This window comes from Sorex fumeus, unplaced genomic scaffold (assembly GCF_029834395.1).
Source record: "Sorex fumeus unplaced genomic scaffold, SorFum_2.1 ptg000015l, whole genome shotgun sequence".
NCBI classification, from domain to species: domain Eukaryota; kingdom Metazoa; phylum Chordata; class Mammalia; order Eulipotyphla; family Soricidae; genus Sorex; species Sorex fumeus.
In genome coordinates this window covers 8,348,974-8,493,152 of record NW_026606072.1, presented here as the reverse complement: position 1 = coordinate 8,493,152, position 144,179 = coordinate 8,348,974, and the positions used below count along the sequence as shown (strand labels likewise).

The 144,179-nt window shown below is 40.2% G+C and overlaps 1 protein-coding gene and 1 pseudogene across 1 annotated transcript; both read left to right on the top strand.

The window, feature by feature from the left end:
• Positions 1-31,785: 31,785 nt before the first annotated feature.
• Positions 31,786-120,920, top strand: MROH2B (maestro heat like repeat family member 2B). Its single transcript, XM_056112021.1, has 42 exons — positions 31,786-31,915; positions 33,762-33,823; positions 34,793-34,903; positions 36,481-36,640; positions 38,298-38,396; positions 41,981-42,135; positions 45,050-45,190; positions 46,124-46,216; positions 46,308-46,377; positions 47,933-48,046; positions 49,952-50,025; positions 63,051-63,173; positions 64,219-64,332; positions 68,243-68,399; positions 68,542-68,582; positions 69,265-69,406; positions 69,936-69,979; positions 74,963-75,070; positions 80,158-80,274; positions 82,716-82,823; positions 84,652-84,804; positions 89,485-89,511; positions 90,819-90,938; positions 91,136-91,215; positions 93,737-93,872; positions 93,966-94,061; positions 94,333-94,422; positions 94,759-94,879; positions 101,018-101,115; positions 103,605-103,757; positions 106,876-107,033; positions 107,555-107,681; positions 108,407-108,594; positions 109,782-109,922; positions 112,225-112,339; positions 112,867-113,013; positions 113,485-113,667; positions 117,840-117,995; positions 118,340-118,474; positions 119,116-119,218; positions 120,181-120,246; positions 120,814-120,920. The coding sequence occupies exons 1-42, from the start codon at positions 31,786-31,788 to the stop codon at positions 120,918-120,920; spliced, it is 4,863 nt and encodes a 1,620-aa protein (XP_055967996.1).
• Positions 60,895-62,093, top strand: LOC130021278 (ATP synthase subunit gamma, mitochondrial-like; annotated as a pseudogene).
• Positions 120,921-144,179: the final 23,259 nt, after the last annotated feature.

Below are 144,179 nucleotides of genomic sequence, written 5' to 3'. Positions count from 1 at the left end.
ATACTTGTTTCTTGAAATTGCTTATTAATGCTTTAAAAATGTTTGATTTGTACATGCTTCAATTTGGAAGTTATTCAACTTAAATATTTCCTGCCAGATTTGTGATTTCTAAATGGATTAATTTAGAACCAAATTTGGCAGGGTATCAGTATAGCAAGGCTTTGACAAAAAGCCTGAAAGTCTTTTATGTGCTTAATTCTTAAAACTTTATTTACTGAAAGGACAAAATCTAACCTATTTTATAATTCGCAGAACAAAGAAAATTTGCAACAATGAGATGTCCTAAAAGTGTATGACCATGAGGGCTATATGAATCAAAATATAAGTCTTTAACATTTCAAAGAGCTCTTTCATTGTATATTATTTCATGTGCCACTGAGAACAATTTTGTAGGAGATATTATCTTTGGCTACTTTGTCCAAAGCCAATTAATTAAAAACCATGTAACTAAGACTAAACCAGAGCTTGTCAATATTTTTACCTTGTCAATTATTCTACAATTTTCAGCTCGATATAATATAGTATAGACACATGAATTCTCTTTCAATTGTTGATAATTGATAAAATTCTTTGTTTCACAGATATATTTTTAAGTCAATCTAATGATCTAATTTAAAAACATTATCAGATTAATCATCATATACCAAGGATTTTAGCAGTGTTTATCCTGGTGTAACCTAGAAATTCCATATATAAGCAATTGATTTTGTCATGCATGTGATAAGATTTTTCTCATTTGTTTTATATATACATTTTTTGCTTTTTGGGTCACATCCGGCTATTCACAGGGGTCACTCCTGTCTCTGCACTCAGGAATCACTCCTGACAGTGCTCAGGGGACCATATGGGATGCTGGGAATCGAACCTGGGTTGGCAGCTCGCAAGGCAAACGTCCTACCCATTGTGCTATGACTCCAACCACGTGGTGTTAAAACCACTATTTTAAAAATTCTCAAAAGCTAGCTCTGACTTCAATCAATGACTGCTATCCTTAAAGTCAATTGTCTTCAATTTTATACTCATAAATATACTATAATTGAATATGTACTTACAATTTCATGGATTATTTCTAATTTAATAGTTAGATTAGATTATTCCCACTCAGTTTATTGGAAATAAAAAATTATAGTGCTCTAAGAAAAGAAATTATGATAAAACTGATAGTCCCAGCATTATTTTTCTCACTTTAAATAGAACTTTTATTTGAGGATATCCGTTCTGTTCCAGCTGTAAAATTGACACCATCTAAGAGCAGAAGCCTATAGGATCTATGTCTAGCTGTGTTTCAAGGAACAGGATACTATGAAGAACCAGATCCAACTTTACCTCCTGGATATAAAACATGTGCTTAAGTCTTTACAGTTACCTCTCCAACTCCTGAAACCTATATTCTTTGACACAGAAAATATTTCTCTAGATTTTGATATTTTGATATTTTTTAATTGAGGAAACTTTGATGCAGCTCTTGGAAACTCTATCTTAAAAACAAATTTGTTTACACCCATTTCTGTAACATCAATTTGATTTTAAATATATTTTATCATGTACATCCAACACCATGGAACATCTCTCTGCTATTTTAACTTCAATCTGCTGCAGATTCAGGGAATTCTGTGGTATGTCTGCCATTCATGTTTATTTTTAAAGTTATATGACTTTTATTTAAAAATCATAAATCTATCCTAACCCAATTTAGAATGTATTCTGACAACACTATTTATACCAGGAGAGTTTCAAAGAGCAGGCTTAGAAAAATAGTCAAGCCATCTATCCATGAGGAAATGTGATTTTGGTGGAATCTGTTCAACTCTATCTCTCTCAGAGGATTAAAAATATCATTCCAAGCATTTAATTCATATTACCCAACAATTTCAAACAAGGTTTTCTTTATATTTTGTAAAATGAATCTGAAAAATAAACCACAGATTGGTGGCAGGAAATGTGCACTGGTGAAGGGACCTGTGTGTTGGGACTTTGCATGACTGAAACTCAATGGACAACTTCGTAACTGTATATCTCAAGGTGATTCAGTTAAAAACAATAAAAGTAAAAAACAATTAAAATAATAAACTAAAGACCCATAAAGTCATATTTTCAAGCTTTTCAAAGAAAGCAGATTGAAGGGGGAGAGACTAGCCTTCATCAAGTCCCAATCAGATTTAGAACATTTTTTGCAATGTAAGAAATAGATTTTGGTATTGTCTATGAATCAACAAAACTGTGCAAGTAAAGATCAGAGCCAAGATGTAAATATATATATATGTGTGTGTGTATATATATATATATATATATATGAGAAAAGAGAGTCAGGGAGTAGTCAGAGCAAGAAGCAGGAGAGTGAGAACCGGGCTCCAGAGAGAGAAGCAGAAGGGGAATTAGAGAAGAATGGAGAGGAGATTGGAATGAACTGCTATTGATATCGACCAGCCTGGCCCTTGTTCCTTCCTTCGTCTGCCCATCACCAACAGCCATCCTGATCCAGTCCATGCACAGCAGCTCGAGAACACCAAATGCAGGTGGCAAGAGAGAGCTGCCCGGAGAGCCTGCAAAAATACATCATCCCTTCCTCGCGTGAGTATATTTTTTTTACAAATTATAGATTATCCATTTTAGTGGAATAAAGTTTTCTTTTTACAAAAATTTCTTATGATATTTTGCTTTTATGTGATATTTATTATTAAGTCTTCCCCTTATTTTCTGAAACAATTTGTTATAGCTTTATCTCTTTTTTGTGAATCTAGCTGAGGGTTTGTCAATATTGTTTATTCTTTCAATGAATAAGCTTGTTTTCATTATCTTTTGTATTGCTCTCTTAATTTTTGTTATTTATTTCTACTCATTTTAATCTTTTCTTCCTTCTGCTTAGAGTTTCTCTTGATTTTTAAGTGTCTTTATATTTGAAGTTATATTGCTTATTTGATCCTTACTTGATGTTAGATTACTTATTTGATCCTTTTTTGATTATTTTAAAATTTCATCATAGAAGCCTTTATTGCTATGAATTTAATTTTTAGTACTACATTTTCTATGTCCAAAGGTACTTGGAGAGTATAACTGTATTCTCTTTCATTTTGAAGAAGCCCTGTATCACACTCTATCACTGTCATCCTATTGTTCGTCAATTTGTTCAAGCAGGTGCAAGTGACGTCTCTATTCACCCCAGCCCTGAGATATTGGCAACCTCTCCGCACTTGTCTTTCCCAATGATTGGAGGTTCCTTCAGGGTCAGGGGAATGAGACCCATTATCGTTACTGGTTTTGGCATTTTGAGTGCGACACGGTGGCTTGCCAGGCTCTGCCCATGTGGGCAAGATAATCTCGGAAGCTTGCCGGGCACTCAGAGAAATATATACGTATATATACATATATATTTCTCTCTATGATCTGTTGTCTACTGTATCAAACATAGTGTGGTAGTTATTGACAATGGGTAAGAAGTGTCCCACGATGTGTTGCGTGGCCTGGCGCGTGATGGCGGTTGGGTAGTGGAGGTAGACTGCCAGGGCTGGGTCCCTTGGGATGGAGAATGCTCTCTCTCCTATCCCCCTCTGGAGTGACCTGAGTGGAAACAGTCTGGCAGGGAGACTGGTGGCATGGTTATGGGGGCACTGACGTCCTGCTGTTTATCAATTTGCTTGAGCGGGCCCAGTAATGTCTTCATTGTGAGACTTGTTATTACTATGTTTGGCATGTTTAATATGTCACTATGTCATGGGTAGCTTGCTAGGCTTTGCATATATATATATATATATAGTGGAGCACATACTGAATAAGAGAGTAGCATCTACTCTTAGTGATAGATGGCATTAATACTCCTAGGTCTTCACTGCTTCTCTTATGTATGCTTTTTGCCAAATAAATTTATAGTGTCCGCTCATGGTGAGCAGTTCTTCTACCTAAATTCTAGTTACAGTCATGTAACTAGCTTTGGCACAGGGGATTTTATATGCCCAATGTGACCTATAAAGCATTCACAAGATGGGGTTTGCTTGCATTTTCTATCTCCACCAGCACCCTGAGAACAACTCACTAATTCAGGGAAAACATGAGAAGTACATGAAACCAACCAGCAAGTTGCATATAGCATATGTATAAATATAGATAGCCAAGACGAGGGGCCAGTGAGATAGTACAGTAGGTAAGGCACTTGCCTTGCATGCATCCATCCCTGGTTCAATTCCCAGCACCACATAAGGTCCCTGGACCCCCACCAGGAATCATCCCTGAGTGTAGAGCCAGGAGTATACCCTGAGTGCTACCAGGTGTGGCCCCCAAATCTAAATAAATAAACATATATAAATAAATAGAAAACTAAGACCAGCAGAACTATTGAACCACATATGACTGATTCAGGCAAGCACAATTAATCTTCAAATCCATACTAATAATTTCTAGTTTTTATATGCCACTCAGTTCTGGGGTAAGTTTTTTAGACAAGAGTTTTTTGGCAAGAGTGATTCACTTACCCTATTCTAATATGGCATATGAATTGGGCAGTGTCTTTCATTTTTTTAATAGTGTAGATTGAAAAAACTACAAAAGATTAAATATTGCTTATATATACAATAAAGAAAGCTCTCGGTCAAACCATTAATTCTGAAAATGTACAATGAGAGTTTTTGAAATGCTGAAATGTCAGCCATACTATACAGGTAAGCGAATGTGAAATAATACTTCCTAATAACAGAATCTGTTTGACTTTGCAGAAAGTAATCACATTCCAGTGACAAAGGTGACATGCTTTTCAAAGACATTGCCAAGCTGTGACTCAGAGAGAAAATGGAAAATTTCAGCCTATGAAAATCATTCTTTAAGAAAAAATAATCAATAGCAACAGTTTGTCTTGTTTTTTTAACTTTATTTCCACAATTCTGTCTTACCCCAAAGAACGAATTTCCTTCTCATTTTATGCAAGAGAAAAAAAAGAAAACATAAACTTAAACAAATTGGTTAGAAGCACATCCTCTGAACTTTTACTTGTTTTTACCCTTTATTTTGGGTTGGAGCGATAGCGCAGTGGGTAGGGCATTTGGCTTGCAAGCGGCTGACTCCAGTTCAATTTGACCTGGGTTCAATTACTCCATTCATCTCAGAGAGCCCAGCAAGCTACCGAGAGTATCCCACCCACACAGCAGAGCCTGGCAAGTTCCCCGTGCCATATCCAATATCCCAAAGACAGTAACAACAAGAATCACATTGGAGACGTTACTAGTGCCCACTGGAGCAAATCGATGAACAATGGGAGGACAGTGCTTTTACCCTTTTGCTACACACTCAGGAAATGCTCCTATTTCACAGATTAGTTAATGTCTGCAGTTTACTTCTTAGAATAAGACCATGTGTATGTGTGTGTACAGATATATATGTATATATTTTAGCCATTTTCCAATATTTGTTTTTAGTAAATATTTCTATGAAATAATTTTGCTTTATATCCTAGTGACTTGCTCCTAACTACAAATAATCTCTGTTCTAAGATTCTCCCAGAGGAATTCATCAGTAGCTTTTTTATTATAGTCTCACAAGTTAGAGTTGGTTTTTGACATATTTTTATATGTTTTCACCCATCTTCTACACAATAGGTCACAAACTGAATAGTCTACAGAGTCCAGAAATGTAATGTTGAGAAAAATATTCTGACAAACGTTTTGATCGTGGATAGGGAGACTGCCTAACTGAGAAAGCTATACTCCTATCCACTATCAAGCATGTAGGTGCAGAGATAATAAATCCAGTGTTTACAGTTTTATTAACCCAGATTTAGAAGTAAGATCACCCAGACCATTGTAAACATTTTTATTTTATTATTTTTTTAATTTATTTTATTTTTTTGAACATTCTTATTTTAAAATGCTACTGTGGAACCAGTGATACAATCCAAAGATTGGTGCATGCCTTGCCTATGGCCAACTCCAGTTAGATTTTCCACACCATATAAAATCCCTAGAGCATTGCCAGGAGTAAACCCTTAGCACTGCTCAGTGTGATACAAAGACAATAAATAATACTAAAAAATAAAGTAAAAGGTCATTGGGGTAGAGATTTTATGTTGCTCTGAATTATAAGTCCACTGAGGAAGGTGATAGCTACGAGGCTTGTTTATATGAAGAATGGCTGCATTCCATGTCTAAACAAAACTTTAAACGTGTCATGAATTTTCTTGTCCCCAAATGAAAAACTTCTAGAGAAGACCCAAACTCTGACCTGTCACTTGAAGCATAGTCCCACCTCTACTCACTGCAAATCCATTCATCAAGAAAAATAAAAGCAAGACACTTGTATTTCTGGAGTTGTGTTTTACACAATATTATCACTTATAAAGGAAAGCTAGGCAAGCTACTGAGAGTATCTCGCCCGCACGGCAGAGCCTGGCAAGCTCCCCGTGACGTATCGATATGCCAGACACAGTAACAACAAAGTCTCCAATGGAGACGTTACTGGGCCCGCTCGAGCAAATCGAGCAAAAAAGCATTAAGCCACAAATTTAATGAAAAAAAATAAGCAACTTAATACTAAAAACTAAGTCTGATTCATAGTTTCCTACATTTCAACTCCATTATCGGGAGATCTTGTGGAAATATTCTTTTTTGTTGTTATGGGCTGGAGCAATAGCATCATGGGTAGGGCGTTTGCCTTGCATGCCGCCGACATGGCAGACCCAGGTTCGATTCCTCTGCCCCTCTCGGAGAGCCTTGCAAGCTACCAAGAGTCTCTCCCCTGGACGGCAAAGCCTGGCAAGCTACCCGTACCATATCCAATATGCCAAAAACAGAAACAACAAATCTCACAATTTATTGTGAGACGTTACTGGTGCCCACACGAGCAAATCAATAAACAATGGGAGGACAGCGCAGTTGTTATGTTCTTGTTTTGGGGCCAAATATGGCAATATTCAGGGGCTCCTGAACATTGGCTACTGGATCCATACTCAAGAGTTACTCCTGGAGAACCACATGGGATGTCTATGATTGAACCTGGGTCAGCCATATGCAAGGCATATACCATATCGGCTGTATTATCACTCTTTCTTCGATTTTTTTCTCTTTGGGTAACACCCAGTGATGCCCAGGGGTTACTCCGGGATCTGCACTCAGGAATCAATCCTGGTGACACTCAGAGGACTATATGGGATGACAGAGATCAAACCCAGGTCTACAACATGTAAGGCAAACACTCTAAGTGCTATACTATTGCTCTGACTTCTAGCCCCAGTGATTTTTTAGGAACATTCATAGTGAGTGTATTTCCATTCCATTTCCCTCACCCACAATGAAAATGCAATGTGCATGCACCACACACATACACACACATGTGCACGCGCATATGTGCCATGTATAAATTTTGATACTATTTGTGATTTTTTAATGATTATAATACATTTTGATTCATTTTTTAAATTTTCAGTGTTCGATTCCTCCGCCTCTTTCGAAGAGCCTGGCAAGCTACCAAGAGTATCTCGCCCGCATGGCAAAGCCTGGCAAGCTACCCGTGACATATTCAATATGCCAAACACAGTAACAACAAGTCTCAAAATGAAGACATTACTGGGCCCACTTGAGCAAATCGATGAACAATGAGAGGACAGTGCTACAGATATATAAGAAGAATTACCCTTAGATGATTTAACACACTCTTATTTAATACAATCTCTGCTTCTCTCATGGAAGTCTCGTTGAGCTACCAAAATGATCACCAATCTCATTGAAAGCATGATTGTCCCACAGAAATTGATAATGCTGGAAAATTACTATCATTGTACCAAGATCTTGGGTCTTAAATGAACAGGAGAATATTTTCTCAGATAAGAAAGTAGGTACCAGGAAGGTAGGTACCAGATTCAAGTAGGACCCTCTGTGTAATTATCCTAGGCTTTTTTTTTCTTTACAAGCAGGGTTTTAATTTTTAGGGTATCTCATTGTAGCTTATTATTTTTATGATGATAGCAGTCTTGTTGCCTCTTCTATGTCAGGGTGCCTCAGGAAGGCATTCACTTAGCTCTTGTCTCTGCTATAAAATCCCCCAGTTGTTCTCTGATCTTATGCTACTCCTCAATGTTCAACAAAAGAGAAAAATTTGACACTCCATAATTTCATTTTTCTACACATCACACTCACGTTGACTTTCATAAGGAAAACAGGGAAAATTATTACTTCTAAAGTCAGGAGACATGAGCCAGTTGCCAGGTCTGGGAAATCTTAGACTCCTCAAAAGCAAAATGTGAAGAATAGCTACAGAACATACTGACAGATACACTGGAAATTCAAGTGAAAAATATCTGAATTAATGAGAATGTAGAAATCCAATACAATGGAGCAATTTAGGGGTAAAAAAATCATCAGAGACTAAAGAGAAATTTTGTGTCCATATCCATATAACCATTATGATTAGTAATCGACCCTAATGAGGGACTTTTAAAATATAGAAAATGTTTAGAGAAACATGAGAAACACAGTAAGAAATCTGCAAACACCATTCTGTTGGAGGTCCTGTAAGAGACATAAATTAGGAACTTTATCCTACATCAGAAGTGATCTGGAAAGTGCTGGTGGGTAGTATAAATCTCTCCAAATATTTTGATCCTTTCATATGGAAGGTGAAATAAAATGTGTTTAGGCAAAACCAGAGAGAAATTGACTTATTAAAGCTGTTTGGGGGTTACACCCTTACACCCGGTGGTGCTTGGGGCTTATTCCTAGCTCTACACTCAGGGGTCACTCCTGGAGGGGTTCTGGAAACAATATAGGGTACAGTATGGGTATCAAATCTATGTCGACTGCATGCATGCAAGTACCCTACCTTCTGTACTACCATTCCAACTTTTAAAGTTTGATTTTCTTATTTGTGTTTGAGTTCAAATTGAGTAGCCTGGGATGCTGAAAGAAGTAAATTACCTATACCTGCAACTTTCCCACAGAGGTCAACTATCTAACTGTGGCGAGCAAGGGGAAAGTAGGAGGGCAGGACGTGGATTCCCCCGTAGAATATCTGACGTCCCCTCTAATTTCAATGTGCTAATTTAATTTTAGTGTCTCCAGTCTATGGTAACACATTAAAAAAAAAAGATATTTCCCAGGGACTAGAAAAATCTTCTGACAAACCTAACTCTTTTCCCCAGTGGAGAAAGCAGTGCCTAACAGTGACTCAGTCAGCAGAAAATGGCCCTTGTTGAAAACTGTTAATTCAATCCCTAAAATAAAACTGTCTAAATTTAGACGTGCATATGGTACTCATTTAACAAAACTTAAAAGTGACACTTCTTGACAGGCAAGGAAAATATTTAAGTGCCAACTTCAGAACCACAAATCTGTCTAAATAGTTAAACTTGCGAATGAGAGACTTTGCCAATTTGTAATGCAAATAAGGTATACATATACACAAAATGCACATGCTTTTAAAATTCCTTGCTCTTTTGCTCTTATGTTGCATATTTTTCTTTTTAAAGCAAATCTTATCACTAAAATTGCTGATTCTAAGCCTTATTTTTTCAATCATGCTGACACTTTAGAATTATTTCAATATGTTCTTAAATCAAGGTAGGCAATGATAGATTTTACTTCATTTTTATATTTGTTTCATTCACCAAGACTAAATATGTTTCAAATAATGTAAGTAGACTATGCAGATTTCATCAATTAATTAGAGAAAGGGGATTGCTTTACATATCAATTAACCAGCATAATTAAATGTAAATTAAAAAGCAATAGATTAGAAGACTTAAGAGGAAGGCCAGGGAGATCATGTAACAGTTAGGGTACTTGTCTTGCATATGGCCAACGTGGATCTGATCCCCAGCATCCTCTCTGGTCCCATGAGCATCACCAGGAATGATCCCTGTGCACAGGAGTAAGCCCTCGGGACTCTTGGGTGTGACCCAAAAATACAAAAAAAAAAATTTAAGAGGCATACCAATTATTTGTTATGAATGGACTATCATTGGATCTTAATCAAACAAAAAAATACCAAAATATATAATACTGTAAGAAAATTGAGTCATAAATATTTTGTATCAATAAATAGGTGTTATTTTCCAATGTATAAAATTATTTCATTAATATTTTTAAGATTGTTCAATTTTTAGTGAAACATTCTCTAAAACATATTTTTGAATTGAATTATATAATGTCTGGGATTTTCTTGTAAATAATTTATCAATGGGGAGACAGAGGATATAAGTAAAAGATGAACAGAAACTTGTAATGGAAATGTAAATAATCACTCCTGATGAACTCATTATTTTGGTTGAAAACTTTTAAATATTTTTTTTTTGCTTTTTGGGTCACACCCGGAGATGCTCAGAGGTTACTCCTGACTCTGCACTCAGGAATTATTCCTGGCAGTGCTCGGGGGACAATATGGGATGCTGGGAATCGAACCCAGGTCAGCCATGTTGGCTGCGTGCAAGGCAAATGCCCTACCCTCTGTGCTATAGCTAGAGCCCCAAATATTTTTAATAAAATCTGATTTAAGCATTTCTCTTCTTTCCAAGAGTCATATTTTCACTGCTAGCCATCATTTTTTCCAATTTCACTACATTTTCTCTTAAACTAATTAAATTCTCACCACATAGTTCACAGTCTTCAAACAGAAAAAAAAAAATTCTTGTGGCTAACCAAGTCCAAAAGCAGCCTCTTTAGAGAGTACATTAAAGATCACTCCTGGTGAGCTTGTGTTTCATGCCAAATTATCTGCTTAATCATTTAAATTATTTGTGGTTCTTCTTGTATATTATCACTTTGGAATTTTCAAAACAAAATGTATTATAACAAATTATGTCATCTCAACAACATCAAAACTATGCATGTACATGTGCATATGCATACATATATGTGTATATATATACATATATTCTAAGAACTAGAAACATATAAATGAATAAAGAAAAATTTCCAATCCTAAATTAAAGTACATACATAAAATTTGAATTTTATACATATGAACATATAAGTACTTGCATAGCTCTGTCCATGTATGTGATCAGAAAACACTAATATCTAAAAGTTATAATTACAATTCTGAATTTATATTTTATACCCAGGCTATTTTTATCATCTTGTCTTAACTTTTATTCAGATGCTTATAAGCATCTTTATAAGACCAACTAACAAATGCAAAAAGAAAATGTAGGAGGCTGAAACAGCGGGTAGGGCATTTGCCTTTCAGGCAGCTGACCTGGGTTCAATTCCCATCATCCCATATGTTCCCCCAAGCACCATCAGGAGTAATTCCTGAGTGCATGAGCCAGGAGTAACCCCTGAGCATCGCTGGGTGTGACCTCCCACCAGAAAAAACACAGAGAAAAAAATGTTACTAAGCATAAGAAATAAGTGATAGTATCTAACTTCCTTAAGTCTATAGGCATATTTAAGCAGTTAAACTCATTTGTCCTTCAGTGTTTGGGAAATGACAAGACAGCTTTTTTAGAAAACACTCTGATTTATCTATCCCAGAGATATTCATAATCCCTACCTTCCCTTAATTGAAATGCATGGAAGCTAAAACAGAAGGTTTTTCCACTGGTAGTGGAAAGTGACCATGTGCCTAAATTTTTACCAAAATGTAAATATAATCCTCTGTGGAAATATTCTCTCCCCATATTAAAAAAAATGCAAAAATCTCACACAGAGAAAGCTTTTTATCCTTCTGTTTTCTTCCCTCCTAGAATGCAGAAGTGAGTTGTAGAGCCGAGGCAACCAGACTGCATAAGAAGTCATACTAAAGATAGCAGGAAAGCAGAACAGGAGGAGGAACTAGCTCCCTAGCAGCACTGAAAACAGCTGCTTTGTCTTTTGGCTCCTGACTACGGATGGATTTGTGCACAGGAATGATAAAATATCATTGGTTTTTAACCATTGCTAGGGTGTTTTCTGGAGTTCTGTTTTAGGTGGGGGTTTTTTGTTTGTTTTGTTTTGTTTTTCTGCAGTGAAATATATTCTCATTATATCTCTTCAATTCCACTGTTCTTCCTGCAGTAACATACGCCTCTGAGACCTGGGCCCTACGCAAACAGGATGAGGACGCTATTCGGGTCTCCCAAAGAGGAACCGAAAGAGCTATGCTTGGAGTATCACACTTCACTCAAATGAGAGAAAGAATCTGGAGTTCCGACCTCCGTCGATGGTCAAGAATCAGGGATGCTGTCTCATTTGCTAAGGCATCTAAAATCAGATGAGCTGAATATGTAATGAGATTTGGAGATGACCGTTGGACTAGAGCCATTACCTACTGGATTCCACAGGACGTTGAAAGATCACGTGGCCGTCCACCTATGAGATGGTCAGGCTTCTTCGTCAAGACCCTGAATGATCAGTTTGAGGCTCTTCGTGTTCCTAGAACTAGAAGACGCCACTGAGCTACGCTAACACGTGACAGGGATGGATGGAGACGTTACTGGCGCCCTCTCGAGCAAATCAATGAGTAATGGGATGTCAAGTGATCAAGTGATCAAGTGAAATATATTCTCGGCCATCTTTGAAGCATTCAGCCTAAGAGAAGGACCACATGGAGGGTGCGGGAAGCACAGATCCCGGAGGGAAAAAAAAAAAAAAACAGGTTCCAAAAAGAGCCGAGATCACCGGCAAGTTCCAGATGGGGTAGGTGCCACATCCCACCTCCCCCAGATGGAACCCTGGTGAACAGAAGCCTCTACAAACACAGCTTGAGTATGCGGGAACTAGGACTTTTTCTCAAATCTGCCGGACTACAGCTCCCAGGTAACCTCTGATTCCGGAAGTCACGCCCACAGCCCGCCCCCCAGCGCCATCTTTGAAGCATTCAGCCTAAGAGAAGGACCACACGGAGGGTGCGGGAACCACAGATCCCGGAGGAAAAAAAAAAAAACAGGTTCCAAAAAGAGCCGAGATCACCGGCAAGTTCCAGATGGGGTAGGTGCCGCATCCCGCCTCCCCCAGATGGAACCCCAGTGAACAGAAGCCTCTACAAACACAGCTCGAGTATGCGGGAACTAGGACTTTTTCTCAAAACTGCGCGGCCGCCTACGCGGCCACGCGACATCTCTCTATATACAAAGTGATCAATGAGAAGTAAACCACCCAATCTTTCTCCCTGAAAATCAGAGTTAAGTTTGGAGCATGGCCACAGCCCCAGAAACACAAGGACTTAATGCAGAACCCAGCAGCTTGGAGCAGAAAAGTGAAAGGACTATGCGTTAATCCAGGCAATCATTTCTGCCCAGAGGGGAAAGGGTGTTGCTCCCTTCCGCCCTCCTCCCTCTGGAAAGAAAGATGGCGGTCACATGGGAGCCTTGTGGACAGCAGGTATGAGCCGGGAGTGTGGGGGCGACTAAAACCTCATGGGAAGGGGGGCGTTTCGGTCCGCCCTTCACACCCTACCGAGGCCAACAGTTGCCCCCCACTAGCGGCTCTCCATCACGGCCACGACTCCAGAACACAGAAACCAATTTCTTAACTATCTGACTTTCAGTTGAAATACTTCCAGGGTCAATAGGTAAAATAGCAGAAATCCAAAACCAACATTAATTCTTGAACCCAGCTGTAGAAAGCAAATCACTTCACAATGCTTTTTCAGCATGTCTGATTTGGGGGGGGGGGGGGGGTAAACTCTAAATAATAGTGGTGAATCTTTTATTGAAACAATGAATCTAATCAAAGCAGATAGAGTGTTAACTAGAATTCATCTGCCTCACAGGGACGGGGAGGGGTGGGGGGTGGGGTTTTATTGGGATTCTTCATGGTAAAAAATAAGTATTGGTAAAGGGAAATGTATTTGATATTTGCATGACTGAGACCTAAACCTGAAAGCTTTGTAACCTTTCCCACAGTGATTCAATAAATAAATAAATTTTTAAAAAATGGTAAAAAAAAAGAAAAAAAGAAACATATTCTCAACTCAGATATTAGTGTTTAAGGGAACAGTAGTCGCCACTTTATGGGCTACATAGATTGTCTCAGCTCATGAGCCAGAAATAACATAAATGTAAGAATGTTGAAGGATTTCTGCTTCTGGCAAAGACAAAGTGGCAGTAATGAGTGTACCCATCAAATAACTTTTTATTGTACACATACTATACAACCATAGGTAATATAATTTATGTATGATTAATATAATATTGAATAAGTTTCAATGACTGAAAAGCAATTTATGCAAGACTATGAGAGAAAAAAATCTAAGACTATGCCCACTCCAAATGAAACCCCAGTGGCCACAAGCTTCCAGAGGAAAAACCCAGGTCACCGCATTCAGGGACTAAGATTCCAGGCCCCATGGTGGCAGCAGAAATGGACCTTCCCATCTACCAACCAGCTTGGGGATCCTGGCTGTCACGCCCATGAACTGCCTCCAGGTACCATCTCAGCACATCAAAGGCCTTGATCCAGAGACTCCCAAATGAATCTCAAAATGGATTAGCTCCCTACATAGATGTCTCTGGAAGCCAACCATTTACAATTTTAGAATTTCAGAAGCATGTGGCTGCTTTTGTAGCCATACGACCTCTCATGATATTCATGATAAGCAATAGAAAGTAAATTATCTATCATCTGCCCCTGGCAGGCAGGTTTAAGTGGTGTTGAGAAAATTCAAAACAATGGTGGTGGGAAAGTGTAATGGTGGTGGGATTGATGTTGAAATATTGAATATAATAAATTAATGTGAACAAACTTATGAAAATAAAGTTTTTTTAAAAAATCTAAGACTAGTGTTAATGATTACACAACCTTACTTCCTAAAGACAGTTTCAAAGGCTGTAACAGAAAGGAAGAAACCAACTGGAGCATGAGAGTGACTTAACTTGAAGACACAAGGGTAAGAGACCAGAAAGGGCACAATGGGGAGAGTTTACAGTTGTGGAATATAAAATAACATAATATGAGACTGACACCCAAGCACAGTAGACACAGGTCCAGAAATATTGCTCCATAATCAGAAGCCTGTCTCATGAGCTGGGGGAGAAGGCAGCTGGAATAGAGAAGGAATCACTAAGTCAATGATGGTTAAAGGATCATTCGGGATGGGAGATGTGTGCTGAAAGTAGGTAAAGGACTAAACATGATAGTCTCTCAGTATCTGCATTGCAAGCCACAATGCCCCAAAGTAGAGAGAGCGTACAGGGGAAATTATCTGCCATAGAGGCAGGGGGAGGATTGGGATGGGGAGGTGATACTTGGGACATTGGTGGTGGAAAATGTGCACTGGTGGAGGGATGGGTGTTTGATTATTGTATGACTGAAACTCAAACATGAAATCTTTGTAACTATCTCACGGTGATTCAATTAAAAAATTTTAAATGGAGAGAGAGTATATGGCAACGACTGGAGGGATATTTTCCTCTAGCCTCCAATGAGTATTAAAGTAATGTATGAGATATTTTTTTTAAATTTTTTTATTATTAGTGAAACACCATGAGGTACCGTTGTAGATTTACAAATTTTTGTGCTTGGATCACGGTCATACCACGATCAAATACCCATCCCTCACCCAGTGCCCATTTTCCACCACCAGGATAATATGCCTCTCCCCCACCCCCCCCATCCCCCCCTGCCACTGTGGCAGGGCATTCCCTTTTGTTCTCTCTCTCCTTTTGGGTGCTGTGGTCAGCAAAAGAGGCATTGAGTGGCGAACATGTTCAGTCCAGTCTACTTTCAACCTGCATCTCCCCTCCTGGGAGGATCCTCCAAACACCCTCCACTTGGTGTTCCCCTTTCTATCTGAATTGTCCTTTCCCCTAGAATACCCGGCTGGCCTCTAAGCTATGGAGTAATTCTCCTGGTGTTGATCTCAGCTATTCTTGGGTATTAATCTCATATTTTGTTATTTTATATCCCCCAGATGAATGCAATCTTTTTATGTCTATCACTCTCTTTCTGATTCATTTCGCTTAGCATGATACTTTCCATGTTGTACCACTTGTATGTAAAGTTCATGACTTCATCTTTTCTAAGAGCTACATAGTACTCCATTGTGTAGATGTACCAAAGTTTCTTTAACCAGTCATCTGTTCTTGGGCACTCAGGTCTCTTCCAGTTTCTGGCTATTGTAAAGAGTGCTGCAATGAACAAACAAGTGCAGATGTCACTCCGGCTACACATTTTTGCCTCTCTGGGATATATTCCCAGGAGTGGTATTGCTGGGTCAAATGGGAGCTCAATTTGTAATTTTTTGAGAATCGTCCATACTGTTTTCCAGAAGGGCTGAACCAGTCGGCATTCCCACCAACAGTGAAGGAGTGTCCCTTTCTCGCCACATCCGCGCCAGCATCGGTTGCTTTTGTTATTTTGAATATAGGCCAGTCTCTGAGGTGTGAGATGGTATCTCATTGTGGTTTTGATCTGCATCTCCCTGATGATTAATGATGTAGAGCATTTTCTCATATGCTTTTTTGCCATTCGGATTTCTTCTTTGAGAAAGTTTCTGTTCATTTCATTGCCCCATTTTTTGATGGGGTTGGATGTTTTCTTCTTGTGGAGTTCAACCACTATTTTGTATATCCTTGATATCAACCCCTTGTCAGATGTGTATTCGGCGAATATTCTTTCCCATTCTGTAGACTGTCTTTGTATTTTGCTCACTGTTTCTTTGGAGGTACAGAAGCTTCTTAGTTTAAGATAGTCCCATTTATCTATCTCTGTTTTCACTTGCTCAGCCAGTGGCGTGTCATCTTTGAAAATACCATTAGCCTCAATGTCATGGAGGGTTTTGCCAACTTTGTCTTCAATGTATCTTATGGTTTCTGGTCTGATGTTGAGGTCTTTAATCCATTTTGATCTTACCTTTGTACATGGTGTTAGTCAGAGTTCTGAGCCCATTTTTTTGCATGTAGCCGTCCAGTGATGCCAGCACAATTTGTTAAAGAGGCTTTCGTTACTCCACTTCACATTTCTTGCACCTTTATCAAAGATTAGATGATCATATGATTGAGGGGAGATGTCAGTGTATTCAACTCTGTTCCATTGGTCTGCAGTTCTGCCTTTGTTCCAATACCATGCTGTTTTGATTATTACAGCTTTGTAGTAAAGTTTGAAGTTAGGGAGGTTGATTCCTCCCATTTTCTTTTTCCCAAGAATTGCTTTAGCTATTCGTGGGGGTTTATTGTTCCATATAAATATCAGGAGTGTTTGCTCTATTTCTTTGAAGAATGTCATGGGTATCCTTATAGGAATTGCATTGAATTTGTACAGTGCTTTCGGTAGTATTGCCATTTTGACAATGTTAAGTCTCCCGACACATGAGCAGGGGATATCTTTCCATTTCCTCATGTCCTCTTTTATTTCCTGAAGTAGCGTTTTGTATTTTTCTTTGTACAGGTCCTTTACTTCCTTAGTTAAGCTGATTCCTAGGTACTTGATTTTCTGGGGCACAATTGTGAACGGGATTGAATTTTTCATATAGCTTTCCTCTCTCACTGTTTGCGTATAGGAAAGCCATGGACCTTTGGGTATTGATTTTATAGCCTGCAACTTTACTATACAAGTCTATTGTTTCTAGGAGGTTTTTGGTGGAGGTTATTGGGTTCTCTAAGTATAGTATCATATCATCTGCGAATAGTGAGAGCTTGATTTCTTCCTTTCCTACCTGAATGCCCTTAATATCTTTTTCTTGCCTAATAGCAATTGCAAGTACTTCCAGTACTATACTGAACAGCAGTGGAGAGAGTGGGCATCCTTGTCTCGTCCCTGATCTTAGAGGGAAGGCTCTCAGTTTTTTCCCACTGAGGATGATGCTTGCTGTAGGCTTATGGTAGATGGCTTTAACTATGCTGAGGAAAGTCCCCTCTATACCCATTTTGGCTAGGGTTTTCATCATAAAGGGGTGCTGGATCTTGTCAAATGCTTTCTCTGCATCTATTGATATGATCATATGCTTTTTATCTTTTCTTTTGTTGATATGATGGATTATGTTGATTGATTTCCGAATGTTAAACCATCCTTGCATCCCTGGGATGAATCCTACTTGGTCATGGTGTATGATCTTTTTGATGAGTAGTTGGATTCTATTTGCTAGTAGTTTGTTGAGGACCTTTGCATCTGTGTTCATCAGGGATATCGGCCTGTAGTTCTCTTTCTTTGTGTTATCTCTGTCTGCTTTTGGTATCAGTGTGATATTTGCTTCATAGAAACTGTTCGGAAGTGTATTTGATATTTCAATTTCATGGAAAAGCTTAAAGAGGATTGGAAGTAAGTCTTCTTTAAAGATTTGGAAGAATTCACTGGTGAATCCATCTGGGCCAGGGCTTTTGTGCTTGGGGAGACTTTTTATTACCATTTCAATTTCCTTGATGGTGATAGGTCTGTTCAGGTATTCCAGGTCTTCTTGGTTCAGCCTTGGGAGTCTGCAGGAGTCTAGGAATTTATCCATTTCCACGAGGTGTTGATGTTCCGTGGCATAAAGCTTTTCAAAGTACTCCCTGAGGATCCTTTGAATTTCTGTAGTTTCTGTTGTAATGACTCCCTTTTCATTTCTGATTCGGTTTATTAGGGTTTTCTCTCTCCCTTTGTGAGTTTTGCTAGGGGCTTATCGATTTTGTTAATTTTCTCAAAGAACCAGCTCTTGGTTTCATTGATCTTTCGGATTGTTTTCTGGGTTTCCATCTCGTTAATCTCTGCTCTGAGTTTTATTATTTCCTTCCTCCTGTTAGGGTTGTGCTCCTTTTGTTGGTCCTTCTCCAAGTTCTTAAGCTGTGAGGTTAGTTTATTTATGTGGGCTCGCTCCTCCTTTCTGAGGAATGCTTGTAGGGCTATAAACTTTCCTCTTAAGACCGCTTTTGCTGTGTCCCATAAGTTTTGGTAACTCGTGTCCTCATTTTCATTCGTTTCTAGGAATCTTTTGATTTCCTCTTTAATTTCCTGTCTAAGCCACTCGTTGTTTAATAGCGCACTGTTTAATTTCCATGTGTTTAATTTAGTTTTCTGTTTTTGTGTGTGATTTACTTCTAATTTCAGCGCATTATGGTCTGAGAAGATTATTTTTTTTTTTTAATAATTTATTTATTTATTGAATCACTGTGGGAAAAGTTACAGAGCTTTCGGGTTTAGGTCTCAGTCATGTTGATACCAAACACATTTCCCTTTACCAATACTCATTTTTAACCCCGAACCCCAATAGACCCCCACCTCCCCCCCCTCCCAATTCTTTGTGAGGCAGATGAGTTCTAGTTAATACTCTATCTACTTTGACTAGATAGATTATTTCGATAGAAGATGCACAATTATTGTTTAGAGTTTACGACCCACCCCTCCCCCAATCAGACATGCTGAAACAGCGTTGTGAAATGATTTGCTGTCTACAACTTGGTTTAAGAATAAAATGATGTCGCGTGGCCGCTATTGTGGCCGCACGGTTTTGAATTTCTGCTATTTTACTTATTGACCCTGGAAGAATTTCTATTAAAAGTTAGATAGTTAAGAGATTGGTTTCTGTGCCCTGGAGTCGTGGTCGTGCCGGAGAGCCGCTCGTGGGGGGCAGCTGGCGACCCCGGTGGGGCGTGGGGGACGGCCCACAAAGCCCCCCTTCCCATGAGGTCCCCGCCGCTCCCCCGAGTCCGGCTCAAACCCGCTTTCCACAAGGCTCCCGTGCGGCCGCCATCTTTCTTTCCAGAGAGGAGCGGGCGGGCCGGTCAATGCCCTTCCCCCTCCGGGCAGGCTTGGTGGCGCGGATCAACACAAGTCCATTTGCTTTTCTGCTCCAAGCGGCTGGTTCTCTGTGCTAAGTCCTTGTGCCTCTGGGGCCGTGGCCGTGCCGGAGAGCCACTCGTGGGGGGCAGCTGGCGACCTCGGTGGGGCGTGGGGGACGGCCCACAAAGCCCCCCTTCCCATGAGGTCCCCGCCGCTCCCCCGAGCCCGGCTCAAACCCGCTTTCCACAAGGCTCCCGCGCGGCCGCCATCTTTCTTTCCAGAGAGGAGCGGGCGGGCCGGTCAACGCCCTTCCCCCTCCGGGCAGGCTTGGTGGCGCGGATCAACACAAGTCCATTTGCTTTTCTGCTCCAAGCGGCTGGTTCTCTGTGCTAAGTCCTTGTGCCTCCGGGGCCGTGGCCGTGCCGGAGAGCCGCTCGTGGGGGGCAGCTGGCGACCCCGGTGGGGCGTGGGGGACGGCCCACAAAGCCCCCCTTCCCATGAGGTCCCCGCCGCTCCCCCGAGTCCGGCTCAAACCCGCTTTCCACAAGGCTCCCGTGCGGCCGCCATCTTTCTTTCCAGAGAGGAGCGGGCGGGCCGGTCAACGCCCTTCCCCCTCCGGGCAGGCTTGGTGGCGCGGATCAACACAAGTCCATTTGCTTTTCTGCTCCAAGCGGCTGGTTCTCTGTGCTAAGTCCTTGTGCCTCTGGGGCCGTGGCCGTGCCGGAGAGCCACTCGTGGGGGGCAGCTGGCGACCTCGGTGGGGCGTGGGGGACGGCCCACAAAGCCCCCCTTCCCATGAGGTCCCCGCCGCTCCCCCGAGCCCGGCTCAAACCCGCTTTCCACAAGGCTCCCGTGCGGCCGCCATCTTTCTTTCCAGAGAGCCTGAGAAGATTATTGATATAATCTCTATCTTCTTAATTTTATGGAGGCATGTTTTGTGGCTCAGCATGTGGTCTATCTTGGAGAACGTTCCATGTACGCTTGAGAAGAATGTGTATTCAGCTTTTTGAGGATGAAGTGTCCTGTATATATCTACTAAGTCCCTTTCTTCCATTGTTTCCATCAGATGAAGTATGTCCTTGCTAAGCTTGAGTCTGGTTGATCTATCAAGAGGTGACAAAGCGGTGTTGAAGTCTCCCACTAGTATTGTGTTGCTATTGATGTCTTTTTCCAAACCTATGAGTAATTGTTTTAAGTACTTTGCTGTCTCTCATTAGGTGCATATACATTTATTATTGTAAGTTCTTCCAGTTGTACAGATCCTTTGATCAATAAGAAATGGCCTTCACTGTCTCTTATGACCTTCTTCACTCTGAAATCAATGTGGTCTGATATTAGGATAGCTACCCCAGCTTTTTTATGGGAGCTGTTTGCCTGTAGGATTGTTTTCCAGCCTTTGACTCTGAGTCTGTGTTTGCTTTGACTATTGAGATGTGTTTCTTGCAGGCAGCAGAATGTTGGGTTCAATTTTCTAATCCATCCTGCCACTCTATGTCTTTTACTTGGTGCATTTAGCCCATTGACATTGAGAGAGATTATTGTTATGGGATTTTGTCCCATTGTTCTGTTGAAATTTGGTGTATTTGAGCGGCCTGTCTTGCCTTAAAGTAACCATGGTTTTGAGTCTATGAAGTTCCTGAGCTGTTGTTTGTCTGTGAAACTGTGTGTTGTTCCTTCTATTATGAATGAGAATCTCGCTGGGTAAAGTATTTTTGGAGAAGCATTTATTTCATTGAGTTTTTTCACTATGTCCCACCACTGTTTTCGGGCCATGAGGGTTTCATCAGAAAAATTAGCTGTGAATTTTAAGGATGCTCCTTTGTAAGAGATTTCTTTCTTCGATCTTGCTGCTTTCAGAATTTTGTCTCTGTCTAAGGTTTTGGTCATTTTGATCAGGATGTGTCTTGGGGTATTTTTATTTGGATTTCTTCTAGCCGGTACCCTTTGGGCCTCCTGGATGTGGTCACAAGTTTTCTTCAGCTCTGGAAACGTTGTAGCAATGATTTCTTTGACAGTTTCTTCTTCCTCAAGGTTTTCTTCCTGTCCCTCTGGGACTCCAATAATTCTTATGTTACCCCTCTTGGCTTCATCACGATCTTCTCTTGCCATCTGTTCTCGAACTGTGAGTCTCTTTTCCATTTTCTGCTCTTTTATGACAAGACTCTGAACTTGATCTTCGAGCTCACTGATTCTGTTCTCAGCTGCTGTTAATCTGCTGCTGAGGCCTTCCACTGAGGTTTTCAATTCGGCTACCAGGTTTTTCAGGTCCGACATTTCCGATTGCATTTTCCTCATTTCTGCCTTCAAATCCTCTTGTCTTTCATTGGCATTGGTTTCCATTGTTTCTTTTAGTTCCCTAAGCATCCTGAGTAGCTCCATTCTGAATTCCTTGTCAGAGAGGTTGTCTAACGCTATAGTACTGTTGGTGTCTTCTGGGCTAGCCTCGTGAATAAGAAAGTTTGGTGGGCTTTTGCGTTGCTTTACCATTGTGACCAGTGTGGTTTGGTCCCTCACACTTGCTGCTGCTGTTCTGGTTGAGTGAGGAGAGACTGCCAGGAGCTGTTCAGCTTTGTTGCTGCTAGATGCGCCTCTTCTACCTTTCTGAGTCTGACCTTCTTCTCAATCAGGCGTTATTCTTTGTTTTATAACTGACATTGAGTGAAACTTTTGGAGGAGTTACTATTTACTACTGAGCTTGTATAGCTATTTTCGAACAGAACTTTTGTTGGAAATGGAGTAGGCAAGTGGGATTTTGTTGAATTGTAGTAGAAGAGGTGAGAAATTTTTGGTTGGTATTAGGTAACAAGTTGATGAAAAGGATGAAAGGATGAAGGTCCAAATTGTCTGGAGTGGCTGGTATACCTGCGGCCGCGTGAGCGGCCGCCCGCCCGAAGCAGGCCACGCCCACTTTTAGGAGGCCACGCCCCTTCTTAGAGGCCACGCCCCTAGCCAGTCCCAGGCCACTCCCTCCCAGGATCCTGGATGGGGTGGCCGGTGGGCTGCTGTGCGCGCCGGTCCCGGAGCTGGACGCGCGCTGGGGGCTGGGGTCCGTGCTGTCCTCTGGTGGGGCTTGCTGTATGAGATATTGACTGAGACAAGAAATAAACCATAAGAGGGACCAGACCAATAGTATAGAACAGCAAGTAGGACTGACCCTTAGCGTCCCCTATGGTATTGCAAGCCAGCCAGAAGTGATCCTTGAGTGCAGAACCAGGAATAAGCCCTAAGCACTGCTGGTGTGACCCAAAAACTAAACAAAGAAAAGAAAAAAGGGGGGGGGGACAAAGAACCTGAGAAAAGAGACAGTGTTCTAACCCAGAGCTGACTCAGACTTGATACTCTACACTTAAGACCAGAGTAGAAAAATTTTATCCTCCCTGGTATCTCAGAGAGTGCTCAAAAGGATCTCACCTGATAATTAGCCTTCTATTGAAGTTGGACTATTGTCACTTCTTTCAAAATGTAAAAGCAAACTTAGAAAAAATGGCAGTTTTCCCAGATAGCTAATTTGTTACAGAACACAGCTCAAAAATATTCAACACACAACATACTGGCCATCGATTTTTTAAAAAGAAATCAAGGGGCTAGAGTGATAACATGGGTAGAGCACTTGCCTTGCATAGGACTGACCAGGATTCATCCCCAGCACTTCATATGGACTGGTACCCCAATCACCACGAATGATTATTGAGTAAAGAGTCAGGAGTAAGCCCTGAGCATCACCGGGGTAGGGGGTGGTGTGAACCACCCTCCAAAAATAATCTAAATTGTGTTTTTATTGTCGAACAAAAGAATAGACAGAGGTTGACTTTGTGAGACTGTAAAGTGTTGTTCTATTCCTGGAGTATTTATTTCCTGAGAAAAAATTCAATTCTTTAAGTGCATAACAAAAAAGAAATGTTTTCATTCTTATACATGTAACAAAAAAACCCCTTGAAAATAACTTTTTGCTTTTTTATGAATTATTCTGAAAATCATTCAAATAGAAATAAATTCTCTTTTAAAATGCAAACCATGTCTTCTGAGATATGTATTTGTAGGCAGTTATGAGACCCAAATAATTCATTATTATGGGGGCTGGTAGAGCTTTTGCCTTGCACGTGGCTGACCTAGGTTTGATTCCCTGCATCCCATATGATCCCCTGAGCACCACCAGTAGTAATTCCTGAGTAGAGTCAGGAGTAACCCCGGTGTGTTACGAGGTGTGACCCAAAAAGCAAAAGTAAATAAAATAATTCATTTATGAAGAGATGAGATTACTTGATCACTTGATCACTGGACATCCTGCTACTCATCAATTTGCTTGAGCTGGCACCAGTAACGTCTCCATTCATCCCTGTTGCATGCTAGTGTAGCTCAATGGCATCTGCTCGTTCTAAGAACATGAAGATCCTCAAACCGGTTATTCAGGGTCTTGACGAAGAAGTCTGACCATCTCGTAGGTGGGCGGCTACATGATCTTTTGATGTCCTGTGGAATCCAGTCGGTAATGGCTCTAGTCCAGAGGTAGTCTCCAAATCTCATTACATATCCAGGCCATCTTATTTTCAACTCCTTGGCAAACGAGACAGTCTTCCTAATTCTTGACCATTGATGGAGGTTGGAACTCCGGATTATTTCTCTCATTTGAGTGAAGCGGGTTACTCCAAGCATAGGTCCTTTGATTCCTCTTTGGGAGACCCGAATAGCATTCTCAACCTGTTTTTGTGGGGCCCAGGTCTCTGAGGCATATGTTAATGCAGGAAGAACAGTGGAATCCAAAAGATGTGCCAGAGCCAGAGGTTCTTCATCCTCTTAGCTATTTCTTCGACGCTCTTTAAGGCCTTCCAAGCTGCTCTCTTCTTTCATGCAACTCAGGTGCCAGGTCATTTGTCATGTTGACTTCTCGACCTAGGTACACATAACTGTTGCATTCGAAGATGGTCATTCTGTTGAGAGCAAATGGAATGTCAGGAACGAGACTGTTTCTCATAAACATTGTCTTTGTGAGATTCAGCTGGAGTCCAACCTTTGCACACTAATGGTCAAAGTCGGCCAGCATTTGTGCCACTTGGCTAATGTTTGGTGTTATTAGAATGATGTCATCAGCAAAGTGGAGGTGGTGTAGTTGCCGACCATCTATCTTCACTCCTTTCCATTCCAGTCATCTCATGATGTTCTCGAGGATGGCACCGAAGAGTTTCGGTGAAATGGTAGTGCCCTGCCGAACCCCTTTCTTGACATCATTGATCACTTGGTGAAACCCTGATAGTGAATCCATAATACAGCTTATGGAGGATCCTGAAGTAATGAGTTTGACGCCCTGTTCGGCTAGGGCTTTGATGACTGATTCTGTCTCAACAGAATCAAAGGCCTTCTTTAAATCAATGAATGTTAGACAGACTTCTATCTTGAACTCCCAAGAAACCTCAATGAGTTTGGTTATCATGTGGATATGGTCGATTGTGCTGAATCCTCTGTAGAACCCTGCTTGCTCGCAAGGTTGTCCTTCATCTAGTGTTCTGCCAATCCTATTCAGGTTGACTCAAGTGAACAGCTTGTAGATGACAAACAATAGGCAGATGGGGAGATTGTTGCCAATGTCTTGGATGTCTACCTTCTTATACCGTAGTACAGTCCTGCTGGTTTTCCATTGGGATGGAACCTTGCATTCAGATAGGTAGCGTGTGAAGAGCCTGGCCAGTATACTGATAAGTACCGATGGCAGATTCTTCAGGTATTCGGGTGTGACCTTGTCTGGGTCTGGTGCTGTTCGCATCTTCACTGATGAGATGGCATGTCGGATTTCGGAAGGGGGAAAGTTGGGAACAACATATTCATCCTGTGGAATTTAGTATGTGGACAAGTGGGTGTGGTTATCAAAGAGATCTGAAAAGAAGTCATGAATAATATTCTCCATTGCCCTTCTGGAAGATGTGATAGATTCATCAGGACATCAGAGGGCAGTCATCTTGGTCTTGTAGTTGGTGAAGGACAGGTGGGCGTTGAGAATGCTTTTCCAGACTTCTGCCGCATCTGCCAGCGCTGCTGCTGTTCTCTCTTTGAGGTCTTCCTTTCTTGCTTCTCTGCACTGTTTTGCGAGCTCGCCTGAGGCTTGGGCCAAGCCACATTGGCGAATAAGCTCAAGAGTTTTCAAAGACAGGAGTCTTTGTGGCTATCTCTCTCTTGGCATTCTTCGCACAATCACAGAGGTGCTAAATCAGTTGATTGTATTCCTCATCAGTGTTGTCAATGACAGCATCTTCCCATGTTGCCGCAATAGTGCCAAAGAGCTCCCAATTGGTGGTTGTTCTGGGAATTCTCTTCTTAAACTTTGCAGCCCTTTCTCCCCGCTCTGTGAAGTAGAATTTTGCATGAAGGAGACGGTGGTCTGATCCCATTTGGAATTTTGGGACAACAGCGACATCGGTCAGGCAAAACCGTCGATTGAATATGATGTGGTCAATTTCGTTGTGGAACTCCACTACCTCCACTACCACCACTACCCAGAAGCCGCCACACTCTAGGACACTTTCTGGACCCTATGATATATCATAAGACACTTACTATTCATCTTGCAGGTTTGCAGTACCATATTTGATAGGGCTCAAATATGGTTTGAACCATGGAAACACCTGCAAGGGCGATTAGAGGCCACCCTAAAAGCCTCTATTCCTCTCGGAGAGCACGGCAAGCTACCGAGAGTATCCCACCTGCACGCAGAGACTGGCAAGCTATCCATGGCATATTCAATATGCCAAAAGAGATGAGATAATGAAGATATTTTAGTTATCTAGCTATTAGTAAATATGGGCTCCTCAGTCAAAATTTTTTTCACTAACATAACCTGAGTGTCCAAAAGGTAATTGTTAAAACTCAGTCCTTCCAAAAGCTTTAAGCTCCAAAAAGCAAAATCCCCATTCCTGTGATGTCATTTCGTTAGGCAAAGCCTTCGGACAAAGTTCATTGTTTCTCTCGCTGCTCCAAATTCTAAAGATAGGCTGTATTTTCTCCTGAATCCTGTTAGTAAGTTTAAATAACAAAGCCTACATAGAAGAGGCATTTTGCAGCTGACCCAGGTTTAATCCCCAGCATCCTATATGGTCTCCAGAGCCAGCCAGAAATGATCCCTGAGCACAAAACCCAAAGTCCTAAGCATCACTGTGTGTGACTCAAAAACTAAACAAAGCAAATAAATGAAAAAGAGGCATTTTTGGAAACAATTTGCTTGAAATTGCTTACTTATCTTCAGGGCTTTGAGAGTGAAATCATTTTAGAGACTGAAATCATTTTATAAATCCATCTACAAGTTCCCTGCTCTAGATTAAATTCTTTAGCTACTTCTGAATTCCTGAAGGAATCACTTGGAAATCGCATTCTCAGTTTTTAATGCACCATACTTAGTGTGCAGAAAAGTAACTACTGCTTACATTTGTTTCAGAATCACAATTTCCAACTATTGATCAAGGAATACAAATTGAGGTTTGATTGTTATTTCAGACTTCGAGGTGTTTTCAGGAGTCTAGCCTTTCTTTTCTGTCCTCGGTGTCAATCAACTTCCATTCTAGACACAGACATTCCCACTTTTTATCCTTCCAAGATCAATCCCTGCTATTAGCAGTTAGAAGAAAAAATTCCCTGTGCCAAATTTCTGAAGCTTTTAACTTTGTTTTGGTTTTTATTTATTTTTATTTTTTAAATTTAGATATATATTTATTTACAATTTTATTTCTTCAATCACCGTGAAAGCAGTTACAAAGCTTTCGGGTTTAAGTCTCAGTCATACAATGAAACACCCGTACATTCACCAGTGCCCATTTTCCATCACCAAAAACCCCAGTATATGCCCCATCCCACACCCTCCTCCTACCTGTGGGGCAGATGATTTCCACATTACTCTCTCTCTACTTTGATTACATTCAATATTTCGACACCAGCCCCACATTATTATTTGGAATTTACCCCAACACTCAGATCTGCCAAAAAGCTAACAGTAGACAATTTGCTTTCTATTTCTGGTTATGAATAACACATGATGTTGTGCGGTCATTAAGCAGTTCAATCAGGAACCAGAGAGACCTTGCTTCCAATTATATAGCTGAGCTGCAGGTGGTTTGTGGGTGTGTCTCCCACATAACTAACTTTACTTTTGTTTACTTTCTTGATAAACTTTGCCCCAAGTTTTTAGGGTCTGGCCAAAGGCACAGCAGCAATTTTGGGGTATCTGGAAGTCGGAAGGCAACATTAGGCTCCTGATACATTCTACTCACAGGTACAGATTGACCTGCTGGTGGCACCATACCCCCCTGGTTTTGGTTTTTAAACTCATTGCTGCCAGGTTTATTTTCTAAGAATAATATAAATTTTTTTTACATACAACTTCAATGAAATCCGATTTTCTGAATTCTGAGCATCCGGTTTTATCTTCTCTACCCTTTTGTTTCATTCAATGCTGAGTGTATCTTCACCAAAATCCCCCACACACCACTCAAAAAGAGAGAGAGAATATTCTTGTCTGGGTGAAGAAATGAGCCACACCGTAAGCAATGGCAATGCCATGACAAGAGCAAAATAAGAAAATTCAGAATGGTTTTGGTTTCAGTTCTTGGAAATGAAACAGTTTCCATTTTTGGAAATCAAACTAAAATAAATAGCCAACCTGACCCCAGCTGGAAAGTTCTTAGGCCTAGCAAGCAGGCTCCATCAATCACCATGTGCAAAAAATTGTCTTTTGTTAACCGCAAAGAATGAGTAGCTAATGTAACCATATGCTATATAATGCCCTCTGAAACTAGAGTCAGGGTCCTTGTCTTGGAAGTCACTGTGTTGGTGTGGACTTCGACTCTAGCTCAAGCTAACAATAAAATTCCTTACTTTTGCATCACAAGAATGGTCCCTCTTCCTTATTCTGAGACCTGGTAATATTTTTGGTTTAACATGGGGCTCAGAGAGAAAGAAAGACTACTAGGAGTAGTCTCTTATGCCAACAACCCTATCCAATCCCCAGTAGCATATATGACCCAAGCACCCCCAGAGGTCATTGTAACACAGAGCCAGGAATAGCCCCTGTAAATAGCCAGGCATGGCTTCCAAACCAATATATATCTTCTTGGTTGCAGCATATCCAGTTAGATAACTTAGCTCTTTAGCAATTTGAATTTACATTGCTTTACAAGCAAATTTTTAAAAATAATAGTTCATTAGTTAATACTCATGCCATCCAATTACTTTGAAAATCAGTGTTTATTCTACTTTTAAATTTTCAAGGCAATCAAACCCACATTGTACTAACCTAATGAAAAGAGCAGGAGAAAAAAAAACAGCAACAAGCAGGTCAGAAGACTGGAGCAAAGTAGCAGCAAATTTGCTCTTCTGATATTTGGGATTTTTAAAACTCTATCTGCAGATTGCTTTATGCAAAGAGAGATAGATGGTAAATGTGCTTTGTCTAAAAGAATATTTGACCAAAAAAGATGTTTTAATTGTCCTGATGAATAAATTATAAAGTCAATATGTCAGTCATCTCCCAATTTCTCAAATCTTTATCAAATCAAGAAAATCTTTATGTACAGACATTCAGAAAAAATCATTTGCCATCACTTGCAAGAGCAAAAAATTGATTTTAACAATTATCTAACTTTTTCATGTGCTGCATATTATTTTTTAAGATTCTAAGAGCGCATAATTTCTAACACTTTTGTTTCCTTGTAGATGCTAAGAGTTTTAGGCTGCCTAGTTATTACCTCAATACCTCTCTGGCCCACCACTTCGGTTTGTTCTGTAGTAAGTAATAGAGATAACAGGTTGCAATATAGTAGGATGTTTCTGTATTACCTCAATAAACACCCTTTAATTAGTTGGCTCACTTTTCAATTAATCCACAGAAAATATGGTCATAGATTTCAGCAAGTGTTTCTCAGATGTCAATGAACTTAAAATTGCTAGGGTTATACTTAATATCTCAGTTTTCTCCCTGACCTTTGCCCCCCTTATCCTAACTCACCATGTTTGATGTGAGCCTTGGAATGAGCATTTTAAATAAAGACAGCAGGACATTGCTGTTATAAAGTGCTACGAACCACATACAGAGAAATAGGAGCACTGGCTTAGGAGTTTTTAAAGTAAATTTTATTGAATCACCATGAGATACAGTTACAAATTTTCATGATTACGTGTCAGTCATATAATGATCAAGCACCCATCCCTCCACCAGTGCACATTTTCCACCACCATTGTTCCCAGTGTTCCTCCTGCTAACCCCATCCCATCCCACTCCCTGCCTCTGTGGCAGGCACATTTCTTCTTGCTCTCTCTAATTTGGGGCATTATGATTTGCAATACAGAAATTAAGAGGCCATCATATTTAGTCTCTAGTCTACTTTTAGTACATATCTCCCATTCCGATCGATTCCTCCAATCATCATTTACTTAGTGGTCACTTCTCCATCCCAACTGTCTTTTCCCCCAGCACATGGCACCGGCTTCCAAATTGTGGCATGATCTTCCTGGCCCTTATCTCTACTGTCCTTAGGTGTTAGTCTCATCTTATTCTGCTTTATATTCAACAAATGAGTGCAGTCATTCTATGTCTGTCCCTCTCTTTTTGACTATTTTCACTTAGCATGATACTCTCTGTGTCCATCCCCTTACATGCAAATATCATAATTTCATCCCTTCTAACAGCTGCTTAGTATTCCATTGTGTAGGTGTACCAAAGTTTCTTTAATCAGTCATCTGTTCTCAGGCACTCGGGTTATTTCCAGATTCTGGCTATTGTGAACAGTGCTGCAATAAAAATACAAGTGCAGATGTCATTTCTACTGTGTTTTTTGTTTGTTTGTTTGTTTGTTTATTTTGTTTTGTTTTTGCATCTCCAGGATACATTCTCAGGAGTGGTATTGCTGGGTTATATAAGAGCTCAATTTCTAGTTTTAGGAGGAATGTCCATATTATTTTCCAAAAAGGCTGAACCAGTCAGTATTCTCACCAACAATGAATGAGAGTCCCTTTCTCCCCAAATCCTCACCCGGCACTGGTTGTTCTTGTTCTTATTGATGTGTGCCAGCATCTGTGGTATAAGATGATACCTCACTGTTGTTTTGATTTGCCTCTCAATGATGATTGGAGATGTAGAGCATTTTTTCATGTGCCTTTTGGCCATTTGAATTTCTTTGTTTCCAGTTGTTTGGTCAGTGCTGTTTTATCCTTGAAGATGCCTTTAGCTTCAATATCATGCATGGTTCTGCCCACATTTTCCTCTATTTACCTTGTGGATGCAGGTCTGATATTTAGGTCTTTAATTCATTTTGATCTGACTTTTGGTGCTAGGTGTTAGACAGAGGTCTGAGTTCATTCTTTTGCATGTAGTTGTGCATTGGCTTAAGATTTTACAATATTATTACCACCAGTCTGCCCAGAACCTTTATATAGATTCAGAGCAAATTTATATGAATAGAATGATAAATTTGAATTCATTAGAGGCTTAGTTGGAAATATTAAACCTTTGAATATGAAATAAGCTCCTTAAATGATGTGAAAATAGCCAGAGAAGCAGCAACAATTAAGAGTTATTATGAGCCTCTCTCTTCAGTCTCTATCATATCTAGACCTATGTATGCCTAGGATCACTCTCCCATTCTAACATCTGCCACTTTAATACACAGTCTCTACAATTCATTCAGAAATGAAGTCATAGAAATTAGGCCTTTGGAGAGCATTGGGACCATATTTCGGTCTCCAATATCTCCAATAATTTGTTGAAAGCATTAAAGCCAAGAAATCCTATTTTTAATTTTTTAAATAAGAAAATAGAATTGAATCAGGGAGAAAGTCTGTTCCTGAAGGAAGACCAAGATTCAGACCAAGGAAACTATGAAAATACATCTGTTAAAATAAGGAAAGAGGCAGAGAAGACTTTGCTTTGCTGCTGTCAGTTGGACATTCCAATCAACTGTCCCCCTGGCAGACATTCTGCTCCACTGAGCATGCTCAGTTTGTGTGACTGACTTACCTAGTAGAACAATCAACAAGATCACCATAAAGGCTTTACCAACATCAGGCCAGTAAAGTAACCACTGAAAACCAGTCCCAGTTTTGTGATCAATGGACCCAAGTCTAGGCAGAGCATCCCCATTGGTCTACAAAAATAGTCTGAATCCAGTCTCTAATTTCTTCCTTCTCATATACACTGGTCTCCATTAAAGGGACAATATTCAGTGCGATGCAGCCATTTTGTTCATCAGCAAGTGTCCAGAAGCAAGAAAATGTCGTAGTGGTAAAGCCCATCATCATCCTCAACAGCAGCCCATTGCTGAAAGTTTCCAGATCACCGTGCAGATCAGGAGGAGTCAGTACTAAGACCTTCATGTAAACTGTATATGTGAAACGTGAGAACCTGCTTCTTCAATATCATAGCCTTACAGTTCCTGATACCTAGGTGCTGTCTCTTAGAGACCCTGCAACAGCCAAGCTATGGCTCAGAACATAGAGGAACCCCCAGGTAACTACCATTAGATGTAAAGGATTTGGGTGTTTGGTGTCTGTGTGTCTCATATGCATATGAGAGACAATGCATGTAACTATGGGATCCTTGTACCCCTAAAACATATGAAAAGTATGTTAAAATAAGATTATTTTTTTCTCTACTCTCTTATTATTCCAAAAATAACAAAATCACAGTAATCATAAAAATCAGTTTTTAGACTGATTGGGAGATGATTGCGTCTTACCTTTTTGAAAATGTGTAATCTTCCTGAGAAGAGAGTGATTATGACACAAAGAAAGACAGATTTCTGTTTAAAAGCACATACTAGAAGAGTTCTTTGAAAATATTTTCCCCCAGTTCCAAGTATGATTGCCTTTCAAAAATTACTAAATGCCATGGTTTCTTATTTGAAGACATGTGAAAAGTCACTGCCTCCAAAAGTATCCATCCATAAGATAGAAAAGGGACCAGTATGATAATAATGGTTGGAAATGATATGCTAGAAAAGAACTAAGTGTTGAAAGTAGGTGAAGAGACATACATGACAACCTTTCAGCATCTATATTGCAAACTACAGTGCCCAAAAGGAAAGACAGACAGACAGACAGAGAGAGAGAGAGAGAGAGAGAGAGAAGAAAGAAGAAAACTGCCTACCATAGGGGCAGGCTGGGGTGGTGGTAGTGAGTGATGTGAGGGAAACTGGAGACACTAGTGTTAGTAAATATACACTGGTGGAGGGATGGGTGTTGGAACACTGTATGACTGAAACCGAATCATCAACAGTTTTGTAAGGGTCTATCTCACAATGATTCAATTTAAAAAATCTATTTAAAAAAAGTACCTCCCGGGGCTGGAGTGATAGCACAGTGGGTAGGGCATTTGCCTTGCACGGGGTCAACCCGGGTTCAATTCCCAGCATCCTATATGGTCCCCTGAGCACCACCAGGAGTAATTCCTGAGTGCAAAGCCAGGAGTAACCCCTGAGCATCGCTGGGTGTGACCAAAAAAAAGCAAAAAAAAAGTATCTTTCCTACCAATTTGTCATGTGATCTAGAATTGCTCAATGACTTTGATTCTATTTGAGTTTTTGTTTGGGGAGGATGGTTGTATTTTCCCCCAAAAATTGTGTTCCAGTACACAATTCTGCAAAGGGCAAGTCAAAAAAAAAAGTGTATACCCTTATCAGAAAAGAGCCAGTTTCCATGAGCATGGACTAGAGCAGTCACCTGACAAGACCAGGGAGTTAAACATATGGAAGAAGAAAATGAGAGGGTAGAGTGGAATTAACAAGTGAAATCCACACTTTGGCCTTCTAGGTCTTGAGTCATATAAAAAGAATTCAGTTCATGGAACCTGAGAGCTGAAAAATGCTAAAAAGGATCTATAGGGCAATGCCTACATGACTGATGAAATCAGTAGGAACCAGTCATCTTTTATCTGTCTCTCAATAAAAAAAAAGCTACTGAGCATCTGCGATAACTAATTAAGTACATGAAATATGAGTAAGACACAATCCCTGTCATCAGAGAGCTAGTTTAAGGAAGAGAGAGAGACAAGGGAGAGGAGAGAGAGAGAAGGAGAGAGGGAAAGGAAAGAAGAGAGAAAAAATTTAGAGAGAGAAAAAAAAGAAAAACCATCTTGTAACTTTCTTAGCAAATTAAAGAAAGGTATGTTGGCACAAACTTAATTTTTTTTGTATGTGGTCATTTTAGAGACTTTTGGAGATATTAACCTCACCCTTGGCATGCTGAACAAGGAAGATAATGTTAGCAAGGTAGGACAAATGAAAAATCTCATTTCCATTTACTTTTTCTAGTTTACTTGTTACATTTCATAGACATCTTTCATTGCCTCAAGTCCCACATTTTTTCTGGCTTCCTAGGCAGCATTCTTCTTTTTCAATCAAGAAAAATAAAGTACTTAAATGGAGGTAATTATGATGTTTAAACAATGATATTTAGTATCTGTAAATCAGAGTACCCAGTTCTAGAAGCTATCCTTTCCATAATCTGATAAAAGAAAATGCAGGGCAGGAGAGATACTACAATGGATAAAGCACTTGTCTTGCATGCACCTCACCCAGATTCTCTCCCCCCCAACCCCCACACTATTTATGTTTCCCCAAGCCTCTCCAAGAGTAATCCCTGAGCAGTGTCAGCAGTAAGACCTAAGATCAGCTAGGTGTGGAAAAAATAAAGAAGAAAAAAACAAAAGAAATAAAGCAAAAACAAGAACAAAAATCAAGAACATGCAGTAGAGGCAGATGAGAGGCTTATAACCTAGGGCTAAGCCTTCTGTATAATTTTAGGACTCTGATGCAAAGCCAGAAAGATCTCCTCTACACATCTGCAATGATATTTCACAATTTGAAATACTGTCCTTTTGGTATTTGAAGGCATTTCAGGCTTTATTAACCTTTCACGAAATAACATTAGCTACTCTTCACTGAACGCTTATCTAGGAAGTAAAGACTAATACTTTCCAAACAATAGTACATGGCATTATGTTCACTTCATATAACTTTATGAGGTTAGAAGCATCACTATTTCCATTTAACAACTAATAAAAGTGAAGCATAGGAAAGTTACATGGTTTTCCTAAAATAGCAGAGCTGTTTAGTTTCAGGATACTTAACAAAATATCTTCACAACTAAGCAATATATCTCCAATATATCATTGGGACTTTATTTGACTCCTTTCATTTTATACTCAGATTTCAGTTTAAATTCTTATATGTTCACAGGAAGACATTTATAGTCATCTCATTTCCATTATTCAGACTACTGACATCTTGGATGATGCAATTGTCCAGCGTTTGATTTGTTCTTCTTCTAAGGACATGAGAAATAACAACGTAAGTGTGATTCTTGATAATGAATCAGCAAGGGGACATTTTTTAATGAATCAATTAGACCATGTAGATAAACATAAGCTTTTCCCATATTGTTGACAGAATAACAATTCACTTTTATTTGTTCTTTATGATAACTTGGATAGTCATATCACCAATTATGTATCAGGCAATAGATCTAATGTACCCATAAACCTGAGTGTTCTCAATTACTCCTTTACAGATAAGGAAACTTAGGCAAAGATAAGAAAGATGTTAGAGGTAATATCATTCAGTCCACTTTTAGATACAGAAGTTGGTGATGGTCGGAGATATTTTTGTTGTTGGGGCCACACCCAGAGGTGCTCAGGTCTTACTCCTGGCTCTCTACTCAGGGATCACTCCTGATAGTGCTTGAGGAACTATACATGGTGCCAATGACTGAACCCAGGTGAGCTACACGGCAAGGCAAGCACCTTTCCTATTATACTATCTCACCAGCCCAAGATTTTTCAAGTATAAAAAATTATCTATTAACAATACCCTATTTTCTGACTCCCAAGATTAATTCTCATTTCTTCATGTGCACATTTTACAATGCATGCCAGATTTTATGTCTAAAATATTATTTACAGAAATCGTTTCTGTCATAGAATAAGGTTATTTTTATCTAGAAATCATTTTACTTGTTTCTGCCAATAACATTGACAATCTATGCTTGATTTCAGAAGTTAAGAGCTTTAGAAAATTCACAGAGACAATTTGAACTTTAATCTTAATGCAATTCTCTGGGGATCTTAACCACAGAGACAAGAAGTTTTGCCAGTGGTTGGACCTCAATTCTGAACCAAAACAGGGTTTTGTCATTGGTTGAATGCTGCAAGGTAGCCTCCAATTTAGATCTCAACTCAGCAGTTCATTACATTATAGATTGGAATCCCTTCTATGTTTTTATTAGTATACTCTTAGTATCTAGCTCTTTTTATTTTTCTCAGCAGGAAAATTGGTCAACTTTACCTAGTTCACTATTACCAAGAGCATAAGTCACCCGAACTATCTTCATTATTATAATTAGATGAGGACAATGATGACGCCAAAGTTGTGACTTGTCAGTGCCATTTTCCTTTTGTTATCTAATTCATATGACATAAACATGAAGCAAGAATCCTGCATGTTCAAAGTGCCAGATCGATTATCCAGAGAACAGGTGTAACCTCAAATTTGTAAGAAATATATTAAAACTTGGTTTTAGGGGCCAGAGAGACAGTACAGAGGTAAAGGAGTGTCTTGGAAGCAGCCAGCCCTGGTTTAACCCCCAGCACTGTAAACGGCACCCTGAACATCACTAGGAGTGACTCTGACCATGAATAAAACCAGGAGTAAGCCCTGGTAGCACTACCAGATGTGATCCTCAAAATAACATTTCTTTTAAAAACAAAGCACTTGGTCTTGAAATGTATTGAAATCCCCTCTACTCTTTCACCCTGGAGCTAGGTTGCAGCAACCTACTCACCTCAAACCCCAAGCTGAAGGAATTTACACAACCTACAGAGGCCATTTCTCATCTGGAGACTCACTCTGGTCTTCTTTTTTCTCCTCAGATCGTCAGAGAAATCAGAATGCTAGCTGGGGAAGTTTTGGTGTCTCTTGCAGCACATGATTTCAACTCTGTAATGTATGAAGTACAAAATAACTTCAGGATCCTAGAGCTACCAAATGAATTCACTGTACTGGCTCTAGCGGAGCTGGCAACCAGCTATGGTAAAGGGGAAGTGTTTTCCACATTAACTTGCAAAAACATCTGCCCCTAATTGTCAGTAAGCAAACGGGAACAAAGGCCAAAAGGAGACCATATCTACATTCTGCTGTAGTCAGACAGGTTTTGAGAGGATTGTGTGCACTTTTTCATGAGCAGAGATGAATCTGCTGACCCACCATTTGTCCATGCTGCTTTGAAAGTGACTGGACTCTTTCACTTTCACCTGGATTTGTATTTGCAAAAGTTCTGCCGCTCTCAGAGAGCCCAGCAAGTTACTAAGAGTATCCTGCCCGCATGGTAAAGCCTGGCAAGCTACCCGTGACGTATTGATATGCCAAAAACAGTAACAAGTCTCAAGAAGGAGATGTTACTGGTGCCTGCTCAAGCAAATCAATGAACAACGGGAGGGCAGTGCTACAGTGCTACCCTTTCTACAAGTCATTCTATATACCACCAAGTACTTACATGAATACAGTGTTTCTTAGATTGTTTCTACCCCACTTTAGCGTATTAATTGAGCACCTATGACCTGGGTTAGAACGAGCATACTGAAAGTTATAGTGATAGAGATGGATGCTAAAAAAATAATAAGCAGTCAAGAAAATGGTTGCTACTTAACAGTAGGTAGAGGTGGCTCTATCATTAGTACTGTAACATTTTCTTTTTTAAAAAAAATTAATTACTATAAATTCCAAAGTTACAAAGATACTTTTTTATTTAGTCTCAGGAACATATTGTTTCAACACCAATCCCTTTACCAATGCCCACTACCCAACTTTTTTAGTAAAGCAAAATAATTTTATTGAAGTAAATTATGTAAAGACAAGATTGGGCGCGTTTAGGGTGGTATGGCCATAGACAAATTATGTAAAGGACTGGAACAATAGCACAGTGGGTAGGGCATTTGCCTTGCAAGTGGCCGACCCGGGCAACCCGGGTTCGATTCCTCCGCCCCTCTCAGAGAGCCCAGCAAGCTACCAAGAATATCTCACTCGCAGGGCAAAGCCTGGCAAGCTCTCTGTGATGTATTTGATATGCCAAACAGTAACAACAATTCTCACAATGGAGACGTTACGGGGCCTGCTCTAGCAAATCGATGAACAATGGGAGGATAGTGTTATAATTATGTAAAGAAGTATGGGGGTGGGCTGGAGAAACATGACTTTCTCCTGATTAGAAAAAAAAAGTCAGAGGCTTTTTTTGAGAGAATATTATATACAGTATCTCTAAATTATCTTGACCTGGAGTTCTTTGTATACATTTAAGTTAACTTAAGTGTTGAATCCTGTCTTAAGCTACTCACTACTTGATTTTTGTTAGTTTGTTTGGGGGTCATACCCAGCAAAGCTCAGAGATTACTACTGGCTCTGCACTCAGGAATTATTCCTGGTGGTGACCAGGGAACCACATGGGAATGCCAGGAATCAAACCCAAATTGACCTTGTTCAAGGTAAACATCCTACCTGCTGTACTATCACTCTGGCCTTTATTCTTGAACTACTTTTCACAGTGAAATCCGAAGGGAAACATCTTTCTACTCTGTCTCCTTTACTTTCCACTCTACCTGGAAAGCTTGTCTTGTGGTTTGCATGAGGGAGGAGGAGATACAGAACTCCCCAAGTGAGAAGGTAATGCCTTTCTCTTGTCCCTTTGCTTCAGTATCTCAGAGTATTCCCTTCATGATGATGACACTGCTCACCATGCAAACCATGCTCAGGCTTGCTGAGGAGGAAAAAATGAAAGAAGCTTTCTGTATTGGTGTGTATGTCCATGTTTTTGTCTTTACTAAGATCAGATTAAGCATTGGGCCAACGTCTGATTAATTTTCTATTACCAATAATTGAGTGCCCAGAGCAAGAAGAGTCCTTTGTCAGTAGTTATTTCTCTTGCTCACAGAAATTGTATGAAGTGTAGCTACTGTTTACTTTCATTCTAAATGAAATGTGAGGGTCACAGAAATTAAGTACTTTGCCCCAGAAGATTGGAATGATGGCACAGAGGGAACGATACCACAGTGGTGGAGCTATAGCAGAGTGGGTTGGGCATTTGCCTTGCATGTGGCTGATCTAGGTTCGATTCCTCTGTACCTCTCAGAGAGCCTGGCAAACTACTGAGAGTATCCCACCTGCATGGCAGAGCCTGGCAGGTTCCCCATGGCATATTTGATATGCCAAAAACAGTAACAAGTCTCACAATGGAAACGTTACTGGTGCTCGCTTGAGCAAATCAATGAACAAGGGAGGTCAGTGGACAGTGGACAGTGCCCCAGAAGATGATGATGTAAGGTATAGAGGTGATGGTTTTGTCCAAATCTATTTGACTATACAATGCTGTCTGTAGTCCCCATTTCCATTATGCTTTTTCTTTAATTTTATTACCTTCCACTGCAATTATGCAACGATGAGAGGTTACCAGTAATTAAGAGTAAGCTAAATATTGACATTTCTTGATAATACAACATTGTAATAGTGATAGGTAAACAATCTAGTTAAAATACAAAAAAATTTCAAAACAGAAAAACTAAAATATCATAAATCTCCCCAGTCCCAAACTAAAAATATTTATATGCAAGCTAAGATTCTACAAAGAACTTGCCTTGGGATTCCTAAGAAAAGGCATATATATAGCACAATGAGAGACTCCTTGATGAGTTTAGAGTCCTCAACTACTGTCTTATTAAACACAGAGCCATCAGGTGACTCTGCCCATCTCTCAGTCTATTTCAAGTCTACATATGTCAGATGACATGATTTCTATGATCCCTTCCAACTTCAAAGTCCCAACACTGTAATTTAAAATACTGTTATAATTTTGAATATTTGCAATAATGTAGAGTTCATGTTGTCAGGAATATCTTATCTATCAAACTGTCTTCTTTTGCCTACTTCCCCATGTTATAATTTCAATGAAGGCAATTTTTGTAATGCATAGTATATACTATGTGCCTGGGTACTGCCTTGAGAATTTAATATTTTTGCTTCATTTAACTTTCACTGTAACCTCACTAAGTAGATAATATTTTACTTCAATTTAACAAGGAAAATTTTAAGGTTTCAAAAGATCAAACATTTGCTTACAGTCATACTGCTAACTTGGAGCAGGGACCATCTGACTCAAGGACTTAAGGAACTATATCATTCTAGTCCACTTTTCAATACTCTATAGTTTTCCTGCTTGATCTTGAAGACAACATTGTGTTCCTCCAAATAAACTTTGATGCCTTTAATGCATTTCAGTCTCCAACCAAGAAGGAAAATGGTGATAAAATTAGAAATCATCCAGGCAATGAATGAGACTTGTCTGTCTTTGTTTTATAAAGCCATATAAATACCCTTAGGTACTAAAGAAACTCTTGACTGAACACTGCTAAAGAAAATGAATAAAATTAATAGCCATCCTTCCACCCATCCTTCCACAAATCAGCAGACCTGGTGTTTATTGCCTTAGAAACTTTCAATGGACAACACATCTCTTCTCTCAGATTGCTTATAGGTCAAAATAAGACAGAGACACACATACAAAACTATAGAACAAAATTCTTATAAGTTTATGGAAAAGTTTGATTGGAGTATTGGGATGTAAATGAGTCAATAAACAGTGAGCCTGTATTTTTTTCAAGTATCATTTGCAAGTGAAATACACTGGAGTGAACTATGAATGTTCTTTATCATCTAAAGAAACTTGAGTGCTGAAGGAAAAAGTAATGTTTCATGTATTTGTTGCAAAAATACAAATCAAAGTAGCACAAATAAAATCTTTGAAAGTACAGGAATATGTTAATTTTATTGAGAGACACATGGAAAAATATGCAAATCAGTGGCTAGAGTAGTAATACCATGGATAGAGCACTTGTCTTGCAGGCAACTGACCCAGATTTGATCTCCAGCACCCAATATAGCTACCCAAGCCTTCCAAGATTAATCCCTTAGTTCAAAGTCAGGAATATGAACTGAGTATCACCGGATATAACCTGAAAAAAAAATCAAAAGAATAATATACAAACTGGAACTTGATAAGTTGTCACTAAATAAACTTAACCATTTGACCATTGCACAAGGAGTGAGACATAGCTAACAGTCAGGGTCCTTATCATCTTTTCTCCCAGCTATCACATTCTCTGTGCTCTATAAGGGTCACCATAAGTCTAACTTCTACCTTAAATTAAGGGGTTGTTTTGTTTTGTTGTGGGGTTTTTTTTTGGAGGGGAGTTGGCTCTTTGGGTCACACCCAGTGATGCTCAGGGTTTGCTCCTGGCTCTGCACTCAGGAATTACTCCTGATGGTGCTTGAAGGACCACATGGGATGTTGGGAATCGAACCTGGGTCGGCCGTGTGCAAGGTGAACTTCCTACCAGCTGTGCTATCACTCCAGCCCCATTTTTTCTACTATGAGATGCATAATTGCTGCTTTATATAGTTAGAGTACATTTCCATTACTGTATTCTATCATATGTTACATGTTATAATTTTTTCAGCTTACATCTTGGAAGGTAAGGTAAAGGCCCTCCCGTTGATCATCGATTTGCTCGAGCGGGCCCAGTAACGTCTCCATTGGAGACTTTGTTGTTACTGTGTCTGGCATATCGAATACTCTCGGTAGCTTGCCGGGCTCTCCGAGAGGGGCGGAGGAATCGAACTCCGGTCGGCCATGTTGGCTGCGTGCAAGGCAAATGCCCTACTGCTTTACCTTTTACCTTACCTTACATCTTGGAAGATATGTTAGCCGATATATGTTTTCAATTGTTTTGTTTGTTGGATTTTTGAGGGTTTGGGGGGAAGGAAACAATTGGCTGTGCTCAGGACTTACTCCAGTTAGGGCTCAGAAGACTATGTGGTTCTAAAAATTGAACCCAGGTCTGCTGTGTGTGGAAGGCAAGCACCCTACCTGCTTTACTCTAATTCCAGCCCATATTTAATAGTACTTAAAAAGGTAATATGAATCTTCCTATACTAGTTTTTTGTGTATATGCTTATCTAACGACCCTCTAGAATTAGAATCTCTAAGTCATAGAAAACTTTTATTCAAATTTGGTATATAACATCAAATGTTCATTCAAAGTATTTGCATTAACTCATACTCTGATCAGCAATATGTGAAAATATGAGCATATCTCTCTCTACTCAGCACTTGATCCTGTCTTAAATTTTATCTATTCATGAAAGTTAATTGTTATAATTTTAGTATATATTTCACTAAAGTGGTTGAACATTTTATATACTTTTTTAGCATAATGGCAATACTATGTATAAACAATTACATATTGTTAGTAATGTTTTCTTCTCACATTATTTTATGGTCCTCAATTTTTTATTTTTCTCACCTGCGATTGTCCTAAAATGCAGCCCTTGAGAAGTTCAGCAAAGCCATTTATAAGTATGTCAACCACTGGAAAGATTTCCCCTATCCCAGATTGGATGCCAACAGACTGTCTGATAAGATCTTCATGCTGTTCCGGTATATAATGGAGAGGTGGGCCCCCACAGACTCTCGCATTCAAGTGAGTAGGACCCTTATCCTTCTCAGGCTAGTTTCTCCTCTATAGTGGTTGAATTTCCTCTTCTCTTTTTGACATCATTCTGTGGTTCCAGTTTGTTTCTATATTTTGTTTTGAAAATATTACAAATTTTAGCATGCTGGATGGTTAAATCATTAGCTAACGTGGAAATTATTAAAAATTTCCTCTAGAAAATTTTAGTTCAATACAATTGAGAAACCACACAAATTTGATAAACGCTTTCTGACTTCTTCAGAAAGAGTTAGGAAAGTGATCGGAAGGTATGCAAAGCACCAAGAAGCACAAAGAGAGAAGCACTTGACTCCTGTGGTGATTGCTTCAAAGGCTATGGCATTGGAATTGTGCTCACAGCCCATAAAATTATTCACGACAGAGAAAGTGCATTCCCAAGGAGAGAATAAAACCTCCCGAGCATAGGTTAGAGATGTAATAACATGCACACTGAAATGAATCCGACATGAAAAGGTAAAAAGGAGAGAAAGAAAGATAACGCAAAGGTAGTTTTTGATACATAATGAAGAACATTAAGATTTACAGAGGGATTTGGACTTTTTTTTTCTTAAGAAATAAAAAATATTTAGGGGGTTTTAACAAGGATTATAGTGCCAGAAAATCATTCTAAGATTGATGTTAAAAATAAATGTGTATAGAAATAGATTAAGATGAAACTATCAATAATTAGGACACTAAATTTTCCAGTGACTTAACTTGAACATGTTAAATTTTAATTAAAAGGTGAAAGTTGGAAAAAAATAGCTAGTCCATCGGCAGAGCTGTAGAGATGAAGCCCCATATACTTTTCTAAAAGTGAGAAATTGCTGTGATTATTCATTCATTCACACATTCACTTACTCTAAAAATATTGATTGTTCCTGTTATGTACTGGCTACCTTGTCAGAGAGTGAGCAGTGTGATAAAAGAGGAGTTTATAGAATGTGCAAGAGGTCCTGAGTCAGGAAAACATTTGGAGTGTGTAAGATGAGGAAATCATCCTCTTATTCACCAATACCCTGAGATCTATTCTCTATTACTTGATTTTTAGCTCTCGCTAAATAAGTGGGGGAGTGGGAGTGGGTAAGAGTAGTGGAATAATATTTCAGTTAAATATATTGGCACATGTCAGTTATGTTGGGCTTTATGGTTTAAGACTTAAAATACATATACACATTATTTTCTGTGTTTTGGGGAACCATTTAATCTTTTCAAACAGGAAATGATTAAGTCTCTTTAGGATTAAAAAAAAGTAGAGTTATTTGGCTAAAAATAGGGTGGTTGAACAAATTAGAAACAGAATGTGCAACAGGTTTGAATACTTTTGAAGTACTGAAAGACTTTTTTTTTCATTTTTATCTGGAGATATGGAGATGGAAAATAGTCTAGTGGAGACACAAGTAAAGTAAAGTAAAGTAAAGTAAAGGCCCTCCCGTTGATCATCAATTTGCTCGAGCAGGCCCAGTAACGTCTCCATTGGAGACTTTGTTGTTACTGTGTCTGGCATATCGAATACGTCACGGGGAGCTTGCCAGGCTCTACCGTGCGGGCGAGATACTCTCGGTAGCTTGCTGGGCTCTCCGAGAGGGGCGGAGGAATTGAACTGGAGTCGACCATGTTGGCTGCATGCAAGGCAAACGCCCTACCGCTGTATGACAGGGATCAGTAAATGCTGTATAATAGCAATTTGCATTGAACTGTACCTCTGAATAAAGGAGGGTATTAATCTGGGAGACTAAGAAAAACTCCAAATGATGCAACAGACCAAATCTAGGCAAGAGGGTCGATTTAGGAAAAGGAAGAAGAAGTAGAAAGATATATCAAAGTGAAAGGGGGAATATTTTCTCCAAAAACCCAGCTCCCGGAAGAGAGCAGTGCAGAGTCTCCTGCCTCTCGCCTGGCTGTCCTCGCCGAGGCCCCTTGGAGGGGAGTGGGTTGAATTTTCCTCCCCACCCTGACCAGGGCTCTGGCAGCCGAAGACCTCCAGAACCAGCCACCACCGTGCTGAGACCACTCTCCACACACATGAAGGTACTGGCAGAGGAACAAAGCCACGCAGGTCCCGGAGCCGAGATCTCCAAGCCTACTCGGATCGGATCGGGGCTGAGCATCCTCCACCCAGATCCTCCAAATTCCAGTAGGCGGGGGTCACACCCACCAACTGGCCCCCTGGCGCCGTGTAATCCCATTAACGCCCAAGACTCAGAGACTATAAAACCCAGCTCCTGGAAGCACACGGCTGCATTCGAGGCAGTGTGACATCTTATCATCTCATTCCTACTTTGGACAACTGGCAGGCTACCGAATGTAACCTGCCCACAGGGCAGAGTCTGGCAAACTCCCCGTGGCGTACCCAATATGCCAAATACCAGTAACAATGAAGGGTCTCGTTCTCCTAACTCTGAAAGAGCCTTGAATATGGCACTTTTAAAAAAAAAATCTCAGGGCTAGAACAAAGGAGACATTACTGGGGCCTGCTCGAGGCAATCGACGAATAACAGGATGGTTGTGATTGTGATTGTGATACTTTTGATGAAAATTACACTGGTCCAGCCCTTATAGGAAAGAGTGTGGGAGTCAACCAAGCACAACCCTAGCAGCAATGCAATCTGTGATTCCTGGTCCTGCAAGAAATTCCCGGTCAAACCAGAGCTAGATTATAAGCACTGAAACTAAAAGGTGAACCCTCTGACAAGCACCACAAAAAAAAAAAAAAACAGAAGGGAGCAATGTGGTCAGAAGTACAACCCCCGAGTAAGCATTTCTTAATTCGAAGTAGTGATTGAAGGTGTTAAATTTTATTGGACAGGTAGGGGGTGGGGAGTAATTTAACATTCTTGTCATCTTGAGAAATGTACAAAATGCATAATAAGGAGTTTTAGAAATAGTATTTGTGTCTCTACAGACTTTAGCCATCATTAAGGCTCATGGCCCTGCGGTGAGTCTCCTGCTACATCGAGAAGATTTGTGTGAATATGCCCTGAGCCAGATACCCTGGGTCCTGAACCAGTATAAGGACAAAGAAATCGATTTCCACATAACTCAGGTAAGAATCACTTCTTAGGGGATCAGATTCCAAGAGTGATTGAACTCTCCTGCAAGATATTAAATTTTCTAGAAATTAAAGTACTTGTGTGACTCGAGTGGGCCCAGTAACATCTCCATTGGAGATTTTGTTGTTACTGTGTTTGGCATATCGAATACGTCATGGGGAGCTTGCCGGGCTCTGCCGTGCGGGCGAGATACTCTCGGTAGCTTGCCGGGCTCTCCGAGAGGGGCGGAGGAATCGAACTCGGGTCGGCCATGTTGGCTGCATGCAAGGCAAACACCCTACCGCTGTAGTAAAATATATCTCAGAATATATGAGGTGGAGAACAAGCTTCATAGTGGGAACTCCAGGATGATATTAATATTTACTTTTTTTTATAGATTTGTGGTCATATCCACAAGTGCTCGGGGCTTACTCCTGGCTCTGCACTCCAGGATCACTCCTGGAGACATTTTGGAGTTAATTTTGGGTGCTGGGGGTTGAACCCATATTACCCGCATGCAAGACAAGTACCTACTATACTATCTTTCTCACTCTAGGGATTTTTCTCTTTTTGGGTCACACCTGGCGATGCACAGGAGATACTCCTGGTTCATGCACTCAGGAATTACTCCTGGCGGTGCTCGGGGGACCATATGGGATGCTGGGAATCGAACCTAGTTCGGCTGCACACAAGGCAAACACCCTACCCGCTGTGCCATTGCTCCAGCACCCTAGGGATTTTTTACATATACTTTAATCTGTTAAAGCATTCTGTAAAGTAGAGGGACCAGAATACTAGAGAAAGCTCGTAACTTCAGGATGTTTATGTGATTGTTTTCCTTATGTAACATAGTTTTTTGTTCTTATATATCATTTGCTGCTGCCTTATAGGAGGTGGCAACCTTTGAAATCTTTCATTCTATTGACCTTTGAAATCTTTCATTCTAGAGTCTAAGACAAATATTAACTGCTGTTGTCCTTTATGGTATTGTCCTTCCAAAGCTCTTGCTAAGACTCATCTTTACCAGTTTATTCAATCAGGTAAGAAAACCATGTTATCAAATCTGATTGTTTCATTCTCACAAGTTTTCTGTTTGTAGTATAAACCCTCTGGTTTGTTTTTCTCATTCAGATCTGCAAAGTTCAAGAGCCTCCAGTCAGGGAAAATGAAATAGAAGCATCAAGCTGTTTCCTCATTCTAGGTAAAACCCAGCATCCAGAGGAGTTTTATTAAAAATACGATCAGTGATGGTGATGGTGGGTATACAAACTATCACAATAGGTCCATTTGCACAAAACATTCAGGCACAAAATGTTTCTTTAATTCAAATGTTCAGTGTCTGACCTGATCATCATTCCTTAGAGAAATGGGAGCAGTAGAGTGACCCCCATCCTAGCTTTCCTGGAAAGAAAAAGATTCCATTCTAGAGAGACAGAACTTTCTGTTCTAATACCAACAATGTGAACAGAATATTCGGGTTATTGTCCTTTTACCAGATACATGGTTTATAAATGGTCTCCCATTTCATAAGTTACCTCTCCATTTTGTTGTTGGTTTCCTTTTTACTTGTGCTTTTGTTACCTTTGTTTTTTGTGTCAAACCTAAAATATCATTGCAAGACCAATGTCAAGGACATTTCTCTGTCTGTTTTTTTCTAAGAGTTGTAATTTTTTAGGACTTGCATTTAATTTTTTAACTCATTTGATTTGATTTTTGTGTGTGGCTTAAGATAAGGATCCAAACCAATTTTCCCAGTGACATTTATTGAAGAGGTTATTCTTTTGTCATTGTGTGTTTGTGACTACTTTGCTGAACCCACATATGCATGGGTTGTCTTCAGACAAATCAGGATTTGTTAGTAAAATGAAAGATAAGAAATACTTTTTATTGCATTTGTAGTTACTAAGAAACTGTGTCAAACTTGGAATCACCCTTTTATTACCTAGTTTTCCTTACTTATCTATATCCTTTGCCTCTTTCTCACCTTCATTATTTGCCTTTCTAGCTTGCTGTAAGCTCACAGTTCTGTCCATAACTTGGCTAGAACATCAAAATAGGCTTTAGAGAAAGCAAACCCAAAGGTTCCAGAATCAGAATGCAAAACTATTTTTCAATGTTCCTATTTTTAGAGACAAAAGCAATCCTATGCTCTCCCATACCTACATTTACCCCTAAATATGCCATTTCTGTTACTTCATTGTATATTTTCCTTTAGATTCTAGTTCTTTCCTATATGATTCCTCTGTTTCATTATATTCTTCTTCTGCAACCTAATTCACAGTGTCCAACCCAATCTTCTCTAATTCAGCCAAGCCTTTCCTCCCTCTTCTCTGCTGACTGCTGACTTCCCACAAGGTGCAGCACTCTAGCACTAAAATTGGTGAAACATCACTCATCACTGCCTCCTTCCCATCCATGGTATTCTCCCTGAATCTCTGTGTCACCTCATCTAATAAAAGCAGCAGTCATATTGAAGTAGGATTTATTCTAATGATATCAGCTTAACTTGACTCCATCTGCAAAGATCCTGATTTTCAAATAAGGTCACATCCACAAGTATGAATAGAAATAAGTCACTTTCCTAGCGATCAAACTGATTATTTAATTTTTTGATACTAAACAATCATGAACATAATAAAATCTAATTTCTAACCAAAAAGATTTTTATAATCTTCATGACAGTTTCTCTATTCATAAGAATCTAACCTAAGGTGAAAATGAGTGCTTATGGATTCAGTTATTTCTTAAACTTGCAGCCCATTCCAACCCTGCAGACCTGGTTGAATTTTTTGATGAACAAATAAGAAGTAATAATGAAGACATTCGAACAAGAACCTTGATTTTGTTGAGACTGATTGTCAGTGCTGATGGTAAGCAGTAAAGATGAAAATATAGATGGTTTATTTTTGTATCAAGAAGTAAACTTAAAGTTGTGCATTCTCTAATTCTGTCTTGTGTCTCTTTATCTTCTGTAATTTAAAAGAAAAAATTGAAGCTTTCGCATCTCTCTTCTTTCAAGATATTTATGCGTGTGTCTAGTTGAGAATGAACAGAATAACAAAATATAATTTAGAATTTTTTAAAATCTGTTAATAACAAATGGTCTATTAAACAGGAATTCATGATATTCGAAAGTTTAGTATATTTAGAAAAGAGCAAACTACAGTGAGATATTGTTTTTCATTAATGCCAAGAACAGATATTTTTATGATATCAAATATATCTTATAATTCACTGCATCTTTAAATATAATAGGTCACTACTTTATTTTTCTTTGTGGTGCAACATAAATAATTGCACTGGGGCTGGAGCAATAGCACAGCGGGTAAGGTGTTTGCCTTATACACAGCCAACCTAGGTTCGATTCCCAGCATCCCATATGGTCCCCCAAGTACCACCAGGAGTAATTCCAGAGTGCATGAACCAGGAGTAATTCCTGTGCATCGCTAGGTGTGACCCAAAAAGCAAACTAATAATAATAATAATAATAATAATAATAATAATAATAATTGCACTGTCACACTGTCCTCCCATTGTTCATCGATTTGCTCGAGTGGACCCAGTAACGTCTCCATTGTGAGACTTATTGTTCCTGTTTTTGGTATATCAAATACATCACGGGTAGCTTGCCAGGCTTTGCCATGCGAGCAGGATACTCTCAGTAGCTTGTTAGTCTCTCTGAGAGGGGCAGAGGAATCGAACCTGGGTTGAAAATTTAATGATATCTTAGATTAGATCACTATCACTATCACGATCATCCTGTTGTTCATGGATTGCCTCGAGCAGGCACCAGTAATGTCTCTTTCTCCCTAGTCCTGAGATTTTAAAAAGTGCCATATTCAAGGTTCTTTCAGGGTTAGGAGAATGAGACCCATCATTGTTACTGATATTGGCATATTGGGTACACCACGGGGAGTTTGCCAGACTCTGCTGTGTGGGCAGGTTACATTTGGTAGCCTACCAGGTTGTCCAAAATAAGAATGAGATAATAAGATGTTGCATGGCCGCAAATGTGGCCGCATGCTTCCAGGCACTGGGTTTTACAGTCTTAGATTCAATATAATGTGAATATAAAATATTCAATATAAAATATAATATGAAAATTAATTTTTTCACACTATAATTGTTTTTAAAAATTCCACTAACAAGGATTTATTGAAGAATAGGAACATGAGAAATACAAAGTAATTGTCTCACAAAGTTAAAACCTGATCAATTGGGCATGATATACAGAATCCACTTTGGAACCTAACATTTTAAACAAGATGAAACCAAATGTTACAGAGAGAATGAAAAAAAACACAATCAGCATCTTTAAAAACCTTAAGGGGGGGAAGAGGGCAGGAGAAAATTAAATAACATAAAATATCAAGGACATAATAGTGCAGTTTTGTATCACAACTGCAATAAGTAAAACCCCAAACATTTGTACAGTACTTTTAGTTTCCTTTCCAATTTTGTGTAGGCCTTATGATTTACATTGCTGATAATAATAGATTCAGGCATAGACTGTTCCAACTCTCCCCTCACCACCAGTATCAGAGTCCCTCCATCAATATCTCAATGTCCCCTTCAACCTCTCCCTCCACACACACACTCTCTTTTGGAAAACTTTTAAATTTTAATTTAATTTTAGTTCGGGTCAGAGACTTACACTAATTTTGATATTTGTGCTTTTAATGGACACAGTTACCTCACCTCTCCACCACAGTGCTTGAGACCCTCAACCAATATCCTTTGGTTACTTCATTCCATTTTTCTCTTCTGTCTTTCAGAGCCTAAATTAAGAGACTATGCCACTTCAATTGAAAGAACAATCAAAGCCATCATGAATGATCGGAACATAAAAGTAAGAGAATTAATGGGGACACTTATTTGGCTGATGATGTCTTAGGGGCAAATAAAGTGGTTTGGGCTATTTAATGACCTACTTAGGTGATTACTTTATAGTAAGCAACTCCATGATCAAGTCTACTTATAAAAGAACTCCATCTTTCCTAGAAACTATACCAAGGGAAAGTTGAAAGTTGAACCAAAGTATATTTGGTTCAAGGGCCTCTACAACAGAAAATAAAATGTAGAAACAAATTTCTTAAAGCATCACTATTTATGTACCTCAAATAGCTTTAAAATAAACAGAATATCTTCCTGAAAGCAATAAATAAACTGAGAAACTTGTTCTTCGCAGAGATATCTGTTTTCCAACTAGAAAGCACCAGGGGCAAGTTCTGCACAGAGCAGATTGCACCCTGTTTACTATTTCATTTTAAAAAAATCCAACACTTTTCTTTTTTTATTATTATTATTAGTGAAACACCATGAGGTACAGTTTTAGATTTACAATTTTTGTGCTTGGGTTTCGATTATACAATGATCAAATACCCATCCCTCCACCAGTGCCCATGTTCCACCACCATGGATAATATCCCTCCCACCCCCATCCCCCCCATCCCACCCTGCCTCTGTGGCAGGGAAATCCCTTGTGTTCTCTCTCTCCTTTTGGGTGTTGTGGTCTGCAAAAGAGGCATTGAGTGGCAAACATGTTCAGTCCATAGTCTACTTCCGACATGCATCTGCCCTCCTGGGAGGATCCTCCAGACACCCTTTATTTGGTGCTCCCTTCTCTGAGCTGCCCTTTCCCCTAGAACACCCGGCTGGCCTCTAAGCTATGGAGTAATCCTCCTGGTGCTGATCTCAGCTATTCTAATCCAACACTTTTCAATGCAAAAACTGTAGAGAACATTTTCAGGAATGGATGAACAATTAAACAAAATAACAACTGGAACTTTTGTTTGACTGAAAGCCTAGCAAAGGTCTGAAAGAATATTAAAAGTCCCTAAAAGGGTTTGGTCTGTAACAACCAGTTTTAAAATAATAAAAGTTATGCAAAAATAACAATGGAGTGGTTAGTATAAAAGTCTAGCCTCTTAACTGGTCGATTCAGTTGAAGAATTAGCAGTAGAAGAATTTATGGTGAAATAAAAGAGCACAGAAATTTTAAGGAAGATCAGTTTCTCAGGCAAAACCAAATAGACTGCCTCTTTTTCCTCGCTGGTTGGGGTGGGGGGAGATTTCTCTAGGGCTTTCTGCTGATTGGTAATTCCCCCATACAGCCCTACCTCCTATTCAAAATCGTGAGTCTCCAAAAAAAGCTCGCGGGAGGTGGCTGAGAACAGTTCCCCTGGCCAGCCCATGGCACAGACGGAGGAGGGACCAGGGGAACTGAGGCCCCAGCTGGTTGGTAGTTGGCTTATTTCTCTCTCCACCCCAGTGTAGTCTGATCTCTCCCCTTACTGCTCAATCATAGTCATAGTTTTGGTCCCAATCCTAGTCATCATAGTTCAATCGTACTAATTTCCTGGTAGACCTCAAAGTCCTCTGCTTCTTTATATCTTCTTTCTTGTCTCGTAGTAGTCTGTCATAGTCCTTCTTTCCTCTTACAGCATAGTTATATAGAAATAATGAAGGGTGTGGGTACACATAGGTGGGGTTGAACATGGTCATAACAACAAACAGAGATAAAGCCACTCCTTCAGAGAAAGTTCTAGGAGATTAACTCAATGACAAAATCTCATCTGAGGGTTCAGCACTCTAGATTACTAGATCTGCTCAAGGGTGGGATTCCACCTAGGGTGTATTCTTTTCTCCTTTCCTCAGCTTGTAATCCATTTAACCAATCATAGTAAATTTCTTTCTTTTTTTTACAATATATTTATATTCTTGAGAGTTTTTTAGATTTTTTTAAATTTTTATTATTTTATTAGTGAAACACCATGAGGTACAGTTGTAGATTTACAATTTTTTGTGCTTGGGTTTCGATTATACAATGATCAGATACCCATCCCTCCACCAGTGCCCATTTTCCACCACCATGGATAATATCCCCCTCACCCCCATCCCCCCATCCCACCCTGCATCTGTGGCAGGGCAAGCCCCTGTGTTCTATCTCTCTCGTTTTGGATGTTGTGGTCTGCAAAAGAGGCATTGGGTGGCAAATATGTTCAGTCAATAGTCTACTTTTGACATGCATCTCCCCTCCTGGGAGGATCCTCCAAACACCCTCCACTTGGTGTTCCCTTCTCTATCTGAACTGCCCTTTCCCCTAGAATACCCGGCTGGCCTCTAAGCTATGGAGTAATCCTCCTGATGCTGATCTCAGCTATTCTTGGGTATTAATCTCATATTTTGTTACTTTATATCCTCCAGATGAATGCAATCTTTCTATGCTTATCCCTCTCTTTCTGACTCATTTCGCTTAGCATGATACTTTCCATGTTGTACCACTTGTATGTAAATTTCATGACTTCATTTTTTCTAAGAGCTACATAGTACTCCATTGTATAGATGTACTAAAGTTTCTTTAACCAGTCATCTGTTCTTGGGCATTCAGGTTTCTTCCAGTTTCTGGCTATTGTAAAGAGTGCTGCAATGAACAAACAAGTGCAGATGTCACTTCGACTATACGTTTTTTGCCTCTCTGGGATATATTCCCAGGAGCGGTATTGCTGGGTCAAATGGGAGCTCAATTTCTGATTTTTTGAGAATCGTCCATACTGTTTTCCCGAAGGGCTGAACCAGTCGACATTCCCACCAACAGTGAAGGATTGTCCCTTTCTTGCCACATCCACACCAGCATCGGTTGCTTTTGTTATTTTCAATGTGGGCCAGTCTCTGAGGTGTGAGATGATATCTCATTGTGGTTTTGATCTGCATCTCCCTAATGATTAATGATGTAGAGCATTTTCTCATGTGCTTTTTTGCCATTCGGATTTCTTCTTTGAGAAAGTTTCTGTTCATTTCATTGCCCCATTTTTGGATGGGGTTGGATGTTTTCTTCTTGTGGAGTTTAACTAGTATTTTGAATATACTGAATATCAACCCCTTGTCAGATGTGTATTCAGCAAATATCCTTTCCCATTCTGTAGACTGTCTTTGTATTTTGGTCACTGTTTCTTTGGAGGTGCAGAAGCTTCTTAGTTTAAGATAGTCCCATTTATCTATCTGTGTTTTCACTTGCTCAGTCAGTGGCGTGGCATCTTTGAAGATACCATTAGCTTCAATGTCATGGAGGGTTTTGCCAACTTTGTCTTCAATGTACCTTATGGTTTCTGGTCTGATGTTGAGGTCTTTAATCCATTTTGATCTTACTTTTGTACATGGTGTTAGGCAGAGTTCTGAGCCCATTTTTTTGCATGTAGCCGTCCAGTGATGCCAGCACAGTTTGTTAAAGAGGCTTTCGTTACTCCACTTCACATTTCTTGCACCTTTATCAAAGATTAGATGATCATATGATTGAGGGGAGATGTCAGTGTATTCAACCCTGTTCCATTGGTCTGCAGTACTGCCTTTGTTACAGTACCATGCTGTTTTAATTATTCCTGCTTTGTAGTACAGTTTGAAGTTCGGGAGGTTGATTGCTCCCATTTTCTTTTTCCCAAGAATTGCTTTAGCTATTCGTGGGGGCTTATTCTTCCATATAAATTTCAGGAGTGTTTGCTCCATTTCTTTGAAGAATGTCATGGGTATCCTTATAGGAATTGCATTGAATTTGTACAGTGCTTTCGGTAGTATTGCCATTTTGACAATGTTAAGTCTCCCGACCCATGAGCAGGGGATATCTTTCCATTTCTTCATGTCCTGATTTATTTCCTGAAGTAGCGTTTTGTAGTTTTCTTTGTACAGGTCCTTTACTTCCTTAGTTAAGCTGATTCCTAGGTACTTGATTTTCTGGGGCACAATTGTGGACGGGATTGTTTTTTTCATGTTGCTTTCTTCTCTCTCACTATTTGCATATAGGAAAGCCATGGACTTTTGGGTATTGATTTTATAACCTGCAACTTTACTATACGAGTCTATTGTTTCTAGGAGTTTTTTGGTGGAGGTTATTGGGTTCTCTAAGTAGAGTATCATATCATCTGCGAATAGTGAGAGCTTGATTTCTTCCTTTCCTACCTGAATGCCCTTAATATCTTTTTCTTGCCTAATCGCTACTGCAAGTACTTCCAGTACTATATTGAACAGCAGTGGAGAGAGTGGGCATCCTTGTCTCGTCCCTGATCTTAGAGGGAAGGCTCTCAGTTTTTCCCCATTGAGGATGATGCTTGCTGTAGGCATGTGGTAGATGGCTTTAATTATGTTGAGGAAGGTCCCCTCTATACCTATTTTGGCTAGGGTTTTCATCATAAAGGGGTGCTGGATCTTGTCAAATGCTTTCTCTGCATCTATCGATATAATCATATGCTTTTTATCTTTTCTTTTGTTGATATGATGGATTATGTTGATTGATTTCCGAATGTTAAACCATCCTTGCATCCCTGGGATGAATCCTACTTGGTCATGATGTATGATCTTTTTGATGAGTAGTTGGATTCTATTTGCTAGTAGTTTGTTGAGGATCTTTGCGTCTGTGTTCATCAGGGATATCGGTCTGTAATTCTCTTTCTTTGTGGTACCTCTGTCTGCTTTTGGTATCAGTGTGATATTTGCTTCGTAGAAACTGCTCGGAAGTGTTTTTGATATTTCAATTTCGTGGAAAAGCTTAAAGAGGATTGGGAGTAAGTCCTCTTGAAAGATTTGGAAGAATTCACTAGTGAATCCATCCGGGCCAGGACTTTTGTGCTTGGGGAGACTTTTTATTACCATTTCAATTTCCTTGATGGTGATAAGTCTGTTCAGGTATTCCAGGTCTTCTTGGTTCAGCCTTGGGAGTCTGTAGGAGTCTAGGAATTTATCCATTTCCTCGAGGTTTTGATGTTCCGTGGCATAAAGCTTCTCAAAGTACTCCCTGAGGATCCTCTGAATTTCTGTGGTTTCTGTTGTAATGACCCCCTTTTCATTTCTGATTCGGTTTATTAGGGTTTTCTCTCTCCCTTTCTTTGTGAGTTTTGCTAGGGGCTTATCGATTTTGTTAATTTTCTCAAAGAACCAGCTCTTGGTTTCATTGATCTTTCGGATTGTTTTTTGGGTTTCCATCTCGTTAATCTCTGCTCTGAGTTTTATTATTTCCTTTCTCCTGTTCGGGTTGTGCTCCTTTTTTTGGTCCTTCTCCAAGCTCTTAAGCTGTGAGGTTAGGTTACTTATGTGTGCTCTCTCCTCCTTCCTGAGGAATGCTTGTAGAGCTATAAACTTTCCTCTTAACACAGCCTTTGCTGTGTCCCATAAGTTTTGGTAACTCGTGTTCTCATTTTCATTCGTTTCTAGGAATCTTTTGATTTCCTCTTTGGTTTCCTGTCTAATCCACTCGTGGTTCAGTAGCGCACTGTTTAATTTCCAGGTGTTTGATTTAGTTTTCTGTTCTTGTGTGTGATTTACTTCTAATTTCAGTGCATTACGGTCTGAGAAGATTGTTGATACAATCTCTACCTTCTTAATTTTATGGAGGCATGTTTTGTGGCTCAGCATTGGTCTATCTTGGAGAATGTTCCATGTACGCTTGAGAGAATGTGTATTCAGCTTTTTGTGGATGAAGTGTCCTGTATATATCTACTAAGTCCCTTTCTTCCATTGTTTCCCTCAGATGAAGTATGTCCTTGCTAAGCTTGAGTTTGGTTGATCTATCAAGAGGTGCCAAAGTGGTGTTGAAGTCTCCCACTAGTATTGTGTTGCTATTGATGTCTTTTTCCAAATCTATGAGTAGTTGTTTTAAGTACTTTGCTGGTCTCTCATTAGGTGCATATACGTTTATTATTGTAAGTTCTTCCTGTTGCACAGATTCTTTGATCAATAAGAAATGACCTTCACTGTCTCTTATGACCTTCTTCACTCTGAAATCGATGTGGTCTAATATTAGGATGGCTACCCCAGCTTTTTTATGGGAGCTGTTTCCCTGTAGGATTGTTTTCCAGCCTTTGACTCTGAATCTGTGTTTGCTTTGACTATTGAGATGTGTTTCTTGCAGGCAGCAGAATGTTGGGTCAATTTTCTAATCCATCCTGCCACTCTATGTCTTTTACTTGGTGCGTTTAGCCCATTGACATTGAGAGAGATTATTGTTATGGGATTCTGTCCCATTGTTCTGTTGAAATTTGGTGTATTTGAGGGTCCTTTCTTGCCTTAAAGTAGCCCATTTAGTTGTTCTTGTAACCATGGTTTTGAGTCTATGAAGTTCCTGCGCTGTTGTTTGTCTGTGAAACTGTATGTTGTTCCTTCTATTATGAATGAGAGTCTCGCTGGGTAATGTATTTTTGGGGAGGCATTTATTTCATTGAGTTTTTTCACTATGTCCCACCACTGTTTTCGGGCCATGAGGGCTTCATCAGAAAAATCAGCTGTGAATTTTAAGGATGCTCCTTTGTAAGAGATTTCTTTCTTCGATCTTGCTGCTTTCAGAATTTTGTCTCTGTCTAAGGTTTTGGTCATTTTGATCAGAATGTGTCTTGGGGTAATTTTATTCGGATTTCTTCTAGCTGGTACCCCTCGGGCCTCCTGAATGTGGTCACAAGTTTTCTTCAGCTCTGGAAACGTTGTAGCAGTGATGTCTTTGACAGTTTCTTCTTCATCAAGGTTTTCTTCCTGTCCCTCTGGGACTCCAATAATTCTTATGTTACCCCTCTTGGCTTCATCACAATCTTCTCTTGCCATCTGTTCCCGAATTGTGAGTCTCTTTTCCATTTTCTGCTCTTTTCTGGAGAGTCTCTGAACTTCATCTTCGAGCTCACTGATTCTGTTCTCAGCAGCTCTTACTCCTCTGCTGAGGCCTTCCACTGATTTTTTCAATTCGCCTACGAGATTTTTCAGGTCTGACATTTTCGATTGCATTTTCCTCATTTCTGCCTTCAAATCCTCTTGTCTTCTATTGGCATTGCTTTCCATTGTTTCTTTTAGTTCCCTAAGCATCCTAAGTAGCTCCCTTCTGAATTCCTTGTCAGAGAGGTTGTCTAACACTACAGTACTGTTGGTGTCATCTGGGCTAGACTCTTCAATAAGAAAGTTTGGTGGGCTTTTGCGTTGCTTTGCCATTGTGAAAAGTGTGGTTTAATCCTTCACGTTCTCTGTTACGATTCTGCTTGGTATGCAGTATGAGTTAAGATAGGCTTATGAGTTATTGGCTACTGTGTTTCTAGTGGCTGAGCTAAACTAGAGAAGTTTCCATCTAAGAAGGTAGCTTATGGTTCCTATGGCATATGTAGTGGGAAAATATTTCATGGCCGTGTTAGCGGCTGCGGCTCTGGAAAGAGTCCCTGGCACTGGGCGAGGAGTTGGGAATGTCTCCTGGTTGGAATGAGGAGCCATTCAGCTTTGTTGCCCAGAGCTGGGCCTCCGTGCCCATCCCGCGCAGATCAGGGGAGAAAACCGACTTTCTAGGAGATGGATCTAGCTGCACATGCCCAGAGAGGATCCCAGGCCCTTGGGGGCGGGCTGTACCTGGTTGGAATTGGAGCCGTTCAGCTTTATTGTCCAGAGCTGGGCCTCCGTGCCCGTCCCTGTAAATTTATTTCTTGTAATATTTCTAGTCATTTTGTATGAACACAGTAAGAGATACGTTAAGATTAACGATTGGCTTTTCCTGGGGACTTCTTGATATATATTCCAGACCACAGTCTTCAGGCCAGGTTAAGTCTTTCTTAACCCCAGCAGGGTCCTTATTCGGTTACTTCTTTTTGAGTCACGACAGAATTGGTTCCATGACCATGCTCTTAACTTATTATACTTATGGTGCTTAAGTAGTCTCCTTTTGATGCCAGGGCAGTTTTCAGATTGCCCTGGGTCCATCCAGTCCCTTCATTGAGATCCTTCTCTTGGGATGTTAGAAAGTAAGGGTAACTGAGCTTTCACCATCATGATCACGATCATTCTGTTGTTCGTCAATTGCCTCGAGCAGGCACCAGTAATGTCTCCTTTGTCCTAGCCCTGAGATTCTAAAAAGTACCACATTCAAGGTTCTTTCAGGGCTAGGAGAATGATACCCATCATTGTTACTGGTATTTGGCATATTGAGTACTCCATGGGGAGTTTGCCAGACTCCGCCATGTGGGCAGGTTACATTTGGTAGCCTGCCAGGTTGTCCAAAGTAAGAATAAGATAACAAAATATTGCACGGCCAGGAGCTGGGTTTTATAGTCTCTGGGTCTTGGCCATTGATGGGATTACATGGCGCAGGATGGGGGGAGGGGTGGGGGGAGGGGAAGCAGTTGGTGGGCATGACCCCTACTGGAAGATGGAGGATCTGGGTGGAGGATACTCAGCCCCGATCTGAGCAGGCTTGGAGACCTCAGCCCCTGGACCCGGAGACCTGAGGTTTAAGTCAGGTAAATATGATGGATGCCCAGGAGTAAATATTATTTCGGAGTCAGTTAACTCCCACATTACAAAAAGCATAGCATCAACTGTCTTCCTGTGTCTATAGAAGAAGGACATTGCCAAATAAACCATGTAAATGACATTAAGGAAAGATAAAAGCAATATAGGATTATTAGTGCTTGATGGAATTGGGTGTGCCTCAAGGCAGGGCACTGTTGTGGGAGTGCTCAATAAACCTAAGATCCCTGAAGGAGGAACAAGGATAACCGAATGTTCACACAAATCACAAAATCACAAATCATCCTGCTATTCGTCGATTGCCTCGAGCAGGTCCCAGTAATGTCTCCTTCATCCTAGCCCTGAGATTATATTCAAGGCTCTTTAGGAGAATGAGACCCATCATTGTTACTGGTATTTGGCATATTGGGTACACCACAGGGAGTTTGTCAGACTCTGCCATGTGGGCAGGCTACATTCGGTAACCTGCCAGTTTGTCCAAAGTAGGAATGAGATAATAAGATGTCATAATAAGATGTCGCAGCCGTGTGGTTCCGGGAGCTGGGTTTTATAGTCTCTGAGTCTTGGCCGTTGATGGGATTACACGGTGCCAGGGGGCCAGTTGGTGGTTGTGACCCCCGCCTACTGGAATTTGGAGGATCTGGGTGGAGGATGCTCGGCCCAAATCCGAGTAGGCTTGGAGATCTCGACCCCGGAACCCACGTGACTTTGTCCCTCTGCCAGTACCTTCATGTGTGCGGAGAGTGGTCTCAGCATGGTGGTGACTGGTCCTGGAGGTCTTTGGCTGCCGGAGCCCTGGTCGGGGTAGGGAGGAAAGCTCAACCCGCTCCCCTCCAAGGGGTCCTGGCGAGCGAGGACAGTCAGACGCAGGGGCAGGATACTGCACTGTTCTCTTCCGGGAGCTGTTTTTTATAGTCTCTGTGTCTTGGCCGTTGATGGGATTACACGGCGCCAGGGGCCAGTTAGTGGGTGTGACCCCCACCTACTGGAATTTGGAGGATCTGGGTGGAGGATGCTCGGCCCAAATCCGAGTAGGCTTGGAAATCTCGGCCCCGGAACCCACGTGACTTTGTCCCTCTGCCAGTACCTTCATGTGTGCGGAGAGTGGTCTCAGTCTCCTGCCCCCACGCCTGACTGTCCTCGCTCGCCAGGACCCCTTGGAGGGGAGCGGGTTGAGCTTTCCTCCCCACCCCGACCAGGGCTCCGGCAGCCAAAGACCTCCAGGACCAGCCAACTCAATGTTATCCAACACAAAATGATATTTACTACTGGGTATCCATCATATTTACCTGATTTCTTCCTACTCATCGAAATCTCTATTCATTTAGGAGTTAATCTGAACTTTCTAGCCCCCAGGGAAATAAGAGCAATAGCACACATGGCCGACCTGGGTTCAATTCCTCTGCCCCTCTTGAGAGACTGGCAAGCTACCAAGAGTATCTCCCCACACAACAAAGCCTGGCAAGCTACCTGTGACATACTCAATAGTTCAAAAACAGTAACAACAAGTCTCACAATTTGTTGTGAAATGTTACTGGTGCCTGCTCAAGCAAATCAGTGAACAACAGGAGGACAGTGACAGTGGCTACTGAATCACCGTGAGATACAGTTACAAAGCTTTTATTCATGTTTGAGATTCAGCCATACAATGATCAAACACCAGTGCAAATTTTCCACCACTAATGTCCCCATCATCTCCCCACACACCCCATTCCAGTCTTCACCCTGGGTCTATGGCAGACAATTTTCCCAATACTCTCTCTCTCTACTTCTGGGCATTATATTTTACCTGAATTTTCCCACCACCATTCAAGACTGCCTACCAGGGGCAGATGCTAGATCATTTATTTTCCATTGCTCGTTTTGCATATCATGAGAGGTCATGCGGCTGAGCACTTTTGGAATTCTAAGATTGTAAACAGTTGCTTTCCAGAAACATTTCTGTAGGTCACTAATCCATTTTGGGATTCAACTGGGAGTTTCTCGACCCAGGCTACTGGTGTGCTAAGATGGTCCCTGGCGGTGGGTTGTGGGCAAGATAGCCAGCTTCAAGAGTAGAAGGAAAGCCAGGGTGGAACTGCTCATCTCCACTGCTGCCTTGCAATTTGGAGACTTAGTCCTGGAGCTGCACACCTGCATCTTGCTTGTGCAAATTCTTGGTTGCTGTGTTCCATATGGAGTAGGCAAGGAGACTGCATCTGCTCCATCTGGGGTGCCCAGGTGAATTCGGCTTGGTATGGGGCCCAAAGAAATCTCCATTACCATGGTGCCTTCCAGGACACACTGACGTCCTCCCAGGGAAGCAGTTTAATAAATTTAAACCACATTGTTAAGTAATTTCAATATACATTCATAACCCAAGAGTGAGAGAGATCTCGTAATCCACAGTTTCCAGTTATAGAGAAAAGTTACAATGACGTAGTCTGTTTTCAAGCCCATTCATTTTTTTGTAAGAACAGAAATGGAGGTATCATGTCTGACCAACCTTTAGCAGAGCAGATACCCCCATGTTCCCTAGGCTGGCAATACTGCCGTAATGGATCCAAGCCATGAATCATTTTCAAAGCAACTTCAAAAGATATCACCAGGCAACTGAAATCTATCAGAAACATTTAGAGGGTCCAGACCACTAATAAATAGAGTTGTTGGGCCTTTGCCTTGCAGGCAACACACCTGGATTCAATCTTTGGCACCCTATATGGTCCCCTCAGCACCACCAGAAGTTAATTCCTGGTCTCAGAACCTGGACTAAGCCCTGAGCATGCTGGATGTGTGACAGCAAAATCAAAACAAAAACATTTAGAAAATTACTAAGTCCTGAAAATGAAGGCAGCGGCCAAATACGCCTAAGCAGAGAGGGAGCTCAAGCCTTCGCACTTGGACTGGATAGGATCTTTGGCTAGGTATGAAGGAGTTGAGGTCAAAGTGCCTGAAATGAGGAAGCATCTCTTATCAGTGTGTCCTCAGGCCCAGGGCTTTGCAGGTACCCTTCACTCCTCCATGGCTATGCAGATGTAAAACAAGGTGGCCATGCTCACAGCAGAAGCAGAGAAAGAAGTTTATTGATTGGTTGCAAAATCAGGAGACTACTTCCCAGTACTCACTCTGACCAGGTTCTAGTGACTTCCAAGGATGTGGGAAAAAAACCCTGACCTTTGCAGATGCGTTAGTCATCAGCCCTTGAATTAACCAAAGTTTGGTTATGATTCTGTCATTTCCTACAAAACAGAAGGAAAGCTCATTTTTTAAATATATATATATATATTGAATCAATGAATTACAAACTTGTTCATAATTGGATTTTGGCCATATAAGGTTCCAACACTTCTCCCTGTACCAGCATTAATTTTCCACCACCAGTATCCCCAGTTTCCCTCCCTCCCCCATATTTTCTTTTGATACCACTGCAAGTGTGGAGAACTTGAGTATCTTTGATGATATTGATGATATTTGATACTGATGAGCTGCAAAATTACCAGGAATATAATCTGGCCAACATCATCTATTACTCCCTGAAGGAATTGACCACTGGGGAGCAAAGTGTCAGCAGGATCACCTTGGAGAAAATTGACAAATTCAAGCTGACCTTCAGTTGCACCTTCCTTTCAAACCATCATCACTAAGGAGCTGATTGAGATCAGCCTGGAGACTCTACTCTAGATTAATGAAAATCAAGTTGCATCATCAGATAAAAGATAAAGAAAGAAAATTCAGCACACTAATTATGGTTTGAACTCCCTGCTGTCTTCATCAGAAGAAATGGTTGAATCCTTGATTATTAAAGGCAGCTAGATCTTCCTAAACTGCCTCCCAATAAATAACATAATGAACAACTTCTAATGAGAAAGGAGAAAAGAAATGCATATTTATACTACCTAGTAGAATAAATACTACAAATGGCTTTTTTTTGTTTGTTTGAAGGCTACACCAGGCGGCATTAGGATTTTCTCCCAGCTTGGTCGCTCCCAGCATCGCTCAGGTACCTGGACTGGTACAAGGCATCTCACATGTATAGCATATGCACTGACTTTTGAACCATTTCCCTGAACCCCACAAAAACCTTGAAAGCAGTTACCTCTGTGTTTTGCTACAAAATAATGACTTGGTAGAAAATTTAACAAAATTCCATTTATCAATTGTTTGGCTTTTGAAACTGGATAAGGACTTGTAGATCTATCGTTTAATGTGTTATTTTTCTTGGAGGATTTTAAAAGCAAAGCAGTGTTTCAGCTCCATGTCATTACTTCTTAATGTATAGTAATAAGGAATATGTTTTTGCCTTGCAGGTGACCCTCCTGAGCTCAATCCCCAGCACCCCATATGGTCCCCTGAGCACTGCCAGGAGTGATTCCTGAGCACACAGCCAGGAATAAACCCTGAGCACCACTGCAAGTGACCCCCGAACAAAACTAAAAATATATCTTTGGAACTTGGGAGATTTTGGTGGGAAAGAAACTTATTGATGACCCTTAAATACGTGGTGTTTCATCTTTTTATAATATTATTCTCTTTATATTCCTACTCCATTCTGAAAGGTTCCCACTAGGTCACAGGATAGAAGAACCTCTTCTATTCAACCTGATAAAACGTTGCAAATGCACTTTTTTCTTACTCTAGGTGAGGAATTCTGTCCTCCTCCTCATCCAAACCATGTGTGAAAAGAGTTATGTGGAAGCTCGAGAAGGATGGCCTCTGATTGATTATATCTTCTCCCAGTTTGCACTTTCCAACAAGAATCTGGTATGAAGATGCAGTTTTGAGTGCCACTCTATGCCAAGTATAGTAGACTCAACAGGGTTTTAAAAGGGGGGGGGGGGGCTTCAATTAAATAATTGATTTAGAAGTTTTGTTTTAGTCTTCCCCCTACTCCTCATCCCGCCACTAGAATTCGGCTTCCTTTCACAGACATCACTTCCAACTTACAATAAATACAGGGTAGGTTAAAGCTTAGTTTTCTGGAAGAAGAAGGCAGCCTGGTGAGAAGCAGCAAGAATAAATGCCTTTTAGAATACACAAGAGACAATAATATTCGCTGCACCTAGAGTGATTTTTCTTTGGATGAACTGACTCAAAAGCCTGTCTAATCTTTTCAGTAAGCTCAGTTACCTTAGCAAGTTCTTTGCCACTGAAATGGCAGTGCACTCCTAGGAAACAATGTCTGAAACCATATGCCCTAGAGGAAATAGCAATTTCCTAAAGGGGAAAAAGGCACACCTCTAGGGAATCAGCCCTCTGGATATTTGCTGTCCTATTTCAGCCATAGGTGTGTTTTCTAGCCCATCCCCCAAGGGGCATTTTTAAACTTGGACTAAATACTGACTACTGGGGCTGGAGCAATAGCAATAGCGTTTGCCTTGCACATGGCCAACCAAAGCCGGGTTCGATTCCCAGCATCCCATATGGTCCCCTGAGCACCGCTAGGGGTGATTCCTGAGTGCAGAGCCAGGAGTAACCTCTGTGCATCGCTGGGTGTGACCCAAAAAGAAAAAAAAATGCTGACTACTAAAATATCTAGATTCCACTAGTCCCTTAAATTTAGTAACTACTTCCTTCATTACAGCATCTGAAAACACATCCAAGTAAGTCAGAATGGGCCACCAGGGAAGACTAACTTAATCACTTACTCACTTAACTTCCCGTTAGTCGTCGATTTGCTTGAGCATGCGCCAGTAACGTCTCCATTTGTCCCTGTCGCGTGCTAGTGTAGCCCAATGGCATCTGTTTGCTCTGGGAACATGAGGAGCCTCAGGGAAGACTAACAAAGCACTTTATTTTTTTCTTAAAGGAGAAGCCAAAGAAGGCTCAAACCCAGGAGACTGAAAAGGGAGAGATATCTGTGAGAGAAAGAAGTCTAGAGGTCTTAAAAACCCTGGACCCCCTGGTGATTGGGATGCCTCAGGTAAGGTGTCCTCTGAAGCCACTTAGAGCTAACTAGAACACTCGTGAATACTCTGCCTATTTCTGAGGTAAGATATTTCTCTTGGGGCTGGTGTTGCACATGGTTCCAGAAGTAAAACCAGGTGTTACTCCTGAGCATAGTCAGAAATAGCCCCTTAGCTCTGCTGGGTGTGACTCAAAAGCAAACAAGGAAGGAACAGGGAGAAAGACGTTATTATTCAGGAGCTATAAGCCTTTTGATGCTCCCTCTAGAGAAAGTGCATTGGAATGCTCAGTGTCCCAAATCAGTTTTTATCTGGGAAGTTGTTAAAAGCACATGTATCCTGTTGAGTACATCATAACCTGAATCTTAAAAAGAGGAGGCTTGGATGGAGGGTGTGTTTTCCATATGCAAACATTTGAGAAAGGATTTAGTGTCCAGAAATAAATGGCACGGGAAGGAGACTGTCAACAAGGTAATTTTAGTAGATCAAGAGACTTCATCTAAATTTTTTAAATAGATAATTAGATTATTCACAATTATTTTTTAATTGAGGTAGCATTGGCATAAAACACTGTACCCATGTTAGAAGTATATCAGATCACATCCACCCACAAAGTACAACTGACCAAAGGACCTCCTCTTACCACCTTACCTCTGGTAATTTTACTTCTATTGTGAAAATCCAAGAATTTATCTTGTCTTTTTTTCCTGTTAATTTTGTTTCTTTACACTTCACATATGCATGAAATCATAGGATATTTACTTAAAATGCAGGTTTGTTGAAGGAGAAGTAGTTCTGTGGACTGAGTGCATGGTTTGCATTCAGGAGGCCCAGGTTCAATCACCAGTACCACATGCTTCCCAAAAAACTGTCCACAGCATCTCAGAGCTCAGAGTCTGCAGTCGTCCCATAGCACCATTAGATGTGGACCAAAAACAAGAAATGTCAGATTTCTAAGTCTATTGAATCAACTCTATCTGATCATTGTGGCCATTGAATTTGCATATGATTACGTCTAAAGTTTCCCATACTTGCTAAATAAGGTTTAAGAGCAGCTTACTTGGAAGAGATGGGTGAAAAAAGTTGCCTAGGGACCTTCTCCAAAGTGTCTGAAATGTCAGATTTCTTCTACCTTGTAGCTAAGGAGCCAGTAAAATTATACCCAAAGACTAAAATTTAAGATAAAAGCTGTGGATCCAGAAAGATAGTACAGCAGGTCAGACATTGGCATTGCATGTGGTCAACTTTGGTTCGATCCCTAACACTCCATATGGTCCCCCATGCATAGCCAGGAGTAATGCCTGAACACAGAGCCAGGAGTAAACCCTGAGCACCTCTCGTCATATTCTCTGTTAACAATTTGGGGAAGTTAGGTCAAAGGGATGAGCTACACGCATGTCATATGGAAAGCCCTGGGTTCAATTCTCAGTTGCACTATTGCCACCAGCACCACCGTAGATGTAGCCACTGGTGGCTCCTAGCATTGCCGAGTAGAAGCAGCATTACATTGCTCAGCCTGAGTGCTAAATGGTAAAAGGTCTCCATTATCAGGTTGAATATGGGTAGTGACCCTCAGATTCCCAAACACAGCTAGGAAGGTTCAAAATCAGAATCAAGAAGTAAAGATTGGGGTCTGGAGTGAGAGTACAATGGGTAGGGTGTTTGCCTTGTACGCGGCAAACCTGGGTTCGATTCCCAGCATCCCATATGGTCCCCCAAGCACCACCAGAAATAATTTCTGAGTGCAAAGCCAGGACTAATTTCTGAGTGCATCGCCAGGTGTGACCCAAAAAGGAAAAAAAAAAGAAGAAAAAGAAGTGAAGATTGTAGTGGGAGGGGTGTAGAGATGTTGCTCAAGTGGCCCAGGCTCAGCAGCACCATCTTCATGTCACTGTCACTCCTCCCTCCCCAGGTATCACCACCCAAGATAATGAAAATTGTTGGAAATTAGTGGGTTGATATGGGGTTGATGGAAAGCAAAGAGACTGTAAATGAGACGAGGTGTGTCCTAGGGCCCTGGAATAGAGTGTTAATCATAGGTGAATATATAAATGGGTACGAATCATCTCATGATGCATAAAAGGCAGAGTCGGTTTCTCTGACAAGATAGATTCCTGGTTACTTAAAACATATGGGCTGGTACTAATCTCAGCCATTCATAAAGGGTGTTGGGAGGATCCTCCCAGGATGGGAGAAGCATGCTGAAAGTAGACTATAGACCAAACATGATTGTGACCCATTGCCTCTTTTGCAAACCACAACACCCAATAAGAAAAAGATAACAAAAGGGAATGCTCTGCCACAGAGGCAGGGTGGGATGGGGGGATGGGGGGTGGAAGGGATACTGGGATCTGTGGTGGTTGGAAATTGGCACTGGTGGAGGGATGGGTCTTTGATCATTGTATAATTGAAACCCATGCACAAAAATTTGTAAGTCTACAACTGTGCCTCATGATGTCTCACTTTTTCATTTTTCATTTCATCATCCTGTTATTCGTCGATTGCCTCGAGCAGGCCCCAGTAACGTCTCTTTCATCCTAGCCCTGAGATTATATTCAAGGCTCTTTAGGAGAATGAGACCCATCATTGTTACTGGTATTTGGCATATTTGGTATGCCACGGGGAGTTTGCCAGACTCTGCCCTGTGGGCAGGCTACATTCGATAGCCTGCAAGTTTGTCCAAACTATGAATGAGATAAGAAGTCATAAAAAGATGTCTTGATATGATGTCGCGCGGCTGCGCAGTTCCAGGAACTGGATTTTATAGTCTCTGAGTCTTGGCCGTTGATGGGATTACACGACGCCAGGGGGCCAGGTGGTGGGTGTGACCCCCGCCTACTGGAATTTGGAGGATCTGGGTGGAGGATGCTCGACTCCAATCCGAGTAGGCTTGGAGGTCTCGGCCCCGGAACCCGCGTGGATTTGTCCCTCTGCCAGTACCTTCATGTGTGCGGAGAGTGGTCTCAGCATGGTGGTGGCTGGTCCTGGAGGTCTTTGGCTGCCGGAGCCCTGGTCGGGGCAGGAAGGAAAGCTCAACCCGCTCCCCTCCAAGGGGCCCAGGCGAGGAACAGCCAGGCGCGGGGGCAGAAGACTGCACTGTCTCACTAATGAAAAAAAAAACATATGGGCTGTAATTACTGAGTGATCTAGATTTCCAGAGTAGGAAGGGCAGTTCCTGAAGCGTAGACAATAATAGTTGTCCATATCTAAGCTCTCCACATCATTCTCACTGCAGTTTCACTCCAGCTTTGAAGTTTGCAAACCATATACAGAGCATTTTCAGTTATTTCATTTATAGTATAGTTTGCCACGTGACATCTTGTTATCTTATTCTTACTTTGGACATCCTGGCAGGCTACCGAATGTAACCTGCCTACATGGCAGAGTCTGGCAAACTCCCCATGGTGTACCCAATATGCCAAATACCAGTAACAATGATGGGTCTCATTCTCCTAACCCTGAAAAAGCCTTGAATATGGCATTTTTTAAAATCTCAGGACTAGGGCGAAGGAGAGATTACTGGTGCCTGCTCGAGGCAATCGACGAACAACAGGATGATCATGATCGTGATAGTTTACTGATACTTGATGGGTGAAGCCCAAGGATATCAAACTTTCTGCAGTACCTAGAACAGTTCCGTACAATGAAGAATTGTTCTCTCAAATTTGAATCATAAACCCAGGGAAGAGTATTGGCCCACAATGCACTCTAACTGGTATCTTAAAATAAATATACCCTGACTCTGTGCTCAGGACTCAATCCTGGTGGTGTTTGAGTTTCCATGTAGGGAGGCCCTATGTGGTATCAGGGATGGAACCTGGGTTGGACACATGCCTTAGCCACTGTACTCTTTCTGGCCACTAAAATTTTGCTTTTTATTTGGCTTAAAGAATAAGCAACATTTGCATCTTAACCTGTTTTCCACAGGTACTGTGGCCAAGACTTCTGACTTTTGTGGTACCTGCAGAATATACAGGAACCCTGGACTACCTATTTAATATCATCAGAATTCTGATTATGGCAGAAGAGAGGAAGAGGAAGAATGCCAAGGAGTCAACGGCACTAGTCCTCTCTACAGGAGTTGGTTTGTACACTGAAAAACACAGCAAACATTTCTCTTACGGGACACTGGCTTCCAGAAAGGCTACAGTGCTTTGATGTTATGCCCAACCTCAGTCCATTCTCCTGGGTTCACAGTAATAATGAAAACTGCTTTCTCTTTCTAGCCAAACTTCCTTCACCACATCAGCTCCTAGCAAGACTTCTGGTGAGTGAGCTAAAGAAACCAAAGTGAAATAAATCTGAGCCTAGATAGATCATTCGGTTGCAAATGATAATTAAACTACATTTCTACTCCAAATCCTAAATATACTGTAATGGCATAATAGAGGTTCTGTGCACTAATGACACTAGTAAATATTATTATTATAGCCAAATTTATCATCTTGGCAAGTATTATTTATGGTTCTAAAATACACACAAACTGAATATTATCTAGAAGAACCACTCAAATTCCATTATATTTTTAGATTTTCTCTCTCCCTTAGGCTTCACAAGTATCACTTACACAAATACTATTTCTATATGCCTTTATTGAATTAATAGATATATCTAAGTGAGTACATTTTTACTTTTCACTGGCAGTTTCCATATAGTTTTTTTTCCTTAGTCCTCAAAAAAATTTAAATTTTCTATTAGCTTTATTCTAGAATAAATAAATATAAACATTATTAGCATATATATACATATGTGCACACATATGTAATATACTGCGTCTGAAACCCAGAGCTTACCACATTGTTACAACTCTGCTCATCCCCAAAATCAACTTTTATAAATCAGAAAAAAATGAACAATTAAAATAATTCAGGAAAATGGGGAAAGAAAAAAGTTAGGTGCACTTTAAATATTTCTAAAGCTGTTTAGCAGTTTTTTCTTCCATCCTCTAGGTAATATCTATACTCGCCAGTTTAGGAGAATTACGTGGGGCCAGTGCTCTAGGACTTCTGAAGGTATTGCCTGAGATAATTCATCCAAAATTAGTTTCACTCTGGAAGACACGAATACCTGAGCTTCTGCTACCTATAGAAGGTACAAGGGAGTGGGATCAGATCTTTATCTAAGAAGGCAAGAACACAAATCAATGAAATACCACTCTATGTCTAAATCCATTTCTGTTTATTCTGGGCAATGAAAGCATTTAACTTGATAAGAAAGGTAGACAGTCTGTTTTCCTCAACTCTTGACATTCTTATTTACTATGAGGACCTGAGAGGAAACATCCATATCAGGAGTTTTTGATTTTGTTCTGGACTTTTTCTCATGCTTTAGTGAAATTTCCTTTTGTTATTTTCTAAAAAATTATTACTTATCAGTGTTAAAATATTAAAGGTTGGGCATTTCATCAGGTATTGCTGCAACTAGCAAAAGCCTCCATCTACCTGACATTTTAAAAGTTGGCAACATAGTAAAGTTCATCTGAAATCACGATACAGTATAAAAAGAAATATTGGAATGAAAAGCCAGAATCCACTAACCATGCAATCGGGAGGGGGTAGGAGGATTATGTCTTTTGTCTATTTGGCTTTTGTGTAGTTACTGTGTCCATTTGTATTGCTAGGAAAGGATACTAATATGGTGATATGGGAAACCATACTCCTTCAGGTAAGAGAGACTTCTAGACAAATTATTGATCTTAGGGTATGGAAATCAGCTACAGCCTTCCATCTAACTAGAAATAACTGAACTCCAATGGGCAATAAACTTTTCTTTCTCTTAAAAAAAGGCAAGAAGGTTAGAAATGATCAGTTAAGAATTGCACTGTATCACTGTCCTCCCATTGTTCATCGATTTGCTCAAACGGGCACCAGTAATGCCTCCATTGTGAGATTTGTTGTTACTGTTTTTGGCATATTGAATATGCCACAAGGAGCTTGCCAGCCTCTGCTGTGCAGGATACTCTCAGTAGCTTGCCGGGCTCTCTGAGAGGGACAGAAGAATCAAACCGGGGTTGGTCGTGTGCAAGGCAGACACCCTTTCACTGTGCTATCACTCCAGCCTCAATTAAGAATTATACTTTTTAAACACCATCATGATCACAATCATCCTGTTGTTCGTCGATTGCCTCAAGCAGGCACCAGTAACATCTCCTTCGTCCAAGCCCTGACATTCTAAAAAGTGCCACATTCAAGGCTCTTTCAGGGTTAGGAGAATGAGACCCATCATTGTTACTGGTATTTGGCATATTTGGGTACACCATGGGGAGTTTGCCAGACTATGTCATGTGGGCAGGTTACATTTGGTAACCTGCCAGGTTGTCAAAAGCAAGAATAAGATAATAAGATGTTGCGCAGCCGCAGATGCAACCGTAGGCTTCTGAGAGCTCGGTTTTATAGTCTCTGGGTATTGGCCGTTGATGGGATTACACGGCACTGGGGGGCAGTTGGTGGGTGTGACCCCTGCCTACTGGAAGATGGAGGATCTGGGTGGAGGGTGCTCAGCCCCAATTCGAGCAGGCCTAGAGTTCTCAGCCCCAGGACCCCACAAGCCTTTGTTCCTCTGCCGGTACCTTCATGCGTGTGGAGAGTGGTCTCAGCATTGTTGGGGCTGGTTCTGGAGGTCTTCTTAAATACCATAAGTGAAAAATAGTTTTAGCTTTTGGTTTCAGAGTTTAAGGCAGTTTTAAAGATTTCACTTGCTGGGGCGGAGTGATAGTATAGCAGGGAGAGCATTTACCTTGCAAGCGGCCGACCCGGGTTCTATCCCCAGCATCCCATATGGCCCCCTCAGCACTGCCAGAAGTAATTCCTGAGTGCAGAGCAAGAATAACTCCTGAGCATTGTCGAGTGTGACCCAAAAAGCCACAAAAAAACCCTAAAAATTTAACTTGCTAATATTTTTCTATGCCTTTCTAAATTCTCAGATTTTGGTATTTTCTTTTCTCTTCTTGTAAATTGCTTTTACTATTCATGTCCAGAAACACAGATTAATATTGATTTTAATTCTGAACTCTTAAATATACCTTCATTCTTTCTTCTTTTGCTTGAAACTCTTTTTTTCCTGGTACAATCATTCAATTTCTATTTATATTGTAAAAAAAGGCACAATTACATCTTTTTACATGGCAGACTATTAGTTCCATTGAGAGTGTATGCCATAGCTTCTTTATGCAGACATCTGCTGATGGGCACTCGTATTGGTTTCATGTATTGGCTCTTGTGCATAATGCTATGAACATAGCAATAAACTTTTGAAATTAATATTTTCATATACTCAGATAAATACTGAGATGAGGTACTCCTGCATCACAAGCTTTTTCCTGTCTTTTTCAAGGAATCTCATGCTGTTTCTCATAGCAAATGCATTAGTTTACATTTGTGCTAACAGGATACCTTCCCCCTCCCCCACTCTTTTTCTCCTTTTTCTTTTCTTTTTCTTTCTTTTTTTTTTCTTGGCTTTGAGTCACACCAGGGGTGTGACTCACTCTGTACTTATGGATCACTCTTGGCAGTGCTCAGAGAACCATATGGTACCAAGGATCAAAAGGGGGTGGGCTATAGTAACTAAGAGGCTTAGTGGCTGTACTATCTCTTTGACCCCAGGGTACCTTTATCTTACATTCTCACCAACATTTGTTGTTTCCCATCTCTTAAATTGAGACCATTTTCACCAGTGTGAGGAGATAATTCATCATGCTTTTGATTTTTTTTCAGGTGTCTATGGGTCATTTGTATGCCTTTTTTGGAAAAGCAGTTAAGTCTTTTGTTTATCTTGTGGAGCCATAGCACAGTGGTAGGGTGTTTGCCTTGCACTTGGCCAACTAGGCCAGCCAGAGTTTGATTCCTCTGCCCCTCCTGGAGAGCCCGGCAAGCTACCGAGAGTATCTCGCCCGCACGGCAGAGCCTGGCAAGCTACCCGTGACGTATCCGATATGCCAAACACAGTAACAACAAGTCTCACAATGATGGAAACGTTACTGGGCCCTATCGAGCAAATCGATGAACAACAGGAGGACAGTGCTACATTCTACAGCTCATCTTGTAATTAAGTTGCTTGATTTTTTTTGTTGTTGTTGTGTGAGTGCTTTGTATATTTTAGATATCGACCCCCATATCACATGTTTGGTGTGAAAAAATATCTTCTCCCAACTGCCGTTTTATGTTTATAGTAGTTTCTTCCAGTCAGTAGAAACACCTTAATTTCATGCACCTCCATTTGTTTAATTCCAACTTATGTTTCCATTGCCAATAGAATTGAGTCTCCCAGTACATCTCTGCTGTATGCAGTCCTGGAGTCTATTATCGATGTTTTAACCTAAGTATTTTATGCTTTCAGGTCTAATATATAAGCCTTTGATCAATTTTGAGCTAATTTTTAATATGGCGTTGAATAGTAATCTAGCAGATATTTGTGTGCTTCAATTCAACACCTGCATTCATGACTTTACTTCTTTCAGCATAGATTATATGTCCACTTGTATAGATTTATTTGGGGGCCTCTGTTCTGTTCAATCTTTGTGCCTACTTTCACTTGAAACATGTTCTTTTAATTATTATTGCCTTATGGTATAACGTGAAGGCAGAAATTATGGTTTATTCAGTTTTATTCTTTTCTCTCAAATTGCTTTATTAGACATAATTCTTGGGATTATTGTGACCTTGGGTCATTGGTGGAGTGATTCTTAGCTCTGATGGTGGGTTTAGAATTGAAAGATTGAATGCTTAAAACTCCATTATCAACAGTTTTATAAATCATGGAAACTGAATTTTAAAAAATAACTAAAATACAATTTAGGGAATCTGTAGGTAGAGGTCAGTAGTAGAGCATTTGCCTTGTATGATGAAGTCCTGAATTTGATCCCTGATATCCCTCCAGGAAAAGAAAGGGGGGTGTTTATGGTAACTGGATTGAACTTAGAGTCTCACACATACAAATAATGTGCTCAGCTAACCAAGCTGAACTAAATCCCCAGAAATATCAATGCATTTTAAGGACATCCACAAGTGATTCTTATCTAGTATGATATTTGAAAACAACTGTTTTATTAAGTGATTCTTATCTAGTATGATATTTGAAAGCTGAGAGTATCTTGCCCACATGGCAAAGCCTGGCAAGCTACCCGTGACGTATTCTAGATGCCAAACACAGTAATAACAAGTTTCACAATGATGGAGACGTTACCTGCCCCATTCGAGCAAATTGATCAACAACGGGAAGACAGTGCTACAGTGCTACAGTTCATCTTGTTATTAAGTTGCTTGATTTTTTTGTTGTTGTGTGAATTTGAAATTCTAAGATATTTATGTTTCTTGTGACTCCCCTTCTCTCTGTCAAAGTGCTAAGTTAGGGTATGGAAATCAGCTACCATTTTATTGGGGATTGAGGCACACCCATCTCTGCTCATGGCTCACTCCTGCTTCCATACTCAGGGATCACTCCTGGAAGTACCTGGAAAACTAGTTACTGTACCAAGATCAAATAAGGGACAGTAGCTTAAAAGGAAAGTGCCTTAGTCCTGTTCAATCTTTCTAGCCTCCCTGCTACTATTCTTAAAATAACATTTCTAGGCAGGAAGTTCTTCTTCTAGAGAAAATATTTGAGATTACTTTTTCCCCCTCTAGACAGACGTGTATTCTCATCTTGAATATATATCTAGTCTTCTTCTCCTCATGTTGTCTGCATTTTCCCTTCTTACCTTAAACTTTGAAGACTTTTCAATTTATTCTCCTCAAAGAATACACTGAATGAACCTATTAAGAAAATGCGTATAAATTTTCGCTTTGTCATTGACAAGTATACTTCCATAGCTTAAAGCAGAGGGAAAATTGGAGAAAATAATAGATTTTAGAAATTGTGATGGTTTGTACTCCTAAAAGACCCAAAAATACATTTTTATGCATTATTTAAGAAAGAAGGACATAGGTTTACATGACTCATTGTACCCCAAGCTCAGAATAATTAGTGAGCCTTGAATACTTGGTCATTAGAGTTGAAGTTAGAAGAATGTGCCTGTAGATATAATTATTCTTCATGACATTTAATTACCCCAAAATAATGTCCTTTTTTAAATAATAAAACTAACATTGACAACTCAAGCTTACCAAATCTATTCAAACCTTAAAAAATATTAACTTGGAGTTGGAGCGATAGTATAGCGGGTAGGGCATTTGCCTTGCACACGGTCAACCCAGGTTCTGTTCCCAGCATCCCATATGGTCCCTCAGCACCGCCAGAAGTAATTCCTGAGTGCAGAGTCAGGAGTAATCCCTGTGCATTGCTGGGTGTGACCCCAAAAGCAATATATATATATATATATATATATATATATATATATATATTAACTTGGACTTAAATAACAGGTAAAATTTGTTTCTATTTTGACTTTTTTTTTAATTTAAGAGGAAAATGTATTTGCATTTCAAGTACTTCCATGTCTTGTATATTTAATTCTTACTGAAATTCATATAGCAGAATATGGTATATAATGTAAAGTTAGAAAAAGACTTTCAGAGTAATCAAATTTTCATGAAAAGGGAGATAATGTCATTTGATGTATATTTATACTTTTTTTTAGGTATAGCAATTTTAAAAAAGATCAGTAAACTAAGTGACACATTCATATGAGGTGTTCCTTTACTTCCCACACAGTTACTGAAAGAATCTTTACAGACGATCAATGATGTAGCTTGGACCATTCAACTGAGTCGTGATTTCAGCAAGCAGATGGAAAGTTATAGCAATGTTTCTATTGAGAAGGTTAGTTGAGGTCGGTACCTTAACTTCTAGATGATGATCTACACGACAGTTCAAGTTCCTACTTGTCTGCCCTGAAACCAGAAGAGAGGTGTTAATAGAAAAATACTTTCTTCTCTTCGTTTCACAATTGAGCAAAAATTATTCATGACACCTATTACAACAAGTCTCACAATGGAGACGTTACAGGTGCCTGCGCGAGCAAATCGATGAACAACAGGACCACAGTGCTGCAGTGCAGTGCTACCTATCTTCAAGAAAATTGAGAATCATAATGCATTGGAGATAGACGAGTGCTTGGCTAGTATTATGGGGTTTCTGTTCTAGAGAAGAAAGAAAAATGATGACTAGAGGTAAGCAGATATTCCTGGCATCACACTGGTTCAGTGTAAAGATATGTCTGGATTTCCACTGGGCCAGGTCTTATGAGATTGTCTACAAGAAATAATCTACTGCAGTCTCATGTAAACACAGAGCTAAAGAATGCTCACAAGTCAATCTTGCATTCCTCTCTCAGTCATTTTTTTCTCCAAAACAACAGTGATATCTGTGGTACAGAACTTTTCCTCATTCTTTTCTCTCTTTCGTCCAATGTGGAATTGAACAGACTCCTCAGCTTTAACTGTAATTAGTATTTCTCCTGAGTTTCACACAGTTTTCCACATTAATTTTGTTAATTTAATTTTCAAATAATCCCATTATCACGATGCCTTTTACTTGTCAACTAAAAGAAAGTGTGTGGGGTGCCAGAGAGAGTGTGTAGGAGACAAAGCATTTGCCATGCTTCTGGCCACTTTGGTCTCTCTCTGTCACCACGTATGGTCCCCTGAGCACCTCCAGAAATCACTCCTGAGCTCATAGGCAGGCATAGGCCCTGAGAATCACTGAGTGTGCCCCCTCCCCAGAGAAAGGAGTGTGTGGGTGTGAATTTTTTCAGATTTTCATTCTGATCAAGGCTACTCTCCCACTGGTAGTTGCTCTATGGGTTATAGCATACGCTCTGTCAGTTTTACCAAGATCTGTACAATTTCTCCTGGAGATACTAAATTGATTCCATCTGTTTCTTCTAGCCTCTCTTTTTATTCTTTGCCAGAGATTTCTTATTAATAATGACCATTCATAGAATGAGTGTACTCATTTGCAGGATATTTTAAAAAAAATAGTATGTTACTAATACCCAAGGACAGTATGAACAAGGGTCAGGTGGACTGGTCCATAGGTAGAAGCACCAAGGAAGAGGGGTGGTGCAGTTAGGATAGAGAAGGGACCGCTATGATGATGATAGTTGGAAATGATCACTCTGCACAAAAACTGAGTGTTAAAGGAGGCAAAATGATATGCATAGTACCCTTTCAGTTATAGTATTTAAAACCACAGTGCACAAAAGCAAAATAAGAGAGAGAAAGAAAGAGTGTGGGACTAGAGCTATAGTGCAGCAAGGAGGGCATTTGCCTTGCACAAGGCTGACCCAGGTTCGGTCCCCAGCATACCACTCCAAGCACCATCGGAGTAATTCCTGAGTGCAGAGCCTGTAACCCCTGTGCATCACTGGGTGTGGCCTAAAAAGAGAGAGAGAGAAAGAGAGAGAGAGAGAAGCAAACTGTCTGCCATAGAGGCAGGTCTAGGGGTTCAAAAAGAGGTGGGTGGGAGGGAAACTGGAAACATTGGTGGTGGGAAATGTGCACTGGTGAAAAGATGGGTGTTTAGAAAATTGTATGACTAAATCTCAATCATGAACAACATTGTAACCATATATCTTATAGTTATTCAATAAAAAATCACTATCACTATCACCCCATTGTTCATTGATTTGCTCGAGTGGGCACCAGTAACGATTCCATTCATTCCTGTCACGTGCTAGTGTAGCCAGATGGCATATTGGGGGTTCTTCCAGGGTCAGGGTAATGAGGACCATCATTGTTACTGCTTTTATCATATTGAGTACGCCACAGGTAGCTTGCCAGACTCTGCCGTGTGGGCGGGATACTCTCAGTAGCTTGCCAGGCTCTCCAAGAGGGATGGAGGTTTTGGGGGCAGCTTCTAATCACCTTTACAGGTGTTCCCAGTCAGACATATACGTGGGCAGGACACTCTCAGTAGCCTGCCAGGTTCTCTGAAGAGTGAGAACTAGACAATAAGAGGTCGCGCAGCTGCATTTTATAAGGTTTTTATAAAGTTTATAAGGTTTATAGTCTCTGAATCTTGGCCATTGATGGGGTTACACGGCAGTTGGTGAGTGTAACTGTCTAGCTACTGGAAGATGGGGGATCTGGGTGGAGGAGGCCCAGTCCTGAACGGAGCAGGCTTGGAGATCTCAGCCTTTGATAAAAAAATAAATTTAAAAAATAATGATCATTCAATAGCTACAACCCCTTGAACTCTTCAGAGATTTTGGAGTGAACTTCCAACTTTTCACTATCCTCTCCTGTATTTGATAGCATGGGCATTCTAAATATAGAGATGCTCATCTGGTATTATGTAGATAGTAATCATTTTGATCTTTAAAAACAGATGAAGCCTTCTTCACCTAATTTTTATAGCTCTTTGGCTAGTATCCCCTCATGTGAGTTTCCCCCTTTCATCTCACCTCCATGAGAATAGAAATTTCTCTTAGTAGAGGGCTATGGGCACTTTGGTGGTGGTGGTTTGCACTAACTTTCTCCATTAGTATCATACATTTTTTACACTATTGCAACCATATTAACTAAGTTCTAATATCTGTCATATGTATACATAGGCATATTCATACACAATGCATGCACAATTTTGTGTTCAGGCATATGCTGTGTTGTCCAAATATAAACCTCTCCCAGGGTTCCCCATCCCCAAGTCAGAGCTCTAATTCTACCTGGCTCCCAGTGAAGGAAAATAAAAAGTCATTTCTGTCCTCCTGGCTGTTCCCTAGATACCCTGACACACAAAAGTGACAGTGATAGGGTAACATGATGGATCCAGCAAGCTCACCACTTCCAGGAACACTGAAGCCACAGAATCTTTTCCCACACTTTCTTACTAACTTTTTTTCGTCTGTTGGGAGCTCATTTACCCAATGAGTTTCTTCCCAAGACACAATGATATGTAGTAAGTTCCTTTGTCACTTTTTCATTCATTCTTAGCACAGTTCTGATACTGCTTTGAAACAATTAACTCTGTTCCCCAAAAAGGAGATACAAATAATAGAGATTACAAAAAATTATTTTCAAAATGATTCTAGATTAAATATTTTACAGATTAAATCTCTTGAACTATAAAACTCAGCCTTGCATTCAAACTCAGTACATCAGGATCCTCCGTGAGCTGTATTACGATTCACTACCAGGATCTCACCATTCTACAGGGAAGTGATCATCCATGTCAAGAGAGGGGTTCGGCAGGGTGATACCATTTCACCGAAACTCATCAGTGCCACCCTCGAGAACGTCATGCGACAACTGGAATGGGAAGGAATGAGAGTGAAGATAGACGGTTCGATAAATACAACACCTTCGCTTTACTGAAGACATAGTTCTAATAACACCAAACATTAGCCAAGCAGCACAAATGCTGGCTGACTTCGACGGTAAATGTGGAAAGGTTGGACTACAGCTGAATCTCATGAAGACAATGTTTATGAGAAGCAATCTCATTTCTGATGTTCCATTCACTCTCAACATAATGAACATATCCAAATGCAACAGTTATGTATACCTAGGTAGAGAAGTCAGCATGACAAATGTCCTGGCACCTGAGTTGCGCAGGAGGAAGAGCAACTTGGAAGGCCTTCAAGAGTGTCAAAGAAACACTAAGAGGACAAAGAACCTCCAGCTCTGAGCACATCTCTTCAATTCCACTGTTCTTCCTGTATTAACATACGCCTCAGAGACCTGGGCCCTATGAAAACAGGATGAGAACGCTATTCGGGTCTCCCAAAGAGGAATTGAAAGAGCTATGCTTGGAGTATCACACTTCAACTCAAATGAGAAAAAGAATCCGGAGTTCTGACCTCCGTCGACAGTCAAGAATCAGGGACACTGTCTTGTTTGCCAAGGCATCAAAAGTCAGATGGTCTGGACATGTAATGAGAGGTGGAGACCACCACTGGACTAGAACCGTTACCAATTGAATTCCATGGGACATCAAAAGATCACATGGCTGCCCACCAATGAGATGATCAGACTTCTTTATCAAGACCCTGAACGATCAGTTTGAGGCTCTTCATATTCCTAGAATGAGCAGACGCCACTGGGCTACACTAGCACGCGACAGGGACAAATGGAGACATTGCTGGAGCTCGCTCGAGCAAATCGACAAATAACAGGATGTCAAGTGATCAAGTGATAAACTAAGCCAATTTATTTTAAAAGATGAGACTATCTGTTCACATCCTCTTCAAAAGGATCCTATTTTAGGGACTGGAGAAGCATTACAGATGGTAGGACAGTTGCTTTGTACTCAGACGACCAAAGTTTAATCTTCAGAACCCCATATGATCCCCATTTAACAGAGAGCCATGAGTAAGCCCTGAGCACTGTCAGGTATAGCTCCAAAAAGCAAAACAAAACAAAACAAAAAATCCTATTTTTGGTAAGCATGCTATCTCTATCAGCTTTTATGAAGCTCTGATTGCTAACTTTTAAGTAGAAATGATATTAAGACTCACCGCCACCAAGAATTAAACTTCTGAGCACAGAGATAAACAAGAAAATTTTAAATTTTAATAGGGAATGAGAGGTAGTTTTTATTGTGGTTTAGGTAACCTTGTTATATTAGTGTTAACTTTTATGGTCTTGTTTTATAAAATTGTTGCCCCTTCACCACCACCTAGGGGACCAAGACCTTTGTCACACTGTCCTTGCACCATTTCTCTGTGAGTTGAAAGGTATTTAAATGGGGAGCAAGGCGTGGACAAAAGAAGAGCACAGATACAGGACAAAGCTGTAGAAAATGAAAACACTTCCCAGCAGAAATGGTATCTAAGGTGTATGGTTATTAAACAATCATTAAGTCATCTCATTTTTCTTTAAGTGACTGTGTTAATTTTTTCCACTTTTCATCAGGGTTATGCTTTCCAATTCCAACATTCTGTTGAATTTCTTTCTTTTTTCCCACAGAGATTCCTTTGGAAGTCCTTGGGAACTACCTTAGCATGCTGTGAAGATGAAGACTTTGTAAGCTCACAGATTAAGGAATTTCTGGTTGCTCCCAGTCAACTGGGGGACCAACGACAGGTAGGTCCTTTTCTCTCAATTTCCTCTTCAGATGAAGATAAGTAACTCCATCTAGAAAACTTCTCCGGGTCTTATGATAATATCTTCCTTACCCAGAAGTATCCATAAATGCATTCAGAGTAGTCCAACAAGTTTTTGTGAAACTTAAGAGCATAATTATAACTATTGATATCATCAAGTAGAAAAACTAAATGCACAGTATATACCATTGTTTTTCAATATAGACAAAACTCAAGTGTAAGGGGCTGAAGCAAGAGCCCAGTGGGTAGGGCATTTGCCTTGCACACAACCAAGCTAGGTTTGATTCCCAGCATCCCCTATGGTCCCCCTAGCACCGCCAGGAGTAATTCCTGAGTGCAGAGCCAGGAGTAACCCCTGTGCATCGACAGGTGTGACCCAAAAAGAAAAAAAAATAACCTCAATTGTAACCTGAATAGTTTTTGCAAACACTTTTACCTATTACTTACCCTAGTATAAATGAATGTGGAAGAAGGATAAGATGTGCATTTTGTTTTTAAATCCCCAGGCTAGTAAAGACTACGTGATAGAAAATAAATATTACAATATAAAATAATTGCAGTGCTGTGTTATGTCACCTCAGAAATTTGGAAATGTTTAGGGTTCTTTCCCCCATAATAAATAGTCTGAAATCAGCAGACTTAATGAACTTTTGAAATTGCTTTTAAGTTGCTCTTATTTCTTCTTATTTGTCCTAGTCATATACTCAAATATTAATTATTGCTCTTAGCCATTTTCTAACACCAGTTTTCCCCTCCTTGCTTGCCCTTTTAGTTCTTCTGCAGACTAGGAGACAAAGGTAAATTTAAAGCATGCATTATGGCTATCACTCAATGTCAGAGAACTGTGCTCAAGTTTTCGAAGGCAGATTTTGTGACCCTTTTGTTTCTCAATTTTTTTTAACTTCAAGCTCTTGACAATGCGTCACACACTTGAGTGACTTTGTAAATGAGCTGATTGGATGAGGAGTTCACATATAATTTTTGATCCTACTGAGTCTATTGATTTTCCGTTTCCCAAGCATGACTTTATCACCTCTGTGATGCCAAGGTCTGATTCTGGTAGCAACTAGCAGAATTCCAATCTTGGCTTGACACATACTGTCTCTAGACCTCAGATTCTTCAGAAGTAAATAAATTACGGAATACGCCCTTCTCAAAGCTCTTATACTTGGAGGGCAGTTTCTAGGGAGGAGAAAATTTGAGATTGAGAATGGAATCCAGAGGAGTTGGAGACAAGGGGAAGCAGTTGTATGTATGCTAGGGTTGAAGCATTCAATTAGGGGGGAGGTTGAGGAAGGGCTGAAGTCACCTACTTCCTTGATCTTCTGTTTTCTAGCAATCTCCAACAGACTGGGTGAGAAGTAAATGGGGGGATCAAATTTTATTCCAGACTAGCATGACAGGATTAATGGAGCAGAGATCACATAGTAGATGTGCTGACAAAGGAGGTAAGTAATGAGTGAAATGAGCTGAGAGAAGAGAAAAAGAAGAGTGTGGTAGTATGAGAGCAAAACAGGAAAACAAGATTCACAGAGGTTTACCTCTTGGCTCATGGCCAAGGAAATGACTAAATCCCTAAATTCTCATGGTGGTCCTAGCATGGTGCTACAAACAAACAAAAGCCAACTGGATTTCTGGCAGATTGCCCAAAAGACAATGAAATAAAAGAAGAAAGGAACTCCTTTCTTGGTAAGAATGAGCATTTCTAGAATGTTGAAGAGGAGTTACTGCTCTTGAAGTTTTAACTACTTATGGAATAAAGTTTCACCAAGAAAATGGTCTTTCAAAATACCCATCATTTCAAACACAAACACAGACACACACACTCAAGCACACATAAGCACGCATTCACACACGCACTCATATACATCTAAAAAAGTAAAAAACACTCCATTGGTTACCCACCAATCTAAGATTTCAAAAATCAAAAATCTGGAGCCTGTCTATCTCCACCTCTCCTCATCTTGCTCACATCTCTGGTAGTTCCCTGAAAACCTAAGTACCTTTTCACTTACTTTCCATCTGTTTGGAGCACTTCTCTTCAGTCCAATAACTCGCCCCCTTGCTAATTTCAAGACTGTGTTCAATGCCACCCTGATAAAGAGGCCACTCCTGGTCACTCTACTTGAAAGGACAAAGCTCTCCAACCTGCAACAAAGTTCTCTCTTTAATTTTTTATTTCTACCACAACACTAGTCAATTCTGAATACTTTATATTTTGGTAGTAATAAAACTATGTTTAATTACTGTCACTTCCCCTGGTTATACATGCCACAAGGATGAAGAGCCTGATATGGTGTTTTGCTCACTACTGCATCACTTGCCCCTAGAAGAGGGCTGGCACATAATAGACATGCAATAAATACTCATTAAAATAAATGAATGGTTAAACTAAAAATGTCCTATTTTTTCTGATTTTAGGGAATAACATCTGTTTTAGGATTTTGTTCTGAGAACCACTTGGATACTGTCTTAAAGGTTCTTAAAACATTCCAAGACCATGAAAAATTTTTCATGAATCGATGTAAGGTAAAGAGAATAATCTTATAAGTCAGAAGTGCTGAAAATTTGCCAAATACGACTTCAACTGACCTTTACAATGAGTCAGGGTTATGCTGCTGGAAATAGAACATTAATAAAATGAAGAGTTTTTTCATTCCTGATATATCTGGGGAGTTGAAATGTGCATGTTGAGAACTAAAGCAAAGGAGAGGACATAAGTAGGTGTCCATAAAACTGTAAAGATAAGTGTTCCAGTTCTTGGTGACTTCCATAGAATTTTTCTACTTACTTACCTGCATTATGAAGTTAGAGGCATGAGAAAATCATCTGAAACTCTGTTGCCGAGTTACTGAATTGTTTATTTAAAATTAGTTTTAAAGGTTCAGAAGGGAAGAAACCAAAAATCCTTAAGGACTCAGTTCTGGATAGTTTACCTACTATATTTAAAGTAAGCAGGTCATTCACCTCTGCTTGTAGCTCATTTGGCCTACGAAGTATGTGTGTGTGTGTGTGTGTGTGTGTGTGTGTGTGTGTGTGTGTGTACTACCATACTACCATTACAATCTAGGGGCATCTTATACAATGGCAGAGTTGCCAAGAACTCTCAAAGTCTTATTCATTGCTTCCATAACAGGGTTTCTCAAAGTCTGTTCCAGGAACTGCTCTCCCAAGACATTCTCAGGGAATCATACGTTAAAAATTATTATAAAATTATTTTTGTATTTATGCTAACATACCCTCTTTTTTATTCTTTCAAGACAGAAGATCATGCCATTTGCTAGATACTGTATGCCATGTTAAAAATATTTTATAAATAACAAGTAATGAATTGATTATCATCATTTTACTTTCCTTTCTTTTTTTGTTTGTTTTTGTTTTTGTGTCATCCCCAGCAATGCTCAATTCTTACATCTGTCTCTGTGCTCAGGGATCACTGCTGGTAGTGGTAAGCGGACCATATGTGATGCCAGGGATTGAACCTGGGTAGGCTACATACAAGTTAAGCACTTCCACCCCTCCCTACTCTTTTTTATTTTGTGTGTGTGTGTGTGTGTGCGTGTTTGTGTGTGTGCAGGAAAGGGGCACTGGTGCTCTCATTAGCAGTGCTTGTGGATCAAACCCAGGGTTACATGTAGGCAAAGCTTATGGTCTAGCACTTGAAACAACCCTGACTAATTTAAGCATATTTATAAATAATTTTTAAAGAATAATATTTTCTTGGGCTGGAGTGATACTATAGTGGGTAGGGTGCTTGCCTTGCATGGGGCTGACCTGGGTATAGTCCCAGCTATCCCACCTGGTCTCCCAATTCCCCTCAGGGGTGATAACTGAGCACAGAATCAGGAGTAAACCCTGAAACTGCTAGGTGTGAACCTCTAATAAAAAAGCAACCTTTACCCCCAAATCTTTGTTGAAAAGAAAAATGACATGGATTCCTTCATTCATGCTTCCTGTCTCCATGTTGAAGTACTCCTATCTCCAAGTCTGCCTAGGCCTGACCAAATATCCAGTTATATAATAAGTCTCCAGAAATTTTTCTGTCACTAATGTTGACCTGGGTAGTCCTCATGTACCTAGGTTTGCAACCTTTGCCAATTGCTTAAATTTTATGGACAGCTTTCATTGTGCATATTTTCCTTTCCATTGAAATGGATTTGATAAATAAAATATTATACAAACATTATCATAGGTACCACTGATAAGGTCTGGTAGAATCACAAGACAGTCCTAGACACTTAAATCTGGACAAATAATATTAGTTTTTAGACCAAACATCGCATGCAATTGGGGAAAACATGATAGAAAGTCCCTTCACTTGTATTTTTCATGTCTCTCTCTCTCTCCTGGTCTTCAGAGTATTTTCTCAGGGAGAAAGAGCTTGACCAAGACTGATGTCATACTGATCTATGGAGCCGTGGCCCTCCATGCTCCCAGGAACCAGCTCCTTGCCAAGCTTAATCAAGACATTGTATCCCAGGTCTTGCTTCTTTATGGTCAGTGTTGTCAGGTAAATGGCGAATGTAGGACCGCTTCCATTTCTAGACTGGGGTCTCCAAACTTTAAAGAAGTTCAGCTCTTGAGAATCTTCAATGCTCAAAGGACACAGCTGAAGGAAAGATATGAGCTTATGTATTTGGAAGATTAGACTATAAAATTCTATTTTGAAATAGAGTCAGATGATTGATTTCTTTTCTGAGGCCTTGTATAGTTCACATCCTGCCAATCTCACAATGCCATCCCAGATCAATTGTCCTCTGCTCTTGGATTTAAAATACTACAGCAGAGCATCTGGCTATTATTTCTCTGTAACAGACTCTAAAATATTATTAATGGCAGTTGTTTAATATTTTATATGGTGATATTGACCAACCCCTAAAATAGTACTTCATAAACAGCAAGAAAATACCACATACGTAAACTTTAAGTGATCAAACATATCATTTATCAGTCTTCTCAATTCATCTCAGAATTTACTTTTTCTTTTCTTCCACATTCATCCCAGCCACCCTAAAGACCTTTGATGTACCTCAAACATGCCTAAAATATTCCTGCCCTGCGGTAATGGAACTGAGTTAGAATTCATTCAATCATCCCTTTACCTATAGCACTTTGTGTAACTGTTTGTAATTGTCTTACATATTTGTCAATTTAGCCATTTTTATGGCTAGTACCAAGTTAGCTACCTCAGACATACTTGGATGTCAAATAAACTATGGCTTGTCAGTCATCTTTCCACTGCCAATTTTTGAAGATTATATATACACCTGATTCTCCATTATGTTTTTTGCACCTTCATGTTGGGGATTATAGTCTATGCTCCTTCATATTATCTACTGTGCTCTTCACCAACTACCTGACTCATAAAACTGTGCTCTTGACATTTTTCATGTGTCTATGCAAAAAGAATGGAATCACAGAGAGCTTGTGCCAACACAGTTTATAAGTCTATGCTATACTAAGTGAAGTGAGAGGGGGGCAGGGAATAGACAAACACCAGATGATTTCATGCAAATGCAGAGCAGAAAGAAACAAAACAGGGGATCTGACAATCCCTAAAGGAAAACCCTAAGATAAAGTCAATAAAACTATGATCATGGAGTGCTAAGTGGGAAGGAGGGACCTTGGGATTCTGGTGGAAGAAGCTTGGTACTCTGTTGTGGGCATGGTGGAGCAGTACTGCAACTATAAAATAATGGTATTGATCTAATAAATCTAAGCTAGTGAAAGAGTTTAAGGCAAAGGAACCCATTTCTTAATTGCATGAAAACAATCTGGAGATCCTGTTAAAAACAGAGATGTCTAATGAATCATAATGTTCATGGCTGGTTCATTAAAGCTTATATTTTTATTTATTTATTTTGGGGAGAACCGTGGGAAGTAGTAGGCCACACCCTGGAGTGCTCAGGCTACTCCTGTATTGCTGCTCAAGGGACATTCCCAGCATGCTGAGGACCAAACTAGGATCATTCGCATACAAGACAAGCAATAATCCCATATTCTCTCTAAGGATTGACGAATCTGAATTCTTTTTCTATCTTTTTTGGGGGGAGGAAGGGACACCCAGTGGTGCTTGATGCTCACTCCTCACTTTGTGCTCAGAGATAACTCCTACCAGTGCTCAGGGGATCATATGTGTGGTGCTGGGAATTGAAACCCAGCTGGTTGCATACCAAAAAAAATGCCTTACTCATTGTGCTATCTCTCCAGTCCCAGGAATCTGAATTCTTTTTTTTTCCCCCTTTATTTTATTTTATTTATTTTTTACAGTGGTAGATTTACAATTTTTTGTGCTTTGGTTTCAATTATACAATGATCAGATACCCATCCCTCCACCAGTGCCCATTTTCCACCACCATGGATAATATCCCCCCACCCCCATCTCCCCGTCCCCCCTGTCTCTGTGGCAGGGCAATCCCTGTGTTCTCTCTCTCCTTTTGGGTGTTGTGGTCTGCAAAAGACGCATTGAGTGGCAAACATGTTCAGTCCATAGTCTACTTTCGACATGCATCTCCCCTCCTGGGAGGATCCTCCAAACATCCTTTATTTGGTGCTCCCTTCTCTATCTGAACTGCCCTTTCCTCTAGGATACCCGGCTGGCCTCTAAGTTATGGAGTAATCCTCCTGGTGCTGATCTCAGCTATTCTTGGGTATTAATCTCATACTTTGTTACTTTATATCCCCCAGATGAATGCAATCTTTCTATGTCTATCCCTCTCTGACTCATTTCGCTTAGCATGATACTTTCCATATTGTACCACTTGTATGTAAATTTCATGACTTCATCTTTTCTAACAGCTACATAGTACTCCATTGTGTAAATGTACCAAAGTTTCTTTAACCAGTCATCTGTTCTTGGGCATTCAGGTTTCTTCCAGTTTCTGGCTATTGTAAAGAGTGCTGCAATGAACAAACAAGTGCAGATGTCACTTCGACTATACATTTTTGCCTCTCTGGGATATATTCCCAGGAGTGGTATTGCTGGGTCAAATGGGAGCTCAATTTCTAATTTTTTGAGAATCGTCCATACTGTTTTCCAGAAGGGCTGAACCAGTGGACATTCCCACCAACAGTGAAGGAGTGTCCCTTTCTCGCCACATCCACGCCAGCATCGGTTGCTTTTGCTCTTTTGAATGTGGGCCAGTCTCTGAGGTGTGAGATGGTATCTCATTGTGGTTTTGATCTGCATCTCCCTGATGATTAATGATGTAGAGCATTTTCTCATGTGCTTTTTTGCCAAGGAATCTGAATTCTTAACAGGCTGTTCAAAGGGTGATTCAGATGCACCTAAAATTTAATAAGCATTGATAAGAATCCAAAACAACTTTTGATGTATATAATTTTAATTTTGACTCCAGGAGGGAAAATTATGATTAAAAATATAGGAGAAAAGGAGATAAAATATTTTAGATAAAGATGAGAGTATAGTTTCATATAAAGATTATAGTATCACTGTATCACTGTCCTCCCGTTGTTCATCGATTTGCTCGAGCGGGCCCAGTAACGTCTCCATTGGAGACTTTGTTGTTACTGTGTTTGGCATATCGAATACGTCACAGGGAGCTTGTCAGGCTCTGCCGTGCGGGCGAGATACTCTCGGTAGCTTGCCGGGCTCTCTGAGAGGGACAGAGGAATCGAACTCGGGTCAGCCATGTTGGCTGCATGCAAGGCAAACGCCCTACCGCTGTGCTATCGCTCCAGCCTAAAGATTATAGTATATAGTTTTATATTATACTGTATATGTTATATAATATATAACATATAATATAACTGAGCCGGGTTCCTTCCTCCGCCCCTCTCAAAAAGCCCAGCAAGCTACCGAGAATATTTTGCCCACACAGCAAAGCCTAGCAAGCTACCCGTGATGTATTCGATATGCCAAACACAGTAACAAGTCTCACAATGGAGATGTTACTGGGCCCGCTCGAGCAAATAGATGAACAATGAGAGGGCAGTGCTACAGTGCTAATACAATTGAGAGTATATAGTATATACTATACTGTAATACGTCATATGTGCAAAATGGTTCAAGGAAAGCCACAGGGGTTATGCAGGAAGGGGATTATAACAGAACACTCCAAAAACTCCAGCAAAACATATTTAAAAGAGAAAGCTAATTTTTAAAAGCAACTCTTATGAAACCATATGTGCTACAAATATTTATGACACTTTTCCTTTAAAGACACCTGAGTCAGTTATGAAAGTTGTATTATGAAATGATGGTGGGAAGGAAGATATCTGAAATCCAGTAGAGAGCATTTTGTTTGTTTAATTTTATTTCAGGAATCATGGTTCAAAATACTACTAACAGTAGGATTTCGTGCATGAAACACTCTAGCACCAGACCACAGCCTCGACAAGTATCTCCTCTCCTCCACCATTGTCTCAGAGCCAAACCTTCCTCTGGCCCTATTTCACTCCCTTACCTCCCCCTACTACAGTAAACCTCCTATTAAAAACCAGTTCTCTTTCTGTTACCTTTGGGCATTTGTTATTTCCTTGCTATATTTTTTTTATATCCAGTGAAGAGATTTTTTTTAATTGAAACATAATTAACTATTAAACTGTTTCATATAGCCATTTTAACTATGTGAAGGTGTTAAAGTAGAGAATTTTAATACCAGATTTGGATGGGAGTGATCTATACCCACAGTAAACTGAAATAGGTAGCAGATGACTGACACATTTCCGTGTACATGTACTTTGAGTATCTTTTTTATTCCTTTCAATTAGTACAGTTTAGTGCTCATACAGACTCTTGCACATTTGCATTTTTAACACAAACATTATAGGAGAACTACCTTAACACTCAGTTCCAAAGTCAACTATCATATTAACTTTCATTGCACAACTCTTCTTAATTCTTCTTTCTCCGAAGAGTCTCTTCTTAGAACCTCTTTTCCTTTCCATGTTCTGGTAGATCCTCTTTAAAGTGATTTTAAAACCTGAAAACCCAAAGTCTTGTGTTTTTATGACACATTCTGTAGCTTAGTCAAGACTCAACTGGTGGGGAACAATCTTCCAAAGTACAAGGTTTCATGTTAAAAATGGGAAAGGGGGTGAACAGTCCCCAGCCCATGGCAAGAATGAAAGTCCTATTTCCCTGATGTCCTTTCCATTTGATGGGTTCTTGGGAGTGAAGAACATTTCTAATTTCTGTTTTATTCTGCTTTTGCCTTTGATCTTTTAGGTTCTGGGCATGTCTGTGATAAACAAGGTATATCTACATTTATATATATATATATTTTGCATACATATATTTAATACAAATCATGATTCCCCTGAATATACATTAGGTGTAAATGTCCTTCATAGAAAATATGCTGAGTGAAATGTATTAGAAGGAGAGGAACAGACACAGAATGATTGCACTCATTTGTGGGCTATAAAAAGCACAGTATGAGACTATTACCCAAGGACAGTAGAAACAACGACCAGAAGGATTGGCCCATGGTTGGAAGCTTCCCACAAGTTGGTGGGAGAGGACTGTTAGGAAAGAAATGGGACCATTATAAAAATTATAGTTGAAAATTATTGCTCTGGACAAGTGAGTGCTGAAAGGAGTTAAATAAATATCCATGATAGCCTTTCAGTACCTTTTTGCTGAAATCATAATGCCAAAAAGAAGAGAGGAAGAGAGATGAGAGAGAGAGAGAGAGAGAGAGAGAGAGAGAGAGAGAGAGTGCTTGCCACAGAGGCAGACTGGGGGTGAGGGCATGGAGGTTGAAATAAGGAAAACTGGGGACATTGGTAGTGGTAAATGTACACTGGTGAAGGGATGGGTATTGAAACTTGCCTAACCAAAACCCAACCATGAACAACCTTGTGACTATGTATTTCACAATGATTTAATAAAAAAATAAAATAAAATTTAAATTAAAAATATGTTTAAGTGTAGGTGTACTCTTGGCTCAATTCCAGAGGAAAATAAATAACAAATTAATACATTTCTGAAGCAATTCTTGGTATAACATAAGGCAAATCTGGGAGCTATATTTAGTTAAGGTTGTTTGGAAATTGGGTTGTAAACCATAGCAGTGTTCTTAAAACGTTGGGTGTAATCCACTAATAGAACATGAAATCAATTTAATAGAGCTTATATATAACAAATAGGAATGTTGCTTTGGTAATAAAATAAAAGACAATCTGTCAATACATAGTATTCAGCAAGTAAATGTCATTAAAATTTTTTTTCAATTATATATATATATATATATTACTCTGTGTGTGTGTGTGTTTGCTGTACACGCATCTCTAGGAACTCCCTGGAATTGTAAACTGTTTTCTATTTATGGTTTATACCCCAAAAAAGTTTGAAAACCACACCATCAGGAGGATGGGACACAGAACAGAGGAGGCTGACCTTCCTTCTCCTGAATATAGCTAAAACTTAGGTCCTTGGTGACATGACACGCAAAGTAAAGATTCACATCTCCTTTGGGGATGCATTTTTCAACGTTAGTGAAATGTTTACAGAGGTAGATATGAAGGCCCGGCCTTGCACCATGAATCATTTTGCTTTAGGACATGGATCTGCAAATGAGTTTCACACGAAGCATCACAGAGATTGGCATTGCTGTCCAAGATGCTGAGGATCAGACATTCAAGTTTTCCTCCAAGGAGGTGTTACTCAGTTACATGCTGGTAAGTGTGCAAGACCATGGCAAGACCCTGTGAAGTTCATTTGAAGAGTTCAAAGCTGTCTTTTTGGGGAATGGGAAATCTACCTGCCCTGACAACAGATCGCTGCTCTTTTTCTGATCAAGGTCATGCCACTGTTTGATAGATGGTGACTGCACCTCCCTGGAAGTTCCCTACTTCACTGCATGTCTGTGTTGCAGGACTTCATCAGGGACGAGCCCTTGGATTCCTTAGCTACTCCCGTTCGATGGAAAGCCTTAATTGCCCTCCGATACCTCAGGTAGCACATTGTTTGTTGATCTCATTAAGAAAATATTTCCTTCCCCACATCCTCCTTATGGTAACTGATTTATCCATCAGGGTAAATGTAGCTTCCCCAAATAAACAGTGCATCAACATGTTACTGCAAAGAGGGACTTTCTCTCTTTCCAGAGTTACAGAAACTAACAGGCTGATTGTTGATGACTCACCAAGGAGCTACTTCAAGAAGTCACCTATCTTGCTCTACAAGGACTGAAATTTTTGTGCAACAAAAAATATTCTTTCTAGGTCTTAGCCTGTGGAGAAATTTTAATCTTCCCATTAAAAACTTATAAAAGTCATAATCACATTTCCCTTGGTTAGACTCATTAAACCTGAAGGAAATAATTTTAAGCAAATTTTAAACTAAAATTTTCCCCTCGAAGAAAGAGAGATAAAAACCAATAGTTTCCAAAACTTGGAAATGCAGAAAGACAGTTTTTAAAAATAAATCTTCCTCTTCCTATTTCCTACGTTTTGATATGTTTCTTTCAAGTTATTGCTTCTAGTTCTCCATTTTAATTGCAGGATTAAGTTTCTTCTCTGCACGTGATTTTTATCTGACTTTTTTTACTTCTATTTAGTCCCATGTTATTAACAAATCTTCAGAAAAGTGTTTGAATTTTTTCTTTTTTTTGTACTTTGTAGCAAAATGCACAAAACATAAACTGCAATATCTTTGGCCAGAGTACTGGGGTTAAGTTGCTTGCCTTGTATGCTGCTGACCCAGGTTCAATCCCCGAAACTGCATGTGGTCCCCTGAGCACTGCTAGGATTGACCCCTGAGCACAAAGCTCTGGGCACTGCTGGGTGTGATCCAACCAGCAAACTAAATAAAAAATACCATTGCAGCTATTCTTAAGTGTTTTAGTTACATCATGTTAATACATTCAAATTGTTATGTAGCCAATCTGCAGAATTAAAACTCTGTGCCATAGAATAATGTTTCATTTCTTCATTCCACCATTTTTGACAACAGCTATTCCATTCTCTCGCTCTATAAATTTTATAGGTTAGGTACTCTATGTATAAAGTGTAATTATGCAGTGTCTTTTTATGACTTGTTTCACTTAGGAAATAATATAATATAATAACCAATATTATAATGTGTATCATAATTCCATTTATTATTAACACTAAAAAGTATTCCATTCTGTATACTTATACTAAATTTTATTCACCCATTCATCCATCAAAAATGGACAAGGTTGTAAATAATGGTAAATAATGCTGCTTAGCACAGCGGTAGGGCGTTCACCTTACAAGCGGCCAACATGGCCGACCCGAGTTCGATTCCTCCGCCCCTCTCGGAGAGCCCGGCAAGCTACCGAGAGTATTCGATATGCCAGACACAGTAACAACAAAGTCTCCAATGGAGACGTTACTGGGCCCACTCGAGCAAATCGACGATCAACGGGAGGGTCTTTATTTATTATTTATTTACAAATACAGATGTACTGATGTTTACCCATACCCTGCTTTCAATTATTTTGGGTATATATCTAAAGCTTGTAGGACTGGTGGATATTATAGTAATGCCACCAGTATACTGGCGGTAATAAGATTGCACAGATAATTGATTATAAAGTTGGATTTTAGACATAACACATTTAATTTGTGTATTTTATTTTATTTGTTTATGGGGCCATACCTGCTAGTGCTCATAGCTTACTCCTGGCACTGCACTCAGGGATCACTCCTTGCAGGTTTGGGGAATCATGTGTGATTCTGGGGATCAAGCCCAGGTCAGTCAAATGCAAGGTGTGAGCCTTCCTTACTGTACTATCTCTGTAATAAATACTTGCTTGTTTTTGTTCGTAAATTATACCTCAACATAATCTATGGTAGCAGACAATAAAGATAAAACTTTGCAGCATCTTTTAATTCTTTTACCATTTTACAGAGTTGTCCACAGCAAGTACTGATTTCTACTTCAATTTTACCACACCCTGACAGGGTCATTTTTTTTTTTTAGAAAAATGCTGTTGCTAATCTTGTAACTGACAAGTGATATTGTGTTGTCTTACATATATTTGATAACTTTCATGTAAACAGTTTCTTTCTCATAAGTAAGATCTTCTTGGTATCTGTAGAGGAGGGAGAGAGGGTGAGGAGAACAGAGGAAAGGAGAAAAGAAGAGAAGAGAGGAGGGGAGGGGAGTGGAGGGGAGAAAGGGAGGGGAGGGAAGGGGAAGGAAAGGGAAAACTTCTTTTCATTATGTGGAAAAGTATTTAGTTGTTCGTGGTGAGAAGATGAAAGATTGAAATTTTAGAATCACTCTAATCCAAAGCGATTAGAACTTGAGTTTCTTGATTCTGCTTACCAGTACTATCTGGATCTAAATTCCCAGTAATTCCACTCCTGTCACCACCTTCCCTCAACATCCTGGCATGTTAGAAAGATGAAACTAACTGACAGATGTGTTTTACAGTCTTCAGGAACTCTACTGGGTGTGTGCACTCTATCATAATACTCTTTCCTCCACACGTTTCTCATTTCAGCACACTGAAACCGACATTGTCACTAAATGACCAGCTTAACATTCTTGAAGAAAGTATCCGGAGACTGCTGCCCCTTCCACCTCTTGAAAAACTGATAGATGATGGTCAGACAGACCAGGACAAGGAGCACATTAAAGTATGCAGGGGTGAAGCTGGAGTAGGACAAGCTACTCCAGAGGGACTTGACTCTCTCCACTCAGTTGACACTCACACTCACCTCTGGTTTCAGTTTCTCTACCAACGATCCATGGATGCCCTAGGAAAACTGATTAAAACCATGATATGGGAAAATGAGAAAGGAGAAGACTGTGAAGAAATGTTTAATGTTAGTAGAGTTCCGTGGACACGGATTCCCACATTCTCTGATCTGTACCCCTCAAAGAATCCCTACCTCATTCTCTTCATGGGGAGACCCTCACTGACCAACCTTCCCCATAATTGGCAGCTAGACCTTCTTAAACAGGCTGGTGGGAAGAGAGCACCCTCCCACCTGAATAGAAGTCAGTACTTGTTGAGAATAGTCTGAGCAAGAATGAGAGAATGAGAATGAATAACTAGAACTCTAAGGAAAGGACCTTTGTTCTTTGACTTAATAGCTTCTCCGAATGTGGCTTGTTTCAAACAAAGAATGGGAAAGAGAAAGAGCCTTCCAGATAGCTGCAGTAGTGTTGATGGATAACGTCAAGGTAAGGGATGCTCTACAACAAATTGCAATGTTTGATAACAACAATGGTTTCTTGTGGAAGCTTCTGAAACCCAAACTTCCTATATGAAGGATTTCTGATTTGGCACAAGGTGTTTTCTAGAGAAGCACTTGGGTAATGGCTCTCCCACCTCCAAATACATCAACCACCCTGGAATTCAGCCAATGGTCTTTGCTTCCTTCCTTTCCCACTGTCCTTAAAAACTTCAAGGTTCCAGTTAATCCTAAGGACCTACAGGTCCTTACGAAGGACTTATTATTCAGTGTTGGGAATATGTTGGGATGTCACCCCTTACCCATCCTGAGGTTTGTCCTGCAGGCACCACAGAAATTTAAAATCGCCTCAATCCTTGGCGTCCTGGTTCCTCACTCCTGCGACACCCTATCCACCATCCGTCGGGCAGCCACCAGCTCCACTGTTGGTCTGTTCAAAATAAAAGGTGAGGGGAAGATGGAAAATTGATTACTTTCTTTTGTTTTCCGTTTTTATCTGTATACATTTGTCTGTCTTTCTGGTGCGTCTCTCTCTCTCTCTCTCTCTCTCTCTCTCTCTCTCTCTCTCTCTCTCTCTCTCTCTCTCTTTCCTCCCCACCCCATCTCTCCCTTAGACTCCCATTTCTGAGTTCAAATATTTTTAAATTGTAAAAAAATGTGTCTCTCCTAAACAAGTTACATTTTCCTCAGCATTTGTTTTATGTTGTTTAAAAATGGAGATAATAACACCAAAGTGTCATAAAATAGATAATTAAGGGGTTCTAATTAAATTGTTAGCCAATTGGGCATATTAGCAAATCTTTCCTCAATTACATGGTTTTGTTCTGAAGTAAATTGCACTATTACTATGAAGATAAGTAACAGCAATGTAATCTTATCTTACAGAGATAACTTTGTGAGTAAATAGTGGTCCTGCTTATTTCCTTTGTAGTTTTTTTTTGTTAGGGGGCTATACCTAGGGGTCCTCAGAGACTACATGGTGCTCAGAGCTGATGAGGGCCACACTCTACTGGAGATCAAACCCACAGCTCCTTGAATTCCAGCCCTCTGAATCACCTCCTTGGCACAGTTTTTCTGGCTTGGGTAGCAGGGCCTCTGACTGCACCTGAGTACATGTGAAATGAACTGACGGTGTCTGTAAAATGAAAGAATTTTAATATCTCGATCTCTGGTTGAAATCTGTTAATAGGGCTTCCTTTCTAGGTGAAATCAATATGTGCTTCAGTGAGGTCAGTCCTGCCTTATACATGTTCCACTCACGATGGGTCACACGGAGACACTGTGTCTCTGTTCAGCTCTATATTGTACCATTTTGTGTTTATATTCAGCTCTTCATTCTGTCAAGTACTTAGAAAAAGGTTATTGATTGCCTTAGCAGGTGTCAAACTCTGTGATGACACTTGGGCCACAGACATATTACAATTCACAGATGATAGAAATAAGAAAAATATGTTGACATGTGATTTCACTCGTACATTGCATATAGAGATCCTAAACAAATCCATGAACTAAATAAAGCAAAAATAAGCTAAAAGCTTATTGAATAAGTATGACCAATGAGTGGTTACCAGAAGGGAAGGGAGGTAAGCACATCATAAGTCAGATAAAAGGCGTCGATTGTATGATAAAAAAATAGAAATAGACTTTTAGTATTGAGCTTAATGTGAATTGTACACATTTTTATTTTTATTGGTACATGCCTGAAACTTATATAATCTTATAATGCCATATTCTTCATTAAGAAAGAAATTTATTAATTATTTCTATTTACTGTAGTTTAGATAGTTACAATAGCATTAAAGTTTAAGGTATTAATATACAAAATTATCATACCACTACCAAAGCAGCTGCTACCACCCACCACTATTCTTACATCTTTTCTAAGCTGGTGTTCTTTCCCTTCTTCCCCCCACCACTGGTAACTGACTTGTATTCTCTGATTTTGTATTCCAGTGCCCAGGTATTGTCATTGTTACATACTGTCTCTTCTCTTGTTTTGACTTTCTGTAGCACTGCACTGTAGCACTGTCTTCCCATTGTTCATCAATTTGCTCAAGCGGGCACCAGTAACGTCTCACAACAAATTGTGAGACTTGTTGTTACTGTTTTTGGCATATTAAATACGTCACAGGTAGCTTGCCAGGCTTTGCCGTGCAGGCGAGATACTCTCAGTAGCTTGCTGGGCTCTCCGAGAGGGGCAGAGGAATCGAACCTGGGTTGGCCATGTCGGCCGCGAGCAAGGCAAACGCCTTACCCGTTGTAATATCGCTCCAGCCTTTTGACTTTCTATATTCCACAAATAGGTGAATTGTTGGTATTTGTCCTCCTTCTAAACTATTTCACTTAAGATGATACCTTCCAAATTCATCCACATTGATACCAGTACATAATTTCTTATTTTCTTATATCTGCATAATATTTCAGTGTGTATATACACCACGGGCTGGAGCAATAGCACAGCGGTAGGGCGTTTGCCTTGCATGCAGCCAGCCCGGCCGAGCCAGGTTTGATTCCTCTGCCCCTCTCAGAGAGCCCGGCAAGCTACCGAGAGTATTCAATACGCCAAACACAGTAACAAGAAGTCTCCCAAAGGAGACATTACTGGGCCCGCTCAAGCAACAGGAGGACAGTTTGTTTTGTTTGATTTTTTGTATATATACCACAACTACTTGATCCATTTAACCACATTGGATATTTGGGTTGTTTACATATCCTGGCTATTGAACTATTGTACTAACCACCGCAATTAACATAGTGTGCATATATCATATATATCATATCAAATGACATATGGGGGTAAGTGACAAAAAGTGGTATCTCTGGGTCAGAGGGAGTTCTTAATTTATTTCTGAGAAATATGCAAACTGATTTCCATGATGGTTGAACAAGGAAGAAACAGAAAAGCACACCAGGAAATAAAAATATATTCCATGTTATTGGATTGGATGCATAAACATTGTAAAGATGACCCTTATACCCAAGGAATTATGCAGATTTAATGCAATTCCTATTAAAATTTCAATGCAATGATATTTTTCAAGACTTTGGAGTAAACTACTAAAATTTGTACTGAAACATAAAACTTCCCAAACAGCCAAAGTAACACTGAGAGAAAAAAATAAGATGGGAAGTAATGCCTTTCCTGACTTTGAATTGTACTCTAACTATAGTGATTTTAAAAAACAAATGCTGTGTAGTATGAAATAAAGACCGACTCACAGACAAGTGGAACAGAATTGAGAATCTTGAGATAAACACTGAAATTTATTGACAGTTGATATATGAACACTGTCACTGTCACTGTCACTGTCCTCCCGTTGCTCATCGATTTGCTCGAGCGGGCCCAGTAATGTCTCCATTGTGAGACTTGTTACTGTGTTTGGCATATCAAATATGTCACTACTGGCTTGCCAGGGTTTTGCTATGTGGGCAAGACACTCTCGGTAGCATGCCAGGCTCTCCAAGAGGGGCAGAGGAATCGAACCCGGGTCTCCCAGGTCAGCCACATGCAAGGCAAACCCCCTACCCACTGTGCTATCGCTCCAGCTGGATAGATGAACAAAGGAGCTAAATACAGAAAGTGGAGCACAAAAACGTATCTTCAACAAATGGTGTTGGGGAAACTATATAGTCATGTGTGAGAAAACAAAACTGGAACTTCATCTCATGCCATTCGCAAAAGTTTACTCAAAGTGACTTTTTTTTTTTTTTTGCTTTTTGGGTCACACCTGGCGATGCACAGGGGTTACTCCTGGCTCTGCACTCAGGAGTTTCTCCTGGCGGTGCTCAGGGGACCATATGGGATGCTGGGAATGGAACCCGGGTCGGCTGCGTGCAAGGCAAACACCCTACCCTTTGTACTATCTCTCCAGTCCCTCAAAGTGACTTAAAGCTCTCAAGACGAGATCAGAATCTATAAAATACATTGAAGAAAACATAGTAGCACTCTTCAAGAAATGGGCCACAGAGGTAAACTATTTGATCACATAAGCAAAGAAAACAAAAATGCACAAAGATACTACATCAAATTAAAGTTCTGGAGAGATAGAACAGCTGGTAAGGTGCTTGCCTTGCATACAACCCACCTGGGGTCAATACCCAACACTGTATATGGTCCTCCAAACCTCATCTGAACCCAAAGCCAGAGGTAAACCCTGAGCACAGTTGGGTGTTCAGGCCCCAAAACAAAACAAATATAAAAATTTTAAAAGTTTTGCATTGAGAAAGAAACTTGGGTTAAAATAAAGAATCTCTCCTGAATGGGATAAAATATTTGTACACAATGCATGAGATAAAGGACTAATATCCAGAATTCATGTGTTAGGGAAAACAAGTTCATTAGAAATGTGTTTATCAAGCGAGTAAAAAATTGAGCTAAGTTAGAACAAAGGAATTATTCTACTAAGAGAGGAAATGTGCCAAAAGGGAACCTCATAGAAAGAAATTTAAATTCTACTATTATTTTACACAGCCTTCCTTCAGCTTAATTAGTTACCCTGAAAGAAAAATTTCAGGTACTCAGTTACTCTCATTGTTAAAAAGATATCTGAAAGCTTTACTATTAACTTGACTCTTTTGTAATTGATTAAATATTTATAGATATGAAAAATTAAATACCAACTACATACAAATAATTAGTTTGATACTGTTACTTGCTATACATAATTTTTGCTGCTTATGTATTTTATTAATATATAATCAACGTATAACATGTTGCATTTAGGAATACAACATAATAATTTAATACTTTTATATATTATGAAATAATTACAGTGAATCTTAGTGTTCTCCCCTCAACCCTTTTACAATAAGTCTTGTTGACATCCTTCACCACATATAGTTGCAATTATTTTTTTTATTAGTTTGGAATAGCAGTAATTTTTTTTAGAATTTTTATTAGTGAGACACCATGAGGTACAGTTGTAGACTTACAAATTTTGTGCTTGGGTTTCAATTATAAAATGATCAAATACCCATTCCTCCACCAGTGCCCATTTCCCACCACCATGGATCCCAGTATCCCTACCACTCCTCATCCCCCCCATCCCATCCTGCCTCTGTGGCAGGGAGGGATAGACATAGAAAGATTGCATTCATCTGGGGAACATAAAGTAACAAAATAGGAGACTAACACCCAAGAATGACTGAGATTAGTACCAGGAATTTTGCTCCATGGCTTGGAGGACAGCCACACCTGCTAGGGGAAAAGGCAGCTCAGATAAAGAAGGGAGCACCAAAAAAGGGTGTTGGGAGGATCCTCCCAGGATGGGAGAAGCATGCTGAAAGTAGACTATAGACCAAACATGATTGCCACTCAATGCCTCCTTTTCAAACCACAACACCCAAAAGGAGATAGTTGCAATTCTTGTGATTAAGTTTGTAACATTTTCTTTCTAATTGTCAAATATGTCTATGCTATTTACTACAGTCACATGACATCCCCACTACTTCATTATCTTGTAAATGTAAGTTTGTCCCTTTTGATCCTCTTTGCTCAATTTTTTACACCCCCTGCTTAGTCCTCACTTTTGGAAGGTTCCCATCTGTTCACTATATACCTAAGCTTAGCGTTTTCATTTACAAATTGACAATAATCACACAGTTGCTGATGAAAACTTTTATTACAAGAATCACTTTTCCATTTATGCCAGTAATACTCACTGTAGAACTAATTGCAACAGAAATGGGAGTAAGCAGAGGAGGAAGAGCCTGAATATTGATGCCAGTTTAATGACCCTCCTTTAGGCGGAAGAATGCAGAGGAGTGGAGTGGAAGAGTGAGTGGCAAGAAAGACTTTCATGGTTCAAATTTTAGGTCTTTCTTTCTATTTATCTCATGACTATGTTTAAATAACTTCAATGTGACTACCTCAGTTTCCTCATCCACAAAATAGGTACAATAATAGAAGAGTCTACCTCAGACTATCTTTCTAAGTAATAAATAGCATCATCGCCTACTAAGATGGGAAGTATTGCCTTTCCTGACTTTGAATTGTACTCTAACTATAGTGATTTTAAAAAACAAATGCTGTGTAGTATGAAATAAAGACAGACTCACAGACAAGTGGAACAGAATTGAGAATCTTGAGATAAACACTGAAATTTATTGACAGTTGATATATGAACACTGTCACTGTCACTGTCCTCCCGTTGCTCATCGATTTGCTCGAGCGGGCCCAGTAACGTCTCCATCATGAGACTTTTTGTTACTGTGTTTGGCATATCGAATACATCACAGGTGGCTTGCCAGGCTCTGCCGTGCTGGCGAGATACTCTCAGCAGCTTGCCAGGCTCTCCGAGAGGGGCGGAGGAATCAAACTTGGGTCGGCCATCTTGGCCGCTTGTAAGGCAAGCGCCCTACAGCTGTGCTATCGCTCCAGCCCTGCCTACTAAGTATTTAGCATAAATCAGGCATGTGGAAACTACTCAGTATGTGTTTTCTTGTATACTCACCATCCCATTAGACAACCTTTAGGTTGTTTAAAGCAAGAAGCAGCTGAATTAGTGTCACTTCAAAATATAGTCTGTCTTTGCAATCATTCATAAATTTTTTAACTCTTGCATGTTTACCTTTGTGGATTTTAGGCATTTGCGTAGACGTGGAACGGCTACAGACTTTGCAGGATGGGCTGGAAAATGATGACGCTCAGGTCCATATGAAGATTTCTTCTAAAATAGCGAAGGTAAAAGATTCAGAGGCCTGGCCTCTGAATATATAAAGCATATAAAGCATCTGTGTGGGAAGCTGGCCCTTTAACTGACCAAGGCCTAAGTGCCTGTGCTATGCATGGTCGTCTTGACCTACGTGACCTGAAATAGGAAAAGCCAGTGCTATGTTTGGTTATCTTGATGTATGGTTATTCTGAGAGAACATCTGTCATGGCTGTCAGTAATAACAAGAAGTAACTATCTCGTATCTGGTATGTGATGCATATACATTTTATGAATCATATGGACATGGCCCTTTGTGTATCTACCTCGTGTCTGGTAAATCATATGGACATGGCCCTTTGTGTAATCACCTCGTGTCTGGTACGAGATACACATAAACCTTGTAATGCATGATATGTGAAAACAAACCTTCCTAACCATATATGGGCATGACCTTCTGTGTAGCTGCCTTGCTAATGGATATATACCCTGATTGCCCCCAATAAAGTCTGTCCCTTTTTCTCTCTGTTTCTGAACTGCATTCTGTCTCGTGTGTCTTGTGTTCATTCGGTCAGTCCTTCCCTGCACCTACGGATCCTAGGGCCACCTCCGCAGGCCAGAGAGCGGTCTGGCGGGGCCCCCCGCACATGTGAGTTGATTTCCAAAAGGGGGAAAGCTGTGCACACCCCACCATGGAGGGGGCAACCAAGCTATCCCTTCAAGCCAAGTCCTTTCAGTCAGTAACTCTTGCTATGTGTGGCCAGCCAACATTTGCTAATTATTGCTATAAATGACCAATTATTTCTGGGGAAACCTGGTGAACTAATAACCTTGTATAGGCTGAGGGATGTGAGGGGTGGAGTGGGAAGTGAATGGAAAGAAGGGCTTTCATGGATCAGATGACTAATGTGTGCTGCTTAAAGTTCTCTCTTCTTACTTTCAAGAACATTCTTAAACTATGAGTTTGTCCTTTTTCACATTCTTCACACACTTTTCCCTCATCCTGTCCAATCTTCACTACCGTCCACTTTGAGGGTATCCAGAGTCAGTTAAATAAACATCACATTAGGCAGAAATTACTGAGTGAAATTAATTCACATATGAAACAAGGGAATAAGGGAAGATTGAGTCCCTATAGAAGGCAAATGCAAAGAAGTTAATCAGAAAGACATGTGGAAAAGAGTAATCCAGATGAAAAAAGTGACAAGACAATGACCCTGAAATGAAAGAGGTAGGACCTTAAAACCTTGTTTTGCACCCTACCTTTTAATCTTTCAAAAGCTAGGAGATAAATAGCAGGACTACTATGTAGTTATACATGTTACAAAATACACAAAGGCATTCTCCTCTGAAATAGCATCATTTCTATGCAGATATATGTCTATATTATGGCAGTTTACCATAGGTAAATCACCGAATAAAATCAAGGTGAAGTGAACTATTTCAGGGGCAGGAAGCCTTTTGTTAATTTTCCAAAGTATTTTTTGAACTTTCATGGTGGTTCTGCAAAGAATGAATTCTGTAAGACACATTCATGAAGGTCCCTCTGGCTTCTGTGTTTAGACTAGAAAATAGACTGAATGAAAGTAAGTCAAGTCTGGTGAAACTAAAAATCCTGGGACTAGATTAAGGTTACAGTAGAAGGGACAAAATTAAAGTGATCAAAATATGGGAGAAAAATCGATTAGAAAATAGAAAAGATATTTCAAATGATTATGCTGTTTTCTGATGTGATAGTACTCAAAAATATTATTTCCTTTTTTCTTTTATTCCTAACCTAACTTCTACTCCAATGTGTGTTGTGTGGGGGGTGGGAGGAGGGGGAGATAAGAAATAGAAAATAGACCCAGTAGCCAAAAACCTCCACAGAAAGAAAGGAAGGAAAGAAGGAGGGAGGGAAGGACGGAGGGAGAGAGGGGGAGGGAGGGAGGGAGGGAGGGAGGGAGGGAGGGAGGGAGGGAGGGAGGGAAAGGAAAACACTACAGCGAGTAGGGCATTAGTCTTGCATGTGAGTGACCCAAGTTCTGGCTCCTCTAGTCCTCCAAGCCCGCCAGGAGTAAACCCTGAGCACAAAGTCTGGAGTGATCTGAATATGGCCATCCAGAAAAATAACAGCAAAATAGGTCATGTCTATGTCCTGATGTAGTATTTTCCCCAATTCTATGGTATAGTCATGTGCTAAATGTTTGGCTAGTTCAGGGTTTTGGGTTTGGTTTGGCTTTGTTGGGTAAGGGGGCAAGCAGGGTGGTGGATAAAGGAAGCCACACCCAGCGATGCTCAGGGCTTACTGCTGGCTCTGCACTCAGGAATTATTTTTGGCAGTGCTCAAGGGGCCATATGGGTTGCTGGAGATCAAACATGAGTCAGCTGTGTGTAAGGAAAGAGCCTAACCCACTGTACTATCTCCCCAGTCTTAGTCTAAGGCTTTTTTTATACTAAAATACTCATAATCAATTTATTTTATGTGTCCAGGTATGAAATAAAGTGGTTAATAACATGAGACTTTCTGGTGCATTCTCAGACTTTAAGCCGATTCATCCCACATGAAGAAATTCAAAGTTTCCTGGAGGAAATCCTGGATGGCCTAGAGACCCTCAATCTCATGTGTGCAAGGGCCTGTGGCATATGGATGATCACTGTCCTGAAGGATCAGGGAGCCGCTTTGGAGGATCAGGTGAACTGAAAACTTGCCCACTGAACAGCATTCTAACATTTCTAAAGTGCCAAGACCATCACCATTTCTGGGTTCGTCCCCTGACAAACAACAAGCAAGAGCTTGCACAGCCTTGAAAAGTCTGTGCAGAGACCCACACTGTGTATTAACCAGGTTTATGCTGAGTATCAGACTCAGCCTGATACTCAGTGGCCACTCTTGTCTGTGATCAGAAGACATTCCTGAAAAGCCTCCTCTGACCAGTGGCATAAGCTCTGAACCAAAAACGTCTGAATTATGACAGTGTATTGTTAGGTCTAGGTAGAAGAGAGTGATCATCTGGATGCCCTCTGGAACGGTCACCTAGGTCTGGTGGAGTTTCTGATCCCACTGCCCTCTGCAGGTGACAAATCCATACACCACCACACCACAAAGTATTTTTCCTCCCAAGTAGACTGGTCACTGGGGAATTGACTGAGAGGAAATTCCCCAATAGTTCCTCCCAATGGAAGAATTGAGCATGATGAACAGTTCTTAAATTTAAAAAAAAAGAAAAAAAAACTTGGGTAAGAGGTCCAAATAGAAGGGCTAGGAAGATGGCACAAAGGGCTAGAGTATATGCTTTGGATGCAGGAGCCAGGAGCCTTAGGAGTCCCTGTGCATCTCCAGGAACAGACCCTGAGTGCTAGGAGTAGTTCCCCAACCCACCATATGTAGCTCCACTTCAAAAATTGAAAAGTCTAGGCTCTCTTGTAAAGTTAGAAACATGATGCAAGAGTGGGGCCAAAAGAGAGTACAGTAGGCGGGGCATTTGCCTTGCACGTGGGTGACTCAGATTCAATTCCCCAGCAAACTATATGCTCCTATGAGCCTGCCAGGAGTGAATTTTGGGTGCAGAACCAGGAGTAAGCCCTGAGAACAGTGGGGAAGAAAAGGTAGAAAGGAAAGGAAAGGAAAGGAAGGAAGGAAGGAAGGAAGGAAGGAAGGAAGGAAGGAAGGAAGGAAGGAAGGGAGGGAGGGAGGGAGGGAGGGAGGCAAGGAAGGAAGGGAAAGAAAGAAGAGAGACAGAGAGAAAGAAAGAGGAGAAAGAGACACAGAGAGATAGAGATAGAGAGACAGAAAGAGAGAGAAAGAAAAGAATTCAAAGATTAATAATGAGAAAAACAGTCTTAACCCAACAAAGGCAACTCAAGGAGAATAGAGAGAGAAGTTGTGGTCACCAGAGCCTAGAAACAATCACCTTAAGTTGATTGAACTGTCCAGAATGACTTTTGTGTAAGGAAGTTGCATAGAATTGACCTCCCTGCCAACTACTTTTTAGATTTTTTAAGAACATTTACTGAGTACATACAATGCAGCAGTTGTTGAGTGAGACATGAGAGAGTCAAAAGTTGCTAAAATTGAAATATGTGGGTATCTTTGTATTTAGCAAAAAAAAAAAAAAGAAGTTGTTCATGCAATATGCAAGGCCTTAGAAAAGGAAAGTAAAGTAAAGTAAGTAAAGGCCCTCCCGTTGATCATCGATTTGCTCGAGCGGGCCCAGTAACGTCTCCATTGGAGACTTTGTTGTCACTGTGTCTGGCATATCGAATACGTCACGGGGAGCTTGCCAGGCTCTGCCGAGCGGGCAAGATACTCTGGGTAGCTTGCCGGGCTCTCCGAGAGGGGTGGAGGAATCGAACTCGGGTCGGCCATGTTGGCTGCGTGCAAGGCAAACGCCCTACCCGCTGTGCTATCGCTCCAGCCCCTAGAAAAGGAAAAGGTGCTTAAATCCTCTCCAAGCCCCATTGAAATGGCTCTCTATGGAAATCTCGTTTATGGAATCTTTATGACTAAGGAATTATAATTCATAGAGAATATTATGGCCAACACAAAAAATTTCTATTCAAAAAAGTGAGAAATACATCTACTACAAGTAAAGTTAATCTAGCACATAACTAAATTTAGCACAAATCATACCCTTACCCCTGTAAAATCCAAATGAACAATGTCATGCCCTACTGCGCTCATAATGGTTTGAAGGCCCAGATTTTATCTCTGGCTCTGCATGATACGCTGAGCACTGCAAGTGTGACCTATGAGCACTGAACTTGGGCAATCCCCTAAGCACTGCTAATTGTATCCCCTAAATAAAACAAAATGAAAGTAGAATAGTTTCAATGCTCTAAAACCCATCTGTATTAAGCTGATTCTCATGCTTTTTGATTGTGCATTCTTGCCTGTGTTTCCTCCCACCATCTCTACCTTGCCTTTTCCTCCCCGTCCTTTCTCAGTTTACTTATCCTTTTGTTGCAATGATCATGTGTCACTTGTGCTTGATTGTGGTCCTTGCCGGAGTCACACATCTGGAATCTGTTCTTGCTCACCATGATACTCACAAAGGTCTCATGTGTTGTGGCTTTCTGCATAAATTCTAGCTGTGTGTTATCCAGGGCTCACTGGAGTGCTCACACACTTGCTAGGGGTCAGACTCCTAGCCATGGAGCTCACACTTTAGTTATGGTGCTTGCAGAGCCAGAGGTTCCAAGCTGCCAGGAGAGTGCTTGACCACGTCAGGGATTGAACTCCTGGCCTCATGCTTGCAAGGCACATGACCTTCTCCACTGAAACCTTGCCCAGCCCCTTCTACCTTGTCTTGAAATTGTTATGTAGCCTTTAAGACCCAGATCAGCTATCTTTCCATCTCCTTCCCCCAACCCCATCCTGCAGATGTCACGATTGCTTTCTCTCAGTTCTGAACATCCCTTGCATGCCATTTGCCTTATACTGCTTAATCCATGAGCCCTTGGATCTAGGTCCAGTATCTCTTACTGGACCACTAGCTCTTAGAGTTGCGTCTTATTTATCTTTGATAAATTCCCCACCGGCCCTGGCCTAGTACCTGGCATATAGCAGCTTTTCTCTAAACATTTGTGAAATTGACTTAAGAATAAATATTCAATTGATGAATAACTTATGAACAAAAAATCGGCCATGTTTAGAAACAATATTATTTTTTAAAAGTACTTCTAATCCATCAACCCGATAGACTGTGTCAACCCCCAGCACATTTGCCACGACATATGAATCTTGCTATGTCCTGACCATGTATTGAGAAGACAAATAGCAACCTAATGTTTGATTTGACTTTCCTTATTAGCTGCTGGAGATTTTGAGCATAATTTACCATCACATGCCAGTCCTCAGACAAAGAGAGGAAAGTTTTCATTTTATGCTGGAAGCCATCTCCCAGATAGCCAGCTTTCATCCAGAAGCAGTTGCTGCCAATCTTTTACAGAAGCCTCTGCCCTTTGACAGGTAAATTGTAACTAAACTTATCTCTTCTTCCAGGAAAAGCCATTCTGCAAAGCATTAGGGAATAATTTGTGGTTTGAAAGAAAGAAAGCTGTGGTTGAAAACATCTCACTGAAATAACAATCAATGTTTTCCTAGTGTTTTTCAAATAGAGAATAGAAATGCAGTGCAGAGATAGAGAATTTAGATCAAGATAGGGAGATTTTCATTGAATAGTAATGAGAAGAAATATTTAACGCACCATGGAACAAGTAAATGAGTGTTAAAAATTAAGTATTTTTCTTTCTGGTTGCCTAAGTACACCTAGGTGCAACATTTTTTTTTATCTTAGTGCACATTAAAAAACCTTAGTTACCAAGGTTAGAATGCTAGAATGTTAAATAAAAGAACCTTATTATTCTCAGCCATATCTGTGTGTCTGTCCTTGAAATTTTGATTAATCAATGTTGATTTAGAGTGAGTCAAATGGAAAAGCTCGTATTCCAAGGAAATGTGTCTTACCGGCTTCCTCTCTTGTTTCATAGGGACACAAAGACATTGTGGAAGTCCCTGGCTGAGAACCCAGCCTCCAGCTGTAAACTCTTGCGAACCTTAGTAGATAAGTTGGAGACCCAGTTAGAAGATGACATAGTGGGAATAGAAGCAATTTCAGTGAGTTGGACAATGCAGATGCCGGTTTTACATTGATTTCAGTTTTATGTTGGACAAATATGGCAAGAATCACATCTGAGCTGATGAATTTCTTTGGGGATGAGGACAGGGTGGCTCCCAAGAGGTGTTCAGGAGTCTGGGTACCCCACCAGTGATTCTTAGTCAACTGTTCCAGTCTGGGAAAGTTGTTGCAAGGGCCTGAGAATGTGATACTGCTGAGGCCTTATGGTGCTGGGGTTACTCAAGCTACTCCAAGATTGCCGGGGTCTCAGCAGTCACACCTGGTGGTGCTTGGGAGACACTGTGGTGCTAGAAACTCAGGTTATGTACATACTAGGCATGCAACCTAACTTGTATAATCTGGCCTGGAGCTGATGATTTTTGAAAGCAAATTTTTCCTCAGGCCAAAGAAAATAAATGTGTCTGTGTTTCCAAACACAAACACAGGCTACTAGATAGCCACAGTGTTCCTTTTTTTGTCAACAGACCCCAGAAGGCTTCCCCAGAAGTGTGATATATCCCTGCTTAACAGCCCCAACAGAAACGGTCTGAATAGAGACGTTTTCAGACCAAGATATCCTCAATCTGGTGTTCTCACCAGGGGCAGGGTTAACACTGAAAGCTGCTGTTGGTGTAAAAATATAAACCTAAAGATGATCCCCAGGAGATATGCTCACTGGAAAAGAGCCTACTCCTGACCGTGGGGTCTGCCCTTCCCCCCTCAGGTGGCCTGTGCTATGTATGAAGTGGTTTCCGTAGGCACCTCTGTCGCGAGCTTGTACCCAGAGCTGTTCACTCTACTCCTGAAGCTGGTCAGCTGCAGCGTGGGTCAGAATATGCCCACTTCTCCTTTAAGGCGCCATCGGCAGTTGGTACAACAGGGAGAACAGCATCAGATAGCAGACCCCTGCAGGTAAATGAGGGACAGATGGGGTCTTCCAGAACTGCTGTGATCCCAGAATCCAGGGGCTGCACCATGGAGACACAGGTTTGAGTTTCCGGCATGCCCTCAGCTCTCCACAAGGAGACAAGTGTTCAGCACCCTTAAGCCTTCCTACTCTTTGTCCCTTCTGTGTAGTTACCTGGTGGAGTTCCACTGCAAATTAAAAGTTACGTCTTCTTCCTTGTAGGCTCTGCTCTATTTCCTTCTAGTCCTCTCACTGAGAACTTTCAAGGAAAGCTAGGACCCTGTGACAGTAAAGGCCACCAAGGAGAGAAGAAAAATTAAATTCCATATCTCATCAAATCTGATTATACTAGTTATAGAAATCAGTGTTATTTTAGTTCTGTTAAAGAAAGAAGGATACCATGAATTAAAGCTTTCTTATACCTTTAAATTTCTGTTTTGTGATAGCCAGGCTTCAAGTTTTTTTTATTCTATGTCAGATTGCTCTGTTTCATGCCATCTTTCATAAATTTTCATTCCAATGTCACACTGAACTTGTAAAAGAAATTTTAATCAGGAGTGCAATGCATATAATTCCAATAATACATGTAATTTTATGAAGATGATAACTGCATAAAGAACTGTTCCCAAATTTATGTGCACATGTTTGATTCCTCTGCCCCTCTCGAAAAGCCTGGCAAGCTACCGAGAGTATCTCGCCCACACAGCAAAGCCTGGCAAGCTCCCCGTGATGTATGCAATATGCCAAACACAGTAACAAGAAGTCTCACAATGGAGACGTTACTGGGCCCTCTCGAGCAAATCGATGAACAATGGGAGGACAGTGCACAGAAAAATAACAACTCATCACAGCCACTGTCTGGCCAACAACTGTAACACAATGCAAAGTACATCCTGACTTCCTAGGTGCTGGCAGAAAAAAAGTAAAAATAAGGTATTCTTTACTTTTCATCCATGAGCCTTCATTTTCTCATGAAAGGTTGAACAGATTATATGGTATCATGACTTAAATGATCTTAATGTTCCCTTTCACTCGAACAGCAAAGAGGTAGATGAAGCTAGTTGTTTGCCCCTTGTACAGCATCCATGTCATGAGTGAGAGAGCATTATGGGGAACAGGAAGTGTGAGCATGGGAATCTACAATCCCTCAATGGGGTTAACTTACTTTTGTGTTTCTTGTTGTCTCCATCAGGCTCTCAACCACAACTCTGAAGTCTGTCCAGGCCCAGGCCATGAAAGAAGGCCTTGCCAAAGAGTCTGAGGAGGGGGACAATTTATGGACCCTCCTCTGTAGTCCCAACACCCACCACATAGGAGTATGTGCTCTGGCCAGGTAATACACAAGGTACTCTAGAAATGACCATAAAGACGAAAAATAAAAATCGTCAAATGCCATCAACTTCACTGACAGCATTGACTATGAACTTATAGCCATGGGGGAAAAAAAAAACAAGAAAAAATAGCAAAGTCGGTGGAGGAAACATGGTGGGATCTAGTCCAAATACCCCCTGCTCAAAAATTAGTGGTGTCCTATAACAATATGTTAGTAATCTCTTTTACAAAGGCTTAATGGCTCCAGGGTGAGATACAACAATCTCCACACATTTTCTTCTCAGGAAATTTTTTTTATTATTATTCATAACAAACAATATAAAATAAATTATTTAGGGCCTGTTCTTGGGGCAGGCTTGGGTGGTGATTGGGAAAATTTTAAATATTGGTGGTGGGAAGGTATAATGGTGGTGGTATTTGTAATGGAATATTGAATGTAATCAATCATCATGTACAATTTCATAAACATAAAAGATCAATAAAAAAAATTTAGTTAGTGGTGTCATAAATAGTTTGGGGCAAATTCTACTTAATTTAGGTGCTTGCCTAGGTTCTTCTAATATTTTAACCACAGTGATCTTTTTCTAATTAAATTTTTGTTTTTAATTATAATAAACACATGAAATAACATAAAATGGACTCCCTTAGCCATTTTAAAACTTTTTATTTTATTTTAGGCATATGGATTACAATGTTGTGAACGATAGGGTTTTATGCATGGAATATTCCAGAACTGCATCCTCCACCAGAGTGTCTACTTCTCTCCACCATTATCTGGTGTCTACCCCTCCACTAGCCTGTTTCTCCTTTCCCCCTGTAGCAAGCTTCCTGCTGGAGACAAGTTTTCAGTGTCTGTTGTCTTTGGACCTTTGTTATTCCCCTACTATGCTTCTTTATATCCCACACATGAGAGATTATTCTGTATATGTCCCTCTGCTTCTGACCAGTTCCACTCACCATGATAGTCTCCAGATTCATTCACAAAGCAGAAAATTGCAGGATTTTCTTTTCGTAGAGCTGAGTATCATTCCACTGTATATATTTGTCATCATTGTTTTGTTTGTTTTGTTTTTATCCATTTATCTATTCTTGGACACTTGGATTCTTTCCAGATTTTGACTATTTTGAATAGTGCTACTATTAACACAGGATTGTCTTTTTTGATTATAGTTCTTGGGCCATTTGGATAGAGGCCAAGAAGTGGAGTTGTTGGGTCATATGGAAGGTCAATTCCTAGTGAGATACAGCCATATTGCTTTCCAAAAAAGATTGAATCAGTAAAAATTCCTACCTTGAGTGATGGTACTATTTTTCTCCAAATATGCATCAACATTGGTTGATTTTGTTCCTTGTATGTGTGCCAGTCTCACTGATGTGAGGTATCTCATCATTCTGATTTGCATTTTCCTGATGATAAGTGAGGAAGGAAGAGCATTTTTCCCTATACTTTTTTTTACATTAATCATTTTTAAGTGATATATTCAGTAACATAAAGTATATTCTCATTGTTAGGCAATCATCCGCACCCCACACACTATAACTTTGCTTATGATATTGCTTTTAGGTTTGTAAGTGGTAAGAAATATACTTATTGCAGCTTGATTCATAACATCCACATTACCTAAATATACTGGTGATCTTTCATTGAGCATTCCTTTATGGATCATTTATTTTCTCAAGAGAAAAAAGATTAAAATGTCTACCATTGTTTAGAAAGAAATGCATCTTGGTTCCACAAGTGGAGAGTGGAGGCTTACATTTTTTTAATCTTTTTTTTTTTTAGTCACCATTGAAAGCATGAAGCTTTTCATAATTAGGTTTCAGTAATACAATGCTCCAACACTGATCCCTTCACCAGTGTCCACTTCCCACCACAAATGCTCCCTACACACACACACACACACACACACACACACACACACACACACACACACACCTGATTTGCCTTCCTCCCACCAGTCTGCTTCTATGACTCATATAAAAGTTTCAGACATAACTTTACTGCCCTCCCAGTTTAATGCTTCCTTCCACTTAGATGTTGCCCCTCCCTGTCCTATCCCACAACACCAACAAGAAGCATGTTTCCTATTGAATATCAGTCCTCATGTTTTTTGTTTCCGTTATCTTGGGGTATGGTATTCGGTAGTCCACCCGTATATGTCTTTATATCCCGAGAGAACTCATTTTGTGTTGATCTCTTTCCCTCTGACCAACTTCACCCAGCATGATATTCTCCAGGCCCCTCCACCTAACAACAAATTTCATGACTTTATCTTTTCTTATGAGCCTTGTGTTTTTTCTAGGAGCATGGCAGTGTGGCAATATGGTGTCATCCTGGACATCATGGAGCAACTATTCCCGTCTCTCACCTCCTCCTCAGAAAACTACCGGATTACGGGCACAGCTTTCTTCTGTGAGGCAAGAAAGCTGCCCAATCCCTAGGGTTGGACCCTCTGGGATTTTTTTTTCTCAGGATCAGGGTTCAGGGGAATTGAAACTAGGGCAAAGGTGTCTTCACAGAGAGCTGGAGTAGTGGAGAGATGCAGCTACTGCCAGAGAGTGAGGGGGATGAGCCCAGCCTCTCTACTTCCTGCCCTCTAGTCTGCAGATAGCAACTTCCTGGCACAGAGAATGGTGCAGAATCACTCATGGAGAGACCAACTCAAAATAAACAAGATACAGGCTGTTGCAACCAATGCAGAGAAGGAGCATCAATTTTAGCTCCCTTTTCTCTACCCTGGTGGTTGGGTTTTCATAACCACTTTGAACTGGTGAAGGCTTACTTCTAGAGCAGTTTCCTACCAGACACTCAGAATCAGCAGAGGGCTTTCTCGTTTGCCCAGATGCAGCTGAAATCTCCTCTTTAACTGTAGCCTTGATGCTTTTAGTGCTTTTCTGAACAGAACCACTCTGGTAATTAAAGTGGAGGGCTATATTGTTTCCAGCTCATGAAGGAGCCATTACTTTGGAAGCATGGGAATCTACGAGATGTGCTGATACTGATGGATCAGAGTTCCTGGGACTCCAATGCCATTTTGAGGCAAATGGCCATCCGAGGGCTTGGGAATGCAGCTTCTGGAGCTCCTCACAAGGTACAAGGTGCTTGTTTGATTGTTTGTTTGTTTGTTAAGAAGTCACGAGGAGAACTTGATCAGCTAAGTAGAGTTTGAAATCAATATTCACTGACCCACACCTCAGGAAAGCAAATAAATTTGGAGCTAGAGAGATAGTACAGTGGATAGGGTGTTTGCTTTGCACACGGCCAACCTGAGTTCAATCCCCGGCATCCTATATGGTTCCCCAAGCACCACCAGGAGTAATTCCTGAGTACAGAACCAGGAGTAAACCCTGAGCATGGCTGAGTGTGGCCCCAGAGACAAAAAAAAAAATTAGAAAAGAAAATACATTAAGTGGAAATCCAAATAAGTTACTGAAGTGGTGGCTCTTAGGTTGACATTCATGAGACCCCCACAGAATTTTAATCCCTTTGTAAGGTGCTTCCTGCCCTATTCCAGATACACATAGAACAATTTTCATGATGAATAAAACTTATTTCAAAATAGGTGAAAAAACATAAGCAGATACTATTAGAATCTATCATCAAAGGCCTCTATCACCTGGCCCGCACTGAAGTTGTCTGTGAAAGCTTGAAGGCTCTAAAAAAGTTCCTGGAGCTGCTCACAGACCGAGATGTGAGCTTCTACTTCAAAGAAATTGTGCTGCAAACAAGAACCTTCTTTGAAGATGTAAGTGAATCTGTTCAGAATCTTTCCTCCCCATAAATAAGGGAACAAGAATGTGCATGCAATGGACAATGTCAGCATCTCATCTGTGATACTTGGCTGACCACAAGGTCACCTGCACAAAAATCACTCCTATACTTCCTGTCAAGGCCATTGACTTCCTGTGTCCCTGGGAACTGATGGCACTCTCTGGCTTGGGAAACTTACCTTAGGACAGACCTTCAGGCAATGAGAACCAAAATTCTGTAGACAAACTACCCAGCAGCCTCGTGCCTCAGAAAGGCAGAGCTCCACTGGGCAGTGTGGGTATCACACTCCCCACTGTTGTATCACATGACTTCCCTCTCCTCTCTCTCCTTTGTGCCCTCCATCTTCCTATCCCTTAGCTCAACTCCCTAATAAAGTACTTGTATCTAATCCGTCATTTCCAAGTTTGCTTTGAAAGAAACACAAATGATAACACTCAAGAGAGGGCTGAGGTCTAAATGCTCCACCTCCAAATCTTCCAGCTCTAAAGCTCAAGGACTCAAAACTCTTGTATGGTTGTTTTTATCAGGGATAAGATAAAGCTTATGGGAGAAATCCAGCCCACAGCCTCTTCCTGTAAATGAAGTTTTGTTGGAACACAGCCACCCTCATTGGTTGCATCTAATCTATGGCTGCTTTCACACTTCATCAACAGAGTTGACTCATTGTTACAGAAACCATATGGTGCACAAAGTCTAAACAAATAGTTGTCTGGCCCTTCACAGAAAAGATTGTTGACCCTTGATCTAGTCCATAGGCCTGATTCCAAAACAGATTAGTCAGAGATCAAAGGCAGAGAAGGGTCATTTTCTTTCATTCCTTCTGGGAAATTTGATTTTATTATTTATTCTTGGTTTATTTACTACAATAAACTTATAACTCTATTTCACATTTAACTGTAATCGCCCTTTTTGAGATCCGGACCTGTTTGTTCATGTTGTGCTCTCAGAGGAATGAGAAAACAGCTAGTTGTCTCCTTTAGTGCATACTTTTAAGCTCTAATGGACTTTATTAAATTATCTGTTTACCTCCTAGTCACCAGACTGAAAAAGTCTTCATTTCCTTCATTATTCATCATAAACCTAATTTTAAGCTCTTTAAATATTTTACCAGCCTGCTACTGTGCTGCATCTCTAAATGAGATCTGAGAAGTATTTAGTAGTGGCTAAAGCAAAATTGCCTCTCAAGTCTCATCTTTTTGTGTGTGTTTGTTCCAATTTCTATTTCAATCTTGTCTTTTCTTCTTAGCTCCTTGGTAATTTATTAACCATAGAGGTAATTTATTAACTATATATACCTGTAGTTGGTGATTTTCCCCTGTTATATTTCTCCAGTTCCCCTTACTAACCTTGGCCTGGGTTTTGAAAACAACTTTCTACTGGCCAATGTCATTGTCCAATTTATCAATGTTATTTTTAATTCTCCTATTGCCCTCAAAAATGCTTATTGGGCTTCCTCTCAATTTTGCATAAGCATCTTCTATAAAATAACAAAGTGTTCTTTTCTCAAATAATTGACTGAAGCCACCCCTGAGAAGTTGTTGCCCTAGAGACAATGATTCTCTTATCTAATAATCATAAGCATCCAATAATCATAACTCCACTTGCAAGTTTTATGACTGGGATATTTCTCAGGATGTTATGGCAGAAGAAAAAAATTGCATTTGTCTTGGTTGAGATTTTTTTGTTATGGCTTTTTGGGTCACACCTGGTGATGCTCAGGGGTAATTCCTGGCTCTGCATTCAGGAATTACTCCTGATGGTGCTTGAGTGACTAGGAGGTAACCATTTGGGATGCCAGGGATCCAACCCAAATTGACTGTGTGCAAGGCAAATGCCCTACCCACTGGACTATCACTCAGGCCCCTGTCTGATATTTTTCTAGTCTGGGGTTTTGCATGAAAGTTAAGTTAGCTAAAACCTGGATCTTAGTTATGAAATGTTCTAGTAATACTCCTTTTCTACAAGTATATTTGTTGTACTTGATGATCTGCAGGAAGGACAGAACAGTGTTGTCCTACATCCTTTCCTCTGGTATTTTTCTATGGCTTATGCATAAAATTATTTAATGGACCAATTGCCACCTCGCATTTCTGCAGTCTGTAAGTGTTATCTTTAAACCTTCAAGATGCAAGAATAAACTCCTATAAATGATAGAACAGAAAACTTGGCTTCTATCCCAGGATCCTTGCCTCTGGTTCCTACACTGCCATCTTCAGCATTTCCCTTACTCTCCATGATCCTATTTTTTCAACTCAAAATACACGTTTATTGAAGCTCCTAGCAGCACTCAGAACAATTTAACCACCTTTATTCTCTGATTTTCATATGGTTCCAGTTGACTGATACTTCCCAATTGACTGATGCCATTATGTCACTGGTTTTTAAAATTCATATTTTAATGTAAATACCTAATTTTATATTCATATATATTATAAAATATATATAACATATTCATTTATGTTATATTCAAATTATACTTTACTATTGCTTTGCTTTATTTTCCTAAAATTAAGTAACTTTTGGAAATATATCTTCACCTTATTCTAAGAACATTTAAAGAACTTTCTTTTCTTTTTGTGAACCTTCTTTTCCATTTTGTGAGATTACCACTTATGTACTTGATTATCTTTCCTGACCTTTTTCCAACAAGTCATTTTTAATTTTCTGGAAGATCTTTTTTGGGGGGTGCATGCTTAGCAGTGTTGGGAGCTATTCAGTGCTTGAAGGTTGCTCCCAAAGTTGCTTAGGGAATCATGCAATGCCAAGGGTTCAATCCAGATCTCCTGCATGCAATCCATGGGTACAACCATTTGAGCACTCACTCCAGTCTTCTAGATCTTTATTAACTTCTTTTTGTGGAATTTTTGTTTATGAGCACACTTCTTAAGCACTTTATCGTCAAAATGAACGCTTTTCTCCCATCACATTATATTGTAGCCCTGTCCTCCCATTGTTCATCAATTTACTCGAGCGAGCCCAGTAACATCTCCATTATGAGACTTGTTGTTATTGTGTTTGACATATTGAATACATCATGGATAGCTTGCCAGGCTTTGCCATGCAGACGAGATACTTTATCAGTAGCTTGCCGGGCTCCCTGAGAGGGGCGGAGGAATTGAACCTGGGCCCACCAGGTCTGCCGCGTGCAAGGCAAATGCCTTACCCACTGTGCTATCGCTCCAACCTCGTATTCACAGAAAATCTTTATGATGGTCCTCCTGTTTGTTGTTTATCTAGATAATATTCTGCTATTCAGGAACACTCATCCCTCTGCCTTTATATGGGTGTTTAAAACTGATTTTTCAGACCTGAAAACAATCAAGACCTTGTCAGAAAATTCATTAGAATCTATTAGATCTCTGAATCATATCAACAAATCTGTCTCCACCATCTTACCCATATTCTTTTAAAAAGCATCCATGTTTTTTAAAGCATCGCTTACCACCCTTGACAAGTAAGGCAGTTGGGTAGCTTCACATATACAAAAGTAGGGCTGTCCACTTTTTCTTAAATTTCTCTCTTTTAGATTTCATTTAAAAATTCCCTAGCTGCCTCTGATACCTTTGAAAAGTATTCACAGGGAGGGCAGGAAATTTTTTCCCCCTCAGTGTTTGGGATTAGGAGAAGTATTTTGGGATTAGGAGAAGGTATTTTAGGAGAGGGGAGGAGCTATTTTTCAGTGTTTGGGATTATGGGAAGTGTCTTGGGCGATTTAGATTGCAGGTTCCATAACTCCAGACTAATAATGTAATCAGGCCAAAGTAAACAGGAATCTTCAAAACTTTTTGCTGCCCAAATCCCTGCCTATCATCCCTATGGTCACATATTCTCATAAATTGCTCAGAGGCAAACAGCAAACATCCAGAGCTATGGAGTCATTTAAATCCAGTACCCAGGGTTCTTTAAACCCATGTTCTGTCTGTAAAGAACTGCCGGGAAACTCAGAAGTGGCTTTGAACCCATAAAAACTGTGGCAAGAATTCAGCATTCCTGTGTTCCTACTTTCCTTTGCTGAAGTGCTGCCGGGAGAGTGGAATTCTGGGTGAAGGGAAAGGAGAAAATGGGGTCCCAAGCAGAAGGGTATTTACCACAGGGATTACCTGGAATAAAAGAGGGACTCACCCACAACACGCCTTCATCCCCCAGGAACAGGATGAAGTTAGACTGACTGCTATCCTCTTATTTGAGAACCTGGCATCACTAACAGGAAGAAGGTGGAAGATTTTTTTTGCTGAAGAAATAAAAAAGAGCATGATTTCATTCCTTCTCCACCTCTGGGACCCCAATCCCAAGATTGGCATTGTAAGTGCACAAATATCTGTGACAGCTCTACTTCCTGGGGCATGGACCAGCTAAAGCGTGCTGGACTAAAAACCAGGCCTGAAGTCTTCTTGCCCAGTGGACCTCAGCCCCAACTGCTGCATGCCTACTTTCCATTTTTCCAAGTTTGTTCTTCCATCCCTAGAGCTGGGAAGGTGCTAGCACTAACTATAAAATCCTCCCTATCCTTAATATCTTACTGCTTCTTTTGCTTCATCAGTGAGTGGTTTGCCCCCACCTCCTCTTCTCCCCCACTACCGCCCCATTTCTGGAAGAGGATCCTAGCATGGATTGTGACAAAGAAAACTCTTCTTTTTTTTTTTCAGGCTTGCCGTGATGTCCTGACCATCTGCATTCCCTTTCTGGGTCTCCAGGAACTCTATGGCATAATAGACCAACTCCTTGACGGTCAAGATCTACCAAGAGCCAGAGATTTCTATAGGCAATTCTGTGTGAAACTGGTGAGAGCACAGTAGGCTGCCTCCAAGAGCAACTAAATAAGAGTACAGGCAAAGATGGGGACAGGAAATATAGCCTGGCCAGACCTGAGCTAGATTGTCCAGGAAGGGTAGCAATGACTCAGATCTGACTGTATACCTGGGGTTGAGTCCTCATAGCCCTATGCCTTCCTGATTAAATCTGGTTTGTATTAGCCATAGGATAGATACTTGGCTTAAAATAATCCGTGGGAATTGGAATTTTCCAAATTCCAATGGGAACTAACTTTCTTCTCTCTCTCTCTCTCTCTCTCTCTCTCTCTCTCTCTCTCTCTCTCTCTCTCTCTCTGCGTTTTGTTTCACACCCAGCAATGCTCAGTTACTCCTGGCTCTGCATTCAGGAATTACTCCTGGCAGTACTGGCGCACCATATGGGATCTTGGGAATTGAACCCGGGTTGGCTGCGTGCAAGGCAAATGCCTTACCCTCCAGCCCCTCCAATGGGAACTTTCACTGGACTCTACTGGACTCTAGATGCCGCTCCTTAGGATTATGGGACTTTGATTCTCATAAAGTCTCATTTTCCAGTGCCTAGTTTGCAATATAATAGTACTAATGTGGTATATCGTAAAATGTAATGCTTTGACCTCACCCACATCTTACAGGCAAAGAAAAACCGGGAAATCTTATGGATCCTCCACACACACTCATTCACCTTCTTCAACAGCAACTGGGAGTCTATCAGAAGCTCTGCTGTCAAACTAACAGGTGAGAACACACCCACGGTCTTCAAGAATCTCTCTGTTATTTCTCATGCTTTACTTCTGCTGGAAGTACCCAAGTGTGCAAACTGGTAAGAGAAGGATAACAAAACAAAAACAAAAAAAAGGAAGAAGAAGAGCTAGAATAGAATCCATTGTGTTCTTGCAAACTGCTCTTCACAAAGGGAACTTTTCTCTTGCAAATGAGCATAGACAACTGACTTTAACTTCTGGTTCTTCTCCCACCAGTCACTACTATACCTTTCATGCTCCTTCTGCTTCCAAGTCATTGTTCTTTTTCCCCAAGTGTGTGCTCTAAGCCTGCTGCCCACACTGAATGCATCACTTCACTTTCCCCCTTCATAGAAACTCTAGTCAACCCAACCTCAGAGTAAACTGAAAGTTTCGACATCCACAATAATGCAAATAGCACATGGGTGGAAGAAGACAGATGACCTTGGTTCTACTGAATAATTCTAGACTGATCACTTCTTTGTTTTACTTCTGTCTAAGCTGTAGAATAAAAGAGAAAAGCAAGTGAACCTCTGGCAAGCCTTCAGTTACAAAATATGGCATCATATCATTAAGCCTGTTCAGCCTAATCAAGCTCACTTTTGAACAGCCCACTTACTTGATCTTGTCTGCTCCACCTTTAACACTTAGTTCAAGCTTAGAGATTCCCTATTGGATCAAGCCTATGAGACAACCTGGCCAGCAACCTGTCTCCCCTTGGGGAAGATGCTATGTGAACCTTTCCAGATATATTCTGTATGGGTGCTTACTTCCAAACTAGGCATTCACATCCCCAGACATCATATGACTCCTATCAGGGCATAGAGTGGAGACACACAGTTTTCTCATCACCAGGCCAGACCATTTGCCAACTGACAAGGCACAGAGTCTGACCTCACCCACTTTGCATGACCCCCTACCCTGTAATGAAATCGGTATTTCTCCTGTTGATGGTAGATGCCATTGTTCTCAACTTGACTGGCCAATACTTGGAATTATTAGACAGAGAACAATTGACCACACGTAAGTACCAACCTTTGTTTCTGCTCAGCGTACTTTATTTTTTTTCTTTTTGGGTCACACCCAGCGATGCAGAGGGGTTACCCCTGGGGCAGTGCTCAGGGGATCCTATGGAATGCTGGGAATTGAACACGAGTCAGCCATATGCAAGGCATATGCCCTACCACCTGTGCTATTGCTCTAGCCCCACATACTTTATATTTAGAGAAAGAAAAACACTCCATATGCTCATAAATTGGGCATCTTAATATCTCACTATTGTGTCTAATGCTCCTAAGACAGCAATATCTCCAGAATGAAAAATAACCCCTACTCCAACCCTTCTCATTCATCATCCCTATAGACAACGGTTTTCCAACCTATCAACCAACTATCACAAGATTGAATCTCTTCTCCCCTTATATCAATGCTGAGATGGATTCTCAGTTTATACCTCCAAATCCTACCTGTTAGGATTAGATGGGAGGATTTGGTCATTTGAACTTGGAGGCCTTCTAGGACTGGCTCTCAATTGAAAACTTCAATCCTGTTTTCCTCTTTCTCTGAACTTTACTACTCTTACCATTTCAGGACTCCAAGCACTTCGGCAAGACCCCTGTTCCAGTGTCCAGAGAGCAGCTGATATTGCTTTGCAAACTCTTCTGAAAAGGTGTAAAGAGATAGGCATACCTCCCTAAACCATCAGGAAATAAACTACTAGGCTTTTTCTATACCTGACTCCTGTTTTCATCTTCTTAAGTCAAAAACTGGTAGCATCTGGAGGAAAGAAATGGTACCTAGGATAAAAATCTTGAAGCAGTGGTCTATATCTTACTCTGGAGGCTTATATTAGAAAAAATGAGTGGGGCTGGAGCAATAACACAGTGGGTTGCCTTGTACGAGGCCAACCCGGGTTCGATTCCCAGCATCCCATATGGTCCCCTGAGCACCACCAGAGGTGATTCCTGAGTGCAGATCCAGATGTAACCCCTGTGCATTGCTGGGTGTGACCCAAAAAGCAAAAAAAAAAAAAAGAGCGAGTATCATCCCCTCGAGAGAAACCCTGTCAGGAGAGTGGATGGGTGGATGGCCATATGGCTTTGCACAGATAGTTCTCTATTTTGAGAAGCTTAAATCCCAGATCATATCAATAAATAAAGGGGGAAAAAAACCTTGATACAATATTACTTCTATTAAGAAAGAGGCCAGGATTGCCCAGTTAAATATTCTGAATTTTCTGGAGCAACATCTCTGAACTCTGCAATATCAACCTCACAGCAGGAGCACACCAGGTTGGATGAAAATGTAAAGAAGAAACCAGATAATCTCAACTAACAAAAGCATTAACACAAAAGGCTTAAATAACAACAACAAAGTAAGCCCTAGCAAGCCCTCAATAAGGACATGTCCCCATGGTGGTATACAACAACTTTCACAACTTTTCTTCTATGAAGATTTTTTGATTTTTCCATTAGCCATTTAGTGATAACAAGCAATATAAAATAGATTATTGTGATCCTGCTATGGGGCAGGCTGGAGGGGTGATTGGGAAAATAGAGGCAATGGTTGAGGGAAAGTGACAGTGGTGGTGGGATTGGTGTTAGAATGCCTGTAATAAATCATTATGAACAACTTTGTAAACTACAGTGTTTAAATAAAGTTGGGGGAATTTTTTTTTAAATAAAAAGGCCATTGCCATTTGCACTACCAAGTTCTTTCATAACTTTTCCTACTTTCAATTATAGCCCACATTCTTCTTCCTAAAAAGCAATCTTATAAACTAACCTGCTTATTCTATCTCAGGTTGAAATTTATGTGCCAAAACTATGCCAGGTACTGTTGTACCAAAAAAAATTGATAATCTATTAAGTTTCATGGTTTCCTTGATCTTTTTATCTCAGAGTATTCCTACTGTTGAACTATGCATGTGTGCATGTGTGCATGTGTTAATGTCATAGTATCTAAATCATTATTCTTTATTACAAAGTATATCTGAAAAGTCACATACTAGAATGTATGTTTTGTGTATGGTTTATGGGCATAAAAATGTTTCTAAAACAGCTCCTGAGAGTCATTTAATAATTAGCATCTAACATTTTGATCGTTCATTAGCAAAATTATTAAATTGATGTCAGCAAGAATTCACAAATTCCTTTTGTCAATATACTAAATTCTTTTTCCCAAAACTATTTGAGGAAGAATCTTCTATTTCTACAAAACTTTGTAGGGACCAAAGATATACCTTATTTCAGAAATTATAGACCTTTAATTTATTCACATTAATCAAATATTTACTAAACAATTCTAATGTACAAAACACTGGGACTAAAAACTATGAGAAAGGGAAAAAAAGGAAATTTCTGTCTTCATGAGGTTTGCATTCTGTGATATCTATGCTTAAATTCCAGAGGTTGGAGCCAGTTCAGCCTCCAATGCCTCTTGCCGCCAAGAATTCGTTTGGTCTCCTCCCACAATAAATAGAAATGACCCAAGCAACCAAAGCAATATAAGAGACATGACAAGATTGTGGCTTCTAGGGCAAGGTCATAAATGCCGTTGCACTCTCTTGAATCACTCTCTGCTGCCATGTCTTGAAGATGCTCCAGCATAATCACACAGGTGCATTCTTGGGGTCAGAACTTTCATTAAATTCACAGTGGAATCTGAAGCCATTATAAAGTATCACATGTATAAGATAGAGCAACACACCAAAAAAATAAGAAATGTGAATAAGTAAAATTTAGTTTATCTCTTTTGGTGGATTATTTTATGTTAAATTACTTTTGAAAAAGCACTTCCCAAGAGAACTCTCTACAGAATGAAAATATCTTACATCTACACTGATTAATTTAGGGGTCATTAGTCACATTGGTACCTGAGTACTTGCCAAGTGAATAGTAAATATAAAAAATTACATTTTTGGGTTTTTTTGGGGGTCACACCCAGCAATGCACAAGGGTTACTCCTGGTTCATGCACTCAGGAATTACTCTTGGCCGTGCTCAGGGGACCATATGGGATGCTGGAAATCAAACACAGTTCGGGCCATATGCAAGGCAAACGCCCTACCCACTGTGCTGTCACTCCAGCCTCCTACATATTTATTTATTTATTTATTTATTTATTTATTTATTATTAGTGAAACACCATGAAGTACAGTTATAGACTTACAAGGTGTTGTGCTTGGGTTTCAGTTATGCAATGATCGAGTACCCATCCCACCACCAGTGCCCATTCTCCACCCCCACCAATACCAGTATCCCTCCCACCCCCCCATCCCCCATCCCACCGTGCCTCTGTGGCAGGGCACTCCCTTTTGTTCTATCTATCCTTTTGGGTGCTGTGGTCTGCAGAAGAGACATTGGGTGGCAATCATGTTCGGTCCATAGATTACTTTCAGCAGGCATCTCCCATCCTGGGCAGATCTTCCCAGCACCCTTTATTTGGTGCTCCCTTTTCTATCTGAGCTGCCTTTACCCCTGGAGTGTGCAGCTGGCCTCTAAGCCATGGAGTGAACAACCTGGTATTTATCACAGCTGTTCTCGAGTGATAGTCTCTTATTTTGTTACTTTATGTTACCCAGATGAATGCAATCTTTCTATGTCTGTCCCTCTCTTTCTAACTCATTTCACTTAGCATAATATTTTCCATGTAGTACCACTTGTATGTAAATTTCATGACTTCATTTTTTCCAACAACTGCATAGTACTCCATTGTGTAGATGTACTAAAGTTTCTTTAACCAGTCATCTGTTCTTGTGCACTCAAGATTTTTCCATATTCTAGCTATTGTAAACAGTGCCACAATGAACAAACAAATGCAGATGTCACTTCGACTATAATTTTTGGCCTCTCCGGGGTATATTCCCAGGAGTGGTATTGCTGGGTCAAATGGGAGCTCAATTTCTAATTTTTTGAGAATTGTCCATGCTGTTTTCCAAAAGGGTTGAACCAGTCAGCATTCCCACCAGCAGTGAAGGAGGGTCCCTTTCTCACCACATCTGCGCCAACACAGGTTGCTATTATTCTTTTGAATGTGGGCCAGTCTCTGTGGTGTGAAATGATATCTCATTGTTGTATTGATCTGAATTTCCCTGATAATTAATGATGTAGAGCATTTTCTCATGTGCCTTTTAGCCATTCAGATTTCTTCTTAGAGAAAGTCTCTGTTCATTTTGTTGCCCCACTTCTTGATGGGGTTGGATGTTTTCTTCTTGTGGAGCTCAACCAGTACTTTGTATATCCTTGATATCAACCCCTTGTCGGATGTGTATTGGAAGAATATCCTTTCCCATGCTGTATCCCTTCTTTGTACTTTGGTCACTGTTTCTTTGGAGGTGCAGAAGCTTCTTAGTTTAAGATAGTCCCATTTGTCTATCTCTGTTTTCACTTGCTTGGCCAGTGGCGTGACATCTTTGAAGATACCATTAGCTTCAATGTCATGGAGGGTTTTGTCTTCAATGTACCTTATGGATCCTGGTCTGATGTTGAGGTCTTGGATCCATTTTTATCTTACTTTTGTACATGGTGTTAGGCAAAGATCTAAGCCCAGTTTTTTGCATGTAGTCGTCCAGTTTTGCCAGCACCATTTGTTAAAAAGGCTTTCCTTACTCCATTTCGCATTTCTTGCCCCATTATCAAAGATTAGATGATCATATGTTTAAGGGGAGATGTCAGTATATTCAACCCTGTTGCATAGGTCTGCAGCTCTGCCTTTGTTCCAGTACCATGCTGTTTTAATTATTACTGCTTTGTAGTAGAGTTTGAGGTTCGGAAGATTAATTCCTCCCATTTTCTTTTTCCCAAGAACTGCTTTAGCTATTCGAGGGGTCTTATTCTTCCATATAAATTTCAGGAGTGTTTGCTCCACTTCTTTGAAGAATGTCATGGGTATCCTAATAGGGATCACATTGAATTTGTACAGTGCTTTGGGAAGTATTGCCATTTTGACAATATTAATTCTCCTGATCCATGAGCAGGGGATATTTTTCCATTTCCAGGCGTCCTCTTTTAGTTCAAGAAGGAGGGTTTTGTAGTTTTCTTTGTACAGGTCCTTTACTTCCTTAGTTAAACTAATTCCTAGGTAGTTGATTTTCTGTTGTACAATTGTGAATGGGATTTTTTTCTTCATGTCATTTTCTTCTTTCTATTTGTGTATAGGAAACCATGGACTTTTGGGTATTGATTTTATAGTCTGCAACTTTACTCTACAAGTCTATGGTTTCTAGGAGTTTCTTGGTAGAGGTTTTAGGGTTCTCTAAGTGTAGTATCATATCATCTGCGAATAGTGAGAGCTTGATTTCTTCCTTTCTTACTTGGATGCCCTTAATATCTTTTTCTTGCCTAACCGCTATTGCAAGTACTTCCAGTACTATATTGAACAGTAGTGGAGAGAGTGGGCATCCTTGTCTCATCTCTGATCATCCTTGTCTCATCTCTGATCTTAGGGGGAAGGCTCTCAGTTTTTCCCCACTGAGAATGATGCTTGCTGTAGGCTTTTGGTAGATGGCTTTAACTATATTGAGGAAAGTCCCCTCTATCCCCATTTTGGCGAGGGTTTTCATCATAAAGGGGTGCTGGATCTTGTCAAATGCTTTCTCTGCATCTATTGATATAATCATACGGTTTTTATCTTTTCTTTTGTTGGATTATGTTGGATTATGGTTGATTATGTTGATTGATTTCCGAATTTTAAACCATCCTTGCATCCCCGGAATGAATCCCACTTGGTCATGGTGGATGATCTTTTTGATGAGTTGTTGAATTCTATTTGCTAGTATTTTGTTCAGAATCTTCGTATCCATGTTCATCAGGGATATCAGCCTGTAGTTTTCTTGTGTGTGTGTGTGTGTGTGTGTGTGTGTGTGTTGTCTTTGTTTCCTTTTGGTATTAGAGAGATATGGGCTTCATAGAAACTGTTTGGGAGAGTTTTTTTTTCAATTTCCTGAAAAAGCTTGAGAAGGAATGGCAGTAGGTCCTCTTTAAATGTTTTGAAAAATTTGCTAGTGAATCCATCTGGACCTGGGATTTTGTTTTGGGGAAGACTTTTGATTACAGTTTCAATTTCCTTGATGTTAATACGTCTATTCAGGTATTCCATATCTTCTTGACTCAGCTTTGGAAGATTATAGGAATCCAGGAATTTATCCATTTCTTCTAGATTCTCTTGTTTCATGGCATACAGACTTTCCAAGTAGTCTCTGATGATCTTTTGAATTTCTTTGGTTTCCGTTGTAGTATCCCAATTCTTATTTCTGATTCGGTTTATTAGGGTTTTCTCTCTCTGTTTCTCTGTGAGTGTTGCGAGTGGTTTGTCTATCTTGTTTATTTTCTTGAAGAACCAGCTCTTGGTTTCATTGATCTTTAGGATTGTTTCTTTGGTTTCCATGTCGTTGATTTCTGCTCTATGTTTTATGATCTCTTCCCTTCTGCCTACTTTGGGCTCCGTCTGTTGATCCTTTTCTAGGATCTTGAGCTGTGAAATCAAATTGTTTATGTGCATCCTTTCTTCCATCTTGAGGTATGCTTGCATAGCTATAAATTTTCCCCTTAATATGGCTTTCGCTGCATCCCATAAGTTCTGGTAGCTCATGTCTTCATTCTCATTTGTTTCCAGGTATCTTTTGATTTCGTCCTTGACTTCCTTCCTGATGCACTCGCTGTTCAGCAGTGAGTTGCTTAGTTTCCAGGTGTTTGATTTGGTTCTCCGTGTCTGTGTGTGATTCACTTCTATCCTCAGTGCATCGTGGTCTGAAAAGATTGTTGATACTATTTCTATCTTCCTGATTCTATTGAGGTATGTTTTGTGGCCTAGCATATGGTCTATTTTGGAAAATGTTACGTGCGCACTCGAGAAGAATGTGTATTCTTTCTTTTTGGGGTGTAAAGCCCTGTATATGTCTATACATATAAAGGACTTATAGTCCTTTCTCTTCTATTTCTTCATTTATAGCCAGTGTTTCCTTGCTGAGTTTTGTTCTTGTTGATATATCCAGTGGTGATAAGGCGATGTTGAAGTCTCCAACTACTATTGTGTTGCTAGCAATGTCCTCCTTAAAATCTGTTAGCAGTTGTTTTAAGTATAGCTGTTCCTTCATTAGGTGCGTATACATTTAAGAATGTGATTTCTTCCTGTTGTACGTATTCCTTGATGAAGAGAAAATGGCTTTCACTGTCCCTTCTAATCTTTTTCAGCCTGAAATTAATGTTGTCGGATACTAGTATGGCCCTCCCAGCTTTTTTGAGGGAGATGTTTGCTTGCAGGACTGTTTTCCATTCTTTAACTTTGAGTCTGTGTTTGCTCTGATTGTTCAGATGAGTTTCTTGTAGACAGCAGAATGTTGGTTTCAGTTTCTGGATCCATTTTGCCACTCTGTGTCTCTTGGTAGGTGCATTTAGACCATTGACATTAAGGGAGATTATTGTCATGGGGTTTTGTGCCATCTTTCTCTAGGAGTTGGTTGTGTTTATACGTGTTTTCCTTCTTATCTTACAGGAGTCCCTTTAGTCCTTCTTTTAGATTTGGTTTTGAGTCTATGAAGTTCCTGAGTTGTTGTTTATCTACAAAGTGGTGTATCGTTCCATCAAATTTGAGTGAGAGTTTAGCTGGATAGAGTATTCTTGGTGATGCGTTCATTTCATTGAGTTTTTTCACTATATCCCACCATTGCCTTCGGGCTTGGCGGATTTCCTCTGATAGGTCTGCTGTGAATCTAAGGGGTGCTCCTTTGTATGTAATTTCCTTCTTTGACCTTGCTGCTTGTAATATTGTGTCTCTGTCACAGCATTCATCATTCTGACTATGATATGCCTTGGAGTGTTTTTTCTGGGGTTTCTTTTAGTTGGTACCCTTCTGGCTCCTTGGATCTGGATGTCCTCATTCCTTAACTCTGGGAACTTTTCAGCAATGATTTCTTTGACTGTGACTTTTTCATTGGGGTTGCCTCCCTGCCCTTCTGGTACTCCAATGATTCTAATGTTGTTCCTCTTGGCGTCATCCCCTAGGTCTCTGATTCTCCTTAGAGCCATTTTAAGGTCTTTTCCTATTGCTTGTTGTTCCCTATGGGATTTCTGTTGCTCATCTTCAAGCTCGCTGATCCTCTCTTCAGCTGCACTTATCCTATTGCTAAGGGCACTTAATGACTTTTTAATTTCATCTACTGAATCCTTTATTTGTGAGACTTCTTTTTGTAGCTTTTTTATTTCTGCTCTCATTTCTTCCTGTATTTTCTCGACTATCTGTTCTATTGTTTCTTTCATTTCTTCTGTTAGTTTTCTGGGTATGTCTTCTATTGATTCTTTGAGTAGATCCTTGAATACCCTCTGCATTTCATCCTGGAATTCTTTATCAAAGAGAGCATACTTGTGGAGAACCTCAGTTGAGGATTCGGGATTCTTTTCTTCATATTCTCCTTGTAGTGGAGATTTGCGCTGTTTCTTCATGTTGTTTTGGTTGCCAAGAGATAGAACCCTGAAATCACAGGTACTGTTTCCTCTTATCATGGGAAAGGATTTTGGATAAGGTTGGTCTATGGTAGCCACCCTTCTACCTTTCTGAGTCTGACCTTCTTCTCAATCAGGCATTATTCTTTGTTTTATAACCGACATTGAGTGAAACTTTGGAGGAGGTGCTATTTAGTACTGAGCTTGTACAGCTCATTTCAAACAGGTCTTTGGTTAGAAATGGAGTAGGCGAGTGGGATGTTGTTGTATTGTAGTACAGGTGGTCATAAATTTTTGGTTGGTATTAGGTGACAAGGTATGGGATGAAAGTCCTGAGTGCTCAGAGTGGGAAATATAACTGCGGCTGCTTTAGCAACCGGCCACCCAGGAGAAGGCCACGCCCACTTTGGGGAGGCCACGCCCATTCATAGTGGCCACGCCCCTAGCCCGTCCCAGGGTCACTCTCATCCAGGATCCTGGAATGGAAGAGGGGCGGTGCACAGTCCCACGGAGCTGCAGCTGCACGGGGTGTCCCCCCACTGGGGTTCAGCGAGAAAAGGCACGGGGATGGGGGGGAGGAGCTGCTCCCAGCTTGGGCTCCCCCTACCTACCTAGAGAGGAGGGGCCAATTAGATGATGGACTGTCCCACAGAGCTGGAGCTGCGGTGGGTGTCCCCCCGCTGGGGTTTGTCAGGAAAAAACCTACATCACTTAAATCACTTAACTTCCCGTTAGTCGGCGATTTGCTCGAGCGGGCGCCAGTAACGTCTCCATTTGTCCCTGTCGCATGCTAGTGTAGCCCAATGGCATCTGTTCACTCCAGGAACATGAAGGGCCTCAAACCGATCGTTCATGATCTTGACGAAGAAGTCTGACCATCTGGTAGGTGGGTGGCCACGCGGTCTTTTGACATCCCGTGGAATCCAGTCTGTAACAGCTCTAGTCCAGCGGTCGTCTTTAAATCTCATTACGTGACCAGCCCATCTGATTTTCGACACCTTGGCAAATGAGACAGCGTCCCTGATTCTTGATCGTCGACGGATGTCAGAACTCCGGATTCTTTCTCTCATTTGAGTGAAACGTAATAATCCAAGCATAGCCCTTTCTATTCTTCTTTGGGAGACCTGAATAGCGTTCTCATCTTGTTTGCGTAGGGCCCAGGTCTCTGAGGCATATGTTAATGCAGGAAGAACAGTGGAATCAAAGAGATGTGCCCGGAGCCGGAGGTTCTTCGTCCTCTTAGCTATTTCTTCGACGCTCTTGAAGGCGTTCCAAGCCGCTCTCTTCCTCCTGCGCAGTTCGGGTGCCAGGTCATTTGTCATGTTGACCTCTCGACCTAGGTACACATAGCTGTTGCATTCGGAGATGGTCGTTCCATTGAGAGCGAATGGGGTGTCAGGAACGAGGCTGTTTCTCATAAACATTGTCTTCGTAAGATTCAGCTGTAGTCCTACCTTTCCACACTCACGGTCAAAGTCGGCCAGCATTTATGCCGCTTGGCTGATGTTTGGTGTTATTAAAACAATGTCATCAGCAAAACGGAGGTGGTGTAGTTGCCGACCATCTATCTTCACTCCCATTCCGTTCCCATTCTAGTCGTCGCATGATGTTCTCGAGGGTGGCACTGAAGAGTTTCGGTGAAATGGTATCACCCTGCCACACCCCTCTCTTGACATCAACGATCACTTCTTTGTAGAATGGTGAGATCCTGGTAGTGAATCCGCAATACAGCTCACGGAGGATCCTGATGTATTGGGCTTGAATGCCCTGATTGGCTAGGGCTTCAATGACCGCTTCTGTCTCAACAGAATCAAAGGCCTTCTTTAAATCAATGAACGTAAAACAAAGCGGCATCTTGAACTCCTGAGAAACCTCAATGAGCTTGGTTATGGTGTGGATATGGTCGATGGTGCTGAATCCTTTGTGGAACCCAGCTTGTTCGCATGGTTGTCCTTCATCTAGTGTTCTGCCAATCCTTTTTAGGATGACTCGAGTGAACAACTTGTAGATGACAGACAATAGGCAGATCGGGCAATAGTTGCCAATGTCATGGATGTCTCCCTTCTTGAACAGTAGTATGGTCCTGCTGGTTTTCCATTGGGACGGAACCTTGCATTCAGACAGGTAGCTTCTTCAGGTGTTCAGGTCTGACCTTGTCTGGGCCCGGTGCTGTTTGTTTCTTTACTGAGGGAATGGCGTGTCGGATTTCGGAAGGGAGAACGTTGGGAACGACATATCCGTCCTGTGGAATTTGGTATGTCGGCAAGTGGACATGGCTATCGAAGAGATTTGAGTAGAAGTCACGGATAATCTTCTCCATTGTCGTTCTGGAGGATGTGATGGATCCATCAGGACATCGGAGGGCAGTCATCTTGGTCTTATAGTTGGCGAAGGACAGGCGGGCATTACGAATACTTTTCCCGGCTTCTGCCGCATCTACCAGTACTTCTGCTCTTCTCTCATTGAGATCTTCCTTGATCGCATCTATGCACTGTTTTGTTTTTAATTAATTTAATTTAATTAAATTTAAGTAGTGATGTATGGCTAGCATTGCACATGAGAGTTTCAAAACATGGATCAAAAAATAAACTAAAATTTGGAATGAGCCACACAAGAACTATAGGACATTCTTAGTGGGAGAATTTTAGTTACCTAGGACCTTGTCTGCTACATCACGATATAACTCAACCACCACACACCACCTACCTTAGCATCCCACAGAGATTTCCTCACCTTTAGAAGCATGGATACAAGAAATATGACAGTCAATAGAACTTTGTCTGACTACAGTCTAGTTTTAGAAGAATTCATACTGACAAGTATTGCCAAGACTCCTCTTTTATTTATTTATTTATTTTTTTATTAGTGAAACACCATGAGGTACAGTTGTAGATTTGCAATTTGTTGTGCTTGGGTTTAGATTATACAATCATCAGATACCCATCCCTCCACCAGTGCCCATTTTCCACCACCATGGATAATATCCCCCCCACCCCCATCCCCCCATCCGCCCCTGCCTGTGTGGCAGAGCAATCCCCTGTGTTCTCTCTCTCATTTTGGGTGTTGTGGTCTGCAAAAGACGCATTGAGTGGCAAACATGTTCAGTCCATAGTCTACTTTCAACATGCATCTCCCCTCCTGGGAGGATCCTCCACACACCCTTTATTTGGTGCTCCCTTCTCTATCTGAACTGCCGTTTCCTCTTGAATGCCCGGCTGGCCACTAAGCAATGGAGTAATCCTCCTGGTGCTGATCTCAGCTATTCTTGGGTATTAATCTCATATTTTGTTACTTTATATCCCCCAGATGAATGCAATCTTTCTATGTCTATCCCTCTCTTTCTGACTCATTTCGCTTAGCATGATACTTTTCATGTTGTACCACTTGTATGTAAATTTCATGACTTCATCTTTTCTAAGAGCTACCTAGTACTCCATTGTGTAGATGTACCAAAGTTTCTTTAACCAGTCATCTGTTCTTGGGCATTCAGGTTTCTTCCAGTTTCTGGCTATTGTAAAGAGTGCTGCAATGAACAAACAAGTGCAGATGTCACTTCGACTATACATTTTTGCCTCTCTGGGATATACTCCCAGGAGTGGTATTGCTGGGTCAAATGGGAGCACAATTTCTAATTTTTTGAGAATCGTCCATACTGTTTTCCCGAAGGGCTGAACCAGTAGACATTCCCACCAACAGTGAAGGAGTGTCCCTTTCTCGCCACATCCATGCCAGCATCGGTTGCTTTTGTTCTTTTGAATGTGGGCCAGTCTCTGAGGTGTGAGATGGTATCTCATTTTGGTTTTGATCTGCATCTCCCTGATGATTAATGATGTAGAGCATTTTCTCATGTGCTTTTTTGCCATTCGGATTTCTTCTTTGAGAAAGTTTCTGTTCATTTCATTGCCCCATTTTTGGATGGGGTTGGATGTTTTCTTCTTGTGGAGTTTAACCAGTATTTTGTATATACTGGATATCAACCCCTTGTCAGATGTGTATTCAGTGAATATCCTTTCCCATTCTGTAGACTGTCTTTGTATTTTCTTTGGAGGTGCAGAAGCTTCTTAGTTTAAGATAGTCCCATTTATCTATCTCTGTTTTCACTTGCTCGGCCAGTGGCGTGGCATCTTAGAAGATACCATTAGCTTCAATGTCATGGAGGGTTTTGCCAACTTTGTCTTCAATGTACCTTATGGCTTCTGGTCTGATGTTGAGGTCTTTAATCCATTTTGATCTTACTTTTGTACATGGTGTTAGGCAAAGTTCTGAGCCCATTTTTTTTTTGCATGTAGCCATTCAGTGATGCCAGCACAATTTGTTAAAGAGGCTTTCCTTACTCCACTTCACATTACTTGCACCTTTATCAAAGATTAGATGATCATATGGTTGAGGGGAGATGTCAGTGTATTCAACCCTGTTCCATTGGTCTGCAGTTCTGCCTTTGTTCCAGTACCATGCTCTTTTAATTATTACTGCTTTGTAGTACAGTTTGAAGTTCGGGAGGTTGATTCCTCCCATTTTCTTTTTCCCAAGAATTGCTTTAACTATTCGTGGGGGCTTATTGTTCCATATAAATTTCAGGAGTGTTTGCTCCATTTCTTTGAAGAATGTTATGGGTATCCTTATAGGGATTGCATTGAATTTATACAATGCTTTCGGTAGTATTGCCATTTTGACAATGTTAAGTCTCCCGACCCATGAGCAGGGGATATCTTTCCATTTCCTCATGTCCTGTTTTATTTCCTGAAGTAGCGTTTTGTAGTTTTCTTTGTACAGGTCCTTTACTTCCTTAGTTAAGCTGATTCCTAGGTACTTGATTTTCTGGGGCACAATTGTGGACGGGATTTTTTTTTCATGTTGCTTTCTTCTCTCTCACTGTTTGCGTATAGGAAAGCCATGGACTTTTGGGTATTGATTTTATAACCTGCAACTTTACTATACGAGTCTATTGTTTCTAGGAGTTTTTTGGTGGAGGTTATTTGTTTCTCTAAGTAGAGGATCGTATCATCTGCGAATAGTGAGAGCTTGATTTCTTCCTTTCCTACCTGAATGCCCTTAATATCTTTTTCTTGCCTAATCGCTACTGCAGGTACTTCCAGTACTATATTGAACAACAGTGGAGATAGTGGGCATCCTTGTCTCGTCCCTGATCTTAAAGGGAAGGCTCTCAGTTTTTCCCCATTGAGGATGATGCTTGCTGTAGGCTTGTGGTAGATGGCTTTAATTATGTTGAGGAAGGTACCCTCTATACCCATTTTGGCTAGGGTTTTCATCATAAAGGGGTGCTGGATCTTGTCAAATGCTTTCTCTGCTCCATTTCTTTGAAGAATGTTATGGGTATCCTTATAGGGATTGCATCTGTTGATATAATCATATGCTTTTTATCTTTTCTTTTGTTGATATGATGGATTATGTTGATTGATTTCCGAATGTTAAACCATCCTTGCATCCCTGGGATGAATCTTACTTGGTCATGGTGTATGATCTTTTTGATGAGTAGTTGGATTCTATTTGCTAGTAGTTTGTTGAGGATCTTTGCGTCTGTGTTCATCGGGGATATCGGTCTGTAATTCTCTTTCTTTGTGGTACCTCTGTCTGCTTTTGGTATCAGTGTGATATTTGCTTCGTAGAAACTGCTCGGAAGTGTTTTTGATATTTCAATTTCGTGGAAAAGCTTAAAGAGGATTGGGAGTAAGTCCTCTTGAAAGATTTGGAAGAATTCACTAGTAAATCCATCCGGGCCAGGACTTTTGTGCTTGGGGAGACTTTTTATTACCATTTCAATTTACTTGATGGTGATAGGTCTGTTCAGGTATTCCAGGTCTTCTTGGTTCAGCCTTGGGAGTCTGTAGGAGTCTAGGAATTTATCCATTTCCTCGAGGTTTTGATGTTCCGTGGCATAAAGCTTCTCAAAGTACTCCCTGAGGATCCTTTGAATTTCTGTAGTTTCTGTTGTAATGACCCCCTTTTCATTTCTGATTCGGTTTATTAGGGTTTTCTCTCTCCCTTTCTTTGTGAGTTTTGCTAGAGGCTTATCAACCTTGTTAATTTTCTCGAAGAACCAGCTCTTGGTTTCATTGATCTTTCGGATTGTTTTTTGGGTTTCCATCTTGTTAATCTCTGCTCTGAGTTTTATTATTTCCTTTCTCCTGTTCGGGTTGTGCTCCTTTTTTTTTGGTCCTTCTCCAAGCTCTTAAGCTGTGAGGTTAGGTTGCTTTTGTGGGCTCACTCCTCCTTCCTGAGCAATGCTTGTAGAGCTATAAACTTTCCTCTTAACACAGCCTTTGCTGTGTCCCATAAGTTTTGGTAACTCGTGTTCTCATTTTCATTCGTTTCTAGGAATCTTTTGATTTCCTCTTTGATTTCCTGTCTAATCCACTCGTTGTTTAATAGCGCACTGTTTAATTTCCAGGTGTTTGATTTAGTTTTCTGTTTTTGTGTGTGATTTACTTCTAATTCAGTGCATTATGGTCTGAGAAGATTGTTGATACAATCTCTATCTTCTTAATTTTATGGAGGCATGTTTTGTGGCTCAGCATGTGGTCTATCTTGGAGAATGTTCCATGTACGCTTGAGAAGAATGTGTATTGAGCTTTTTGTGGATGAAGTGTCCTGTATATATCTACTAAGTCCCTTTCTTCCATTGTTTCCCTCAGATGAAGTATGTCCTTGATAAGCTTGAGTCTGGTTGATCTATCAAGAGGTGACAAAGCGGTGTTGAAGTCTCCCACTAGTATTGTGTTGCTATTGATGGCCAAGACTCCTCTTAATGATAGAGGTTGAACTGGCTCTAACCTGTGGAATTTAAGCATAGATATCATAAAATACAAATCTCATGAAAACAGAATTTTGTTTTTCCCTTTCTCGTAGTTTTAGCCCCAGTGTTTTGTACACTACAGTAGTTTGATAAATATTTGATTAATGACTGAATAAAGGTACTCAGCTATAAAATCTCTGACATAAGGTATGTCTTTGGTCCCCAGGAAGTTTTGTGGAAATAGTCATAATGACTATCTTAGTATTTCCAAGACTCCCCACCTCCATCACTTACTGTCACATGACTCAGGAAAATAGTTTTACCTCATTCCACTTTAATGTCCTCATCTGGAAAATTAAGACTGTTCTCGCTAAGGTGCTATTAGTGAAGATTAAAAGAAAATTATCTAATTCTGGTACAGAAATGGTCAAGTAAATGCTAACCATGCAATTCACATATTAGTATTAAAAAAAGTCTCAGTAGAATCAGAAACAAAGTGATTGGCACATAGAGCCTCGTTTTTCTGGCTCTGTAGAAGTTGCTGCCCTTCTGGGGATGCTGTGGATGGGGGGGGGGGGGGCTCCTCAAACCAGAAAGTGCTGACTCAGCAGCTGGTTTTCCTCAGGCTGCTTCACAGCTACCACAATAGTCTTGCAGCCTTTTGTTCTCATCTCATACATAATGGATGACAGCCAGGCTATCTGACAGGGAAACTTTGATCTCTTTACCATCCCCCAAATTACTTTACTAACCCACTCAGTCACTACTATTTCCAAGCATCAGCACTAGCTTCCTGTGATGCCTCAATTCCCAACTGGTCCTTCAACAACCCTTAGTCGCTCTTCTCTCTGGCTAAAATACAAGCATATTACCCAATAGAGAAAGGTTTCATCGGGTTCTAAAGGAAATAGAGTTACAGAGGAAAAGCATGTTCAAGTACTCTTGAAGAAATGACATTCTTTTTGGTCTCACTCTTGTTCTCGCTTGGTTATTACTTGCACATATAATCATTTTTTTAACGGATGTTTACTTCAAAATGGAGATTTTGTGACGAGACTCTTAATGGGCTAAAGCTGCTTTGAAGGGCTGTGAATTACATTATTTTGAAATTCAGTACTCTGCCCTTTCACTCATCAGAGCAAGCCAATGTTCTGCTAGTAAATCAAGGACATTTAGCTTGGCTGACCCTGCTAAGAAAGCAGTTTTATCAGAAAAGAGGAAAACAAAGATCATGCAGGGGAAGAAAGAAACAAACATCCAGAGAAAGAAGTCTGGGAGACAGTTGGACTCATCTAGATATTAAGCATAGCTTTAAAGGAAAAGGACATAATGATTACAATAAACATTTTCTAATAGTATTTTACTATTACTTTATCTAGACCCCAGCTCCACAAATATCCTTCAGGTGACCTCCGTGTAGAATTACAGAATCATGTTATTCAGACCCCTAGTGAGCTAAAGACTAGATTTGATCTCTACCCTAAAAGCATGCACCTTTCTGACATGTGATTTTTTTATAAATACTATTAATAATATCATTTCTAGGGCTGGATTGATAGTACATCAGGTAGGGCACCTGTCTTGTAAACCACTGACTGACGGGTTTGATCTTCAGTACCATATATGGTACCCCGAGCCCTGTCAGAAGTGATCCTTAAGCACAGATTCAGAGTAAGCCCTGAACATTGCCAGGCATGTTCCCCAAAAGACAAATAAACAAAAAAAGAATATCATTATTTGGAATTTATCTTTATTGCTCAAATTACTGAAAGTGTGCTAAAACCTGGACAAGGGAAAACATGACAGAAAAACAAGAAGCCCGTGAGGGAGAGGCAGTAGGATTCATTGCTTGTGTTGCACACATGCACACATGTGTGTGTGTGGGGGGGGTATACATGTTACATGCTTGTGTTGCTAAGTACAAAAGAAATCCTGCACCTCTCTGGGTATTCAGAGGCTAAAAAATCTAGATAAAAATTGTGCCTGTTTATAAGAGAAAATGAAAGCACAAACATTATGTACCTCTCTGACACGTGGGTTAGACCTACCAAAGCTGAATCACCCACATGGCCCTGAATGCCATAGTCTAATAGCTTCACTAGCACAGGTAGATGAGGGTTTGATAAAGGAAAAATCAATATCTGAATATACAACATAGTTAATTGCAGGCTCAAGATGTATTTTTAAATCCTTTTAGAATATTTTTCAGGGTCTTGAGAAATAGCTCAAAGCACTGAGCACCAACACAATATGCTTTGCATTAGGGAGGCCAGGTTCAATACTCAGCATTCCATGGCCTCCCATACCCCAAACAACCTTTGAACAGAGTGATAGTAGCCTGTGAACACTGCTGGGTATGACCCCAAATGCATACAGACACACACATACACACAAATATGTTTATATATATATATGTGTGTGTGTGTATATATATATATACACATATATATGTGTGTATATATATATTTATATATACACACACACACACATATACATGTTTTCAGGGCCAGGGTGATGACTCAAAGAGATGTGATATATGTTTGCATGTCAGAGACTTAGGTTTGATGCTCAGAACAACCTGGAAGAACCTCAGAGCACTGATCTAGGAATATTGCCCTGAGCACAACTGAGAGTGAACAGCTCAAAAAAAATTAAAAATCACACCAAAAATATCTTATTAATTTTTAGTCAAACAGATTTTTAAAACTTTTCTGCTACGTTAGGAAAACTTGGAATTGTTTAAAAAATAACTAAGAAAAGACTCATGCAATTTTTCTTGAAGCTTGTGATAGCAAAGCCTTTCTCTATGTGGTCCTAATCCTGGAAGAAAGCCTAATTTTCTGCATGGCAAGTGAATGAAAGATGATGCTGAAGGAGAAAAATGAAAGGATATTAGGACCTCTAATCTTATTGTTTAGGGAGCTTAATGAACTTATTCGACTTTTCATTTGCATACAGAGTTTTGAACTTTCTGTACAAAAAACAAGTTTTGAAAGCTCAGCAGAGTTCCCAGGTGCCACTGGAAACTCAGATACATTTTTGGTGTTATTACAAATGCAATGCCTTGATCTGAAGACATGATTTTAAGTTTGCTCTTTTAAGCTTGTGTTCTTCCTTGAACACATATCTCTTTCTGATTTTTCCACTCTAGAGAAGCCTGTGTTCTTTCTCTCATGAACAGATATTCTTCTCTTTTTCTCCACAAATTTCTAAGAAAACTGTATAAATAAAAACTATTTAGCTTCACTAAAAGAATTTTTTTAAGGACATGATTTTAGGTCTGATTTCTGTGCATTCACTTTTATTAAAAAAATTCCCTTTGGAGGAGGCTGGAGGGATAGCACAGCAAGTAGGGTGTTTGCCTTGCACATGGCCAACAAGGGTTCAATTCCCAGAATCCCATATGGTCCCCTGAGCACTGCCAGGAGTAACCCCTGTGCATTGCCAGGTGTGACGCAAAAAGAAAAAAAAAACGCTTAGACCAATCAAGACACTTTATATATTGCTTTTTCCTCTTAACTTTCTATCAGTCTAACCTTTTCCCAATACGAAATTTAGGTTCTGAAGAAAGAACACAATGGGTAGGGTGCTCACCCTGCATACAATCAACCCAGGTTCAATCCCCAGCATCCGTTATGGTCCTTCAAACACTGCTAGGAGTGATTCCTAAGCACAGAGCCAGGAGTAACCTCTGAGCATTGCTGTGTGAAACCACCACTCTTCCCCCCCACAAGAAAGAAAGAAAGAAAGAAAGAAAGAAAGAAAGAAAGAAAGAAAGAAAGAAAGAGAGGGAGGGAGGGAGGGAGGGAGGGAGGGAGGGAGGGAGGAAGGAAGGAAGGAAGGAAGGAAGGAAGGAAGGAAGGAAGGAAGGAAGGAAGGAAGGAAGGGAGAAAGAAGAAAAAGAAAGAGAGAAAGAAGGAAAGATATTTAGATGGAGATCTCGCTAAATTTTTATAGGCCCAATGAGGAATTTATAACTATTATGACTTAATCCCAACTCAAACAAGAAATTGGCATTTTTTATAACATCTATTAGGTCCAAAGAAGTTCCTTCCAATATATAAAGTAAAAAAGTAAAGGCCCTCCCGTTGATCATTGATTTGCTCGAGCGGGCCCAGTAACGTCTCCATTGGAGACTTTGTTGTTACTGTGTCTGGCATATCGAATTCACTCGGTAGCTTGCCGGGCTCTTCGATATATGACATGACAAAAAGAAATTTTAGTTTATTGCATGATGTAAAAATATAAAAATTATATATTAACCATTTTTAAGTTAAGCCTTGGATCTTTTTTAACCAAGAGCTATAATCATGCCCAGAAGAATTTATAGCTTTTGAGATTTTACCAGCAGTTTTCAAGATTTCAAGTTTTCAAGATTGCATTAACTTTTTCTGAGGGCAAGTTTTTCTTCTTATAACAACATAAATGAGACTCTTGAGGCTGTAATAAATTTTCTCAAGCCTGCTTCACTGAGCCAAAAATCTTATGGTGAAATATCTCTAAATTTGCCTTTCCTCACACCTAGAATAATTTATGCTTCAGAGATAACAATCTTAAATTCAAAACATGTATTTTATTGTCTAACCAGAATGTTAGGAATTGCAAATGCCCATTATAGAAAAATTTGTTACCTAAAAATTAGCTTATTATAATTCACATTATTAATAATTACCTTTATAATGATTTTGATCTAAATATTCTCTCTACTGAGAATAGCCAACAAGAGTTCTTTATGTTAGAACCTACCTAGTGCAGGTGGGAAGCAGCAAAAAGAAATATTTTTTTTGGCTTCTTCCCCCAGGTAGCTCTAATTTAAATTCTGAAAATCAAAAAAGTAATCAACATTCTTTATTCAGTTCCCAGAAAATTAACTTTTTTTCCAAAGATACATTTGGTGGTTGACAGATTTTTGCTCACCTACAAGGAATAAAATCACCAAGACATGACTGGAAAATGGTATTTGCTTCTGACCTCTACTTTGTCAAACTGTTTTTTCAACAAGACATCCTTATTTGTAATCCTGCTGAACAAATTGTCCTGGATTTTATTTATTAAACTATATTGCTACCCTGAAATCAAGACATATTTATAGAATAGAATTTTATTTTATAAATATATATGACTCATATGTTCTTTTTCAATTTGGGAGCCACCAAAAACAGAAGATAAGAAATCCTTCCTCTTATTTCCTCTAAATATCCCCGGCAATAAATCATGACAATTTAATTAAACAAAGTCCTAATGCCGTCTTAATAACACATTGGTCAAAAGAGGCTCTATTTCAGATTTGGAAGATCTGAAAAATTGCTTTCTAACCTATAGAGCAGGTTAAAGAGAATGAATAGGGGTGAGGTGAAATTAAACTGCTGAGACATATGTACTACCTGACATCCAAAGGGAAGGAAATGGTGCCAGGTAATCTAGTTAATTTACTTTGTCTTTTAAACCTCACCTGCTGTTATGGTAGCCAATCAAAATAGATAGTGGAATCACTAGGAGTGAAAAATATTAAGAGGTAAAAGGGAGTCCCCCCAGCCAAGTGAATTCTCTTTCATCCACCACTGGCACCCAGGAAAATGTCAGGAAGCATCAATTCACCCCCTTACACATGTGTAAGAAAACAAAAAGCCAAGGGGACAGAGAATTACTAAGTTATAGTATTTGAAAGGCTCAACAAGAGACTACAGAGCAACAAGTTCCAGGAAGAGGACCTAAGTCCAACTGTAGACCTCAAACCCAGAAGATGTACACTGGCCATGACTGTAAAGAGATGGGACTAGGCCAATGAACACGGGAGGAAAGTAGACAGTGAAGGGATGGGACCAGGAAGTCATATGCTGGATCAAGACAGTGAAGGGAGAAATAATGATATGCATGGGCAAAAAAAAAAGTAAATGATGGAGGATGGGCACTGGTGGAGGGATGGGTACTGGATCATTGTGTAACTGAAACCCAAGCACAAAAATTTGTAAGTCTACAACTGTACCTCATGGTGTTTCACTAATAAAAATTTAAAAAAAGAAAATAAAGAAAAGAAAGATTTGGATATCAGGAAGGCCTCTGAACATTTACTTGACCATCACTTCAATGTAAGGGTCTGTGGATACAGTGCAGCTCAGACCCTGGGATTCTCAAGTCCATACCTGGAAATGTTCACAAAGTCATTCAGCATTGTGTATGAAATCTGAATACCCAAGGCAAGTGCAAATTATGCAACCAAACCCCTATTCTATCTCCTAAGCCCATATAACAAATCTTCTCCTCCTCCTCCTCTTCCTCCTCCTCCTCCTCCTTTTCAAGATTTCATTAACTTTTATCTGAGGGCAGGTTTTCCTTCCTATAAGAGCATGAATAAGACTCTTCTTTTTAGTGGGTTCTTCATGGACCACACTTAGCAGTACTCAGTGCTAATCCCAACTCTGTGCTCTGGTATCACTCCTGATCGTGCTCAGGAGATTGTGTAATACCAGGGAGCAACAAGGATCTAAGCACCGTAGTCTCCGTATTATCTCTCCAAACCAATAACTCATTTTTCTTATAGTCCTTATACATCAATCTTTCCCAAAGTGGGTAGTACTGAAACAATGAATTGCTGGATAGTAGCCTCGGGTACGGTTTGAGAGCAGTTTCTATTTATTTACTTAAAGAAGGTAGATTCGAAGGGTGCAGGATGAGTGTTGAGTAGTATTTTAATGAAAGGAGGCAGTAGTCAAATAAGTTTGTTCTAGATGTGAGAACCTAAAAGCACAATCCTTCCTTATATTTTCTGTCAATGTGTTCAGGACCTTAAATCCTTTCTCTTCAATTACTTTTTCTTAGTTCAGGTCTTTGCTATTACTTATAGGTATTACTTCAGAAACCTCCCTACAGACTTTCATTGTCTCCTTCTAGTGTTTCCTCCAAATTGTTTGTCCACTTGCAATTTGATGGTTTATTGCTTAAAAAACAGAAATATTAAAATAAAATTCCTTCATTACTTATATACCTCTAGTGGTTCACAGATCAATGTACAAGATTTTCCATTATTCTGAATACAGACCCACTCTGTATCTCACCATTCCCACAACTTTGTGCTTACAACCCACACTTGAGTGCTATACTGCTTAATGGTCCTCCAAATGACTACACATTGTCCTAAATATATACCTTATTTGCTATGAGCTGCAAAGAATTCAGCACAGTTGAAAGTCTTTAAAATGTTTCTTTTCACTATCTAAAAGAGAACAAGCAGAGTTAATAACCAAATAAATCAGTCTCTTGAAACCCTAAAAAATAGTGAATAATGGCAGAAAGGAAAATATCAAAGAGGGTGAAAGAGAAAAATAAAAGTGAGGAAAAAAAGATCCTGTAAAAGATGAAATTATCTATTACACTTCTTGTGGAGTTGCATTAGCAGAAATGAAGTACAGATAACTTGATGAAATGGTATCTCCCTAATACTCCCTGACCTCCAACCATAACAGAAGCACTATTAATTAAAATCTTATTTTTATTTGTTCCCGTATTTATTTTATTAACACTCATCTTTACTGTTACAAAGAGAACATTGGACATAGAGAATGTGTTAGAACAAAACTAGGCACACATATGAATGTAATAGAACAGAGATCCTGGAAATAAATTCACATATGTTAATCTAAGAAAAGGGAATCAAATTTATACAATAAGAGAAGAGAAACCTCTTCAACAAATGATTTCAAGAAACTGGATAGCCATGTACAAAAAGTAAGAAATCAGATCACTAATGTCATTCATATAAATTAATTCAAAATAGATTTAAGACTTGAATGTAAGACCCAACCAAAAATGAATAGAAAAGAAAATGTGACATACTCTAGCACCTCAACATCAGAGATCTACCTGGGGATTCAGTTCCATTGGCAAAGGAAATAGAAGCAAGAATAAACAAATGGAACTACATCAAATTTGAGTTTCTGCAAGACAAAAGAAACTATCACAAAAATGAAAAACAACCTTTCAATTGGGAGAAGAAATTTGCATTCCATACATCTGACAAGAGATTGATTTCCAAGATATATAGTGGACCTATTGATAGCAACAAAAGAGCAAGAAATTCTATTCAAAAATGGACACAAAACCTGAATAGAAACTTCACCAAAGAAGATGTACAGATGGCCCACAAACACATGGAAAATGCTCACCACCACTTATTATTAGTGAAGTACAAGTCAAAACCACAGTGAAACTTCACCTCACACTGGCCAGATTGGTCTACATGAAAACAAATTGAAAACACAAAATTTGGGCTAGAATGTGGAGGAAAAAAAAACACTGATACACTATTGGTGGAAGTATAAATCAGTGCCTCTATCGGGAAAAGCTATGAATAGTTACCTCAAAATCGTGGGACTAACTGTACTACTTTGTGAATATGGGCCCCCAAACATTGAATTTGGTGATTTTTGTTATAAACTGTATATATATATATATATATATATAATATATAAATTAAACCGTGACTTTAAAAAAGTAATGATATGTCTTCTTTTCCAAAAATGGGAGTGAGGTAAGCAGAAGTGGTAGCAGGTCTCTGTTCATTCGCAATTCCCAGGTTCTTCAATATTTTCAAGAATGAAAATATAGAATAATGAAGATGCTCAGACTCAGAGTTGGAAAGTAGAAAAGTTTATTGGAAAGTAGAAGAGAAAAGGAAAGAGCTTCCCAAGCGGGGAGGAACTTAGTATAGGACTAAGCTAAAAGTAAATGTTTTGTTTAGGCTTTTTTAAAGGCCCTTTGCATTTC

Excerpts from the sequence above, each read along its gene's own strand:
- MROH2B (XM_056112021.1), top strand. The coding sequence starts at position 31,786 with ATGCAGCCATTTTGTTCATCAGCAAGTGTCCAGAAGCAAGAAAATGTC. Across the intron at positions 64,333-68,242 it reads TGGTGATTGGGATGCCTCAG|GTACTGTGGCCAAGACTTCT; the intron begins GTAAGGTGTCCT and ends TGTTTTCCACAG. Across the intron at positions 107,034-107,554 it reads AAGCCTCTGCCCTTTGACAG|GGACACAAAGACATTGTGGA; the intron begins GTAAATTGTAAC and ends CTTGTTTCATAG.